This window comes from Mesoplodon bidens (genome assembly GCF_964165515.1).
Source record: "Mesoplodon bidens genome assembly, chromosome: 6".
Taxonomy (NCBI): Eukaryota; Metazoa; Chordata; class Mammalia; order Artiodactyla; family Ziphiidae; genus Mesoplodon; species Mesoplodon bidens.
The window spans coordinates 52446975-52591153 of record NC_138162.1 but is presented as its reverse complement, the minus strand read 5'-3'; the positions used below and the strand labels follow the sequence as shown (position 1 = coordinate 52591153).

The 144179-nt window shown below is 43.2% G+C and overlaps 2 protein-coding genes across 2 annotated transcripts in view; both read right to left on the bottom strand.

The window, feature by feature from the left end:
* Nucleotides 1-48528, bottom strand: part of LOC308619281 (uncharacterized protein) — a gene marked incomplete at both ends in the record, with an annotated part of 66290 nt that extends 17762 nt beyond the window's left edge. The window contains 6 exons of the mRNA XM_081237905.1: nt 2526-2651; nt 5361-5486; nt 41443-41690; nt 42773-42828; nt 44302-44425; nt 48485-48528. Coding sequence (XP_081094031.1) covers nt 2526-2651; nt 5361-5486; nt 41443-41690; nt 42773-42828; nt 44302-44425; nt 48485-48528 — 724 coding nt within the window. The remainder of the gene's footprint in view (nt 1-2525; nt 2652-5360; nt 5487-41442; nt 41691-42772; nt 42829-44301; nt 44426-48484) is intronic.
* Nucleotides 48529-52868: 4340 nt separating this feature from the next.
* LOC308619280 (MOB kinase activator 3B-like) lies at nt 52869-143558 on the bottom strand (the record flags this gene model as incomplete). Its single annotated transcript, XM_081237904.1, has 3 exons — nt 142947-143558; nt 64840-65043; nt 52869-53056 (listed from the first exon to the last, which is right to left on the bottom strand). The coding sequence occupies exons 1-3, from the start codon at nt 143362-143364 to the stop codon at nt 52869-52871; spliced, it is 810 nt and encodes a 269-aa protein (XP_081094030.1). The 5' UTR covers nt 143365-143558.
* Nucleotides 143559-144179: the final 621 nt, after the last annotated feature.

The window sequence follows — 144179 nt, the reverse complement described above, 5'->3', positions numbered from 1 at the left end:
AAGGGAACCCTCCTACACTGTTGGTGAGAATGTAAAATTGGTGAAACTGCTATGGAGAAAAGTATGGAGGTTCCTGTAAAAACTAAAAATAGAGTTGCCATATGATCCAGCAATCCCACTCCTGGGCATAAACCAAGACAAAACTACAATTCAAAAAATGAATGCATCCCTATGTTCACAGCACCACTATTTACAACAGCCAAGACATGGAAACAACCGAAATGTCCACTGATATATGAATGGATAAAGAAGACGTGGTGTATATATACAATAGAATATTACTCAGCCATAAAAAGCATGAAATAATGTCATTTGCAGCAACATGGATGGACCTAGAGATTATCCTACTAAGTGAAGTAAGTCAGACAGAGAAAGACAAGTACCAGATGATATCACTTATATGTGCAATCTAAAATACGCCACAAATGAACCTATCTACGAAACAGAAACAGACTCACAGACATAGAGAACACACTGTGGTTGGCAAGGGTGTGGAGAGGGAAGGATTGGGAGTTTGGGATTAGCAGATGCAAACTAGTGTACATAGGATGGATAAACAACAAGGTCCTACTGTATAGCACAGGGAACTATATTTAAGATCCTATGATAAACCATAATGGAAAAGAATTTTAATGGAAAAGGATTTTCCATTCTTTCCAAAAAGAATATATATGTGTACAACTGAGTCACTTTGCTGTACAGCAGAAATTAACACCACATTGTAAATCAACTACACTTCAATAAAATGTTTTAAAAAATGGCTACGGACCAATTGTATAGGATAATGGATCATGTTTCTTGTCTGCTATTTTGATGAAAGTTTTAAATGCTCACCTTCATCGGTGGGATCCGTACCACTAATCTCTGGGTGAAAAACCCCACATAAAAAAATAAACAATATAAAAATCACTGGAAAAATGACATGATTTACCCAGTGATCTACTGTGTCTCAGAGTTTCCTTTCTTTGCCCAGCAGGTCCTGTAAGTAGCAGGGACATTAGGATGGCACTGCCCAATGGAGATCACAATGCTGGGGATGAATTTCCAAAAGCTTTGTGACTCAGTCTGATGTCTTTATCTTTGGTCCTACAATAGTTCTTAGGAGTTCTTTTTTAAATTTTTTAATAAACCACTATCAGATTTTCTTTGAAAATTAAGAACGATGTTTTCATGGGTAATGTAAATTTTTGGTTCCTGGATTTTAAAGAACAATTAATATTCCTGATAGAAAGATGAGAACAGACCTTTTTGGTTTTCAAAGCATTTACAATACCGTATGTTCTTTTGGATAACCACAAAGTATCTCCTAAAAAACTAATCGGACACCAAAATTCAATCCAAATGCCCTGCAAATTCTGGTTCATGGGCTATCTTAAGTGTAATTCTTTTCTTTTTATTTTTTTGCGGTACGCGGGCCTCTCACTGCTGTGGCGTCTCCCGTTGCGGAGCACAGGCTGCGGATGCGCAGGCTCAGCGGCCATGGCTTACTGGCCCAGCCGCTCCGCGGCACGTGTTATCTTCCCGGACCGGGGCACGGACCCACGTCCCCTGCATCGCCAGGCGGACTCTCAACCACTGCGCCACCAGGGAAACCCTATATTTAATTTTTAACAAGAGTATCTTAGGAATTTTTCACATTTTAGAATGGTGGACCTTGTAAGGACATGGAAAGAAAGCCAGTATGATGAATGGTGAATAAACTGAAGTTCAGTGCACCTTCCAAACATCTCAAAGTCACCTTGTTACGGGTTGAATTTTGTTTGCCCCAAAAAGCTATGTTGACGTCTTAACCTTCAGTACCTCAGAATGTGACCTAATTTGGAAGTTAAGTCATTGAACATTTAATTAGTTAAGACAAAGTCACATGCGAGTAGGTGGGCTCCTAATCCAAAACGTTGTCCTTATTGAGAAGAGGGAAATTTGGATATGGAAACACAGAAAGAACTTGTGAAGACAGATGCAGCGGTTGGAGTTCTGCTGCTATAAGCCAAGGAACTCCTGAGGCTACCAGATGCTGGAAGATGCAAGGGAAGATAGTCTCCTAGAGGCTTTGGAGAGAGGCTGGCATGGCCAAAACTTTGATTTTGCATTTCTGGTTTCTGTGACAACTGAGAGAATAAATTTCTTTCGCTTTGAGCCCCAGTTTGTGGTACTTTGTTTCAAGAAGCCCTACAAAGCTGACACACACCTCCAAATAAAGTCTGGTTAACTCACCATAAAATTAGGTCAATTGTTACTAATGTGAATAAATAACCATACTACTAATGATAAACCCTATGTTAATTATAGACAATTACCAAGAGAATCTTATTAAACTTCATAACACCTCATGGAAAGAGTTGTAGGAAACAAGGATTTCATCTCATACGCTGAAACGTCTACAAAGTAAGTTAAAATTTAAATAGGAAATAAAATGGTAATAGGAGTTTTAGAGTTAAAACAAGTCAAACCAGTCTAATCAAAACTAAATCAAACCCGTCTAATCAGCTTTTGTATATGTATTGCTATTAACGTGAAAAGCTTACATTGTTTTCTATGTTTATAATAATTGCCAATTTTCGGATTAGCAGGAGTATACTCCTTATTTTCTTCTTCCACTTTATGTGGTTGTTCAGTCACAGGTTGCCAAGGTAAGGGCGTCCTCTCGGGCCCTGAAAAAATGTATGAACAGAGATCAGAAATATGTTGATTTCTCTATTTTCTTTCTCTAACTGCATTTTTTTCACAAGGATTTGAGGCAGAGATTTAAAATCTAAGTTATACCATATTTCCAACAATAAACTTTATATCATCCTATAGGAAAATGCCACGGATTGTTGGAGAGGGTGTGGAGAAAAGGGAACCCTCCTACACTGTTGGTGAGAATGTAAAATTGGTGAAACTGCTATGGAGAAAAGTATGGAGGTTCCTGTAAAAACTAAAAATAGAGTTGCCATATGATCCAGCAATCCCACTCCTGGGCATAAACCAAGACAAAACTACAATTCAAAAAATGAATGCATCCCTATGTTCACAGCACCACTATTTACAACAGCCAAGACATGGAAACAACCGAAATTTCCACTGACATATGAATGGATAAAGAAGACGTGGTCTATATATACAATAGAATATTACTCAGCCATAAAAAGCATGAAATAATGTCATTTGCAGCAACATGGATGGACCTAGAGATTATCATACTAAGTGAAGTAAGTCAGACAGAGAAAGACAAGTACCAGATGATATTACTTACATGTGCAATCTAAAATACGCCACAAATGAACCTATCTACGAAACAGAAACAGACTCACAGACATAGAAAACAGACTGTGGTTGCCAAGGGGGTGGAGAGGGAAGGATTGGGAGTTTGGGATTAGCAGATGCAAACTAGTGTACATAGGACGGATAAACAACAAGGTCCTACTGTATAGCACAGGGAACTATATTTAAGATCCTATGATAAACCATAATGGAAAAGAATTTTAATGGAAAAGGATTTTCCATTCTTTCCAAAAAGAATATATATGTGTACAACTGAGTCACTTTGCTGTACAGCAGAAATTAACACCACATTGTAAATCAACTACACTTCAATAAAATGTTTTAAAAAATGGCTACGGACCAATTGTATAGGATAATGGATCATGTTTCTTGTCTGCTATTTTGATGAAAGTTTTAAATGCTCACCTTCATCGGTGGGATCCATACCACTAATCTCTGGGTGAAAAACCCCACATAAAAAAATAAACAATATAAAAATCACTGGAAAAATGACATGATTTACCCAGTGATCTACTGTGTCTCAGAGTTTCCTTTCTTTGCCCAGCAGGTCCTGTAAGTAGCAGGGACATTAGGATGGCACTGCCCAATGGAGATCACAATGCTGGGGATGAATTTCCAAAAGCTTTGTGACTCAGTCTGATGTCTTTATCTTTGGTCCTACAATAGTTCTTAGGAGTTCTTTTTTAAATTTTTTAATAAACCACTATCAGATTTTCTTTGAAAATTAAGAACGATGTTTTCATGGGTAATGTAAATTTTTGGTTCCTGGATTTTAAAGAACAATTAATATTCCTGATAGAAAGATGAGAACAGACCCTTTTGGATTTCAAAGCGTTTACAATACCGTATGTTCTTTTGGATAACCACAAAGTATCTCCTAAAAAACTAATCGGACACCAAAATTCAATCCAAATGCCCTGCAAATTCTGGTTCATGGGCTATCTTAAGTGTAATTTTTTTCTTTTTATTTTTTTGCGGTACGCGGGCCTCTCACTGCTGTGGCGTCTCCCGTTGCAGAGCACAGGCTGCGGATGCCCAGGCTCAGCGGCCATGGCTTACTGGCCCAGCCGCTCCGCGGCACGTGTTATCTTCCCGGACCGGGGCACGGACCCACGTCCCCTGCATCGCCAGGCGGACTCTCAACCACTGCGCCACCAGGGAAACCCTATATTTAATTTTTAACAAGAGTATCTTATGAATTTTTCACATTTTAGAATGGTGGACCTTGTAAGGACATGGAAAGAAAGCCAATACGATGAATGGTGAATAAACTGAAGTTCAGTGGACCTTCCAAACATCTCAAAGTCATCTTGTTACGGGTTGAATTTTGTTTGCCCCAAAAAGCTATGTTGACGTCTTAACCTTCAGTACCTCAGAATGTGACCTAATTTGGAAGTTAAGTCATTGAACATTTAATTAGTTAAGACAAAGTCACATGCGAGTAGGTGGGCTCCTAATCCAAAACGGTGTCCTTATTGAGAAGAGGGAAATTTGGACATGGAAACACAGAAAGAACTTGTGAAGACAGATGCAGCGGTTGGAGTTCTGCTGCTATAAGCCAAGGAACTCCTGAGGCTACCAGATGCTGGAAGATGCAAGGGAAGATAGTCTCCTAGAGGCTTTGGAGAGAGGCTGGCATGGCCAAAACTTTGATTTTGCATTTCTGGTTTCTGTGACAACTGAGAGAATAAATTTCTTTCGCTTTGAGCCCCAGTTTGTGGTACTTTGTTTCAAGAAGCCCTACAAAGCTGACACACACCTCCAAATAAAGTCTGGTTAACTCACCATAAAATTAGGTCAATTGTTACTAATGTGAATAAATAACCATACTACTAATGATAAACCCTATGTTAATTATAGACAATTACCAAGAGAATCTTATTAAACTTCATAACACCTCATGGAAAGAGTTGTAGGAAACAAGGATTTCATCTCATACGCTGAAACGTCTACAAAGTAAGTTAAAATTTAAATAGGAAATAAAATGGTAATAGGAGTTTTAGAGTTAAAACAAGTCAAACCAGTCTAATCAAAACTAAATCAAACCCGTCTAATCAGCTTTTGTATATGTATTGCTATTAACGTGAAAAGCTTACATTGTTTTCTATGTTTATAATAATTGCCAATTTTCGGATTAGCAGGAGTATACTCCTTATTTTCTTCTTCCACTTTATGTGGTTGTTCAGTCACAGGTTGCCGAGGTAAGGGCGTCCTCTCGGGCCCTGAAAAAAAGTATGAACAGAGATCAGAAATACGTTGATTTCTCTGACTATTTTCTTTCTCTAACTGCATTTTTTTCACAAGGATTTGAGGCAGAGATTTAAAATCTAAGTTATACCATATTTCCAACAATAAACTTTATATCACCCTATAGGAAATTGCCACGGATTGTTGGAGAGGGTGTGGAGAAAAGGGAACCCTCCTACACTGTTGGTGAGAATGTAAAATTGGTGAAACTGCTATGGAGAAAAGTATGGAGGTTCCTGTAAAAACTAAAAATAGAGTTGCCATATGATCCAGCAATCCCACTCCTGGGCATAAACCAAGACAAAACTACAATTCAAAAAATGAATGCATCCCTATGTTCACAGCACCACTATTTACAACAGCCAAGACATGGAAACAACCGAAATGTCCACTGACATATGAATGGATAAAGAAGACGTGGTCTATATATACAATAGAATATTACTCAGCCATAAAAAGCATGAAATAATGTCATTTGCAGCAACATGGATGGACCTAGAGATTATCCTACTAAGTGAAGTAAGTCAGACACAGAAAGACAAGTACCAGATGATATCACTTACATGTGCAATCTAAAATACGCCACAAATGAACCTATCTACGAAACAGAAACAGACTCACAGACATAGAAAACAGACTGTGGTTGGCAAGGGGGTGGAGAGGGAAGGACTGGGAGTTTGGGATTAGCAGATGCAAACTAGTGTATATAGGATGGATAAACAACAAGGTCCTAACTGTATAGCACAGGGAACTATATTTAAGATCCTATGATAAAACATGATGGAAAAGAATATCAAAAAGAATATATTGTGTACAACTGAGTCACTTTGCTGTACAGCAGAAATTAACACCGCATTGTAAATCAACTATAATTCAATAAAATGTTTTAAAAAATTACTACGGACCAATTTTCTAGGATAGTGGATCATGTTTCTTATATGCTGTATTTTTTTAAAGGGAATAAAAACACTTTTATTTGGAAATTTCAAGTTGCAAGGAGAGCTCTCAGCCAAGCTCTGTGACCTAGCTAGCCGATTATTTACAGGATATTTGGGCAGGAATTGTTCATGAGCTTTTAATTTGGAGTGCTTAAGTTGCCAAAGTGCTCTGAGCTCCAGTGAAGCACCACAGAATCCATAAAGGAAACTTTATCAATCACTCCCGGCAGCTACCTCCCCCAACTCCCGCCACGAAAGGCAGCCAATTGGCTTTCTAACCAAGACCACAGACACACACATTAGTGGAGTCACACTCCAAGTCCCTGTTTATAAATTGCCTTTCAAATGCTAGGGGATTCAGGTATAATATACTTAAGCTCCAGGCATGAACCCACCAAAACAAGGCATGCTGTGTATGATAAAGTCAGAAGAAAGCAGAATTGGATGAAGCCAATTTCTGGTAGAAACTCTACAATCAAAAACCATTCAGCCAATCACAACCTACTATTGTTCAATAGTGTACGGTCTTTAGCCAGTGGGATTCCTGGGTTTTTGCCCTTCGCCTGGGAGACTGATAAAATGTCTGACAAGAACTAATACCAGAGAAGTGGCCAGAGACCTATAGCAGAGGGAATGATGGGTACTATCAGTTTACACAATCCAGCCCTAAGGACAGAATCCAAGCCCCCAATGAGAAGCCACGTTCAGCATCTTCCAAGTCAACAAGGAGCAGTTATATTTTGCAAGAACTCGCAATCAAGCCCCAATCCAAGTTCATGCCTTTTTAAGAAAACACCTGTTGCTGGAGCATTTGCAGGAAAAGCAGACAGAACGCTAGCCAAGTTAGGCCCCTTATTCAATCCTTCCACCATAACTACGACCACCGCTACAGATTTACAAAGAGAAGTAAACTGCTAAGCTTGTGTGTCTGTGTGTGTGTGTTGGGGAGAGGGTAAAGGGAATGTTCTCTCTACCATCTCCTTGCTAGTCTTCTATCCTCTTTGGTCAAAGCTCTCTTCCTCCTCCTAAGTAATCCCAGGTAGGAAGTCAGCATGCTTAGTCACCTCACCCAGCCTGTCTTTCAAAGCCCTGCCCCTCTCCTTCTCCGCCTAAACGTTCCTCAGTAGACCATGCATCCAGGGTGAGCACATGGGCCAGCACCCCAGGCTGCACAAACTGCGCGCCGCGACCCTCACCCCGCATGCATTACCAGGGCCCAATCTGGGGGGGCCTCGCCGCAGCACCCACCCCGGGGTGTTGCCCCCAACTCGGGCCCATCCAAGTCCAGGGGAGTGTAAGGGGAGGAGCAGGGGGCCAGGAGACCAGCCCTCCTTCCCAGGGCCGCCCCCGCCCCCCGTCAGCAGCGGGAGAGGCTGTCGCCATGGCCACGCCCCCTCCTCGGGGCCAGCGCGGCAGGCTCCCTCGAGGTGCAGGCCCCGACTTCTCCCTCGGCCTGCGCAGGCGCTCAGGGCAGTTTAAGGCGGCGGGCGCGGCCGCGCCGACTGCGGAGCCGGGTAGGCAGAGGCAGGGCGAGCTCCGCCCGCTCCCCAACGCCCATTCCCGGCCGCCTCAACAGCGGCAGCCAGCACCACGACTCCACAACACACCGACCCACCTCCGTGCACCTCTTATCTGCTATTTTGATGAAAGTTTTAAATGCTCACCTTCATCGGTGGGATCTGTACCACTAATCGCTGGGTGAAAAAACCCACATAAAACAATAAACAATATAAAACTCATTGCGAAAATGACGTGTTTACCCAGTGATTTACTGGGTCTCAGAGTTTCGTGCCCAGCAGTTCCTATAACTAGCAGGGGCATTATGATGTCACTGCCGAATGGAGATCACAATGCTGGGGATGAACTTCCAAAAGCTGTGTGTGTGATTCAATCTGATGTCCTTATCTTTGGTGCTACAATAGTTTTTACGTTGTTTTTGGGTTTTTTTTTAAATAAACCACTAACACATTTTCTTTGAAAACTAAGAGTTATGTTTTCCTGAGGTAAGGTAAAGTTTTGGTTCTTGGATTTGAAAGAACAATTAATATTGCTGATAGAAAGATGAGAACAGACCATTTTGGTTTTCAAAGCATTTACAATACCGTATGTTCTTTTGGATAACCACAAGGTATCTTCTGAAAAACTAATCAGACACCAAAATTCAATCCAAATATCCTGCAAATTCTGGTTCATGGGCTATCTTAAGTGTAATTCTTTATTTTATTTATTTATTTATTTTTGCACTACGAGAGCCTCTCACTGCTGGGGCCTCTCCCGTTGTGGAGCACAGGCTCCAGACGCGCAGGCTCAACGGCCATGGCTCACGGGCCCCGCCGCTCCGCGGCACGGGTGATCTTCCCGGCAGGGGCACGAACACGCGTCCCCTGCATCGGCAGGCGGACTCTCAACCACTGTGCCACCAGGGAAACCCTATATTTAATTTTTAACAAGAGTTTCTTATGAATTTTTCACATTGTAGAATGGTGGACCTTGTAAGGACATGGAAAGAAAGCCCATATGATGAATGGTGAATAAATTGAAGTTCAGTGGACCTTCCAAACATCTCAAAGTCATCTTGTTACGGGTTGAATTTTGTATGCCCCAAAAAGCTATGTTGACGTCTTAACCTTCAGTACCTCAGAATGTGACCTAATTTGGAAGTTAAGTCATTGAACATTTAATTAGTTAAGACAAAGTCACATGCGAGTAGGTGGGCTCCTAATCCAAAACGGTGTCCTTATTGAGAGGAGGGAAATTTGTATATGGAAACACAGAAAGAACTTGTGAAGACAGATGCAGCGGTTGGAGTTCTGCTGCTATAAGCCAAGGAACTCCTGGGGCTACCAGAAGCTGGAAGATGCAAGGGAAGAATAAATCAAACCAATCTAATCAAAACTAAATCAAACCAGTCTAATCAGCTTTTGTATATGTATTGCTATTAACTTGAAAAGTTTCATTGTTCCATACCTTTATAATAACTGCCAGTTTTCTCATTAACAGGAGTATACTCCTTATTTTCTTCTTCCACTTTGGTTGTTCAGCCACAGGCTGCTCAGGTAAGTGCGTCGTCTTAGGCCCTGAAAAAAAGTATGTCCAGAGATCAGACATATGTTCATTTCTTTGATTATTTTCTTTTACTAACTGCATTTTTTCACAAAGGATTTCAGTCAGAGATTTAAAATCTAAGTTATACCATATTTCCAACAATAAACTTTATATCATCCTATAGGAAATTGCCACGGAGTGTTGGAGAGTGTGTGGAGAGAAGGGAACCCTCCTACACTCTTGGTGGGATGTAAAATTGGTGAAACTGCTATGGAGAACAGTATGGAGGTTCCTCTAAAAACTAAAAATAGAGTTGCCATATGATCCAGCAATCCCACTCCTGCGCATATATGAAGACAAAACTATAATTCAAAAAGATGAATGCACCCCTGTGTTCACAGCAGCACTATTTACAAAAGCCAAGACATGGAAACAACCGAAATGTCCACTGACATATGAATGGATAAAGAAGAAGTGGTATATATATACAGTAGAATATTACTCAGCCATAAAAAAGCATGAACTAATGCCATTTGCAGCAACATGGATGGACCTAGAGGTTATCATACTAAGTGAAGTAAGTCAGATAGAGGAAGTCAAGTACCAGATGATATCACTTACATGTGGATTCTAAAATATGTCCCAAATGAACTTACCTACGAAACAGACACAGACTCACAGACATAGAAAACAGACTGTGGTTGCCAAGGGGGTGGAGAGGGAAGGATTAGGACTTTGGGATTTGCAGATGCAAACTAGTGTATATAGGATGGATAAACAACAAGGTCCTACTGTATAGCAGAGGGAACTATATTTAATATCCTATGATAAACCATAATGGAAAAGAATATCAAAAAGTATATATATGTCTATAAGTGAGTCACTTTTCTGTAGAGCAGAAATTTACACCGCATTGTAAATCAACTATACTTCAATAAAATGTTTTTTAAAAATTGCTATGGACAAATTTCCTAGGATAATGGATAATGTTTCTTGTCTGCTATTTTGATGAAAGTTTTAAATGCTCACCTTCATCGGTGGGATCCGTACCACTAATCTTTGGGTGAAAAACCCCGCATAAAAATATAAATAGTAAAAAAGTCATTGGGAAAAGGACGTGATTTATCCAGTGATCTACTGTGTCTCAGAGTTTTCTTTCTTTTCCCAGCAGGTTCTGTAACTAGCAGAGACATTAGGATGTCACTGATAAATGGAGATCAGAATGCTGGGGATGAATTTCCGAAAGCTTTGTGACTCAGTCTGATGTTTTTATCTTTGGTCCTACAATAGTTTTTAGGTGTTTTTTTTTTTTAATAAACCACTATCAGATTTTCTTTGAAAATTAAGAGTTATGTTTTCATGAGGTAATGTAAATTTTTGGTTCCTGGATTTTAAAGAACAATTAATATTGCTGATAGAAAGATGAAAACAGACCCTTTTGGTTTTCAAAGGAATTATAATATCGTATGCTGTTTTGGATAACCACGAAGTATCTCCTATAAAACTAATCAGACATCAAAATTCAATCCAAATGTCCTGCAAATTCTGGTTCATGGGCTATCTTAACTGTAATTCTTTTTTTTTTTTTTTTTGCGGTATGCAGTCCTCTCACTGCTGTGGCCTCTCCCGTTGTGGAGCACAGGCCGTGGACGCGCAGGCTCAGCGGCCATGGCTCATAGGCCCAGCCGCTCCGCGGCATGTGGGATCTTCCCTGACCCTGGCACGAACCCGTGTACCCTGCAGCGGCAGGCGGACTCTCAACCACTGTGCCACGAGGGAAGCCCTTAACTGTAATTCTTTAGGGGAAAGTTGTTTGAAACATCCTTTTGGGGGCGGTTTAAGACCTATATTCTTTATAGAATATAATATATTTATTTTGCTAAAAACATTTTATCAGTGAAACCGATCTTTCACCTCACATCATACAGATTGAGAAAATTATCTAACAGTTAGAAGAGGACTTAGGCCTGGATAATATTATCCATACATTCTTCATATAATAACTCATATAATAAGCAATAAAGGCAAGAAATCAAATGAACAATACCACCAATGTTGCTCTTCATATTAAAGGATCACCTAATATCCCCTCCCACAGTTGCAATTATTATTGATGGAGTCTCTTAGCTCTGGACAATATTCATAATTAAAATGACACAAGCATCAGGAGAAAAAGCGCACAAGTTTAAAAAGACTTGAATGTTTTTTCAGTATAATGAAGGCTCACAAATGAAGTCCAGCCAGCGTGGCATTGACTGGGCATACCTGAGGTACTAAAGAGTAAACTCGGAAGGAGTCTAATTGCTTAAGAGGGTGAGAGGAAGCAGAGAGGACTTATTCTAAAGTAAAAGCTGGTTAGGATCACAGCCTCAGTCCTCAGTCAACGAAAGGGAGGTCGTCCTGTGTTTAGTACTGTTTTTCTTTTAGGCTCTCCAGCCCATTCTTCCGTGGGTGCTGGGAAGTGAAGAAGAGATGTGAGTAAAGAGCTAGTAGGCTTCTGGAGCCCTTTACTTTGGCATCTCCCTAACAGGGTGCAACATAGAAAAGGGGACGTACTTGGAGCAAGCATGCCCCTGGTTGCCCTGAACCACTGCACAGCTTTGTCTGATGGAGCTCAGCCATGATGAAACTTAGCAAAAGATAGAAGTTCCAGGGTTGGGGAGGAGGTGGCATCCAGTGGAATTACCAACTTTTCTCTCTGCAGAATCCTCTTATATTCCTAGAATAGTTATGCTTATTTTCAGACGTGACAAACCCCCTCTACATGTAATGGAACTGGTAGAGTGAATTGGTAGATTTTTTTTTAAACATTCGATTTTATGAAACTAAGTTTGTTTCAAAATTGATTCTAATTTTCCTTTGTCCCATGACCAGTACTCTTTCTAGAGTATATCACTAGTGTTACGGGTTGAACTGTGTCTCCCCACCCCCAAGTTCAAATGTTGAAGTCCTAACCCTCCAGTACCTCAGAATGTGACCCTGTTTGAGATGGGGTCACTGCAGATGTAATTAGTTAAGATGAAGTCATACTAAAGTAGGGTGGGCCCCTAATACAACATGATTGCTATTCTTATAAAAAGGGGAAAGTTGAACATAGACAGTCAGACAGATACACACACACACACACACACACAGGGAGAATGCCATGTGAAGATGAAGGCAGAGATGGAGATGATGCAGCAAAAATCAAGGAACACTGAAGACTGCCAAGAAACTATCAAAAGCTAGAAGAGAGGCACAGGACAGATTCTCCCTTACAGCCCTCAGAAGGAACCAACCCTACTAACACCTTGGTCTCAGATGTCTAGACTCCAGAACTGTGAGTCAGCAAATTTCTCTTGTTTAAGCCACTCAGTTTGTGGTACTTCTTTATGGCAGCCCTAGCAAACAAACACTAGATAAACTCTTTGGGTTCTTAAGAAGAGATTATGGAAACTAAAATTGAATGTGTCCTCACTGTATATCATCAGTTTAGGCTGTAGTTATCATTTCCATGAATGTAAATATTCTATTACGCAATAGAGTAAAAACTTATCTTTAAAAAAAGTGTATATTTACTTTCTATATATTAAACTATATTTTATGCTTTTGAAGAATGCCCTAAGAAGGATCCATTGCTAATACCAAGGATGTCATTAGATATACTTTCTAATCTATGATTTTATTTTATTTCTTGTTTCTTGACCATGTCTGGGTTATAAGCCCCTTCCATTTTGGTGTCTTCTCCGATAAGAGCACTGGGCCAGGAGTAAGACGGAATACATTTGGGTCTTAGCTCCATCACTTACTACCTATGTGATCATGAGCAAATCATCTCTCTAACCCTGAATTTCCTCATCTGGAAAATAAGTAAATTAGATATCATACCAAGTAGATATTCGAGGCATTTACTGGGTTGAATTTATTTCCTGAATTTATTTACTTCATAAAGAATTTATTTACTTTCTATACAGATAATTTTTTTTCATGCCTAAAAGGATTAGCGCTGGTGAGACTTTCATATACACAGCTTTTTAAGAGGCATAACACAACAGTACCCTACTAGGAAAGTAAATATAAGTAGAAAAAGTGATGTAGTAGAAGACACACAAACATTAAGAAATGAAACCATGTTGTAAAATGACCCCAAACGTATTTTAAAGACTGTCAGTTGAGTCATCCTAATCTTCGAGAGACTCCATTAAACGCAGATAGTTCCACAAAGCGTACATTAGTTGTTGCAATCCATGAACATAAGTCTCAAACCTTGCTTAAAATATTAATTTGAATATTACTTTCCTTAAATCTAAATAGTAAGTTTACACATGACATAAAATAAAATAAATGATTGGTTATATCATTGTAATTTTGTAAAACCAAGAACAGTGAACTCTGCTTCATCGGAATGGTTAGGGAACTGAGGTTGTCTTTAACAGACTCTCTCAAACTAAACAGAAGTTACCATTTCATTCAGGATTGCTCATTTTCAAAGAACTAGAATCTTTCAATAAAATATAAGAAAGTTCCTTTGAACAGAATGTAATCTCTTTTCTCTCTTTGTGGGACTGTCAAGAATTTATAGGGCCCTCTGGGTTAAGTGAGAACCTTGATTATCAATGAGTACTTTTGTGTATCATTTTGATTATCTGAGCTTTTTTCCCCCAGGTCCAGATCCTTTTTATTTATATTATTATTTTTTATTAAGGTAAAGCTTTTTTTACCTTCTAGATGAATAGAAATATTGAAGTAAGGGTATTTTTACTAACATGGTGACTCATGTAGTAAAAGAGAAATATCTGTTGATATTAAAACGTTGGGTTTAAAACCAGATCTTTCATTCACAACTTAATAGAAGAGGCAAGGGAAGACTGCATGGAATCTGGCCAGGCTGAAGTTGTTTAATTAGGTTGCTATATAAAAACTGCCACTTAACCTAAGTCTTAAGGAGGTTGCTAATTAATAGCTATCCAAAGATTCAGGATAACAGGGTAGATGCATTAGGACAGAGGGACAAGAACATTGAGACTGCTAAGTAAAGAGTGGAAAAACTGATTTACAGTGGGGTCTGGAAGTTTAAAACTTCAAAGCTGAACAGTGCTGTGTAATAACGAGTCCAAAGGGCCTGGCTTCAGGTTGCTAAATTAGATTAGACGGGAAGAAGAACATTGGCATTGGGATGTAAATTAAGTAAAATGAGAGACCAGGATGTGTTGTCTGGGGCCAATGAAGCTCCCTAGGACATGTAAGACTTGGAAATGAGAGGAACTGTGGGAAAGTGGTACCTTGGTCTTCTGTGAATGAGGCTGGTGTAGAGAATGACAACAGATGATGGTGGTGGGTAGGGTGGTAGAGAGTGGTATTACTAAATGGCATAAACCTGGGAGGATGGGTGGTTTTGAGAACACAAAAGTCAAGATACTGAAGAGCAAGAATGCCAACCACACCTCAAGGCACTGATATACACTGGGGTACATGAGATATAGGAGAAGGGGTTGTAGAAGGCTGCAGGGAAGAGCCAGATCTCGGTGAGAAGTTGTACTCATACTGAATCTAGATTTTGTATTTATAATTTAACATTATAATATAAGCATTCTGACACACTTACTTTTAATATCTGTAAAACATCCAATTCAGTGAATATTTATTACTTTTTTGGGTGATTTACCTTATCGTTGGTTAGGTTGTTTCCAATTTTCCTTATTACACACAGTAAAGTAATGAGCATATTTATGGCTAAAATTTTTTCAGCATTTATAATGATTTCATTTAGATAGTTTCCTAAATGAGGAATTTCTACCTTAAAGCATATGAACATTTCCAGGCTCTTGATACTCACTGTTCCACACTCATCTTGGATTTTCCCAGCCCCAGCCATGGAACCAACCGTCATCTCTAAGAATTCCTGGTTCCTTTCAGGGGACAATAGTATCCACATGCCAAGACCTGGACACTGGATGTGTTCATTGAATCAGAACACCACTGTGGTCAGGTCCTCTCAGTGGACAGAGACAGGAATACAGTGTATGTACAAGTGTATATGTGTATGTAATATATGCATATATATACAGACATATATTTACATCTATATTTATTTCTATATGTATCTATAGCAAAAACATGGGTTCAAACAGTTACTTTAACTTCAGACCAACACCTGTTTACATATTTATAACCCCCTTCTTTGATGGTGAGAAACCTGGCTTCCATTATACTTAATGCAGTATATTTACTTGTTTGATTAACTTCTCCCTCCCTCCTCCCCGTGGTATGGAATCAACCTTCCATTGCTGCGACCTCCCTCCCGCTGTCTAGATGCCCTTCACAACCCACTCAGGCTCTGACACCCTCTGCCAGGCTGCTCTCCCAGATAGATGACCTCCTCACCCCACCGGCCTCTGCCACCTCATGGTAGGCAGCCCTCCTACACAGATGCCCGCCCCATTTCACCTGGGCTCCAATACACCATGCCAGGCTACCTCCCACCTCACCCCTGCATGGATTCCCTCCCGATCCTGATTCCGTTCCAATATTCCATACCAAGCACCCCTCCTCCTACTCAGATGCCCTTCTCATCCCGCTTGAGCTCTGACACCCCATTCTGGGCCACATGGCTCCCTCCACCCCACCCTGGCACATATCCTACTGTGAGTGACCCTACCTAAGGCTTTGGGATAGGAATTTTCAGAAGGATGAAGGGGGAAGTGACAATGTACCTACTTTCAAATTTAGTTGACTCAGAAACATTCAGAACTTCTGAACACTGCTGTCTTTTTCTTTCTTCTCAATGGTCACCCTTGCCCCAAATCCTGCTCTAATTCCTTTCTCTCTGATCTTATATCTTCTCATTCAACTTGAAGTGATGATCCATGTTCACATCTTCTAAAGGGAAATTTACACAGTAAAAAGATTAAAGACACCAGAATAGGGTTACCCTGGTGGCGCAGTGGTTGAGAACCCGCCTGCCAATGCAGGGAACACAGGTTCGAGACCTTGTTCAGGAAGATCCCACACGCCACGGAGCAACTAAGCCCATGTGCCACAACTACTGAGCCTGCGCTCTAGAGCTCACGAGCCACAACTACTGAAGCCCATGAGCCACAACTATGGAAGCCGTGCATCTAGAGCCTGTGCTCCGCAACGAGAAACCACTGCAATGAGAAGCCCATGCACCGCAACAAAGACCCAACACAGCCATAAAGAAAGAAAGAAAGAAAGAAAGAAAGAAAGAAAGAAAGAAAGAAAGAAAGAAAGAAAGAAAGAAAGAAAGAAAGAAAGAAAGACAGCAGAATAAATGAAAACTTGGGGGCCTCTAAACATACACTGAAGTTAAATGATTTGCCCTCCACAAACTTGAGAATGTGAAGTTCACCTTCAAATGCAACGGGAATTTGAGCAGTGACCAAGCCTGACTCAATGAACAAGTTACCATGATATTTACTCTTATTTTATGTGAACTTTAGCGCATCTTATCCCAGAAAGGATTTTAGGAAGTTTATAAGAGGTACAGAAAATAACAGCATAACATAAAAATAATAAAATATGGGGTGGGGGAGATAGAAAAGCAAGTTCAGGTACTCAGTTAAGCAGGAATCAGCTTTAAAAGTCAACTGTAAAGTCCCATGACCATGTTCAAGGTTGGCATAGAATTGGGTCTATCCTTCATAGAAAGAGATAATACAAAAAAGAGAATCTTGTCAATTATACAACCCGCGGTGTTGAGAGAAATAAGAAACTATTTCTCAGAGAGTGGACCCCTATTCTTGGTGTTGGAATCAGGCTCATTTTCTGTGTGATCTGGCCCCTGCGTACCTCTCCAGCTGTGTCTGTGCCACCCACCATCTCCCTTCCGAGGCCCCAGGCACCCTAGTGTTCCTTCAGTGCTTCAAAGAACCTTTTTCTGCCCGAGGGTCTTTTTCCATCTGGCCCTCTTGCTTGGAGGGCTCTTTTCCTTCTATTTGCTTGGCTGGATCCAGATAAGCCTTTGTCACTTGATTCGTTTGAAAATAATTTCTCCCATTCTGAGGGTTGTCTTTTTGTCTTGTTGATAGTTTCCTTTGTTGTGCAAAAGCTTTTTTAAGTTTCATTAGGTCCCATTTGCTTATTTTTGTTTTTATTTCCATTACTCAAGGAGGTGGGTCAAAAAAGATCTTGCTGTGATTTATGTCAAAGAGTGTTCTTCCTATATTTTCCTCTAAGAGTTTTGTAGTGTCTGGTCTTACATTAAGGTCTTTAATCCATTTTGAGTTTATTTTTGTGTATGGTGTTAAGGAGTGTTTTAATTTCATTCTTTTACATGTAGCTGTCCAGTTTTCCCAGCACCACTCATTGAAGAGGCTGTCCTTTCTACACTGTACGTTCCTGACTCCTTTATCAAAGATAAGGTGACCATGTGTACGTGGGTTTATTTCTGGGGTTTCTATCCTGCTCCATTGATTTATCTTTCTGTTTTTGTGTCAGTACCATACTGTCTTGATTACTGTAGCTTTGTAGTATAGTCTGAAGTCAGGGAGCCTGATTCCTCCAACTTTGTTTTTCTTTCTCAAGATTGTTTTGGCTATTCGGGGTCCTTTGTGTCTCCATACAAATTTTAAGATATCTTGTTCTAGTTCTGTAAAAAATGCCATTGGTAATTTGATCAAGATTGCATTGAATCTGTAGATTGCTTGGGGTAGTATACTCATTTTGACAATATTGATTCTTCCAATCCAAGAACATGGTATACCTCTCCATCTGTTTCTGTCATCTTTGATTTCTTTCATCAGTGTCTTATAGTTTTCTGAGTACAGGTCTTTTACCTCCATAGGTAGGTTTATTCCTAGGTATTTTATTCTTTTTGTTGCAGTGGTGAATGGAATTGTTTCCTTAATTTCTCTTTCTGATCTTTCATTGTTAGTGTATAGGAATGCAGTAGATTTCTGTGCATTAATTTTGTATCCTGCAACTTTACCAAATTCACTGATTAGCTCTAGTAGTTTTATGGTGGCATCTTTAGGATTCTCTATGTATAGTATCATGTCATCTGCAAACAGTGACAGTCTTACTTCTTCTTTTCCAATTTGTATTCCTTTTATTTCTTTTTCTTCTCTGATTGCCATGCCTAGGACTTCCAGAACTATGTTGAAAAAGAGTAGCGAGAGTGGACATCTTTGTATTGTTCCTGATCTTAGAGGAAATGCTTTCAGTTTTTCACCATTGAGAATGATGTTTGCTGTGGGCTTGTCATATATGGCCTTTATCATGTTGAGGTAGGTTCCCTCTATGCCCACTTTCTGGAGAGTTTTTATCATAGATGGGTGTTGAATTTTGTCAAAAGCTTTTTCTGCATCTATTGAGATGATCATATGGTTTTTATTCTTCAATTTGTTAATATGGTGTATTACATTCATCGATTTGTGTATATTGAAGGATTCTTGCATCCCTGGGATAAAGCCCACTTGATCATGGTGTATGATCCTTTTAATGTGTTGTTGGATTCTGTTTGCTAGTCTTTTGCTGAGGATTTTTGCATCTATATTCATCAGTGATATTGTTCTGTAACTTTCTTTTTTTGTAGTATCTTTGCCTGGTTTGGGTATCAGGGTGATGGTGGCCTTGTAGAATGAGCTTGGGAGTGTTCCTTCCTCTGCAATTTTTTGGAAGAGTTTGAAAAGGATGGGTGCTAACTCTTCTCTAAGTGTTTGATAGAATTCACCTGTGAAGCCATCTGATCCTGGGCTTTTGTTTGTTGGAAGATTTTTAATCACAGTTTCAATTTCATTCCTTGTGACTGGTCTGTTCATATTTTCTATTTCTTCCTGGTTCAGTCTCGGAAGATTACAGCTTTCTAAGAATTTGTCCATTTCTTCCAGGTTGTCCATTTTATTGGCATAGAATTGCTTGTAGTAGTCTCTTATGATGCTTTGTATTTCTGTGGTGTCCGTTTTAACTTCTCGTTTTTCATTTCTAATTTTATTGATTTGAGTCCTCTCCCTCTTTTTCTTGATGAATCTGGCTAAAGGTTTACCAATTATGTTTATCTTCTCAAAGAACCAGCTTTTAGTTTTATTGATCTTTGCTATTGCTTTCTTTGTTTATATTTCATTTATTTCTGCTCTGATCTTTATGATTTCTTTCCTTCTACTAACTTTGGGTTTTTGTTGTTCTTCTTCTTCTTTCTCTAGTTTCTTAGATTTAAGCTTAGGTTGTTTATTTGAGATTTTTCTTGTTTCTTGAGGTAGGGTTGTATTGCTATAAACTTCCCTCTTAGAGCTGCTTTTCCTGTGTGCCACAGGTTTTGGGTCATCATGCTTTCGTTGTCATTTGTTTCTATGTTTTTCTTTTTCTACTTCTTTGATTTCTTCAGTGATCTCTTGGTTATTTAGTAGTGCACTGTTTAGCCTCCATGTATTTGTGATTTTACATTTTTTTTCCTGTAATTGATTTCCAATCTCATAGCATTGGGGTCAGAAAAGATGCTTGATACAATTTCAATTTTCTTAAATTTACCGAGGTTTGATTTGTGACCCAAGATGTGATCTATCCTGGAGAATGTTCCATGTGCACTTGAGAAGAAAGTGTAATCTGCTGTTTTCAGATGGAATGTCCTATAAATATCAATTAAATCTATCTGGTCTCTTCTGTCATTTAAAGCTTGTGTTTCCTTATTTTCTGTCCAGATGATCTGCCCATTGGTATAAGTGAGGTGTTAAAGTCCCACACTATTATTGTGTTACTGCTGATTTCCTCTTTTATAGCTGTTAGCATTTGCCTTATGTATTGAGGTGCTCGTATGTTGGGTGCATATATATTTATAATTGTTATATCTTCTTCTTGGATTGATTCCTTGATCATTATGTAGTGTCCTTCCTTTTCTCTTGTAACATTCTTTATTTTAAAGTCTATTTTATCTGCTATGAGTATTGCTACTCCAACTTTCTTTTGATTTCCATTTGCATGGAATATCTTTTTCCATCCCCTCACTTTCAGTCTGTATGTGTCCCTAGGTCTGAAATGGGTCTCTTGAAGACAGCAAATATATGGGTTTTGTTTTTGTATCCATTCATTGAGCCTGTGTCTTTTGGTTGGAGCTTTTAATCCATTCACATTTAAGGTAATTATCAATATGTATGTTCCTATTACCATTTTCTTAATTGCTTTGGGTTTTCGTAGGTCCTTTTCTTCTCTTGTGTTTCCCACTTAGAGAAGTTCCTTTAGCATTTGTTGTAGAGCTGGTTTGGTGGTGCTGAATTCTCTTAGCTTTTGCTTATCTGTAAAGCTTTTGATTTTTCCATCAAATCTGAATGAGACCCTTGCCGGGTAGAGTAATCTTGGTTGTAGTTTCTTCCCTTTCATCACTTTAAATATATCATGCCACTCCCTTCTGGCTTATAGAGTTTCTGCTGAGAAATCAGCTGTTAACCTTATGGGAATTCCTCTTTATGTTATTTGTCATTTTTCCCTTGTTGCTTTTAATAATTTTTCTTTGTCTTTAATTTTTGTCAATTTGATTACTATGTGTCTTGGCATGTTTCTCCTTGGGTTTACCCTGTTTGAGACTTTCTGTGCTTCCTGGACTTGGGTGGCTATTTCCTTTCTCACATTAGGAAAGTACTATAATCTCTTCAAATACTTTTCAGGTCCTTTCTCTCTCTCTTCTCCTTCTGGGACCCCTATAATGCAAATGTTGGTGCATTTAATGTTGTCCCAGAGGTCTCTTAGGCTGTTTTCATTTCTTTTCATTCTTTTTTCTTTATTCTGTTCCATGGCAGTGAATCCCAACATTCTGTCTTCCAGGTCACTTATCCATTCTTCTGCCTCAGTTATTCTGCTATTGATTCCTTCTAGTGTATTTTTCATTTCAGTTATTGTATTGTTCATCTCTCTGTTTGTTCTTTAATTCTTCTAGGTCTTTGTCAAACATTTCTTGCATCTTTTCAATCTTTGCCTCCATTCTTTTTCCGAGGTTCTGGATCATCTTCACTATCATTATTCTGAATTCTTTTTCTGGAAGGTTGCCTATCTCTGTTTCATTTAGTTGTTTTTCTGGGGTTTTATCTTGTTCCTTCATCTGGTACATAGCCCTCTGCCTTTTCATTTTGTCTATCTTTCTGTGAATGTGGTTTTCATTCCACAGACTGCAGGACTGTAGTTCTTCTTGCTTCTGCCATCTGCCCTCTGGTGGATGAGGCTATCTAAGAGGGTTGTGCATGCTTCCTGATAGGAGGGACTGGTGGTGGGTAGAGCTGGGTGTTGCTCTGGTGGGCAGAGCTCAGTAAAACTTTAATCCACTTGTCTGCTGATGGGTGGGGCTGAGTTGCCTCCCTGTTCCTTGTTTGGCCTGAGGCGACTCAGCACTGGAGGCTACAGGCTCTTTGGTGGGCTAATGGTGGACTCCAGGAGGGCTCATGCCAAGGAGTACTTCCCAGAACTTCTGCCGCCAGTGTGCTTGTCTCCATGGTGAGCCACAGCCACCCCCTGCCTCTGCAGGAGACCCTCCAACACTAGCTGGTAGGTCTGGTTCAGTCTCCTATGGGGTCACTGCTCCTTCCCCCTCGGTCCTGATGTGCACACTACTTTGTGTGTGCCCTCCAAGAGTGGAGTCTCTGTTTCCCCCAGTCATGTCAAAGTCCTGCAATCAAATCCCACTTGCCTTCAAAGTCTGATTCTCTGAGGATTCCTCCTCCCGTTGCTGGACCCCAGTTTGGGAACCCTGACATGGGGCTCAGAACCTTCACTCCAGTGGGTGGACTTCTGTGGTATAATTGTTCTCCAGTTCGTGAGTCACCCACCCAGCAGTTATGGGATTTGATTTTATTGTGATTGCGTCCCTCCTACTGTCTCACTGTGGCTTCTCCTTTGTCTTTGGATGTGGGGTATCTCTTTTGGTGAGTTCCAGTGTCTTCCTGTCATGATTATTCAGCAGTTAGTTGTGATTCTGGTTCTCTCGCAAGAGGGAGTGAGCACACGTGCTTCTACTCCACCATCTTTAACCAAATCCAGGTTCTCCTGTTCTTATATAGTGCCTTGAGCTTACCCCTGGAGGATTCATCCTGATCATAAGGCGTTATTTGCATGCAAATAATGTTTCCTGGTAGTCTCCCCTTGCTAGAATATAAGCTCTGTGAGACTCAGTGTATCTTATTTACTACTGTATCCCCAGACCCTTGCACATAGTAGGTGCTAAAATAAATGCTGAATAAAAACTTCTGTGAGGCTCATTAATGAATTTCATGGGACTGTTTCTTATAACAACCCATTTTATAAGCTGAAGGACTGAGTGATTTGGAGACTAAGTTGGGGATATTGGCAAAAGGCCATCCTAATAAAAATTCATGGAGAACATGCTACAGGCCCGGTAGGATTGTGCTGCCTTGTCCTTTGTCCAATGGAACAAAGAGAGCCTGGAAATGGACCCTGGTGCATGGCTCTTATAGACCTGCCCACTCTGCTTCCTAGGGTTGTCCTTCCATACAGTGAGGGCATCAGGCAGGAGAGGTGAGGAAGCATAAAACTGCAGGTGTATAACTTATTGTTTACATGGACAGCATCCTGCACAATAGGTCTGCAGAACCCAAGACACCCTGAGAACATCAACTTTTTAATACATAAGTGAAATTCTTTCCCTTAAGGTCTGATCCTCTATCTGTTACACAAACTCCTCCCAAACTCCTCCCTGACACTTTTGCTCTGCACCGAATTACTCTTTACTTTGTATGCATGTGTCTTTCCACATGATAATAACATTTTAATGCAAGGAGGTCCCATTGTCAGGGCAACCAAGGGGAGCACTTGCTCAGTTCAGGCTCTACTGTGACTTAGATTCCTGCCTGCTCTTGGCTCACCTCACTTATGTGGTTGCAAGGAGGTCAATATTCTGCTGTCTCCTGTTCTTTTCTTCTGTGTCCTGATGACGAACACTCACGCCTCTGAATTAACTTACTTTATAAACTCCTACTATCATTAATGCATTCCCTTCCTCCAGATGAATACTGCAGACTAGTGTACCAGCTGCCTCCAGGAAAGCCTGGCCAACGCTTACCTTGTCCTTGTTCCATTCCAGGAGCTCAGAATGAGCATCTATCTACTCACAAGCTGCCATATCCTTTCTCTGGTACCATGAAAAGGCCAATACCAGGAGAAATATATAGTGGATAAGAGTCCCGGCATTGAGTCTGGTGTTCTGGGTTCACATCTCTGCTCCTTCACTAACTATCAGTTTGACCTTGAGCAAAATATTTCATCTCTTTGAGATAGTTTTTTCACCAGTAAAGTGGGGGAAATTATGGCTCTCACCTCATGGAGTTGTTATAATCATTGAATGAGATATGGCATGTAAATCACTTGGCACAGTGACTGGCACACAGTAAACAAAGCTTAGTTGTATAGTCTAATGTCTTATTACAAGTTTGTAAAGTAAGATGTGCCTTGAGTGAAGTCTCATAAAGAGGCCACGAAAAGGGAATACAAAATACTACATAATACAATATAATAATACAATACATAATACAAAACTTCCTTAAAATCTTCTTTATCCAAATTTCTCCCCAACACTCCTTTAGTGTCTCCTAAAATAACTCTCTTCTTTGTCATCCCACAAGCTCCATCCAATCAACCTTCCTCCACTCTTTAGTTTATTTCCCCTTCCATCTTCCCTCCCTCCCTCCCCTCAATTCATACCTATTTATTTTTTTGTAAGCAGTACCATGCCATTTCTTATTTAAATTAGTTTATCCCTCCCCACTCTGAGGTTATTTTAAAAATAAACCTTCTTGTCCTAGTTCTTTCATGATTTTTTTTCACACTTAAACCTATGGTCTAAAGCATAGATTGGTAAATATTCTGTAAAGACCAAATTGTAATATGTAGGTGCTTTTACTAAACCTGTACCAGAGGTGCTATTTAGTGCAATAAGGCAAGAAAACAAAATAGAAAATGTAAGCATTGGAAAGGAAGAAACAAAATTGTGTCCACTCTCTAGGTGCTAGGTATACATCAATCAACAAAATAGAGATCCCTGATGACACAGAATTTATATTCTAGTTGGGAGAGACAGACAATACACAATAAACCTAGCAAATAAATTACACAACATAGATGCTATGGGAAAAAGAAAATTTGACCAGAGAAAGGGAGACTGTGAGTCTTGGTGGGCAGGTGTGACCAGCAGAGGCCCCAGTGAGAAGGTGACATTCAAGCAAAGACTTGAGGGGAGAAGGAATTAGACATGAGGGTATTTGGGGGCAGAGCATCCAGGCAGGGGAACGGCCAGCGCAGAGGCCGTAAGTGTAAATGTGACCAGCATGTGTGACGCCAGCAAGGAGTGGAGGGACAGAGGGGAATTGAGGGTTTTAATCTGAGGTTTTGAGCAAAGAAGGGACTATATTCTCATCCACAGACCGGGCAGGGGTGGGCGGCGCAGTTCCTCATGCCCAGCCAATGTTAACTTCTCCCACCAAACTTCATCCTGTCTAAAAGACCTCAGCATCTTTGCCCTAAGTGAAATAATTAGCCTTTAGATAAATAAACAAGTCACAATGGACGAGTTTTCTAAATGCTGCTGCCTCTTATGGATGGATGTCAGCATGTAGTGTTTAGCAAGACTAAATACATCATTGTAGAGACATTATATGCAGTTATGGAGAAACAGTTATCCAAAATATTGTTTCTGGGTTAATAAACATAGGATTCTGTTGATACCTTTGTGCCTCTATGTTCTATATATTTCTTGAAAATGCTTACACTCCTATCCTTTGCTGATTTGGTTATAGGTGAGGTCACATCTCAGTTATATGATACGATTTACTCTGGAGCAGTTATTCAACTTAATCTAGTAGGCAGTAATATTTATATGCTCAATCAAAGTTTAATTAGATTGAATTGGATGTCCTCGTTTGGATTTTAATTTATTAAGTACTGGGAATTTTGGGGGGTTTTTTTGTCCTCATTAAAACTCAGTTAGATGATGAATGCTGCATTAAAACAAGAAGTTTCTGTTAAAATAACGTGTTCTGTTAAAATCTACTTCACAATGAAATAGAAAAATCAGATAAAATATCTAATTGTTATAAATGACACTACGATTGCTTCCCAATGACAGTTCTTTATCATTTTGGTCAATGTAGCAATGAAGTCTGCTTGGAAGCAAAGCTGAAATTTAAGAATTTAAGTTATTGAAAGATTGCATAGATTTAATGATCAGCTTAGCTTCCATGGGAAGCAAGCTTCTTATGGGAGTATCAATTTTGCTGTTGTTGGGTGGAAGGACTGAAGGCATCTGGTTTGAATTTATTGTCTTCTAAGACAGTTTTCCATTTATTATCATTAATACAATGTAGGTTACTAGGGAGAATATAATAATACACCAGGTATTCAATGTGTATGGGGATACATTTGAAAATTGAAATAGTGGTTTCCTCAGGGGCCTCTCTAGACATGGTAAAGCAGGGGCTGTGACCTGACATGCCTTAGGGGAGTGGCAAGAAACATACACGAGTGAAGCATCCCAGTGTAAGAGGACAGTGGTAACTGACAACCAGCCACATGTTTGTGCAGCAACAGTGAGTGGTGAGGACAGTGGTACATTAGAGAGACAACTCCATCAAAATGGGTCAGCCACTTCTCAGCCAATTCCTGAAAACAAAAGCCTTGTGTGGCCAGATCTTCTGATTTTGTAAGAGAAGCCAGAAATTCTGATTTTCATGTGTCAAATTTTTTGATTTTTAAATGTCGGTACTAGTAAAACAACAACAACAACTACAATCTACATAGGTCCAACAAAACATGCCTGCAGGACAAATTCAGTCCATAGCCCGCCTCTTTGTCACTTCTTGGTATACATTTCAGACAGTGGAACTGAAAACAGAGAAACCCTTATATGTGTGACTGAGTTCCAGAAATCTCGTTCCTCACTGCCCTGTGTCTAGAAATCACCTCGTCACAAACAGCTTTTGTCAGACATAGTATTCTATTGTTGCTATTAGGAACAGGGGCTACTTTTGGAGTCATTTACAATTACTACATAGTGACTGTAAATGTACTAATATCAATCATGTATAAGTATACAGAATTTACATATTTCTGCTTTTCCAAATATGTTAATATTTTAATCTTACATCAGTGTCCAAAAATAATTATAAGCTACATAGGAACAAATCTAGGACCCCAGTTGCAGTTCAGAAATCTGAGGCATGGAACAATTAAATATACTACCCAAGGTCATACAAATAAGGTAGTGGCAAACCTGAGATTAAACCTCAGGTTTGTTTACTCTGGTTGATGAGCTTTTTCTATAATCTAGACTTATTACCTTTATATGCCAGGCTGTTACCAAACTTAATACTGAATCTGACTGCAAGAAAAAAGATGTACAACATTAATCTGTTGAGAAGCTACACAATATGCATGACACCCTCCCAGGAAAATTTGTAATAGAATAAAGGAACTTCTGCTAAAATACAAATATGTGCATGTGTTCTAAAATAAATTTTGAATTAGTTTTTTGTAGAGTTAACCTTTCTTTGCATTTATTTGTTCCAGGATCATTGCAGGATAAAGAATATGTTTGTTAAAGAAATAAAACAAACACATAAAAAAGACAAAATAGAAGATGGTTATGTGTCTTTTATTTGTAACATTTGAATTCCTAAGCTCACATAAAACTGATTTCATAAATATCCTTTAGTTTTATCTTGCATTTTAATTGTTTTTAATTGTTAGTCTGTTCTTTTAACCAAATCCTTAATTCAATCACAAATGGAACTAAAAATATGCTAAATCTTTTTTCTGATGCAATTAGAAAAGATACTGAAAAACTTTGAAATTAGAACATTAAAAGCTAGTAAAACAGCTTAACTGTCAGATTAGAAATGGACTCTTCCCTCTAAAAGTTACAAAAATCCTTATTTATTCATTGAAAACTGTTTACCCAGAATTAATAACTGCCCAGAGAGAAACAACTTGTTGTAAGTTTTTTTGTTGATATATTTTTAAAAGCAGGGGAAAAAACCCATTAGTTCCAAAACACGCTTTGTTTTGCTAATTCTAGGAGAGAATCACCTATTTCATTAAGAACTAAAATGATCAAAGCACAAAAGACAACAGTATTAACCAAGTGACACATCAGACTCCTTTTAGTGATTCTGCCTTTGTACACATTCCTTGGTGGCTGTACTTTTCCTATGATATTTCTTTTTCTCAGGGTGATACCCATAGGGTGTGGAAGCAGTGTAAGGTTAGAGACCATAGGAAGTGATGTGCTTCCATTAATGACCAGAATGACATAATCACCACAAAAAGATAAGAGAAATTCTATCCACGTCCCCTAATGCTTTGCCAATTAAAGAGGGAATTAAAACAAAATAACTCAGTGTGATCTTACAGGGAATGCTAAAGGTAGGAAGGAAGGAAGCTCAAGAAGATAAAGCAAAATGGTGGAACAGAATATAGATAAGGATTTAGTGTGGGCAAATACAACAGAAAAGAAAATTTATAAGTGTATAAAATCAAGTCAAGAGTTAGCAAAGACACAACATAGTTTGGAGAAAGCATGCAGTAATTTCTTAATGTTCACTGCTAGTTACATCCATAATGCACAGTGACATGGAGAGCTTTAGGAAGGTTTCAGGCTGAAGTACAGAAATGTTAGCAATGGGGACTTGGAGACTTCCAAGAGAATTCCGCCATTGGGAGATGATAAATGGAGGAAGGCTGAAAGACAGCTGCTAACAGTCTTCAAATATTTAGTGGACATGCAAATAAAGCTCTCATTTAGTATGTGTTTACTTATACAGTCTTTGGATCTTAATGTGGGATCCTAGAAAAGGTGAGCTGAAACGCAAAGATAATAGTTTAACTCAAGTTGAATGGAAGGATTTCAGATGGAATCTGGTCTGTGGGTTATACCAGAGGATGCTACAGAATTTCTGTGCCTGAAGATCATTGAGAGGAGAATTGGTTTTTCACCTGGAATATTACTGATGTGGTTTGGGAGGGTAGAAGGAATGGCTTAAGAAATCTCTCGAAGTTACTTCCATTCATCCTGGCCCTCAGAAATGAGCAAACACCCCAGGAAGAGAAAATGAGAAATCTCAGAAGTAGAAACTGACTCCAGATGGGTATTTCTCAATTTTTAAAAATTATCATCCTCCTAAAGAGCCTTTTTAGACATTTTATTCTTAATCATCTCCCTATCCCTACGGAAATTTAATACTACATATATACTTCATATCTGTATATGTACTATGGTCAGGCCATGCTCCAGTCTAATATATAAGATTTCCTCCCCGCCCAAATCCATTTTTGCACCCTTGGGCAATCACCATCAATGAAAATGCACACTCTCTAAAATAAAACATTGGTCTGAATGGGAGGTCACTGAGGATGGGATGAAAAAAAAGTTATATATATTTTAACTCTGGTTTCAGGGACTACATAAATTCTCATTAGTCAGCATACTCATGCTCTACCTGCAGAGGGAAACTTTTTGTGTCCTCTTCTTTCTGTTAAATGGGAAAAGATGAATTCTCTGTCACTGCTATTTCATCTAACTGCAATGGCTGTAATCTTTTGGAGATCCTGGACCTCTTTGTGAATACTGGGAAAGCACATATGTACACTCTCACACTCTATAAAATGTATGCATACGGAATTTCAGGTCTTTATAATGAATTATGGAACTTTATAATGAATGGATCAGGCAGATAACCCCTCAACCCACTGATCAAGCTTAATATTTATCATAAAAAGAGACAACTAGACATTATATGCTTCCTGATATGATGCAAAAGGAAAGAAACAACATCACTTACATAGTATTCTTGCTAAAAAATGTTTAACCTGACTCTAATAATGAGAAAACAATCAGAAAAAAATGCCAGATTGTGGAACATTCTACAAACAAACCAGCCAGAACTCTTTAATAATGTCAGGGTCATCAAAGACCCACATACACACACGCACGCACACACACACACACACATACACACACACCTCACACATACATAAAAGAAGGACTCTAATCCATTAACTAAAGAGAATGACAACTAAGGGTATATGGATGTCATTGTAATCTTTCCTTTTTGAAATTTCCACTTTGACATTTCTCAAAAAAAAAAAAAAAGAAAATCATGGATACATGTATTACTCAACTAAAAAAAAAATAGTGGGAAACGAGGGAGAGCGAGCCAGGTTAGGAGGAAGAAGCAAGATGTCAATCTCAGACCCAGAGAGTAGGAGATGCCTGAAGAGCTGAGATCTCCATTTGCCAGGAGAGGTACTTAGGATGTAGTCAGGCCAAAGAGATAAAAGATCGGCTGTAATGATTTTCTTCAGAATTTGCCAAACAAAGTTCTGCGGGAATAGGAACAGTCTGTAATTAAAACGTAAGAGTGGTTTGCCAGCACTAACCCTAGAAGTGCCGATTAGTGCAGCGAACAATATAACCAGGAGGAAATGGTTCCAAGAAGTTTAAAAAAAATCTGAATTTTTTTTTAATTGAGTGGAAATTGCATATGCACGAACAGTTAACAGAAAATAACCTTCAAAAGACTTCAAAACAGAAGTCTTCAGAGTCCAGCATCCTACTTGATCAGGCATTATTGAAATACAGGAACTTAGTCAACTTTTTTTTTGTTTGTTTTTTGCGGTACGCGGGCCTCTCACTGCTGTGGCCTCTCACGTTGTGGAGCACAGGCTCCGGACGCGCAGGCTCAGCGGCCATGGCTCACGGGCCCAGCCGCTCCGCGGCATGTGGGATCCTCCCGGACCGGGGCACGAACCCGCGTCCCCTGCATCGGCAGGCGGACTCTCAACCACTGCGCCACCAGGGAAGCCCAACTTAGTCAACTTTTTAATGCAAAACTCCTGTGTTGTCCATTGTGCAGAGCTTCAGAGATCCTCCCAGGGCCTGGGCTCCATGCTGTCACTTCTCTGTCTCACTGCTCAACACTCCCATGTGGCACTAACTGCATCGTGCATAGGCCGGGAAGACGGGCTCATCTGTCTGATCTCTGGATGCTTCGGACAGTCAGATATCCTTTCAGCCAAACACGATGCTGAGAAAATTCTTTGCCTATCTTGTCCTCTCAAAGTTACTTAGGAAGCAAAAAACCAAAACACAAAAAAGGTATGTTTGTTGTTGATCAGAGCCCAACAATACAGAGAGAGGTAGCAGCACTTGGATTCCATGAGACAACTTTGACGAGATACAAAGCAAGGGTCGGTCTGCCGGGTTAGGTCAACACAGAATGCCACGGTGTCCAGACAGTTGACCCTTTCTCAGTCTGGACCAAGAAAAGACTTCATGCCTTTCTAGGCTCTCGCGGCAGCTCCAAATGGCTTTAACACATTACATGCAATGAAACAAAATCAGAGCTGTTGAGTTATTCTTTAATCAGTACTACACTGAAATGCCCTAATACATTCTTATCTACATCCCTCCACCAACTGCTATTTTGTCGAATTCAAATGCTCACTGGAAGTATCATCACCCCCTAGTCATAGGCTCTCAGGACCACCACGGTTTTGCGAATGAATCAGAGAAGGCAACAGTGCTTCAGCTAAAAGTCACTTAGCTTCCAAAACGCAGGATGTAGCACAGAATGATTCTGTCTACTGGGATAGAAACACTGGGAAGGATGGGAGAAGGAAGTTGGCTCCAGCTCCACTGTTACCTTGGCAACTGTGGCGCAAGCATCATCCGGGCAGAAATTAACTTTGTGCCATAATATCATAGGGCAAAGGAAGGGAGAGCGCGGAGGAAGAGGAAGAAAACATCGGCTGGATCTAGAAACTCAGAGGGCCGGCTGGGAAGATTATGAATCAATGGGCGGGGCATTTGAGCTACAGGCACCAAATTACCCATTGTACTTTTGTTGGTTTTTTTTTTTTTTCACTGAAATTTCAGTATTGTGTGAAGACAGCCACCACACCCTTTAGTAATGAACAAACACTGCACTAATTTGGCTCAGGGCATCTGCTGATCATTCTTGGTCATTTATAACTTCCTTTTATTTCTCTTTGGGGAAACGGGAAAAAATATCTTGAACGGAAGAGACAAGGAATGGTGTGGTTATAAAAAGCACATTCTGTTGAGGGTGAACTGGTAACTAGTTAGCCTTAGGCTAGAGAGCAGTCTCTTCCCTGCAATGAAAGGGTGCAGACCTTATCTGGGGCAAGACAAGCCACGCTGTGGAGTGGTCCCTGGTCAAACTGTTTATGGGGGAAATTGCACTGATGCTGTGGGACGGGCCTCAGACCTCCCAGCCAAGACCACGGCATCAGGGCCAGGGCCTGCAGGGACCGCACAGGAAGGCTTGTTAGAGAAAAATTGGCTGTGCATCCAGAGTTCCAAAATTCACTGGGTACTTAGAAAACACGTTACAGAAAAGGGAGCCGGCTGACGAGACAGGTAAGTGGAAAAGTACAAGTAAGTATCTCAGTCTCAAAACCTGAATTCCAGTAAAGCTTAGGTGGCAGGTCACAGGCAGAACTGCGACACGCATGTAAGTGCAGAGGCTTCCTTCCTCCAGGATGGGTGAGGGGCCGTCCTTCTCTCCTGGCCAGGTCCACAGGTCACGGCTAGCAACACTCAGACGGTTCAAGAGCACACGAAGTGCGCGGGGAACATCTCTCAGGAGTCACCGCTGGTCTCCAGCTTGCCTGCTCCTGGGAGTAGGTGCACCTTTTCAGCCAGGGAGGTCTCCCTCCTGCCGGCCCGGGACTCCAGGAGGAAACAGCTTTTCCTCTTTCTTCTGTAGGGTAAGATGGGGCGTTAGTGACACATCCTGCTCGTCATCTCTTTCTGGAAAGCAGGGGGAGAAGGATGGTTAGGAGTAACTATAAGCAGAGCAATGACTTGTTGAAGGATTCTGAAAATACCCTGGCAATCTCTGGAGCCTTTAAACAAGAGGTTGCAAGCATGGCCCAGGAATAAGGCTTAGCATACAGATGTGTTCCACTGGCTGCAGGCTTTTTTTAAAAATCAAAGCAATGTTTAAAAACCTCAGCTAACTTGCCAAAAATCCAGGTTGCTCTGTGTTTTGGAAGAATTGCAAGATCTGGAGCCACTGGGCGGCTGAGTTGAGAATTGCTGTCCTCTTCAGATGCAGAATACACTCTCCAGTTTGCCCCAGTCTCCACCACTCCCAGCAGTCTCCCCATCAGGAGTGAAGTATCACTTACTGATTGATATGATAATTGGATTTAGACGGCTGTTTTCCTTAGAGTAGAGCACAATTTCTCTTTACCTAAGTTTCAATCAAAGATAAAAAAATGGAGGATAGGTACAAGTCAAGAAAAGTGGGAGGAAGGACATTTCTTAATAGAAAGGAAGACTATCCCAGTGTGTCTGACCGTTAACCACAACCAGCTGGCCTTTCTACAAATGCTCTTGTGGGCATTTATAGACCCCAAATGTGGCATCTGTTCTCCTTCTCTGGGTCTCTGCACAGGCGAGACCCTCGCCCGTGGCCTGCTCCTACCACGCCCTGCTCTCTTTACTTGGCTAATTGCCATCCATTTTCCCAACTCCAGCAAGATGACTCTGATCTGCCTGGGAGGCCTTCAGGCACTCCCGCCCCTCCCACTGTGGATCAGCCATGCCCTCCACCTGTGCCCACCCGGAGGCCTGCGTGCAGGGAGCCAGTTTGTACACCTGTGTGTGTGTGTGTGTGTGTGTGTGTGCACGCACACATGGGCGACGGGCATGTGGGTTAGCTCTACTTGTGAGCTCCCAGGTGTCAGGAAGAAGAAACCCTCACTAGCAGTGCCTGGCACAGGGCAGCAGCTCCTCTTTCATCCTCAAGAATGTCCTGGGTCGCAGGCTGGGAAGGAGACTTGTGCCTTGTGGCATTTAGGAGGACACGTTTCATATAGTTTAGTTAGATGAATGAGCTGCTTCTGAGGTCCACCTGCTGCAGAGCTGACGCCAGCTGCTACCTCTCTTGCACGGTGACCCCAGCTCACCCTCCAGCGCCCCCTATCAAATAGGAAACATCTGGGTAACAGGAGCTGGCGAATACGCATGCCAGCTGCTCAGAGACTCTATTAGAAAACCATACCAATGTGCTGGTTAAAAAAATAACCAAATATACAGAACAGAATCTAGGTACTTTTGCACCCTTATAATATTAAGCAAGGCAATTATGTAGAGATACATATATTGAAAAATTAAGTGACCATTTACTTATGCTCAGTACTTATGCTATGCACCAGGTGCCTGGGAGATGAGGTCACTGTTCTCAAGGAGCTACAGTCTATCAGGGAGAAAACGATATAAAATACAATGATAGGGCTTCCCTGGTGGCACAGTGGTTGACAGTCCGCCTGCCGATGCAGGGGACACGGGTTCGTGCCCCGGTCCGGGAGGATCCCACATGCTGCGGAGCAGCTGGGCCGTGAGCCATGGCCGCTGAGCCTGCGCATCCGGAGCCTGTGCTCCGCAACGGGAGAGGCCACAACAGTGAGAAGCCCACGTACCACACACACACACACAAAAATACAATGATATAAATATTAATATTTAGAGGAGGAGGTGACGCATGGTAGAACCCAATCCACCCATCCCACTCTGCCCTCACTAGCACCCTGTGTGACCTCCCTGAGGCTTTGGGTCTTAGCTGAAGTGGCCCCTTTCTAGGGATACCTAGGGATACCCTTCCGAACCTCCAGGATAGGGCATCACCTCCTCTTCTGCTCTTTCATAGCACCCTTCTTCACAACCAGGATAGTCTTTCTGTTTCATTCCTGCCTCCTGGATTCATCCCTTGTAAGATCCTGTAAGACCCACCAAGAAAAGGGCTGTGTCTGTGGTCTGTGCTGTGTCCCCAGTGCCTGGCAAGTGATGGTGGATAAAATGTTTGTGTAATCCAGTAATGAATGGGCTCCCAGTGTCCTCATCTGTGAAACAGACCAGTGATGCCTACTTGAGGTGAGTGGGAAGGTTAAAAAGTATTCATGGACAGAGTACGCATTCATTCCCTTTCCTGATCTCTCCAGAAGCACAAACATGGCAGCGGCCACTTTGTGCTGGGAAGGCAGAGCCTTGAGAGGACTTCTCTGATAACGTACCCACTGAGATGGACTCCACAACCTAGAGGAGGAGGAGTCTGACAGGTGAGGCTGGGAGAAGGGGGACTGGAGAATAGGGGCTGTGGCTGGAGGGAAGCACAGTCGAGGTGGAGCCTGCCAGGGATCTGATGCTGCTGTGGGTGGAGCGGGGTGGGGGCAGGGCAGGATGGGGATGCAGGGGTGGGGAGACAGGTAAGCGCACAACTATTTGAATAAGGACCCAGGCACCTGGTGTGGGGGGATGGAAATAGATGATGACAACCTGAAAAGGAATTTGCTGTTCCTCTGTTAAGCTTCCAAAGGTTCTTGTGTTTTTGGTTAACTTTTTGTGACAGAGATGGGAAAAATTAGGTGGGAATTAGGTGGGAATACAAAGTGTGTGTGTGTGTGTGTGTGCGCGGGTGTGTGCGGGTGTGTTTGAGAGAGTGAGAGCAAGAGAGTGAAGGAGAGATCATGGGATGAAGACAACTTTGCCTTTATAACTAATTCTCATAATTATTTGCAATGGGTCAGGATTACAGAAAGAAAGGAACTAGCATTTGTTAAGCCCCTGTGAGTTGCAGGTGCTTCGGGTCGTTATATTAATATCATTGCCTCTGTAAAACTTTGACAGAAGAGGAATCCAGGCCTCAGAGCAGAAGTGATGTGCTCAGGGTGAACAGGTATGGTGAACAGTAAGCTGCCCAGCTTAAATGGTAACAGTTGCTTCCATCAAACAAAGGTTTGCTGTTGTTTAGTCTTGGTGTCCCTCACGGCCCTACAGATATCACTTCATGTAACCCTTACCCTGATCCTGTGAAGTAAGCTTTGCCATCCCCATTGGTCTGATGAGGAAACAGGCACAGAGACAGAGAATAACTTATCAAAGCCACACAGAAAGTGGCAGAAGTAGAGATTTAAACTCAGGTCTATCTGGATGCAAAGGCCAGCTCTTTCCACTACACCACATGACCATGGTTTAAAGCCTCTGAGACATTCTTATGAATATTCATTTGAGTGATATTGACTTATATTAATTAACGATTAATTGCAATCGTTCCTGAATTTTCAAAATGCCAAAGAGATAGTTTTTCTTTATCCAGACTGATGCCACTTTGAGTTACAAGTGCAATTGGTAAATACTAAAACAATTATGCCACTAAAAGACTATAGACACTAGAAATATGGAAGACTTTTTTTTTTTTTAAGGAAAGCAGAAGAGGGAAAAGATTGAGAGAGGATATGGGACTTAAGCAAAGCCACTGAGTTAGTCTGTGAAAAGCCAGGACCAGTGCTTTCCTCACCACACCGTGCAGCCTCAAATGCAGGAGAAAAACTGTTTACTATGAGGCCTCTTAACATTCTTACAGGGAATGAATGGTTGAAATAGATCTGAAACTTGAGGAAGGACGTCTCAGTTGGATCCGCCCTGCAAAAGCCTACAAGCCTTCACAGCTGTATTCTAGCGATTTCCCACTGGGTGGCGCCAATGGGCTGGCTAAAAACCAACTGGTTCTGAGAAAAAAAAACCCAAACCAAAAAAAAAAAACCAGACAATATTGGGTTCCATGGCTTTCCTCTTCATCAGAGCCCTCCTGCAGGCATCCAGCAGGGCCAAACACGTTCCTTCCTATCGGGGAGAGTAGCTTAAGCAACTCCTATGCAGTTTGCTCTCTAGGGATGAATTTGCCATTGCAGGAGTTATCTGAACCCACCATGTATTAAGTCCACTAAAGAGCTCCAACAGGTGCTTAAGAGGTTTCTGCAGAGGTAGTGTGAATTTTCTGAGAAATGTTCCTAAAGACTGTATTTGGCTTGTACATGAAGACTTTTCAAGCACCCAGATTTTTAAAAATCCATTCTTAAGGAAAGAGTAAAGTCAGGTTTTGGTTGTGCTCAGTCGGTACCATTGCTTTAATGTAAGGCAGAACTTGATTCTGCAAAGTCCCTGATTCCCGACTCTCAGCAGAACAAAGTCCACACTCTGCAGCCTGGCAAACAAAGCTGTTCTTAACTGGATCCACCCACCCTGCTCACCTCCTGTTGAAGCCCAGCCCACTCACCACACCCATCAGGCAAACTAGACTCCTCCCCGTCCTCCAACGGCCCTGGTCTGTAACGTTTCTAGTAGCTTCCCATCGGCTTGTTTCTTCCATCTGGCAAATGCTTTCTGCCCTTCTATGCCTGGCAAACTTTGACATCCTTCAAGATCAGAAAGGGTTAATTAGCTCCCTTCCGGGGTTCCTCCATCACTTTGCACACACCTGCATCACACTGCTTTCTACCAGCACTGGAACTCACCATTTCATCTTGCCTGAATCTGAACAGACCCTTAAAACTTTGTTATATGGGAATATATGATGAGAGATATTTTGGTCAAGTCACATAACAGTATGTATGGTTTGATCCAATTATATTAGGAAAAAATATAAAGCATGAGTCCAGCATGATAAGTTTACCTCTGGGTGAATGGAATAATATATGTTTTCTATTTCTGATATTTGCCTTTCACATATCCTCTAGCTTTTTAGATATTTTTAATATACATGTAATTTTTCCTCAAAAGTAAGCTTCAGTCATTTAAAAAACAAAAAGAGAAGTAGACCAAATCTCCACATTGAAATCATAGTTAGTTTTGGAAATGAAGTTAAAATGATTTTGCCTAGTCTTTGTGGGGAATGGTGGTGGTGGATGAAATCAGCATATCTTCTGCATAAGATACTCAGCCACTTCTGATCCAGAACATTTAAAATTAAAATAGAGATCTTTGCTAGCATTTGAAAGTTTTGTTTGTTTGTTTTAATATACATGGAACAAACTTGTGTGAATTCTATGAGTCAAATCTTCCTCTTATCTCTCAGTGTAGCCATTTTGAGAACTGGCCACGGAGGGAATAAACTTTCCAGAGAAGTAAAATGATTTATTCCAGGTCACGCAAATAATTTCTGACCTGACCAAGACTACAAAGAAACCGACTGACTTAGCTTACTACACCATACCATCACACATCCCAGTAATCGAATTTTCACATGGAATAAAGAAAGAAATCTGATGTCTGCCAGGTGTCAGTCATCATGCTAGCATAACCATATGAATAAGGTAACATTAGGAATTATAAAATGAGCTCCAAAAAGGAGTGACAAAATCACAGGATCACAGACGACTGTTCAAGCTGGGAGGACACCGGGATGTGATCTAGTCCAACACCTTCATTCCAGAGATGTGAAGACCCGGCCGTGAGGGAGGAAGCGACTTGCCGAAGGTGGGACCACTGATAAATGGCAGCGCCAGGACTCCTGACCTGTGGACTCTGCACTCCATGTTGATTTCAGAGAGGCAACTTGTGTACACAAGGATTTCTTAAGAGTCACCTCAGTGTGCTTCAGGAAAATCCCTCTTGCATTACTGGCTCTCCTCCACGTAAACCTAAAACCTAAATGGCTCTCCACAGCTTTCAAACTAAGTCCCAACTCTAGCGTCTAGCATCGGTGTGGACTACTACTCAACCACTCGGCCGTCACTCCCCAACCCTCCTTCTCTACCGTTGAGCCCATAGCAATGCCCTTATATATGCTTTCCTTTGCTCCTCTCTTCCCAAAACACCTTTCTCCCAACTCCAGCATCCTTCGAGACCCTTGACCATTTCCCCCCTCAGGAACACCATCTCCTACCCTCCCCACCCCGTCCCCAAGAAGTCTCAGCTGCTCCTCTTCTGGTTTCCCTTTGTGCCCATAGTACCTCTCACGTTGTTCTATGACACTTTATTAATTCCTGGTTCCAGCAGGAGATTGCTCTGGAAGAGATGAACCATACCTTGTTTCTGTTTGGACCCTGGTGCACAAGGGGCTGTACAAATATTTGCTAATTCGATGAAAATCCAATGAAGATGAACAATTATTAGGTCTTAAAGACCCAGTAAAACGAGAGGTAGAGGAAAATACAAACTGAATATCTACTATGGTGGAGGCACTTATATTTATTGTGTGTACTTCTTGCTCAAAACTCTGTGAAGTAGGCATTGCTCCTTCTAACTTACAGATGAGGAAACAGAGGCTCAGAGAACTGAAGTAACTTGCCCAAGTTCACTCAGCTAGCAAGTGGAAGGATAAGGGTCAGATTTGGTTGCCTCAAAAACAAAAAGCAGGGCTTCCCTGGTGGCGCAGTGGTTGAGAGTCCGCCTGCCGATGCAGGGGACATGGGTTCGTGCCCCGGCCCGGGAGGATCCCACATGCCGCGGAGCGGCTGGGCCCGTGAGCCATGGCCGCTGAGGCTGCGCGTCCGGAGCCTGTGCTCCGCCACGGGAGAGGCCACAGCAGTGAGAGGCCCGTGTACTGCAAAAAAAAAAAACAAAAAAAAACAAGCAAGCAGACAAAAAACATCCTGTTTCTATTACTCCACTGGGAGGAGAAATAAAAGAAAAGGACTGAGGTTCTTTGTTTTTCTAGTGTTTTAACATATATTGGGCATAGAAGTGCTACAGCAACAGCGTTTTAAAGCCAATTTCTTGTTTCTAATTCACCAACTTTCTGCTAATTCTGAGAAATAAGAAGGAGAAAGGGGAAGAAGAAATATTGGAAATAAAGCAATGATTTAGGAAGAACAGGACACAAAGGGATGAAAGGAAGGTGGGTATAAAAGGCGCAGCAGTGTGATAAGAATGAGAACACTGGGCCCAGCGCTTCGTGAAGATGACCTTTGTGTAAGCGGGTCCTTCCCACCACCAGCCACCATGAAAACAGGGTAGCTTGAAACACACAGCATATCGTTAGATCGGGCACAAAGAGGGAAGTATTCAATCAACTGCCTCTCATCTAACAGAGCATAGGTACACATACACACATACACACACACACACACACTTTCCTTCTCCAGTAATGGAACTTCACCAACACATTTTAAAGGCACTATGTTAAGATGATAGTTGCCAAAAAGACAAAGGAAAACGGTGAGTCCACCAAAAAGGGCCAAGGTGCGGGGCAGGGAGAGGGGGGGCCGGGGGTAGGGGTGCTCCTTTTCTAATGTGCTCCCTTGCAACCAATCAGCAGCACAGCCTCAGGGCCCCCCAGTTCCCGGAAGCCCCCCCTAAGCTGGAGCATGGACACACCTCACCTCTCCTCAGCCTCCTCTCAGATGAAGACAGATTTGGGAAAGTGGGTTTGAACTGCAGCGTGAATTACAGGGACCACATTTCTGGCTGGGTCGGGGGGATGGGATACGAGTAAACCCTGTAACTGAGAAGACTTCTTCATTCCTGACAACTTGGTTAGGCCCCCGGGGGGTTGGCAGCCCGGTCTGCAAAATGACTTTCTACGCAGCCTTGCATCCTACAAATTCCATTTCTTAAAGGCTTTAAAACCTCCAAGTGGTATCCATATTATCCATTTGTTTCTTTTGCTATTGGCTATTTTCCCCTCCCCTAACAAGTGTGTGGATTGAAAATGTTGACCATCTCGAAAATTCCATTGCTCAAGGGTCTGCTCTCCCCACCACCCCATTCCAAGCAAACTGCTGCTGATGCCCATGTGAGGATTTCACCAGAACTACCCCTAACCCACCCGCCCCCCGGGGTCCTCAGCTCCTGACCATACCCATTTCCCTCTGGCCATCTTTCTACACCAGAGGTCAAGCAGATATTTTGCTATTTCCTTATCTCGGGATCTAACCCACGGGTAGCAAAGCGAGTCCCTTTGGAAACGGCAGTTTTCCTGGAGGATGAGAACCAGAAGAAAAGCGAGCTGGCACCAGCAAGGAGGCTATGATGGGCAGCTGAGCTGCACGGGGCAACGTGGGCGATTCCTGAGTGCAGGCAGGGCCAAGGGTTCAGCGAGGGCTCTTCTAGCACCTTGACGCCGTGAGAAGCAGGGCCACACCAGGGTCAGAAGGACTTGAGGAACCGGCACGGGTGGCTTTAGGGAGGAAGTGGTGGTGTGCAAGGTATTTGATGACGGGGATCAAAACCAGTTGTTGTCTCCGAATCATCCAGTTTGGAGGACTCAGAATTTCCCATGATACCATGCTGCCTTGTGATTCCAACGTGTAGACAAGGCCAAAGGCCTACACTCTCTAAGCTCTCCTGGTATCATCAGCAGCGCAGGCTGGAAAGCTGCTGCTGAAGATCCAAAAACGCACAAAGCTTGTTTCCACTTCCCTCCATCTCCTACCAGAAAAAGTCTCAGCAAGTTAAGTGACTGCAGGACTCTGGGACCTGCCCCCCTCCAGCCTTGCACACACCTTGCTTCTGTTTGTTTCTGCACGAGAGCCCCGCTTCCTTAGCCTGCCCAGAACACACCTGTTCATCCTTTCAGGCCCCGTGTAAGTGTCTCCGGATGGGAGACAGAGCGCTCAGGGAAAGGGAACAGGCCTCAGGGGAAAAGGAAGAAGAGAAGGACGATCCCGGAGGGCCCCAGGGCTGGCTGCTAAGAATGTGGCCTGGCAGTTAGCTCTCCCTCAGACAGCGTCTCCCTGAGCTCTGAAGGGCAGTATTTCACTTCAAGGGGGAGCCCAGTAAAATATCAGGCTGTTTGCTGCAGGGAAATCCCTGGAACAAGAGAGAGGAGGAGAAAAGCAAAGCAAACAAGCGAGTACAAAACATCCCCAGCCACTCTCCTGCCCAATCCCTGTGGGACAGCTAGTCTTCAGAAGGTAGAAACAAGGGGGCAGCTCCTGCCACCCTCGGGCACAGGGCGGCCATGCATCTCACCCACCCAGGGGAGGCCAGCTCTCCCCTGCTGCAGTGTTTCTCCTCTCGCTTTCTAGAATCCACAAAGCTGCACCTATGACATTGACCTTTTCCCAAGTGTCTTGACAATTGCGGGGGGGGGGGGGCGGGGGGGAAGAGCAGGTAATTCCATGGGTGGGGCCTCCCAGGGCAGGACTTTGTAAGGAGCCCTCAGTTCCGCCCACAGTGCAGGGCAGAGCCAGTGAGGATGATTCGGCCTTCGCCTACAGCAGGGCCACCCAACACGCTCCCCAAAAACGCGAGCCCAGTTCAATCTCCTTGGGTGAACTGGACCATTCAGAGCTGATTCCAGAGACCGAGATCGCTGAGGGTCTTCACTTGTGAGCTGCCCAGGAGTCTCGGTGGCCCCGCCCCCTGGGTGCGGAGCACTTCCTTCTGCCCTCAGGGCCTCGAAGCCCTGAGGACACTGCTGCTCCCAGTGATCCTGGAGGCCAGGCTTCTGGGCCCGGAAGCTTCTGTTCCAAAGAACAGACAGACCACAGAGTAAAGAGCGCACCCGGCCTGAACATTTTTTAAAAACTTTTTTTCTTAACGTCGCTGTGTCTGTTAGACGGAGAAAGAATTCCAGGGGGAGACTGACACCAGCCACCTTAAATGGTTTTTGGAACAAGGCTTTATACATATTAATAACCTGATGAATGCATAACTGAAGTAGTGCCAGGTCACAAAAGATGCAGAGCAAGATGGGGCGGTAGTATCCCAGCCTTAAGGGATCAACAAAAGTGTACTGTGCTGCTAACAGAGCAGTAGCTACACTTCCGGCCCTTCTTTCTATGTGCCAGACTGTGCTCAGTGCTTTAAACTCATGACTTCCTTCAGTCCTTACAGCAGTCTTATGGGGTGAGTGGTACTCTCCTCATTGTACAGATGACAGAACTGGGGTTAAGTCCCTTGGTCAAAGTCACATAGTTCATTCGGGTAGCCAAGGTTGAAACTTGAAGACCTGTCTTCCTAACCAGTCTACCCAAGGCATCGCTCTGAACAGATCTTCACTCATATCTGCATGTGCTTTCAGCTGAGTCTTTGAGTTGGCAGCCATACAAAGCCAGCCCTGGCCGTCGGGGTTGGGGAGGGCAGTGTGGACGGGACAGGGCCATGACTGGTGGAGCCATCCACGGCAGGCCCACAGCCAGGGCTGCTGACTTTCCTTGCTAGCATCCCCAGGTCGGAAGTCCTTTAAGGCAGGCAGGGCAGCCAGACTACAAACATTTTAAAAAATTCTCCCAAATTGAAGTATACACGTGATCCAACCATCACACAGAAATTTAAAATGTTCTTTCTGCATTCTCTTAGGAATGTGGGTAGCAAATAAGCCAAAAGAAATAAAAATAGAAACATGGCAGGCCAGACCACCCGACACAGGAAAGAAAAATATTTATTTGATTAATTCTGTACCTAAACAGCAGCCCACATCACTGCCACAGAGGGCAGTCCCCACGCGGGTGTGTGTGTGTGTGAATGTGTGCACATATATGCACACCCCCACGTACATGTATACACATGTATGGCTAGATAAACACAAAGACCTGCCACCCACAGAGAATATTTATTCATACTCATGCAAGAATCAAACTGCTCTTCTTTTCCCAAATCCTGCAAACATTAAAAATAAGTCACATTATGTAAACACATTCAGTCTCTTGATTTACACTTGTTCTTACAAGGGCAGAGCTGCACATTTTTGAAGCTCTCTCCTTTAACCACAGGAGATGGGATACGGACGCACGGCGGGCTGCCTCATGGCGTATCATGAAAGCAAGAGAATGAATTGAAAACGTTTCGTCATCACTGCATTTCTCAAGATCAAGTCAGCAGACTGCTGCCAGCCCCTGATCTGCCATTCCATGTTTTTTAACATCCTGATTTCTCTGCAGGTCTACCAACCATGTCTTCCCCCATCCCATCCCATCCCATCCCATCCCATCCCTCTCGCTGGTGCAGTGTTAGTTAGCACTTGACCATGACAGTGCATGGATCCAGCCTGATTTCTGCTCAAAGCGATGCTACCTATAACCCAACAAGGCACAGTATTGGCCCTCTTTGGTGGTCCGTTGCTTCTCCCTCCTCCTTTCCATCTCTGCCTGCCCACCTCCTCCGCAGCCTGGCTTGGGGTCCACACAGCCATAAGGGGTCTGACTCCCTGACTCCCATACCCTGCATTTGTCAGCACAGCTGGACTGGTTTCTGGTAGATGTTCCTTAAGCCCCTTGTTTTGGGATGAGCCACAGGTAATTCAATGCACACACACCCTTGGAGGGATGGAACAGATTTCAACATGGCCCAGTGCCCACCTCTCGGGTTGCCCGGCTCTTTGAGGACTGTTTGTGGGAAGGCAGGTAAGGAACTCTCCCCCCATTTGCTTCTGTCACTTGGCCTTTTCATGGGGGGCAGGGGTGGGGAGGGAAGAGCACAGGCTGGGAAAGCATTCCCAATCTAGGTTAGGCTGCAGGCACAGACTTTTAGTTATCCTGAGAGAAGCTTAAAGGGTCCAGCCCTTGATGACATTCAAAACACCCTGACAAAGCATCATTCATCATTTCGGGTGTAACCTGAATGAAGTTCAAGGGCATGAGTCCCTGGAGGAAGAATTTACCTCCCCTGGGGAAAACAAAGGATTCCATAGAAGAGGGTCAGTCTGTCTGAATTCACCACAGGACAGAGCTTGCCATTACTTAATAAGACCTCTGTTGTGTGTCTGATGAAAACATACGGAGATTTTTCTTCCTCAGTCAGCCTGTAATTTAGGAAATTTGTAGTTTCTTAGCAATCTCATTCTTTTGGTAGGAACAAAGTATTATGTTGATGGGGTAAATAAACATGAAACAAACTTAATTTTCTTTTTAATAAAATAAGACCTATTGCTAGGAGTTTGACTACCACCAACTGAAACAAAGTCTCAAGCTCCCAAAGAGAGAAATGTAGCCTCTCCAGAGCTGTAGGGCCTGATCACCATTTTGTGCCCCACTTTGTAACTTTCATCTCTATGGGGTGGTCATTGTGCTTTCCCTATGGATAAACTGAAACTTGCAGAGGTTAGTGACATGCCCAAGGTTACATGGTTAATACCTGGCAGAGCGAGAACTCAAACCAGTATCTGTCATTGGCATCTTGTCCACAGGCCTTGGAATCCTGTTTTTCCTCTACTTCAGGCACCTGGAAATTGAGTCCTTGGCCCAAATCCAATCCACACCTGTTATGTATGGTCCATAAGCTAAGAATGACTTTTACACTTTTAAACAGTTGAAAAAAAATCAAAAGAAGAATAATACTTCCTGACGCATGAACATTACATGACATTTAAATTTCAATCCCCATCTATAAAGGTGAAGTTGGAACCCAGTGACACCCTCTGTTTATGTGTTGTCTAGGGCTGCTTTCCCATGTCAATGGCGGAGCTGAGTAGATGTGTCCCACAAGCCAAAATACTCAATATCTGGATCTTTTCAGAAAAAGTTTGCTAGCACTGGTCTGCACCCCATGGGTACCTCGAGCAGTGGGACTCTATCGTTTTAAAGCCCATGTGGTTATAAACGGTCCCCCAGCTGCCTTTCCAAAATCGACCTGGCCATAAATAGTCCAATATCTCTCCTATCCTGGAACAGAAGTGATGCTACATCAGTAAGATTATATATAAAATAGATAACTAATGAGGACATACCGTATAACACAGGGAACTCTTCTCAACACTCCATAATGACCTATATGGGAAAAGAATCTAAAAAAGAGTGTATATATGTATATACACAACTGATTCACTTTGCTGTACAGTAGAAAGTAACACAACATTGTAAATCAACTATACTCCAATAAAAATTTTAAAAAAAAGAAAACGCACGTGAAATAAGAATGGAATAAACTCTGCACGTACCTGCCTCCCTGATAACTAAACTTCGATGGCTTTCAGCATACGAGAGGAGGAAAAGGGCTTTTTTCTTATTCTCAGATTCCCAATTAACGAACCATGAAAACAACATGAATTTTACATAAAGGGAATGTGCTTTATAGGAATAAAGTAATTTTTACTTGTTAGGGCTCCTTCCTCACTTGGTCTTGATATTTGATTATGAAGCTACAATTTTAGCAACAGAGCATGATGTGCTATTGTTCTCACAATGTGTTTTGCTCTCAGTGTAAGAGGAAGTTGCCCAGTGTATTGAAAGGTGGTAGGTAGTAGCACTGCTTCAGCTGAGGAGAAATGAAAGCAGATATCTTCTTCCTTTGCATACTTTTTGTTCCCCTTTCTGGCCTCTATTGCACATCCTAAAGACCTGGCTTATATGTGAAAACAAAATAAAATAAAACAAAAATTAAAAACCATACCTATCAAGATGAAGATTTCTGGAGATGGACGGTGGTGAGGGTCACACAACAAAGTGGGTTACTTAATGCCCATGAACTATACACTCGAAGACAGTTATGATGGTAAGCTTTATGTTATGTGTATTTTACCATAATTTAAAGTAAAACCAACCAAACAACAACAAAAAAGACCCCACAGATATCAGTTTTAGAAAAAAACAATTTCAAAAGCTTCAAGGAAGATTTTTATAGACAATTCCATTAAGAAAATGGAAAATAAAAAATCCCCAGGGAAGGGGTTTTGAAAGATTTGAAGCTTTTTCAGGAAAAAATGAGCATTAGTGTGTGTTTGTGTGTATGATTGCACACTTATGCATGTGTGTGTGTGCTTTCAAGAAAACATTCATGTCAAAAGATGCTCAACATCATTAGTTATTAGAGAAATGCAATGCAAAACTACAATGAGGTACCACTTCACACCAGTCAGAATGGCCATCATTAAAAAGTCCACAAATAACAAATGTTGCAGAGGGTGTGGAGAAAAGGGAACCCTCCTACACTGTTGGTAGGAATATCAATTGGTGCAGCCACTATGGAAAACAGTATGACGGTTCCTCAAAAAACTAAAAACAGAGTTGCCATATCCAGCAACCCAACTCTTGGGCATATATGTGGAGAAAACTATAATTTGAAAGGATACATGCACCCCAGTGTTAATAGCAGCACTACTTACAATAGCCAAGATGTGGAAGCAACCTAAGTGTTCATCAACAGATCACTGAATAAAGAAGATGTGGTACACACACACACACACACACACACACACACACACACAATGGAATACTACTCAGCCATAAAAAGAGAATGAAATAATGCCATTTGCAGCAACATGGATGGACCTAGAGATTATCATACTAAGTTAAGTAAGCTGGACAGAGAAAGACAAATACCATATAATATCACTTATACGTGGAATCTAAAATATGACACAAATGAACTTATTTACGAAACAGAAACAGACACACAGATATAGAAAACAAACTTATGGTTACCCAAGGGGAAGGGGGGAGGGGTATAAATTAGGAGTTTGGGATTAGCAGATACAAACCACTATATATAGAATAGATAAATAACAAGGGCCTACTGTATAGCACAGGGAACTATATTTAATATCCTGTAATAAACCATAATGGAAAAGAATATGAAAAAGAATATATCAATACATATAATACACATATATTATATATATATATAACTGAATCACTTTGCTGTACACCAGAAACTAACACAACATTGAAAATCAACTATACTTCAATAAAAAATAAACTAAAAAAAGAAAACATTTATGTCCAATTAATTAGATTCCCTCTGTTATTGCGATCAATATTGGAAATAAAAGTGTTTTCAAGAGTCCTTCTATGTACAATAATCTCAATCTATTAATGCAAAATACCAAGCACCCTTGCACCAGAAACAGAAATCAAAATAAGGAGTAACTATGTCTGGGAACCTCTTAGAGCTCTAACATCTTTTACCAGTGACACCAAAGGAAAGAAACCACACCCAGTGGACACCTATTAAGATTCTCCTGTCGTGTATGTACAAAGGCTGTTGTACCCGCCAGGGAGAGAGTGAGCTCCAAAAAAACAGCAAACCACAACAGAAACCTTATCCTAAAAATGGAACTGAGATCTGAGCAGGAGTGCCAACCTTAATAAAAAAGTCTTCCTCTTCAATCATTAGGTCGTAAAACTAAAACCAGCCTATGTTAGATGTGGGCAAACTTCGTATTTGACTCCTGTGCATTTGCCAATGTTTTTCAAAGATTAATAAGATAAAATCCTTTGAGTGTGTGCTGTGAGTACTGTGGGACTTTCTGCCAGTTCCCCGAGCTGAGGTGGTGTATGGTGGAGTTTCTGAAGGCTCTACTGTTTGCAGTAAGCACACACAATAACAATAGCTGCTTATGGCCCGGGCCTGGCAGCGACGGAGTCAATGAGCTAAATGCCAACTGGAGATGACACTGGTCATGTCAAGTGAAGCCAGCGACAAAGGGACAGATGTGTTCTGTGTCCTTGGTGGCTGCTGCAATGCAGTTGCTGCAGACCAGCCATGGTGATGGAGCTTGGAGCAGCATGGTGTGATGCTGACACCAACTCAGTCAAATGCCCACTGTCTCGTCTGCTTCAGACAAACCCTGTACACCCCCCAACACACACACACACACACACACAAAGACACATGCATGCACACACACACATACACGCATGCACACACACGCATGCACTGATGCTTCACTTCCTATGCTTGGAAGTGCTGGGCTTTCAAGATAAGGGGAAACTCTAAAAATAACTCTGTAAGTGCAGATACTGACAATGTGTGGCCAGGTTGTAATGGGCCAGAACCCTCCTGTCCACTGCAGAATCTATATAAGGCAGGAATGCAAAACGATGGCGCCTAGGCAAATGGCACTCCTAGAAAGAGCTTGTTAGGTCTGTAGATATAAAAATAAATAGAATAAAATACAAGAACTGTTCGAATCAGTTGCCACCGTTTAAAATCCTGGCGAGGGACTTCCCTCGTGGCACAGTGGTTAAGAATCCGCCTGCCAATGCAGGGGACACGGGTTCGAGCCCTGGTCCGGGAAGATCCCACATGCCACAGAGCAACTAAGCCCACGTGCCACAACTACTGAGCCCGCGAGCCACAACTACTGAAGCCCATGTGCTTAGAGCCCGTGCTCTGCAACAAGAGAAGCCACCGCAATGAGAAGCCTGTGCACCTCAATGAAGAGTAGCCCCCACTCGCCGCAACTAGAGAAAGCCCGTGCGCAGCAACAAGACCCAATGCAGCCAAAAATAAATAAATAGATAGATAGATAGATAGATAGATAGATAAAATCCTGGCGAGTTCACCAGGTTCTTTTGATTTGGAAACACTGGCTTTTTACCCTCCACACACCCCGTACCCTCCAGGGAAACCATTAGCTGGCATTGCGTGGCGGCTCCTCCCCCAACTTGCCTTTTCTCACTACCTGCTTGTTAACTCATCTTTGCTACCTGCCTGGCCTCTGAAGGCTTTGGGTTTGGGTCATACAGAGATATTAAACTTCCTGAGGCAAGGGTGGTGTCTTTTGAGCTGTGCCAACACTCAGCACCAGCTCTTCACGCACTGTCATCTCATTTGAGTCATTCAGCAAAGCACGTTCCTCGGGCTCACAGAGCTGAGGTATCGTGACATTGGTCTCACAACTGGATGCTGTTGAAAGATGGACAGAGGCTTGGGAATCATCCAGCTGCTGCAGATCATCAGAACCCACTTGAGTTAGTGAGTCCTCCTCAAGCAAAAATCCACCTCGAATGGATTTCCTCAACAGAGGCTGTGTCTGGGATGGGAAGTCAGACTGCATGTGTTCAACCCCTGCCTCCCCAGACCTGTGTGATATTGGACAAGTTGCTTCACTTCCTTGCCTGATGTTCCTTCTCTCTTGAGTGGAGATAAAAATAGTATTTATCTCAAAGGACTGTGTGCAGATTAAATGAGGTAATATATAAACATATCTCCTACAGCACCTGGGTCATAGCTTTACCCAAAATATTTCCCTATCATTATACCTTCAGAAGCTGAACATACCAAATTTTAAAAGTATATAGTTATTACAGACCATCACAGCATTCTTCTATGTTGAAATACTTTCATAAGACATAGACATAAATCACTACCATAAATCTCTGTTTTAAAATAATTATACTATTAGAAATAAATGAAGTAAAGGGAAAGGCCCTGACAATCTATGTCATTCTGGATCCACAATGTGCCAGAACTGGAAGGAAAGCTAAGCCTTCCCTAATCCAGTGGATTTACAACTTATTTTAGCAGCAGAAACCATTTCTTCCAATGCAGTCTTACACCGAAGCCATTAATGAGAGCAGTGTGGCAGCTTTGGTTGAAGAGGAGGTGAGGCCCCAGAACTGGGCTCTGGCTTCACCCAGCATGTTCTCAGAACCTGTTGCTAAGGACCATGGACCTCGGCTAAGCCCTCTCATTGGACCAGTGGAAAATTAAGACCATTCATATCTATACCTAGATAAGAAGATTTATGTCAAAGACCAAGACTGACCTGTGACTGTATCCCCAGCACCTAGCCATGTGCCTGGAGCACAGGACCCTAGTAGCACAAAGGCTTGTGTGATGGGGGCTCTAACACAGGTGAGGTGCCAGGCTGAAGAGGTGAAGTCTGGAGGGATAGGCTTCTAGGGTATGGTGATGATTGCTGCCAGTACGGGGTGACAAAAATGCCATTATGGTCTAGACAGGGTACTGGGTGTGGGGTTGATTCTGGGGGAAGGAATGGGGTGGGGCTAAGTAAGCCTGACTTAAGTAAACAAAAGTAGTAGGGCTAGATGCCATCTAAAAAACCCAAGATGAAGGAGCCACTTTTCAGCCAAGGAATCTTGTTAAACTCCAATTCTGCCCAGAAATCTGGGAAAAGATAATGTTAGTTTCAATGTGTGATGCCTGGGCCACTTCCATCAGAGCTACCTGGAAGCTTATTAAAAATGCAAATTCAAGACCTCCAAGAAGAATTACTCAATCAGAATTTCCAGTAGTAGAATCCATGCATTTACATCCTCCACCAGCTTCCCAGATGTTCTTGTGCAAAAAAAAAAAAAAAAATTTTGAGAAGCACCATACTCCATCTCACTGGGGCTCACCCACGGTGTCACCGAGAGCCATCGGGAGAGCTTTACTTTGCTTGGGCCCTACCCTTGGAGATTCTGATTTAATAGGTCTGAGGTGGGGCCTGAGAATTGAGGTGCTTTCTGAAATACACCTCCCCCCCCCACCCCGCCCCAGGGTTGTAGGGCAGAGTGGTTTGTAATCATTCACAACTGATTGCCAGAGGGGAGGGAGAGCCTCCTGTCTCTGTGATATGAATCACTTCTGTTATTACAACCAACTGAAAATTACCGATATTCTAATTGGCCCTTAGAGATAACTTGCTACTTTTCCCTTTGGTTTGTCTCTTTAACCACCCAGGCAGCAGGAAGACAAAAGTTTTCAACAAAGACCTGTCAAAACATTGCTCTTGCAAATACTGAAGTTGCTTTTAAAATATGTTGGGGATGCATTTACCAAGCATACTTTAAAGTTTATCAAGGTATATTTGGTTTTTAATAAAATGCTTTATTTAAATGCACAGTTTGAAGAGTTTTGATGGATATATGCTTCCAGGTACCACCTCAATTAAGATACGTAATATTTCTACCACCTCCGAGAAAATTCCCTCTTTACTCCTTTGCGGTCAATCCCCCAACCCCACCCTTGGCCCAGGCAACCACTGATCTGCTTTCTAACACTGGATTAGTTTAGACTGTTCTAGAATTTGATACAAATGGCATCAAACAGTATGTACTTTATGCCGGATTTCTTTTGCTCAGCACAATGTTTTTAAGATTCATCCATAACATGAATTATTAGTGAATTATATTGTTCATTGTTTCTTCTCTGTTTCAAAAATAAGTGCATAGGGGCTTCCCTGGTGGCGCAATGATTGAGAGTCCGTCTGCCGATGCAGGGGACGCGAGTTCGTGCCCCGGTCCAGGAGGATCCCACATGCCGCGGAGTGGCTGGGCCCCGTGAGCCGTGGCCGCTGAGCCTGTGCGTCCGGAGCCTGTGCTCCGCAATGGGAGAGGCCACAACAGTGAGAGGCCCGCGTACCACACACACACAAAAAATAATAAGTGCATAGGGCTTCCGGCTACTACTTCCGGAGAAAGAGCAGGTTTCCGGAACAAATTGAAAGGGAAGTGAGAAAGTAAAGACCATGGGCTTCCCTGGTGGCACAGTTGCTGAGAATCCACCTGCCAATACAGGGGACATGGGTTCGACCCTTGGTCCAGGAAGATCCCACGTGCCGCAGAGCAACTAAGCCCATGCACCACAACTACTGAGCCTGTGCTCTAAAGCCCGCGAGCCACAACTACTGAGCCCGCGTGCCACAACTACTGAAGCCTGCGTGCCTAGAGCCTGTGCTCCGCAACAAGAGAAGCCACCACAATGAGAGCCCGCGCACCGCAACGAAGAGTAGCCCCCGCTCGTCGCAACTAGAGGAAGCCCATGCGCAGCAATGAAGACCCAATGCAGCCAAAGATAAATGAAAGTAAAGACCATTGGCTAGATCACCTTCTTCAAGGAGCTTGGCCAGGAAGGCGAGGAGGAAGTGACCACACTGAGGTAAGGGGAGTTTTCACCTGGGCAGGTGATGTCTGGAGGAAGGAGCATGTGGGGGAGGTGGCAGTCCTGAACTGCAGGATGTGGGAAATGAGAGAAGAAAGGGAAATAAACTCAAGGGTCAAAGACAAACATCACCAGTTTAAAAAAATGTTGGTCTCGGGCTTCCCTGGTGGCGCAGTGGTTGGGGATCTGCCTGCCAATGCAGGGCACATGGGTTCGTGCCCTGGTCTGGGAGGATCCCACATGTCGCGGAGTGGCTGGGCCCGTGAGCCATGGCCGCTGAGCCTGCGCGTCTGGAGCCTGTGCTCCGCAACAGGAGAGTCCATAACAGTGAGAGGCCCGCGTACCGCAAAAAAAAAAAAAAAAAAAAAAAGTTGGTCTCTGTGGTGGTTTAAAGATACGTCCATTTTTAAAAAACTTTTTATTGGAGTACAGTTGCTTTACACTGTTGTGTTAGTTCCTGCTGCACAGCAAAGTGAATCAGCTATATGTATATATGTATATATATATTCCCTGTTTTTTAGATTTCCTTCCCATTTAGGTCACCACAGAGCATTGAGTAGAGTTCCCTGTGCTGTACAGTAGGTTCTCATTGGTTATCTATTTTATACATAGTAGTATGCCCACAAAATTCTTTTCTTTTTTAAATAAATAAATTTATTTATTGGCTGCGTTGGGTCTTCGTTGCTGCATGCAAGCTTTCTCTAGTTGTGGCAAGCAGGGGCTACTCTTTGTTGCGGTGCACGGGCTTCTCATTGCGGTGGCTTCTTGTGTTGCAGCGCATGCGCTCTAGGCGCGCAGGCTCAGTAGTTGTGGCTCGCAGGCTCTAGAGCGCAGGCTCAGTAGTTGTGGCGCACAGGCTTAGTTGCTCCGTGGCATGTGGGATCTTCCCGGACCAGGCCTGGAACCCATGTTCCCTTCATTGGCAGGCGGATTCTTAACCACTGCGCCACCAGGGAAGTCCCATAAATTCTTAGATATTCCTCTTTTCAAGAGACAGAAAACTTAATTTTCTTCCCCTTTCAGTGTGGGCTGGACTTAGTGACTCACTTTTGATGAATGGCAAGTGGTGGAAGGGTGGTTTGTCACTTCTGACACTAAGCCTTAGAGATACTGTAGCTTCCATCGTGGTTGCCCTCTTTGGGGTCAGGGAGCTCTGGGAGCAGCCGGCAGAGACCTAATGTGGTGAATAGTGAAGGGACATCATCTCTGAGGGAGAGGAGGCTTGCAGGACGAGCAGGACTTAGGAGATGTGGAGGCCGAGGGACTGGCATGTACTTATAGCCTGAAGGTGAAGGGACATGGCTCTTTCAGGGAACTCTAGGAAGCTCCCTTTTGAAGTCATCTGCATCTCTCTCTTCATCCAGATCTACCTGTATGCATTTATTCTAAATTATTCATCCAGTTACACTCAGATTCACAACACAGTAGGAATCTACTAGCACTAACCTCAAGAAACTGATACTGATTAGTACCATGTTCTAGTTTGACATTATGGCCTAACTGGCCTTGTTGGTGGCTTGGATAGCTAACCTTTATGCACAAAATTATCTCACGGTAAGAGGTGTCCTGAAGACCACACAGTGACTACACAAGTCCTTAGGATAAGGACTGCTTATAACCTTATCCTCATGCTTTTATTGTGGTAAGACTGGTGAGTGGTGAGAGAAGATATATTGTTATATTTCAGTAAGTAAAACCTTCCTGCATTTAAATCCCAAGCTAATACTCATTTGACAAAGAATCTACTCTTGTCTGCCGGGAAATCTGAACTAGTCTATAGACCACACATAGCAGACAAAAGTTGGCAGGCTTATTTATATATGGGCATCAAGCCATACTGACTGTTCACACGTTTATTCAAATGCTCACGAAGATAAATTAATTCCTGCTGTGACTGACATTCTGCAGCAATTTCCAAAAATGCAGACACAGTAAAGTAATTACGATTTGTGATTGATTTGTAATTTACAAGCATTCCTGAGGCGCTGAGCAGCCCCTGAGATGGAGATTCTGACATGAGACCTAGGGAGAAACACTGAGCATACAGTTTTGAGTTTTATCTGTTCTTCATCTGTAAACTGGGAGAGAAGTGGTCTAGCAAAGAGAAGCAGGCCATAATCGATGCTTAAAGAGCTAAATGGCAATGCCTCACTGAGGCAGCAGGGGGACAATTCTGAACACATCTGGCAGCCATTGGTGGGACAGGGGATTAACAGAGTATTGTAGGAGGTAACACTTGAGGCTGGAACCTCTTAGTCAGTGGTGTCCGACAGAACATTCCACGATGATGGAAAGGCTCACTATCTAATACAATACCCACTAGACATACGTGGCTTTTGAGCACTTGAAATGTGACTAGTAAGATTAAGAAACTAATTTTAGTTTTTATTTAATTTTAATTAATTTAAATGTAAATAGCCACAGGTGACCAGCGACTACTGTATTGGACAGTGCAGCTCTAATTAATGTGGTTTCATGGATTCTTTAAAACCAGGAGCTTCTTGAAGAATGGAGATGTATCTTACACTGGCGCTCAGCACATGTCTGACATATAGTAGGTTTTCAATAAATGCTTATTAACAGACCCTCAGTAGCTAGAAGAGGGCTGCCTTTATAATACGGAACGTGGATTGTTTAAGACTGTTTAGTTAGTATTTCCCAAAGGGTATTTCAAAGCCTTAGACCCACAAAATGCTCTGGAAAGAAAGAACTCCCTGATCAAATATATCTGTATGTTCTATATCTTGCTTGGGGGATTAGGATGTATGACAGGGTACTAAAGAAACTGGAATAGCTTTATTAACTCACTGTTTCCCCTAGTCATTTGACCATGGAACCCCTTTTTCACATAATACCTTTGACATCCCCTAGAACTAGTAGATTCCGGGGAAAACACTTTGGAGGATGCTGAAATAATGACAGGGTAAGAGGAAGACTTCCAATGAATTCCTTGAAAAGTAGGGACCCCGATTTCTAGCACATGGTCAGCAGGTAATAAATATTTATTGAATGGTCTAGAAATGTCTCACTTCCAGTCAAAATCAGAAGCAGTCTACAAACCATTCCCACTCAGCAAAGGTAAAGAAAGAAGGCAGAGTGTGGCTGGCAAATCTAGGTATTCTCAGGCTGCCGTATTGGGCACCTGCCGAACTAGAAGATAATCTGACATGTATGAATTAGGGATATGTAATAGCAAATTGGAACAGAAATAATAAGAGTTACTGAAATATACTAATATTTTAAGACCCTGTTCTTTAAAAATTTAAACCAAGCAGCTAAACACTGAGAATTTGCTGTGATTAGAATATCCACCCCCATAGAAAGGAATGACCAATCCGGAGATACAGGTGGTGTAAACAAGGATGAGCATGGGTCCCTGGGGAGAGGAGAAGAGAACGGTCGTCTCTGAGAAGAGAAACGATGAAACAAGAACCTGACTGAGACCACGACAGAACCATGTTCCTTAGTCACTTCTGGTCTTTAGTTTCGCTAGTGCCTTAGTAAGAAGGGATTGGAATTAACTCTAGACCCACACCATAGTTTCAGCTAAAAATTATTTGTAGTTATTGTACATACACTTATGCTTAAATTTAATAAATTATATATAGGGCTTCCCTGGTGGCGCAGTGGTTAAGAATCCGCCTGCCAACGCAGGGGACACGGGTTCGAGCCCTGGTCCGGAAGATCCCACATGCCACGGAGCAACTAAGCCCGTGTGCCACAACTACTGACCCTGAGCTCTACAGCCTGTGAGCCACAACTACTGAGCCCACGTGCCGCAACTACTGAAGCCTGCGTACCTAGAGCCCATGCTCCGCAACAAGAGAAGCCACCACAGTGAGAATCCCACACACTGTAATGAAGAGTAGCCCCTGCTCGCTGCAACTAGAGAAAGCCTGCGTGCAGCAACGAAGACCCAACGCAGCCAAAAATAAATAAATAAATATTTTTAAAACAAAAAACAAAAAAAAAAACACTGTATATAGACCATTCTATGGTATGGGTTAATCTCTTTTCAATAAATCCTTCCTATTCTCTTTTGAAACTCGAAGTTAGAAAAAAACAAGAATCTCTTCAGATCTAGTTAGGTAAAGGAATCTAGATGGGAGAAACTCCAACCAAAACCGTCAGTCAAGATCATGGTACCCTCTGCAGTGAGGTGCCCAGACAAAGCCTGTCCCTGCAGGGCTGGATGCGTTCCATGTGAGTGATCCACAGACTTCGTCACATGCTTTAGATCGGCCCACTTAAAACAGAGGCTTCAAAATGAAAAAAGTGTACCTATTATAAAGATAACATCACCTCAGTGTTTACAAAGATGCTGAACTCCCCACTCCAGGAGGGATCACCCCACATCCAGTGAAAGCTTCATTGTTTAGCCCATGTGATTGTGCACATCTGCCTCCAACTACATTCACAAAAGGGATGCACCAACACTAGCCTGTTCCTCTGAGCATCTCTGTCACCACAGCTCTGAGAAGGGGGAGGAGAGGGCACGGCCAGAGACAGGAAAGAGCTCACTCAAAACCCTTGGTCCTGGGCTTCCCTGGTGGAGCAGTGGTTCAGAGTCCGCCTGCCGATGCAGGGGACACGGGTTCGTGCCCTGGTCTGGGAAGATCACACGTGCCGCGGAGCGGCTGGGCCCGTGAGCCATGGCCACTGGGCCTGCGCGTCCGGAGCCTGTGCTCCGCAATGGGAGAGGCCACAACAGTGAGAGGCCCGCGTACCGCAAAAAAAAAAAAAAGAGTCCTCTGGTCGACTCTTTAAAAAACAAACAAACAAACAAAAAAAACCCCTTGGTCCTGGGCACACAGGCCACTTGTCATGTTTAGCTTTGGTCTTTGTTGGTAAGGCTTTTTAAAGCATAAGGTTTGATTTTTCTGATTATTATAAAAGTGATGCATGTTTGTTACAGAAAACTTGAAAAGTCCAAGTAGACACATATACAAAAGTATCACCCAAGAGAGAACTACTCTTGACTCTTTTTGCCATATTTCCTTTCTCATCTATGATTAGATGATTCTAGTAGACATACTAATAGACAGACACATGATTAGAGTGATTTTCCAATACGGTTTTGAATCTTGTTTTTATTACTTAATATTATGTGTTGTGATTTTCCCATGGGCATCGTATTCAACTCTAATTGATTATATTTTAGGCCCTGAAATAAAGCAGACCACATCTCACCCCTGACCCAGTTAAAAAACAAAACAAAACCAAAAACCAAAACCCATCCATCTCCCATCGTACAAACCAGAAGCAAAAGCTCACTGGACGTCAGCAAAAGATGAGTAAGTAGAACTCACAAAGACATGCAGCTGATTTTGCTCCATTCCCGCTAACGCAGCACAATGCAGTTCATTGAAAATAATCCCACATTCCTTTGCTATTTTTCAAACTGACACTTTAAAATATGTCTGCCAAAGCTCCTAAAATGGTCTCTGGCAGGCTCTCCCATTCAGCTCTGGGCATTTCGGTTGCCCTGAACAACCACCCCCAGATGATGCCATGCTGGAGACAGACAGACACACACACACACACCCCACCTAATTTGACAAAGTCCCACAAATGCAAACTCAACTCCAGAGACCCTCTGTGCCAGGTATACCCACTCTGCTGGCATGGTGAGCTTTAACTCATGAAGGCCTCACTAAGCAAAAGGGAAAGTCACCTTGGACCAAAGACAATAAGGCTGTTGACATACCATGTCAAAGACCATAGTCTCAGTAAGTCAAGCTGGGGGGACTCTTGATATGACCTCATTCATAAATGGAAGACTGAGGTCCAGAGATATTAAATGCCTTGCTCAGCATCAGACAACGAATGTGGTAACATAATAATGGAAGCATCCTTGTAAAGGCCAAACTGCCAGGCTTCAGACTCACAGGCTGAAGCTCTTTCTTCTTCAATGCCTGTGTCCATGTTGGAACCATCTGGCTGAAAGTGAAAGAACCCGCCTGACAAGAAGCAGCCCAGAGGCCTTTGCACAGATGGTGTTTCAAAAGAAAAGATCCTTTCAAAAGCCCCACAATGGCTCTTCATTGCTGGCTATTTGGGGGAGCAGCTCTGGCTCATGTGACAGGCTCTGCTTCTTTTCACCGTCCTGACCTGATCTGGCCAATCCTGGCTACTGCACTCACCCAAGCGTCTCCAAGGGAAGCGTGGGCATGACCTGGCCACCTCATATGGGAACGCAAGGTCATCGTATGCCTGGGCTTAGATGGGCTGTGCTGGGTCTTTATGAGACAAGGCTTTCCAAGTCTTTGGTCTGCAAACTGTTGTTCTTCCATCTGGCCCTAAAGTACCCGTGTTTGAAGCAGTGGTTTTGGTGCTGAAGCCTAAGATCATTGATGCATGAACCTCAATCATTAGCCAGCAGGCACTGCCTACAAACTGGGGGAGGAGGGGAAGCTTGGGTGTGATAAGATGGCAGTAATGAGAATAATGAGGGAGGTTGAGAAACTGCCCACCACACCTGTTTGAAGTAAAGGTAATAAGTGTGGGGAACAGAGGAAACAATTTACGTGAAGAATGTAAGGGAACACCTGGAACTCAAGAAATGGAGCTATCGTTTATTTCTTGAAAATATGTGCATGCCAGCCACATGGTAAAAACTCACTGATGGGGTGTCATACAGGGAAGTGGGAGGGTTGAGGAGTGAAGGTGAATGAGGCTGAGTTACTTTTCCTTCTGTGAAGCCTTCCCATATGAGGAGTCTCACTTCCTTCCCATCTCCCTCTCCAAGGCTTCTTTCTTCCTCATCCCATGCAGCAGTGGTGAGTGTACGGCTGGGGCCAGGGTGGAGGCACGGAGGGAAAACTCAAAATCCAGAAACACATGACAGAGCTGAACAGTGTTGCCCTTGCTTTGTTCCACGGATCACAATCTCCATAAGATGTCGATGAGTGATGACAAAAGAAAAAAGATTTCAGCAGCCAAACGCAGCTAAATGGGGGGCAGGGGGCGCTACACAAAACCCAACCAGTTTCTTCACTGGATGACTTCGCAAGGCCTTTGATCTATGATTGTCCATCGTGAGTCTTCAGGGGTGGAGATGATGTAGCGTTTCGAAAACCCATTTGATCAGGAAAAGAAAAACTGTTTTCACTGATGATTACTCGGGACTGATATTTTGAGGAATACTCTTGGTCGGTGCTGACCCTTAGATTTTTCTTCTTTGCTTTACTCTCCCACTTCACTGAGCTGACCCCCCCACACACACCCATCCTAGAGAAGAAGAAGGGATGATGTGCTAACAATAGTAATTTTCAAGTTTGAGAGTCACTGTCATCTAGAGTCGTGCCCCTGAGCGAGTGGTCTGGGAACCAGCAACATTGACGTCACCTGGGAGCAAAATGAATTGCGCTGCAATCAGGGGTACCGAACCAGAATCTGCAGTCTGGCGAGATGCCAGAGTGATTCATATGCACACTGAAGTTTGAGATGCAGACCGAGGGTGCTTGGGACTAGGCACTAACCTCAATAATTCTGACTTGGTGTATCCAGGGTGAGGCCCGGGTATGCACATTTTAAAATACCACTTCCAGGACATTCGGATGCAGCTGGTGTGTGGACCCCTAATGAGAAACACTGACTTAATTAAAAAGCTCCTATGGCCCACGTGCCCTGCTATAAGGTAACCAAACAGCCTTGTGCTAACATGTGGTTTCATGGCAGCACCTCTACAAGCTAGGTGATGGTAGAATCACTTTCATTGTTAGAAATAAGGAAATGGATCCCTGGAGAGAGAAGGTGAAACTGCTGGACCAAGGTCACCCAGGGGCCAGCAGGTGCCTTAGGGTGAACAAGGACTCTCCTGTCTTTCCTCCCCCGCCTCGCCAACCTCTCTCGTCGTCCTCCTCCCTCATCTGCTCTTTATTCGCCAGCTTCTGTGTCGCTAACAGCCCTCTGAATCTGCTTTTGTTTTTAGTGAAAGGCTAACAAAATACTGCTGCTCTCTGTGCTGGCTAATGATAATCCTGATTAGCTCCACTCTGTCAGCTGACTCCCAGGCTGCCCAGGGCCAACAGCAGCCTGCTTATTCAATCAGGGCCTGGCCCATTTGCTAATTATCATTTGGGCTCGTTTTCTCCAACTGTGAACTTGCTCGAGTTCAAGTCATCTTCAGCTGTTGCATTTACATGAAAAATAGATCATTTGTCACGTCTATGTCTGTCAATGCTCCAGCCTCCCCCTCGCTGTTGGAGACCAAATGAAATCACGTATTTCTCTGGGTTCCCAGGCTGCTGCAGACCAGCAGGTCCCAACGGGAGCCATGAGGCAAACCCTGTGGACAGATGGACGTGCTGGCCTTCCTCACTGGGCTGCCGAGGTGACCTCTTCCCAGCTTCTGAATTCCAAGCTGTATTCCCCCTCAGAGGCCTGATAGGGTGACCAACTGTCCCCGTTTGCCAGGGACAGTGTTTTCCCAAGACATGGGATTCTTCTGTGCTAAATCTGGGAGGCTTGGTCACTGTACACCTGGTCCACCAGGACACACAGACAGTGTGAGAGCATTCAACATCCTCCTAGGTGATATAGTTGGAATCTGGATCAGGGAACTGACGGAGCTGGGGTCCCAGCTTTCTCTGTCAGGCCTGAGGCTGAGGATGCACCCCTTTACTGCTCTGCGCCTTATTTTGCTTTTTACTCTCTACTGCTAATCGGATAGCATGAAGCTTTATTTCCAACTGTGGATAAGTGGAGGTCTGCAGGCGTGTTCTGAGATGAGGGTGGCACCAAAGAAGGAATGACTAGTGTGTAATCCCATTGAATGGGGATCATCCTCAAAGTACTCTTCCGGATTCAAAAACACACTAAGCATTTATTAGGTGCTTGGCAACACAGGCAATACAAGCATATGTCCCGTTTACTACCAGCCCTCAAAGAGTTGACAATCCTGTGGGAGACACTGATACAAATACAATGAACTATATCTGCTACAAGGCTACCTAGGGGATCTCCAAGATGGCAAAAGGCCATGGGAGCTGGGGAAGGGAGAATTAGGGTACCTCTGCTTCCTATATGACAGCCACTGTACATTCGTTATCTCATTTAACAGCCAACATTTCTTAAGCACCTATCGTGTGACTAACCCATTTAGTTTTTTACAATTCTATTATTATACCTATTCTACAAATGAGTAAAATGAGGCTTTGAAAAACCGTGCTCGAAATTGCGAGTTAGTGAATGAAGGGTCCAGGGTTTGAACCCAGAGAGTCTGAGCCTTGTGGTAAGCACTGTCTTGAGACTGAATCTCCTACCCTTGTGGGCTGCTGTACCCTCAACACAACCAGTGTGTTGGGCACTCAGCCAACGTCAGACAAAACTAACAGGGCCAGCTGAGGAGCATGGCTGTGCGTGGCGGGAACATGGCAGAGAGAAACATGAGGTGGGGCTTCTGCATCCTACATTGTGGAATCCCGAGGCATGACATAGAGAATGTCCCACTGGAGGTGTGGTGACTCTGGAGCTGCTGATGTTCAAAAGGAAACTGGCCTGACAAGTGCTGTCCTTCTGGTCCCTAGCTGCATTAGATTCTAAAGAAGGTACTAGAACAGGAAGCCAAATGCCTGACTTCTTCATCATCCTTCAAGGACCAAAGATGAGTGACAGTCATTATTTTATATTTTTTTAGACTGCATTTGTCAATTCTCAAAAGCTTATCTTTCTTATACAATTAGAACATCTGAGCAACTTGCCTTGCGTATATAGGGTACTTGATATATGCAAATCAAATACATACGTATTGATTTCATATAATATGACTGATTTTAATACTACAGCATTGCAATAGTAGACTTGGAAGTTAGGTATTCCAGCACTTTCAATATTGAAAGTGCTCGTTTCAGTAATAACAATCCACAAGTGCAATATTCTTAGTGGCCATTGAACTGTGCTAATGACTGTCTTCAGAAACATTCTCAATATCTTTTTCTGTTACTTTCTAGGTTTTGATTTGTGTAAAATGAATACATAATTTCAGACAGTTAAGCATTAAAAGCACTTGTTATTAATATGTACAAGCATTGAAATTAATCTCCCTGTAATTAAAATGAACAAAACATAAAGGTAGGCTGTTTCAAGCAAAATTTAAAGAACTATAAGCTTCTGGGAAAAAAAATGATATCCCTTCTTGCTCACACCTACTGTTAATAATTCCTGGTTAATCCAATCATAGTTTGTTCCCCATCCCCCGAAATAGGCTCTTATCTATTGACAGAATAACTGGGTTGTTCCAGCCCTTTCTGTGACTCAGACTTCAAGTCAGTTCCCGGCACTGCCAGGTGTTAGAATCCCTGGGGCCCTTCTTCAGTTGTAGAAAATACAGTTGACCCTTGAACAACGTGGGGGTAAGGGGCCCTGACCCTCCATGCCATTGACAATCTGAGTATAATTTATAGTTGGGCCCTCCATGACTGAGTTTCCTCCGTATCTATGGGTCTGCATAAACAGATTCAACCAAACGTGGATGGTGCAGTAATGCAGTATATAGCGTATAAGTGGACCTGTGCAGTTCAAACCCATGTTGTTCAAGGGTCTGCTGTAACTGAGAGGGCTCTGATGGCAAAGGAAGGCTTTATCTACTTGTTAACTTACACCCGGCTTTGTCCTACAATGGCCTTCATGCTTCCGTACGTAGAGAAGAAATTAACATTCAGCTCTCTCCATCAGATGTTTCTGCTCCTTTAACTCAGAGAAACCCAAACTTCAGTGCTGAGGAGAGCCTCTCCCTTCCAGTGGACCTTTAGGGAAGGTGTTTCCCCTCCACCTGAACATGTCAACTGAAAACAACTGAACCAAACTCCCCAGAAGGAGACTCTTCTCCTGGAGATCAGAGTGCTTGCTCCACCCTCTTCATTCACCTGCCCCTATCCACTCTGTCCTTAACATTTTCTGAAATTAGCTCTATCCGCTCCTTTCAGGCCTTTAACTCCCTTTTGCTGTTTGCACCACCTTTTCTGTTTACCCACAACAGCCTTTATACAAGACAAATGAGCAAAACCTCACCATGATTATGTTTTAGTTTCTTTCCACACTACTCGTCCAACTGAATCCAGAGACAACTTAGTTCTTGCCAAGAGCTTTCTAGAAAGTGGTTGTGAAAGAAAATGAAGAAAATAAATGCTTTAGCCAATGATATATCTCACTTGTACCCAGCGAGTCTTGCTTTGTTCCACAACTCTTGAGTGACACACAGAAAAAATGGGTTTTTTGCCATGTATTCTCAAAGCGTCGTTATAGATTTCAAGTTGAGAAACTCTAAAGGTGATATATAAAATTCCCCAACATCTTCTTTGCCAGATACAGGTACTCTACTGTATTAAACATGTCTTTTGGTTTTTGTGTTTTGATTCTTGAATATCTGGGGCCTTGCTGAAAAGGGAGGGATTGCCCCTTCTAGGGCTAACCAATTTCTAGAGATTGTAGACAACTCATCCTTGAGCTGTTTACTCACCAATCAACGCAAACCAACCAATCCAGAGCCCACTTTCCCAACCACCTCCACTGTGACCTCTTAGGGTTAAAATCCCTTTGGCCTAATCACCATAGCACCAGGTGACCAGCTAGGGGCAGCTCCCCTGCCCCAGAACCTGCTGAAATTACTTAAATTAGTCCATGTTTAGCCTTCTTACCCTGCCTCGCCCATTCCTTCCCAGGGAAACCACAAGAAAGGCTCCTGCCCGTGTTGTCCCTGACCAGTCTGCGTCCTTCCCCACGTTGTCCTCACACCGTGGTATACCCCCTTCTCTTGGGATCTGTGAGTAAAACAAACTATCTTTTCAATGGCAGTCATGTCTTTTTCTCTTTTGTTTTAATTAGTTTTGATTGAGTAGAGCTGCTCTGGCAGTCATCTCTTGATCTGTTGGCCTCACCATACATAAATAATTTAAAAACCTGTATTTTAAAAACATGTACCTCAAGAGAAAGGAAGACAGGCTAGCAAAAGACCAGTCTGGCCCCTGTGCTCAGGCCATTGTTCAAATGGAGTTGGATGAAATTTAGTTGCTCTGTCAGTTATATTTAGCAAAACTGTCACGTTTAACTGTTTCAGGAAAAAAGCATGATTTTACGATAAAGCACTGATTATACTGGATAAGACGGTACTAGATAGAGTTGCTAGGGATAGCTGTGATGAGGGTACCATAGTATGTTATATGTCACAAAAGATGTAGGGTTTTTAGGGGCCCTTGACTTCCAAAGCACAGTTTGAGTCCTACTGTAAAGATAGTCTATAAAGAAAATGAAAGGGGCTTCCCTGGTGGCGCAGTGGTTGAGAGTCCGCCTGCCGATGCAGGGGACGCGGGTTTGTGCCCCGGTCTGGGAGGATCCCACATGCTGCGGAGCGGCTAGGCCCGTGAGCCATGGCCGCTGAGCCTGCGCATCCGGAGCCTGTGCTCCGCAACGGGAGAGGCCACAACAGTGAGAGGCCCGCGTACCACAAAAAGAAAAAAAGAAAATGAAAGGACTCCCCACTCACTTAAACAATAATAGTAAAGTTTTTTTTAACCAAGTGCTCTGGATTCTCATATATTCCATTAAAACTGCACTGCAGGAGATTCAGTATGAAAAGCAAAGTCCCCATGATACTGTATTCTCATCTTGGGCTCACCTCTCTCTATATCTCTGGAGTAAAAGCTACTCAAAACTAGTTTAACTTGACTTTGTGTATGTAGCAGGTGCCACCCAGTAGGGGCTGAATATTTAGTCACTGACTGAAGAAACGTTTCTTACCTTCTTTGGAAAACAGTGTAAGAGATGACATAGAACTCAAAGATGCCCATTTAAGGGGTTAAGTGAATAGGTGACTGGTTTTGGAGCTGAGAATTAAAGCTACTTCCTCTGACCCAAACCATGACAATCCCAGGGAGAAATGTAAGACCTCTGTTTGATGGCCGCACACATCTTGGCATCTCCTGCCCTTTAGCTGACCTCTAACTCCTGTCCAATTCTGCAATCCTCTGGTTAGGAGCTGGCCATCAGTTTGCATGGGCGAGGCAGTGTCCTGTGACAAGTGGCTGAGCCCCTGGGGTGACCAGGGTGCCGCACAGTGACACTTACCAAAGGGCTCCAGCTCCTTGCGGTCTATGAGGTTCATCTCAGTGACGAAGTAATAGAAGTGTTTGTAGCAGGTATTGATGTGGGCCTCTGCGCCCATCACAATGACCCGGTCGAAGTGGTGGATGTAGACGTGGACGAAGACCCGGAAGAGGCGACACAGGATCTTCTTGCAGATCTGCAGGAAGTTCTTTGGGAAGGGAACACCTAGAGAAAGGGAAAAAGGAAACAAAACCATGATGGGGAAGCTCTGGCAGGCCCCGAGCACACGTGTGAGGCTGGAGAACAGTCCTGGACCCGGGCTTCTGGGCCAGCCTGCAGATGCCTGGCTCTGTGTGGGCAGCTGCATTGGACATTGTCTGAAAAAGTGGCTAAAATGGTGTTAAATTCAAACACCAACAACCACGAAAAGACCAAAAAAATGAACAAAGAGGGCCAGGTTTGTTTCTTTGGTTATATCTTTTTTGGTGCAGATAAACGCACAGAAATATTTATTTTTAGATAGAAACAGGCACTCTCCCTTCTTGCTTTTTTACTTTTCCCACTTTTTAGAGCCCAAGAAAGTTCCTTTTCCTCTTATCTCTAATATAAGAAAGCTGGTAGAAGGAGGGCAATGATCCAGGGAGACTGGCACTCCTTGACACAGAGTAATAGGGAGCGGTGAGGACTGCAGCAAATTAGAAAGCCCTTTCTCGTCAAAGGAAGCAGCCGCTGCACAACTCAGTCAGTGGTGGCCAGATGGCCACAGAAGCCCGGGGCTGCGAGATCTGGTTTTGCAAGATGATTCAGAAATCTGGGGTTCTATATGAACTATCTGGAGTTCTATTTTTAAAAGGATAGAAATTAACCTGACATTTAAAAAAGAAAAAAATACCGCAGGTCAAAACAAAACATCTTCCTAGGATAACTCGGCCTGCAGACTACCAGTTTGCAAATTCTGATCCAAACTTTTTCTGAGATACACTGTTTCGGAGGTGGGCAAATGCAACAAAACTTCATGGAAACTTCGCATTATACTTATTGTCACCTCATCTCCTTGAGGGAAGGTAAGAGTTGGGGGTTGTTTTTCCTAACACAGACTGGGTGAGGGGGCAGAGGAATCACCCAGATTTCCTGTCTGATGACCACTACTCCCAGCTTGGTCAGAGCAACAAATAGCAGAATCCCAAGCCCACTTCCTTTCTGCTTCTCAGACACTGCTTAAACTCTTGGTATTTACACTGTTCTTAAGCAGTGACGTCATGGATTCCAAAGTTAAATAGCCTTTGAATTCCTATTGCGCTCCTCTTCCAGCCGTAGGACCACAGACAAGTTATTTAACCTCTCTGAGCTTCAGTTTCTCCATATGTAGGGTGCAGGTAAAATTGCCAATTGTCCTGAGGATTAGAAGTGACACCCCTGTGACTTTTGGTTTTCTGTCAGTTAAGGAGGAGTCAAAACAAGGCCTTTTCTGCATGGCCAGGAGTGTCAGCATGACTAAGACCCTCCTACAGCGCCCAGGACAGAGTAAGCGCTTGCTAAAGGGAATGACACCTCTCCGGCCCGCTCTCTGCTTTGTAGATCTGGAACATCTAGCTGTTGTTATAAGGCAAGTAATTACCCTTATCAGGAAAAGGCAGACATGACCACCAGCCGTTCGGCAGAATTGCAGAGGTGCGCTCAGGGCATGTCCCTGGTCCCCAGCAAGCCTGGAGTTTTGCTGTCCGTGCCTCCACAGGGTCCCAGTGGCAGCTGTCTGGTGAGAGACACTGTCACGGGATCACCTGGGACACCGAGGGCAGGATGAGCGATGGAACACAGCTGGCAGCTGGCAGAGGCAGGAATCTGCCTCCCCAGGGTCTGGCACTGATATTGGCTTTTCTTCCAAAACAAAGTGGCAACATATCAAATGAACCCAGGGGGAGACTTGGGCACAGCTTGGCAGCTGACTGTCTGGGCAACAGATGCTGGGGTTTGAGGGTGGGGTGATGTAAAGCTGGCCCAAGGTGGAGGGCAGCTCCCCGCCAGAGCGGCTAGGTGGTTATCTCTGCTGAAGGGGGTCCAGTGAAAACCTCTGCTGCCAGGCTGGGAGAAGGTCTAGAGGCTTCAAAGAAGCCTGAGGTCCAGAGGTGATGGAATCCCCCATTATCCATATTCAAGTGTTGATTATGTTCCCATCAGAACGGGAGTCCTGGAACCACACGGACACAACAGCAGAGGTTGACATGTGTTACTTTCGCAACCTGTCCGTGATGTAGGTTTTACTAGTCCTGTATCACAGATTAATTAACACCAAGCACAGATTAACTTGCTCCAGGCCACTTAGGTAAACAGTGGCAGGGCTGGGATTTGGACCAAGTCAGCCTGATTCTAAAATTTAACAGATCTGGTTATGTTTGGAGTGTGACTCTCTTTGCCAAGGATAAAAGCACAGCTTAATTGCTAAATGCAACGAGGCATCTAAAGATTAGTCTTTGGTGGCACAGAAATATAATTTTTAAAAAGGAGAGGGGTGAGGAGAGAAGGGTGAAAAAAGTCCAAACCCTTGGGAGCCACAGATCCGAGTTACTAAGAGGTCAGCTAATACTCTGAGGCCCCAAGGAGAGATGTGTTTTCTCTGCCGGTGCCTTAGACGATGGACCTGGGACTAAGAGTAAAAGCCAACATTTACTGAGCACGTAACAAGTCTAGGTACTATTATTGTTTCCATCTCATAAATGAGGAAACAGACTCAGAAAATTAAGTAGCTTACCCGGGTCATGCAGCTGGCAAATAGCGGAGGGGTTTGGACCCAGGATTCTCTAACTCCAAAGCCCATGAGTACCCACTACTCTGAAATCTGGAGATGTTGCTCTGGGACTCTGCACACACTTCCAGCTCCCAAGCCCTTCCTTCCTGGGTGGCCTGAATCCCCCCAGGGGCGTTCATCTTTCATGTCACCAGCTGCTGGGGGACACAGGGATGGAGGGTTTCAGCTGTGCCAGTTCGTCTGCTTGACCTTTAAAGCTGGTGCCCACACCCCACACACTGACTGAAGGTAAGGCAAAATCTTGGGACACACCAAGGATGTTCATGGCACTTGTCGAGTTCCTCTAGAGTGTCCCCAATCTGCATCCCCCCACACCCCTCAAGTCCCTACATCTTATCAGCTTTGAGCTCTTGGCTCTGCCCTCCATTCCACACCTGGTCTCTGGCCTTGCCTTTGGCCTTGAACTTGGTTTGCTCTTGCCTCTCGCATTTGGGCTATGGCTGGGAATGATCTTCACAGTATAGAGAAGAGCTGATTTAGAGTCTGGAAGACCTAGATTAAAATCCTAGCCCTGTAACTTACTAGCTGTATAGGCAAGTGACTTCATCACTCTACTTCATTACAAAATGGAGAAAAACATTTACTTTCTAGGGTTCTTATAATAGTATCTGTAATGTGTCTGGCACATGGTGGGAACTTTGAGATGAAGTCCTACTTTTGTTATTTCCCACATGAACTCCTTGGGTAGGTAGGACCCCAGCCTCAAATCTCTTGGCTCTGGCTGCTAAGTTGGCCCTGACTCTTCCACCATCCCCTTCCTTACATGTAATTCATTCTTCAAAAGCAAACATTGCAAATGGTTCAAGTGAGGACATGCTCAGCATGCACCATAGTCACCCCCAGGCCAACATGGGAAGCTGAGAAGTCCTAGGCTGGATTCGTAGGGAGCCTAAGAACCCTGGTGGGTTCCCTGCTAAGCCAGAGATAAAATCCCAGCTCACAGAGTGTGGGGTTAAGAATAAGAAAGCTCTGTGGCATTTGGGAAATTCACTCAATATTATTGATGGTTCAGGGTCCAATTCTACAGTTTGTATACTATCTTAGCCCTTTTCTCCCTTTCTCTTCTGCCTTCCAAGTGTTCAGATTTGTGTGTGTGTGTGAAGACTTTAAATAAACCGTCAGAAGGTGCGAAGTGGAAGATCTCACCCCTCTGGATGGCCACCACTTTGGTGGACCCTGGAACTCGCATCCTGTGTAACTGGCCTCACGGCAGCAAGACAGGGTAAGACTCAGTGCTGATCTTCTCCTTTCCCTGACAGGCTCCAGAGGGACCAGTTCATGACAATTAATTTATCTGAGGGTTTCTTGTCTTCATGGTGCCGGTAAGAAGTATCTAATCTCCATTAAATAGCCACAGAAAAATGAACCCTGAAAGAGGCCTGCTATGTGTATGTGTGATGTCATTTATTCCCAGTGAAATCCTGAGCTGTGATACTATTATTTCAGCAATTTTTTTTTAATGTAACTGTGGCTTAGTTCAGCTAAAGTGTTTGCCTGTCCCCACAGATAAAAGGATGTAGAGATTTGACTCCGACAACTCGGGCCCTTTCTTTGGCGTCCTGCAGTTACACTCCATGGCACAGCGAAACTCACTGTTAAGATGACCATTTTCTGACTTCCACTGAGCTCGGTACCTGGCTTGCAGAGGAAGCTCAAAAAAATGTTTGTTTGTTTTCGATAAATACAGGCTAACAGTAGGAAGAACGAAAGGCTAATGAACCATCTCAGATGGACACTGGACTTGTTAGCATGGCAGCCTGAACCTGAGGAGAACGTGCAAGGAAGGCTCTGGGCAGAGGGCAGCCTATGTGTTCCAAGGGGCACCAATGACCCAGCTCAGGACTATATCCAACCCCATCCTTTTGTCCCTTCTGCTTCTTTGAATACATAAGGCACTGGGGACCCTCCACTTTCGTACTTCCCAAGGTCTGTGTTAAAAGTGACTAATTCTGGGAGATCCTTGGCTAAAAAAGAGGATCACGAGGTCAAGTATACTAGTCAAAATGCTGCTTTTATAAATGTTTGCAATATACCTAAAAATAGTAAAGGATCTGAGAATTTCTGTAGCCAAAAGTCCTATTTAACTCTGGAACCCCCTTTTTCCTGTAATAGCTATTGGTTTAAAAGAGTCTGTAATCAGACTTCCCAGGTTTCATTTCTGGCTCTACTACCTATTAACAAGGTAACCATATGCAAACGGCTTCGTATCTCTAAGCTGCAGTTTCCTCAACTGGAAAGAAACAGGGATATTTATGTTATCTGTAGCTCAGGGGGTTGTTGTGAGGATTAACTACACACACGTAAAAGGCTTTGCTAATACTTTGCAGATACGAAGCACTCTGGTGCACTGTTAGTTTCAGTATCTCATGGACCAAATGTTCTTTGTAACATACTTTGGGATTAAATTCCTCCTGCATATTTATTTTCAGGAGGGCAGTCTTGGTATTAATCCATCAATCCAGAACTTGCAAAGAATTTTGAGTGGTAGGTACTCAATTAAGCCCTGGATGATATTTGACTTTGCATTATTTTTTACAAATTTCTCATATTTATGTCTTGTATTACTGTAAGTTCCCTGAACAAAGGGACTGCTTTATACTTTGATTCTATCTTTAAAAGCACCTGGCACAGGGCTAGGTAAGGAACACTCATCATTCAAAGTTGAATCATAAGACAGCAGTCATCTTATTTAGTCAAGATGTGAATCCATCATCGCCTATTTGGGGGAGGAAAAAAGCCTACAGCAGAAATGATAGCTTTTTGCCAGAGTCTTGATATGGTCCTGGCATGCAAGGCGACACAATGCTCTTCTATGGAGGAGAGCTCTGAGATGGAGAATGTTTTCATCTAGCCTAGTGCGTGGGAAGAAAGAATCTGAAACTCCTTTTTTTTATCATTAAAACCTCCCTTTTTTACCTTTCAATATAGTTTTTCAGGGGGGTGATAGTTAATTTTCAGTCACTGTACTCAATTAGAAAGTTAATGCCAGACAATATTAACCAGAAGTCATAACTGAAATAGACTGCATATCTGAAGGATTTGGAGTTAAACTTTGACTAGTCTTATAATAACCCAGACAAACCTTCCGACAATAATCTCAGACAGATATGTATTGATCATATAGAAAACAACTTTTGGAATAGGTTAGAGAGGCTTTTTTTTTTTTTTTTTGGCCATGCCATGCAGCATGAGGAACTTGCCAGACTAGGGATCGAACCCGTGCCCCCTCCATGGAAGCGCGGAGTCTTAACCACTGGACCGCCAGGGAAATCCCTATAGAAAACAACCTTTGAACAGAAGGTCTCTACATGATTTGCACGCACGATTGATCTCAGAGCCTCTCCTTCCTCTACCCTACCCTGAGCCATAGCCCCTGACTCTCAGATTCAAGCTGGGAAATTTCAGACTCCAAGAAGCTGGCTCGAAATGAGAAGACGTGTTCAGATGAGCTTCAGAAAGAGGTGAGAGACATCTAGGTGTTCAAGGATAGATCTGGATGGCTCGGGGCAGGCCGTGTGGCTTGGTCTCTGCAAATGGGATCAGCAAGTCTAAAACGGGACCAGGTTGAACTCAGATTCCAGAATGAGCCCAGGCAAGATGCCTGGGCTGAGGTCAGAATCCCAGACCAATCTCTCACATGTTCCACAGGAATTTGCTCAACAATTAGACTCAAAGCAAGACTAGAGTTTGCTAAGTGATCAGGCCAAGGAGAAGGCCAGCCAGAGAATTGGGGTGAAGGAGGAGGGTGCAATGAGCCTGTGGGGCTTGGAGACCCTCTTGAAGGCCCGACCAGGCAGCTTCACGGCTCTGTTTCTGCTGCTGGTGAGGACCTGGTACTCAGCCGGGAACCAGCATCTGACAGAGCCCTGCTGAGTTTATGAATGTGTCTAACCACAAACTTTCTGATCTCCAAGCCACATTGAGTGTGAGAGCTAAATTGAGCATGGAATATAATAATTTCTCTGGGGCCCCATGGGGATTTGCCTTTCATCTCTGACTCAGTAACTATTCTTTCTCCCACACAGAATTGAATAAAAATTCCAGTAATTTCTGAGCTTCAATCCATTTTCTTTCTTCCTCATCCCCTCCCCTCCCCTCCCTTTCACTTAGCCCCCAAATGCCCCATTCAATCCTTCCTTTTCAGGCACCTCTGGAAAAAAAAAACAAGAAGTTGTCTAAATGGCTTGTGTTTTTATCTTTTATCCTGTTATGGAAGCTTCAAAAGGAGAGAGTCCCTCAGAGAATGCAGAGATGCTATGACAGGGCCACAGGTGGGAGATGGAGGTCCCAAAGTCAAACAAGACCCAGGCGGCAATTTCCAAGCTAGCTGCTACCCATTCTTGTTTTCATGGTTTTTCTCTTTTTTCTTCTGGAGAGAAAGCCAGATGCTTAGGGCTGAGAACCTGGTCTCTGACGGCACTGGGTTGAACCTGGGCTGTGGAGCTCTGGAGAGGAGGGCCTCAAAGCCTGTCTACAGGGACACCAGAGAACTGGCCCCAGAACATCCCAGGTTCCACAAGCAGCTGGCAGACATTCCAGCCCGTCATTCACCTAGCTAATGCCTCTTCCTTCTGTAGAGCTCAGCTGAAGGCCTCCCATCATCCCCAGACTCAGGTTGCCTAGCATGTGCCATCTGCTCCTGTAACTCTCCTGAGCACAGATCCCAGATGACAATTGCACACTGACCTGTGTAGGTACTGGCTCAGGTCTGCCACCCCCTCCAGACTATATGCTCCCTGAGGGCAGGGAGTGCATCCATGCTCCTCCCAGAAGGATGCTTAGTGCCCAGAGCGGAGGTACACCAAAATCAAAACTCAGAAAGGTGCAGGGAGGACTTCCGGGTAAGATGGCGGAAGACTAAGACGCGGAGATCACCTTCCTCCCCACGGATACACCAGAAATACAGCTACACGTGGAACAACTCCTACAGAACACCTACTGAACGCTGGCAGAAGACCCCAGACCTCCCAAAAGGCAAGAAACTCCCCACATACCTGGGTAGGGCAAAGCGGAGAGATTCCCGCACAGAGGATCGGTGCCGAGCGGCACTCACCAGCCCGAGAGGCTTGTCTGCTCGCCCGCCGGGGCGCGCGGCGCTGGAAGCTGAGGCTCGGGCTTCGGTCAGAGCGCAGGGAGAGGACTGGGGCTGGCGGCGAGAACTCAGCCTGAAGGGGGCTAATGTGCCACAGCTAGCCGGGAGGGAGTCCGGGAAAACTCTGGAGCTGCCGAAGAGGCAAGAGACTTTTTCTTCCCTCTTGGTTTCCTGGTGCGCGAGGAGAGGGGATTAAGAGCGCTGCTTAAAGGGGCTCCACAGACGGGCGCGAGTCGCGACTGAAAGCGCGGAGCCCAGTGACGGGCGTGGGACGCTGGGGCTGCTGCTGCCGCCGCCAAGAAGCCTGTGTGCGAGCGCAGGTCACTGCCCACACCGCCCTTCCGGGAGCCTGTGCAGCCCGCCACTGCCGGGGTCCCGGGATCCAGGGGCGGCTTCCCCGGGAGAACGCACGGCGCGCCTCGGGCTGGTGCAACGTCACGCCGAACTCTGCCGCTGCAGCCTCGCCCCGCACTCCGTGCCCCTCCCTTCTGCCCGGCCTGAGTGAGCCAGAGTCCCCAAAGAGGCTGCTCCTTTAACCCTGTCCTGTCTGAGCGAAGAACAGACGCCCTCTGGCGACCTACACGCAGAGGCGGGGCCAAATCCAAAGCTGAGACCCAGGAGCTGTGAGAACAAAGAAGAGAAAGGGAAACCTCTCCCAGCAGCCTCAGAAGCAGCGGATTAAAGCTCCACAATCAACTTGATGTACGCTGCATCTGTGGAATACATGAATAGACAACACATCATCCCAAATTGAGGAGCCCGGAGTCAGTGCTGTGCCTCTGAGGTGGGAGAGCCAACTTCAGGACACTGGTCCACAAGAGACCTCCCAGCTCCACATAATATCAAACGGCGAAAATCTTCCAGAGATCTCCATCTCAACACCAGCACCCAGCTTCACTCAATGACCAGCAAGCTACAGTGCTGGACACCCTATGCCAAACAACTAGCAAGACAGGAACACAACGCCACCCATTAGCAGAGAGGTGGCCTAAAATCATAAAAAGTCCGCAGACACCCCAAAACACACCACCAGACGTGGACCTGCCCACAGAAAGACAAGATCCAGCCTCATCCACCGGAACACAGGCACTAGTCCCCTCCCCCAGGAAGCCTACACAACCCACTAAACCAACCTTAGCCACTGGGGACAGACACCAAAAACAACGGGAACTACGAACCTGCAGCCTGCAAAAAGGAGACCCCAAACACAGTAACATAAGCAAAATGAGAAGACAGAAAAACACACAGCAGGAGAAGGAACAAGATAAAAACCCACCAGACCTAACAAATGAAGAGGTAATAGGCAGTCTACCTGAAAAAGAATTCAGAATGATGATGGTAAAGATGATCCAAGATTCTATTTCCCAGATCCAAAATCTTGGAAATAGAATAGACAAAATGCAAGAAACAGTTAACAAGGACCTAGAAGAACTAAAGATGAATCAAGCATCGATTAAAAACACAATACATGAAATAAAAAATACTCTAGATGGGATCAATAGCAGAATAACTGAGGCAGAAGAACGGATAAGTGAGGTGGAAGATAAAATAGTGGAAATAACTGCTGCAGAGCAAAATAAAGAAAAAAGAATGAAAAGAACAGAGGTCAGTCTCAGAGACCTCTGGGACAACATTAAACGCACCAACATTCGAATTATAGGGGTTCCAGAAGAAGAAGAGAAAAAGAAAGGGACTGAGAAAATATTTGAAGAGATTATAGTTGAAAACTTCCCTAATATGGGAAAGGAAATAGTTAATCAAGTCCAGGAAGCACAGAGAGTCCCATACAGAATAAAACCAAGGAGAAATATGCCAAGACACATATTAATCAAACTGTCAAAAATTAAACACAAAGAAATCATATTAAAAGCAGCAAGGCAAAAACAACAAATAACACACAAGGGAATCCCCATCAGGATAACAGCTGATCTCTCAGCAGAAACTCTACAAGCCAGAAGGGAGTGGCAGGACATAATTAAAGTGATGAAGGAGAAAAACCTGCAACCACGATTACTCTACCCAGCAAGGATCTCATTCAGATTTGATGGAGAAATTAAAACCTTCACAGACAAGCAAAAGCTGAGAGAGTTCAGCACCACCAAACCAGCTTTACAACAAATGCTAAAGGAACTTCTCTAGGCAAGAAACACAACAGAAGGAAAAGACCTACAATAACGAACCCAAAACAATTAAGAAAATGGGAACAGGAACATACATATCGATAATTACCTTAAATGTAAATGGACTAAATGCTCCCACCAAAAGATACAGATTGGCTGAATGGATACAAAAACAAGACCCATCTATATGCTGTCTACAAGAGACCCACTTCAGACCTAGAGACACATACAGACTGAAAGTAAGGGGATGGAAAAAGATATTCCATGCAAATGGAAACCAAAAGAAAGCTGGAGTAGCAATTCTCATATCAGACAAAATAGACTTTAAAATAAAGACTACTAGAAGGGACAAAGAAGGACACTACATAATGATCAAGGGATTGATCCAAGAAGAAGATATAACAATTGTAAATATTTATGCACCCAACATAGGAGCACCTCAATACATAAGGCAAATACTAACAGCCATAAAAGGAGAAATCGACAGTAACACAATCATAGTAGGGGATTTTAACACCCCACTTTCACCAATGGACAGATCATCCAAAATGAAAATAAATAAGGAAACACAAGCTTTAAATGATACATTAAACAAGATGGACTTAATTGATATTTATAGGACATTCCATCCAAAAACAACAGAATACACATTTTTCTCAAGTGCACATGGAACATTCTCCAGGATAGATCATATCTTGGGTCACAAATCAAGCCTTGGTAAATTTAAGAAAATTGAAATTGTATCAAGTATCTTTTCCGACCACAATGCTATGAGACTAGATATCAATTACAGGAAAAGAGCTGTAAAAAATACAAACACATGGAGGCTAAACAATACACTACTTAATAACGAAGTGATCACTGAAGAAATCAAAGAGGAAATTTAAAAATACCTAGAGGGCTTCCCTAGTGGCGCAGTAGTTGAGAGTCCGCCTGCCGATGCAGGGGACACGGGTTCGTGCCCCGGTCTGGGAAGATCCCACATGCCGCGGAGCGGCTGGGCCCGTGAGCCATGGCCGCTGAGTCTGCGCGTCCGGAGCCTGTGCTCCGCAACGGGAGAGGCCACAACAGTGAGAGGCCCGTGTAACGCAAAGAAAAAAAATAAAATAAAAAAAAATAAAAATACCTAGAAACAAATGACAATGGAGACACGACGACCCAAAACCTATGGGATGCAGCAAAAGCAGTTCTAAGAGGGAAGTTTATAGCAATACAATCCCACCTTAAGAAACAGGAAACATCTCGAATAAACAACCTAACCCTGCACCTAAAGCAATTAGAGAAAGAAGAACAAAAACATCCCAAAGTTAGCAGAAGGAAAGAAATCATAAAAATCAGATCAGAAATAAATGAAAAAGAAATGAAGGAAACGATAGCAAAGATCAATAAAACTAAAAGCTGGTTCTTTGAGAAGATAAACAAAATTGATAAACCATTAGCCAGACTCATCAAGAAAAGAAGGGAGAAGACTCAAATCAATAGAATTAGAAATGAAAAAGGAGAAGTAACAACTGACACTGCAGAAATACAAAAGATCATGAGAGATTACTACAAGCAACTCTATGCCCATAAAATGGACAACTTGGAAGAGATGGACAAATTCTTAGAAATGCACAACCTGCCAAGACTGACTCAGGAAGAAATAGAAAATATGAATAGACCAATCACAAGCACTGAAATTGAAACTGTGATTAAAAATCTTCCATCAAACAAAAGCCCAGGACCAGATGGCTTCACAGGTGAATTCTATCAAACATTTAGAGAAGAGCTAACTCCCATCCTTCTCAAACTCTTCCAAACAATATCAGAGGAAGGAACACTCCCAAACTCATTCTACGAGGCCACCATCACCTTGATACCAAAACCAGGCAAGGATGTCAAAAAGAAAGAAAACTACAGGCCAATATCACTGATGAACATAGATGCAAAAATCCTCAACAAAATACTAGCAAACAGAATCCAACAGCACATTAAAAGGATCATACACCATGATCAAGTGGGGTTTATTCCAGGAATGCAAGGATTCTTCAATATACGCAAATCAATCAATGTGATACACCATATTAACAAGTTGAAGGAGAAAAACCATATGATCATCTCAATAGATGCAGAGAAAGCTTTCGACAAAATTCAACATCCATTTATGATAAAAACCCTGCAGAAAGTAGGCATAGAGGGAACTTTCCTCAACATAATAAAGGCCATATATGACAAACCCACAGCCAACATTGTCCTCAATGGTGAAAACTGAAACCATTTCCACTAAGATCAGGAACAAGACAAGGCTGCCCACTCTCACCACTCTTATTCAACGTAGTTTTGGAAGTTTTAGCCACAGCAATCAGAGAAGAAAAGGAAATAAAAGGAATCCAAATGGGAAAAGAAGAAGTAAAGCTGTCACTGTTTGCAGATGACATGATACTATACATAGAGAATCCTAAAGATGCTACCGAAAAACTACTAGAGCTAATCAATGAATTTGGTAAAGTAGCAGGATACAAAATTAATGGACAGAAATCTCTGGCATTCCTGTACACTAATGATGAAAAATCTGAAAATGAAATCAAGAAAACACTCCCATTTACCATTGCAACAAAAAGAATAAAATATCTAGGAATAAACCTACCTAAGGAGACAAAAGACCTGTATGCAGAAAATTATAAGACACTGATGAAAGAAATTAAAGATGATACAAATAGATGGAGAGATATACCATGCTCCTGGATTGGAAGAATCAATATTGTGAAAATGACTCTACTACCCAAAGCAATCTACAGATTCAATGCAATCCCTATCAAACTACCACTGGCATTTTTCACAGAACTAGAACAAAAAATTTCAAAATTTGTTTGGAAAAACAAAAGACCCCGAATAGCCAAAGCAATCTTGAGCACGAAAAACGGAGCTGGAGGAATCAGGCTCCCTGACTTCAGACTATACTACAAAGCTACAGTAATCAAGACAGTGTGGTACTGGCATAAGAACAGAAAGATAGATCAGTGGATCAGGATAGAAAGCCCAGAGATAAACCCACGCACATATGGCCAACTTATCTTTGATAAAGGAGGCAGGAATGTACAGTGGAGAAAGGACAGCCTCTTCAATAAGTGGTGCTGGGAAAACTGGACAGGGACATGTAAAAGTTTGAGATTAGATCATTCCCTAACACCATACACAAAAATAAGCTCAAAATGGATTAAAGACTTAAATGTAAGGCCAGAAACTATCAAACTCTTAGAGGAAAACATAGGTAGAACACTCTATGACATAAATCACAGCAAGATCCTTTTGGACCCATCTCCTAGAGAAATGGAAATAAAAACAAAGATAAACACATGGGACCTAATGAAACTTCAAAGCTTTTGCACAGCAAAGGAAACCATAAACAAGACCAAAAGACAACCCTCAGAATGGGAGAAAATATTTGCAAATGAAGCAACTGACAAAGGATTAATCTCCAAAATTTATAAACAGCTCATGCAGCTCAATAGCAAAAAAACAAACAACCCAATCCAAAAATGGGCAGAAGACTTAAATAGGCATTTCTCCAAAGAAGATATACAGACTGCCAACAAACACATGAAAGAATGCTCAACATCATTAATCATTAGAGAAATGCAAATCAAAACTACAATGAGATATCATCTCACACCAGTCAGAATGGCCATCATCAAGAAATCTAGAAACAATAAATGCTGGAGAGGGTGTGGAGAAAAGGGAACACTCTTGCACTGCTGGTGGGAATGTGAATTGGTACAGCCACTATGGAGAACAGTATGGAGGTTCCTTAAAAAACTACAAATAGAACTACCATATGACCCAGCAATCCCACTACTAGGCATATACCCTGAGAAAACCATAATTCCAAAAGAGACATGTACCAAAATGTTCATTGCAGCTCTATTCACAATAGCCCGGAGATGGAAACAACCTAAGTGTCCATCATCGGATGAATGGATAAAGAAGATGTGGCACATATATACAATGGAATATTACTCAGCCATAAAAAGAAACGAAACTGAGCTATTTGTAATGAGGTGGATAGACCTAGAGTCTGTCATACAGAGTGAAGTAAGTCAGAAAGAGAAAGACAAATACCGTATGCTAACACATATATACGGAATTTAAAAAAAAAAATGTCATGAAGAACCTAGGGGTAAAACGGGAATAAAGACACAGACCTACTTGAGAATGGACTTGTGGATATGGGGAGGGGGAAGGGTAAGCTGTGACAAAGCGAAAGAGAGGCATGGACATATATACACTACCAAACGTAAGGTAGATAGATAGTGGGAAGCAGCCGCAGAGCACAGGGAGATCAGCTCGGTGCTTTGTGACCGCCTGGAGGGGTGGGATAGGGAGGGTGGGAGGGAGGGAGATGCATGAGGGAAGGGATGTGGGAACAGATGTATATGTATGACTGATTCACTTTGTTATAAAGCAGAAACTAATTAAAAAATAAAAAAAATAAAAAAATAAAAAAATTCAAGCCCCTGACCATGGCCTGAAAAAGCCTTATAGGAGGCGTTCTCAAAGAGTGGTCCCCAGACCAGTAGTATCAGCACCTGGAACTTGTTCGGAAATGCACATTCCCAGGTGCCGCCCCAGACCTACTGGATCAGAAACTCTGGGGGTGAGGCCCAGCAAGCAGGGTTTTAACAAGCTCTCTGGGGGACTGGGATGCATGCTGGAGTTTGAGAATCACTGCTCTAAGTGATCCGGCTCCTGCCTACGTCTTCCACCTCATCTCGTTCACTTTCCTCCTTCCTGATTACACTCTGTCAAATGGGCATCTTGTTAATTTCGTGACCGTGCCAAGGTCTTTTCTCCTTCAGGTCCTTACATAGCCTGCTCTTGCTGCCTGGAACACATTTCCCATCCCTCTTTTCATATCTCCTTCTCAGGTACTTCCTCTGCCCACTCTTTCTAATGCAGATTTCTGTTTCCACCTTTAATTCTCTGTGGCTTGGATCTAATGGTTTTCTTCCCAGTACCCCCTATCACTAGTTTCCTATTTTTATTTTCTGGTTTACTTGTTTTTGTTTTTTGGTTGTTTTTTGTTTTTGGCTGCACCCCACGGCCTGTGGGATCTTAGTTCCCCAACCAGGGATCGAACCTGTGTCCCCTGCAGTGGAAGCGTGGAGTCCTAACCACTGGATCGCCGGGAAAGTGCCCTGGTTTACTTGTTTTTATTTGGCTCCTCCACTAGCTGTAACCTCCACGAGGACAGGGCATGTCTGTTTTGTTTGTTAATGTATACACAATGGACACTACAGTGCTTGGTACATAGTAGATGATCGATACGTTAAGGGCTTGAATTCACGCATTACCACCCTTAAGGTCCTTCCAGTAGAATACAGGAAAAGAAAATATGTGGCATCTGTCCTCACTCCACCATCTAAATGAGGCAGACATGGCTATTTGGTCTCCAGAGTCTTTCCCTCTTACACCTGGATATGGCCTCAGAATTTTTTATGACACCTTACTCTAAGCATCCACTAAGAAAAAAAAAAAAAAAGTCAAAGTTGTTACTTTCAATAGAAGTGGAAGAGACAAGTATATCAAATCTCTAAACAATATTTCAAATAATTTAATTACTAGTATTATTTATGTACCAGATACTGCACTAACATTTCACAAGCACTATCTTAAGTCACATGAACACTATATAGAATAATTATTATTCCCACTTACTGATGAGAAAACAGTTCCAAGATCATGTCATGTGCCCAAGTTCCCACAGTAAGTGGTAAAGAGAGGCTTTAAACACAGGACGGTCTGATTGTGACACCTGAACTCATTGCTGAATCCTTTCCCTACAGTGAGCATAACAGATGGTACAGGGCATGATATACCATACAGGACTGAGGGCAAGCACTGCACCCAGGTTAAGGTAAAGGTGTCAAAGGGAGTCCAGGGGGACTTCTGAGGCATGAGTGAGTCAAAGGTGTGGAAAACAAAGAAGCAGGGAAGCAAAGACTCACCCTGTACTCACTTACTCCTTTCCCAGAAGAAGTCTGAGCTGGGAAGAGAAGGGCTCTGGTGAAATGTGCTCAGATCTCAGGAAGACGTTTGGCTGAGCATGTTCTATTCAGAGCTGCTGCGGCTGTCCTCTCTCATCTCGGCCAATTCTTCAACAATAATCTGTTTTGACTATTGACAGGATATGTGCTCTCTGGAAAGTTTATTTGTACACATGCATACTGGAGTGCGGTGGGCAATGCTTATAAATTCTCCTGGGGGAGGACGCAGGGCTTTTTTAGCTACACTGGAGCCCCAGCTAATCTGATTCATCTCTCCTGGGTCAGTAATCCCTTCATGTAATGAGCTAGGTTATTGTTAAGTATGCTGTTCATATGAAAAATGGGATGGCAAGAAAACGTTTGGAAGCCATAAATTATTAAAGTATTTTAAGAAAAGTAAGTTTATACTAAATATCCTGAGTGTGATCCAAAAAAAAAAAAAAAGAGAGAGAGAGAGTTTCTCAGCTGATTTGCACTGAAGGAAAACCTGCATAGAAGTAGAATTTATAGCACAGCCTTTTAGTTCCATGGTAACTGACTGATGTCACATTCAGGATGGAGACTTCCCTGATGGGCCCAGGATTCAGCTTGGATGTATCGTAGGTTTAGTTAAGCATAAAAGTGATTTCAAATTTAGGAAATGAGTCTTTTTTTTTAAGATTAATTTTACTTAAATTGATTTTGGAAGGAAGTGCTTGAAGCAAATCAGATGGTTCTTTTCCAACACTGTAATCAGAAATGGATGTAGAAATCTCATATAATTCACAAAATTGAGCTTGACATGATGCCATGTCTCTATGGAAAGAACAAAGAATTCTCAGTGCAGAGAAGAGATAATTTCATATGATCCAGTGCCTTTATATGAGAGTTCCTGAAAGTATTATTCCCAGATGAGCAGAATCAGCATCCCCTCAAAGGCTGCTAAAAACTCAAATTTGGGTCCTATCCAGCACTACTGAGTCAATCTTTCGGGGCAGGGCTCTGGAATCTGCAATTTTAATGTTTCCCAAAGAATTCTTAATAGAAACCATTTCTGGTGGAATCTGAACAAAGAAACAGGAAATATTCCTTTATCATATCTGGGAGCACGTAATGGGACCATCATTACAGCTTGATGAGAAATAGAGGCCATAATCACATACGGCCTAATGGCCCACAGCCTATGAGGAGTATAACAGGGTGCAAACAGGGGCATTTAAAATATTTGCATGTTTTACTTTAAGGGAAGCAAAACGGTGTAGCTAAACTTCTGGGTGTCAAAATCCAGCAAAATTTTAAAAACTGGGCAAGGGGAAATCAGCATAAATTGTCTCCTTTATTTTATCAACAAGAGCAATTTGAAAAGCCCCACCAACGCTATAATTTCATAAAAGAAAAGGCGTTTTTCACACCAAAAAAGAAATAAGGAGGAAAGACGTAATCTCAGAACAAAGGACAGTCCTTGACCTAGAATAAATTTAGGAGTAAGTATGAGGCATTTGATACGATGTCCTTATTTTCTTCATTCTCATTTTGTCACAGAGAACACTGACTCTGGCACTGACATTTGGGAAGCTCTCAGGTAGTGGAGAGACCAGGGTTTCATAAAGACAAATATCAGTTCTAAGCTCTGCCCCTTGCTAACTGTGTGATTTGGGCATCACGTGCATGACCAATTTGTCTTTTGTCTTTGTTTGTTCATCTATAAAACAAGGATAAACATCATTGTGACCATTACTGACCTAACATGGACTAATCAGCTGTCCCATGGAAGGGATGGAAGGGACTCAAAGCTGCCCTCCTTCCTTGGTTTTCTCTTCCTACAGCTTTGCAATCTACCAAGAATCTTGTTGGATGTGAGATAAAAAGACTTGAGATAAAGACTTGCTTGAGATAAAAAGGAGGAAAAAGGGCTGCTTCATTAATTGTTCCCAACTTTTATGTCCCTTTTTTCTTTTTTAGCTTCTCTTGCTTTCGATTATGATGGAATTTCACATTAGACAGATGCTCTGTTATTTGACTGTTACCAACAATCTGAAACTGCAGTTCTCTGCTTGGTTTGTCACAAAATGCAAGGGGTGCAAGTAAATCCCTGCCAAACATCTCTGAAATGTCTTTTTGCTTTTTTTTGTGTTATGCCTATTTATGAGTAAATTATTTCTCCAAAGCAAATACAGTCTATGTGTCTATCTGTAAAGGGTGCAGAGGTGTGTGTGTGTGTGTGTCTGAGAGAGAGTGAGAGAGAGAGAAAGAGAGAGAGAAGGGAGGGTGAGAAGGAGGGCTGATGTGCTGCATGACTCCAGGACCCCAGTCACACTGTATCCTATATAAATGATGTCCCATTGTCAATCATGTCCCAAGAGGTTGTACAAAATGATGGACCCAGGCAGGGGGACACACACAGATAAATATTATTCCACCAACAGCTCAAACACAGCTTTCCAAAGAATTTAGTAAAATAGTTTCATAGCTAACACTTTTTGAGTGCTTTCGTATCAAGCAATGTGCTAAACACTTGACCTGCACTATCACATTTTATCCCTCACGGCAACCCTGTGATTATGATCCCCACTTTCTCTGTGAGGAGACCAAGTCTTAAGAGGTCTCCTGCCTACGATCACCCAGTTAGCTGGTCAACGGCAGAGGAAGAAATGGAGTCCATGTCTGGACATCCAGAGCTTAAACTCCATACCAGTTTGCTAAACCACCCCTCCAAGCAGGAGGAAACAGAGAACGGAGATCTTGTTTAAAACTTGTAAATCTGAAAGGAAGGTTGTTTTCTCTTCTTTTCTTCCTGCTAAAAAGCAGTTGGCCAGGGCTTCCCTGGTGGCGCAGTGGTTAAGAATCTGCCTGCCAATGCAGGAGACACGGGTTCGAGCCCTGGGCTGGAAAGATCCCACATGCCACAGAGCAACTAAGCCCGTGCACCACAACTACTGAGCCTGCGCTCTAGAGCCCACGAGCCACAACTACTGAGCCCGCATGCCACAACTAATGAAGCCCACGCGCCTAGAGCCCGTGCTCCACAACAAGAGAAGCCACCGCAATGAGAAGACCACGCACCGCAATGAAGAGTAGTCCCTGCTCGCTACATCTAGAGAAAGCCCGTGCACAGCAACGAAGACCCAACGCAGCCAAAAATAAATCAATAAATAAGTAAATAAGTAAATAAAAAGCAGTTGGCCAGCTTTGGCTTATGGTTTACCTCCATGAACACAGAAAACAAAGGCTTTTTGGTTGTTTTTTTTTAGGTAATTAGTGAGCATTTAACACGTCAGCTCTAATTATAGCAGAGTGTACCAATTTATATTTCCGACAACAGTGCACCCATTCTTCTGTGCTCTTGTCTACGTCTGGTATTATCATTCTAACAAAAGCTTTTTGGAAGAGCTCGTTCCTCAATCCCCAGAGCAATGATGTCTCTGTTTGCCGCGCAGGGAGCTTTCGTACTTGAGGCTCTCTCAGAATAAGTTAGTCATTGTATTTCCTAAAGGGATGACCTCTCTTTCTTCAAGAAGTAATCACTCCTGCCCTGCTGAACTGGACAGAGGGCAGTAGCCAAATATCCTGTCGTCAAGCGTCCTCCCGGGCAACACTGGTGCGTGGTCCTTGTGGAAGTGGCTCTAATCTGTCACGGTAGGCAGCTTTGCTAAGCCTCACTTTATGAGCTACCACCAAGAGCTAATAAAACATGTCAGGAAGTCTCTGTAAGCTGTAAAAACATTTCCAAAGGTCACTGCCGACACTCTGGACTTCAATGACTTTTGAAAGGAAAAGAAAACAGAGGCAGAGGCATAGAGTTCCAAAAGACAGAACTATCAAAAGAAGTGGCCCCAAATGGACCGTAAAGGCCGACAACTCCACGCTACACTGGCCATTGAATAAACTCTGCCCAGAAGGTGTCTCGATGAAAAGGTTCCAAAGCCAGCAAAGGGTGGTGGGGATAACGACAAGGAAGGAAAGCACGACATCCCAGGCTTGATCTCTCAAGAGGGGACTTTCCTTTTCTTGGTTATTTAGATTCAGTGCGTGGGGCATCGAACAGTCACATTTACTTACATTTCCGGCACCTACAATAGACTCCTTTATAAGTAATGGTGTAAGGGGCAGAAAAGTGATGAATTTTAGATTAACCCTAGCGTATCAGGCATTTTTCTTAATAAATGCTTTTTTCTATTATAAAAGTAAACATACTTTTAAATGAAAACACTAAAAAAAATTAAAAAGGAGAAATAATCATGTCATGTTAGAAGTTTCACATTTTATGTTTTGGGAGCCATGCTTTGACATTTGGAATGACCAAGAGTCAGTGGTGCTCCTAGTCTAGAAATATGAACCATCATCAAGCATTCCATTTACTGCTGATGAACAAGGTCAGGCCCAGAAGAGGCAATAATATTTTTATCCTGGCTTAGGAAATTTTAGACTTGAAATCTGAACTTGCTTTTGGGGAAAAAGGTCATCCATGGAGTCAGTAAGTCAGGATGTCATCTTGTAGAAGCTCAGCACAAAAAGACCGTTGATTTGCTAGTCGCCCCAGAGTGAGGGGCAGGCTCTGTCCTGCTTTGGAGTGGTGGCCAGCCTGCTCTCATGCACACACTCCAAAGCAGGACAGAGCCTGCCCCTTCATATTTTATGACAGGTTTCAATAGGGAGTGAACGGGAGTCAATTTCCTAAACGTTACAACAGCTCAGTGAACTAGTCAATAACCGGTGATACCAAAGGGCTGAGCTGATCCTTCCCATTTGTCTCCGTTTTCTTTCTTCTCTTTTATTTGCTAAGACAGGTAACACAGACCAGTAACAGGACTCCAGGCCCTGCAGCCAAATTGAGCAGAGCCGACTCCTGCTCTGCCCTACCTGCTTCCTAACTTTAGGCTGGTTCCCCTGCTTCTCTTAGTGGCACCTACACAGTGGTGGACATAATAGGACTGGCCTCACAGTGCACTTGGACAATTCAAGGAGATACGCTTTTAAAGCTCTCAGCAAGAGCTTGGCACCCAGTGAGCATTCAGTAAATGAGGGATTCACCACACTGCATGGCTGAAATGGGAGCTCTTTGAGGACAGGGGTCATGTCTCTTATTTCAGCTCCTGAGCACCAGGTGCCTGGGCACCCAAGGCAGTCATGGGAAATGGGGGACTTAGGCTCAAGCAGGAGTTAATTTGGTTTGATTTAGTTCACTTTCATTTCCTGGTATAGTCTCCCTATTTTTTTTTTCTTTTCCAAAATAGTAAATCATGTTTTCCCCTTGATTCAAGCAGCTGTATTGTTGACAGCTAGTTGAGGCTGTCCAATTCTTTTATTTTTTTACTTGTTCTACAAGTATTTATCTTTCTTATATTATTTTTGAGAAGCAGCATTCCTTTCTCTCTTCCTCTTTTCATAGCTTTCCTCCCGGGGAGAACTGCTCTCCCCTCAGTTACTGGGGTTCTGGTGAGTCTGTCAATCTGTGATCCCCCAACCCCATGCCTACCCACCCCAACTGACATATACGCAGAATCATCATTTGGCACTAAGGTTACCTGTTTCCTAATAGATCCTTTTTCCTGCTCTGGTTCATCAGAGCCAGTTTCTGTGGCTTGTAACTAAAGGGCCCTAACTGATAGCTATCTTGTTGTTCCTTCCTTTCTACTCAGGTTTCCTTTCTACTTCATGGATGGTTTCCCATATGTCTGCTTGACCATCTACCAACAAACTTAATCTCCTTCCGTGCTGAACATGGCAGCATTTAATCCATTCTGTGATAAGGATGACATCACCCCTCTTCTAATAAGTTCAGCCTTCCTCTTAACTAGCACAGTGGCTCCATGAAATTCAGTTACCCTCAAGCAAACCTGATTTTTTGCTGCACAAGATGTTAATGTTGGCATCCTAAGCACCCTAAGACTTAACTATTATCATCTTAAAATGGTAATGCACAAGGAGAAGGAGCTGCCATCTGCTCTATTCATTTTATAGTGGCAGAAAAAGGAGGAGAGCCTTTTGTCCAAGGCCAAACTGCCAGAGAGAGGACAGATTAGAATGCAGTCTCCCGATACTTGGTAAGGTGCCGTCGTCATCTTACTGGGCAACTTATAAGGAAATACTATTTTGGACCCAATCCAAATAAATTTTCTTTGTGAAGTAGAAAAGGCCTTTGTCACAGGACAATAACATCTACAAACCAGTCTCATAATAAAGACATCTAAGAATGGTTCAAAAGAAACGGCAGTTAGGGAAGAAAGGAATGCAGGAAGAAGGGAGAGGGGTGCTAAGGAAAAATGCCTGATATTATTTCTTCTACAGGGAGATGCAGGATCCTCCAAAACGGAATCACTCCAAGTTGTCTGCCAGCCAACACACAGTGAACTTTTTTTTTTTTTTTTTTTTGCGGTATGTGGGCCTCTCACTGTTGTGGCCTCTCCCGTTGCGGAGCACAGGCTCCGGACGCGCAGACTCAGCGGCCATGGCTCACGGGCCCAGCCGCTCCGCGGCATGTGGGATCTTCCCAGACTGGGGCACGAACCCGTTTCCCCTGCATCGGCAGGCGGACTCTCAACCACTGCGCCACCAGGGAAGCCCCACAGTGAACTTTTATGTGCAGTGAGCTGTTTTAAATTTGAGGGTTCTCTGCACACACAAAAGTAAGCATTGGATAATTGACCCAAAGCAATGAACCAATAAAAGAGTTCTTTATTTTAAATTCATATCTGAAAAATATTTAATTTTCTTTTATCCCCAAGGAACAAAAAATCATAGTCTCTTAAAACTCCCTGAATGATCAAGTGAAGGAAATGGGAAGAGATATACACAGGCTTTAGAAATGCTGTGCATAACGCATGCATAGTTCTCCACATTTTTTGTTGGATAACACTATAGAAATGTCATTATCCCCAAGTGTGATCACTGAAGGCACATGGAAATGATATGTGTCTTTAAATTTCTATGATCTAAACATCTGTTCTGTTGCAAATATTTTCTAGACGGAAGCGTTGGTCATCATAGCATCTAGTGTATTAATGAGCCTAAAAATGAATGAAATTAGATCTGTACACTTGACTTCAACCACAAAATTAAATGTCTGTACAAGACAGTTGTAATTGACAAAAGGTAGGGCAGATACAGCTTTCTGAATTTTTTTGTTATAGGATCTAACTCAGAGAACTTCTAAATTCAGGGCTTTGAGAGACTGTGGTTAACTGTTAAACACATAAACCAGGCTGGCTGTCAAAGACACGGCTTACATGTCACCAGGCTCCCACCACACTTCCAAAGCAGACATCACCAACTGACCGCAGTGCTCATTTCCACTTAAGCCAGAGTCCCAGAATTTTCTCAACACAGTAGAACAAACAGCCATAGCCAACAGGGAAACACAAAGAATCCCACTTACCATTTCTCTATTAAACTACCCTGGTACTCATGCTTGCTTATTCAGTAGCTGGAATTTCCATAGTTCTGTTATTTAGGAAGTTCATTAATTATGAACTTACTAAATTTATAATGAAGAACCACATGCATCCGCGACAAATGGCTCTAAAAATGTGCAGAATGCCTGGGACATTCATTTCCTCTGATTCTCAAGAATATACAGCTGGGCTCTGAGGCTCCCCAAACACTTCAATTATCTACCCTAGCACTTTGCATAACATCTCACCCAACCCCACCTCTACAACTGAAGTAAAAATAACATCAAGTAAGAGAGAGTAATCTTTTCTTACATTTTCCAGCTCAGAAATGGATTTCTTTTCCTCTGTTCAAGACATAGTCCCTGACCTCTCCGATTTCGTATCCTCCCCGAAATAAAACCCGCATGGCTGGTCTAGGATGAGACACTATGATTATGAGTCTTATAGGATTACTCAGCCTCCTCCACCCCAAAAGGTAAAGATTGATATCTTAACAATCTCATTTAATTCAAGGCTTTTCTTGCATTGAACCACAGCACGTTTAGAGCTAATATATGCATTAGAAAGCAATAACCAAATAAATGAAAATCAATAGGGTCTCCACTGATTATTATGTAAAGCAATACATTACAAGGGAATAAACCAATAACGCTTCAATATTTTGAATTTTCACTAATTCTGAGTGATTACCTCCTCTCCATGCTCTGATGAGTATAAGTGTGTAAAATTTGACTACATCCCTTTTCTTGTTAAAATACACTTTTTAAAAAGTTTATAGAACCCTCAGAAGAAAATAATAATAATAATAGAAGCCTCCTGCTGAGAATTGCTTTTATGACCAGATATTTTGTAATTTATAATTTACAGTAATTCTTTATGTGCAGGTAAGGGCCTCCAAAATACTTGATATTTCATGAATTAACTGCTCTTTTAGAGCAGTTTAAATGTTTTCCCAGCAAGTGTCCTTTATACCAGAGTTTCTCAAACTCAGCACCATTCTCATTTGGGGCAGGATAACTGTAGCGAGAGGCTGTCCTGTGCATTGTGTGGACCATTTGGCAGAATCTACTCACTAAATGCCAGAGAAGCCTCCCAGATGTGACAACCGAAAATGTCTCTAGACTTTGCTAACTGTCCCCTGGGGTGCAGAATCACTCCCAGTTGAGAACTCCTGCTTTAGGGTATCCATCTATTGCTTACTAACCTCTCCCGTTTTTTGATAGATGATCCAAAGATAAATTTTATGGCATACCTCCTCCCTATTCAAAAGATTACCCTCCTGGATTAGCTGAGTGCAAAGCAAAGCAATTTGACATTCAATCACACAGCATCCCTGGGAGGAGTTCATGTGTTATCTTCAATTCATTGTTGAGAAACAGAGTCCAAAGTCATACAGTGAGACGGGGACATGAGGTGTCTCCTGAAATGTATTCCCTTCCCATCCTCCCTCCCAGTATGGGCAGAGGGATCATCACCTCATCTATTGCCTTCTTTCCTGGGGGAGGCAAAATTTGCACTGGAGGATTTAATAGTTCAGAGCAAGAACTAACAACAGCAATCAAGTCCTAGGCAATTTGGGGCAAGTTATCTCAGCTCTGAGAGCCTCAGTTTTCCTGTTCATAAAAACGAAGATAGTAATTCCGAGTTCTCAAAGCTGTTGCTCAGAATTGAAGAAAATAGTGTACATAAAGCATTTAGCACAGAATCTAGTATATAGGTGTGCATAACAAAAGCTAGGTCTTTCATTCCCTATTCATGAGGAATCTCAAACCAAGGCCACCACATGGTCCCATTTGGAAGCCACGATGGAGACCAGAAGAGCTGGGTGCAAGGGCACATGTGCCCCCCTCCACGGATTTGGATGAATTGGGGAGGCTCAACATGCCTGAGAGGCAGAAGACATCTCTGAAGCAGAAATACTCACTGTGTAACACTGCCAAGTCTTTCTACAAATAAATAATTGTGGGTCACTAAATGCTCCGAGGACTTTTTAAAGTCATGTACAATCTGAATTAAGGAAAAGAGACATCTCACATAAAATTTCTCTTATTTTCACCTCGCCATCCCCATCCCCATCCCTGATGCCAGTAGGTTGAACTGCATGGAAATTGCTGATATTCGACTATTTTTTATCTGCCAAATGGCACTTTCTTAGGGAACAGTCTAAATGTGTGGAGCGGGGGAACACACTATTTCCAATACCTAAAATGTAAGGTTCTCAAGTGGAGGTCAAAGAACTCATTCTTGGTTATGTTTGGAAAATTCCGAAGAAGCCAAGCCCACGTGAGGTGTACTATTATTACGGGTGAACATTCTATTCTTCATCTTTCTTTCATCAACACAAGAGGCTAATTTACAGAGCTTTCAAAAGACCCTCCAATAAAAGAGGCAGGTGCTTGATCCCAAATCCCAGCAGGGCTCTGAATTAATCAGAGGAAGAAGGGAGAACTCACCTGAAACTAATACTAGGCTATGACATAAAAGAGATGGCATATGTATGCCATCCTAGGTCAGGGAAGGGGTCACACGGCACAAAACGGCAGGCAGAAACGCAGTTCAGACCATTGTGGGTTTGGGGTTAGTGAGCATCCCATCCTCCAGCTCACCCCTACCTGGCTGCCCACTAAGGAGCAGAAAGTGCTGGAAAGTAGGATTAAAGCTCCAGGGAGTTGGCTGAAGGAGGCAAGTCACCAGATGGTTGTTTGAGAGTACTGCATATGCCGACGGTACCATGACTGATGTGGTCTGGAGACCCTTCCAGTAATACAAACTTTGAGAACTATCTTGTACACCTCTCTGAACTCTTCCACCAGTCAGAAGGACAGAGTGACAGAAATTCAAGCCTGTACATTCCATCCTAATCCCTTCTCCAAGCCTCACTCCCTTACCTGACTGCCCTCAGATCTTCACCTTGATCTCGTATCAGGATCTGAAACTGAGTATGTCCCTAGGTGAAATCATGCCCTCCTGCCCATTCCTGCTCCTGTATCATCTATCTTGATCAGTGCTATCACTACTGACTCCACCTCTAAAGAGGAAAATTTTCAAATCGAGCTCCAGGTTCTTTTGCATTCTCTGCACACATTTAAATAATTTTGCTCCCAAGCGTGGCTTAGGCTCAGCCGCTTCTCTGGCTCCCAGAGCCACCACCCTGCATCACGTACTTATGGCTCACCTGGACAACTGTGGCTGCCTCCTGCCCACCCTCTTCATCTTCCCTCACACCAGCCTTGCTCCAAACTGCCTCGAGTCCTCGTCCCCAAAAATGATCCTTAAAAAATTCACATTGGGGGCTTCCCTGGTGGCGCAGTGGTTGAGAGTCTGCCTGCTAATGCAGGGGACACGGGTTCGAGCCCTGGTCTGGGAAAATCCCACATGCCGCGGAGCAACTAGGCCCGTTAGCCACAACTACTGAGCCTGCGCGTCTGGAGCCTGTGCTCCGCAACGAGAGGCCGTGATAGTGAGAGGCCCGCGCACAGTGATGAAGAGTGGCCCCCGCTTGCCACAACTAGAGAAAGCCCTCACACAGAAATGAAGACCGAACACAGCCAAAAATTAATTAATTAATTAATTAAAAAGCCAAGCATTTGAAGCCCTTTAAAAAAAAAAAATTCACATTGGTTGCATGTTGTCCACAACACGTTTCCTTGGCTTTTTTTTCCTTTTTTTTTTTGGCTGCTCCACACGGCATGTGGGATCTTAGTTACAGGGGTCGAACCCATGCCCCCTGCAGTGGAAACGCAGAGTCCTAACCATTGGACCTCCAGGGAATTCCTGTTTCCTTGGCTTTTAATTAAATGAGAATAATACATATAGATGATGACTTTGTCTCTGGTAGAGAATAATGAATAATACTTATGATAATTATCAATTACAGGGCTTCCCTGGTGGCGCAGTGGTTGAGAGTCCGCCTGCCGATGCAGGGGACACGGGTTTGTGCCCTGGTCCGGGAGGATCCCACATGCCGCGGAGCGGCTGGGCCCGAGAGCCATGGCCGCTGAGCCTGTGCGTCCGGAGCCTGTGCTCCGCAACGGGAGAGGCCACAACAGTGAGAGGCCCACGTACCGCAAAAAAAGAAATAATAATAATAATAATTATTATTATTATTATTATCAATTACATTGTTAACTGTAGACACAGATATTCAAAATCTGGCCCCACCCTAATCTTATTACTGCTGCTCACCCAAAACATTCACTTCCCCAACTGTACTGACTTCTAGTTCCATGAACTCAACAGACCAGTTTTCAACGCCGTGACTTTGCACATTCTGTTCCTTCAGCCTGGAGTGCCTGCCTCCCTCCCCAGTTTCTTCCTGAAATGCCAGGCAAATAGTTACTCACCTTTCAAGACTCAGCTCAAACATCACCTCCAAGGTGAAACCTTCTCCAAAATCCTCAAGTGAAATTAGTCATTCCCTTTTCAGAGGAACACTTTCATGTCTCTGCTATAGTAACCCCCATATTTTACAGTGATGTATTGGTTTGCTGTTCTCTCCATGGTACAGTGAACACCCCAGGAACAGGTGCTGTGCTGCTCATCTTCATCTACCCAGGACCTTCTTCGGAGCCTGAGTTTGAGAAGGTCCATGGGATGGTGGGTGAAAGAGATGGCCAGTGGCCTGAGCATAATGATGGTTCTTCTAGTGGTATATTAACTGTAGAAAGACAATTACTTAAAGGGGGCAGCTCTTCTTTTATGCTTTCTATTCCCTCTTTCAGTGTTTCTTTAAGGATAGAATAACATGAAATTATCTAGCTTAGCCTTCTGTGGAGAGGGCAGATGTATCTGAGGCCTAGAAGTAGGACTTCACGGGGTTCCTCTGTTCCCTTTAGCTGTGATACAAATTACCTGCTTTGAGAACTTGTGTGTGTGTGTGTTGTGTTTTTTTTTGTGCGGTACGCGGGCCTCTCACTGCTGTGGCCTCTCCCGTTGCGGGCACAGGCTCCGGATGCGCAGGCCCAGCGGCCATGGCCACAGGCCCAGCCACTCCGCAGCATGTGGGATCTTCCCGGACCGGGGCACAAACCCGTGTCCCCTGCATCGGCAGGCAGACTCTCAACCACTGCGCCACCAGGGAAGCCCCGAGAACTTGTGTTTTGATCTGTCCATTACAAGGAACAGAAACCTATTCAAGCTACTTAAGTAAATGAGGGACTTACTGTGTTATAACATGGAGCCCAAGAACAGGTGATGAAGCACAGGGATGGAACTGGGCCAGGGAACTGAAGGGTGGGGACTGGGTGCTCTTCTTACCTCACAGGCCATGTGATCTCACTTCTCTGCCTCACTCTAGTCCCTGGAGTCATTTTCTTTCTAGTCCCCTCTGAGACTTGACTCCTTCTTCATTTGACATGCACGTGAGCCCCAAACGGCAGTTTTAGGCTGGCCCCGCATGAGTTTTCAACTCAAGGGCTCTAACACCTTTCCTCTGAGCTTCAGTGCTATTAAATTAATTAAACAAGAGGCCATTAGACTGAGGTGGCGTTAATGCCTCAATAGCCTACATAAGCAAACCAAAACCTAATCGTGAAATGCCTCAGTGTTAAGGAATCAAAACCTAAGGACAGCCAGTCACAAACAGCCAACGAGGTTTCCCAAATAAGGCAATCACTTAAGCTACAGCCAATCAAATAACTACCTTGCTTTGCTTCTGTCTCTTCTTTCCCCCGGCCCCTGTTGATGGAGTGCTTTTAGCCACTTTCAGTTTTGCCCTCCCTGATTGGAATCGATTTTTGGTCAAATAAACTCTTATGATGTTTTAGTATACCTCAGTTTATCTTTTAACAGCATGAAGTCGTGAGAATGGGGCTCTAGTTGGCCCGGCTCTCCTTTTGGGTGGCACACAAGTCACACAGCACAGGCCAACCTACTGGTGGGCCTGGCTCAGGTCAGGTGTCCATCCTGGTCCAATCATCTGTGTCAAGGAGGGATGGGAGTCACATGGGCAGATGCCCTCTCATCTGGGGCTGTGAGCAGGGATGGATGATCTGAGAAGGGTCGCAGGCATTATAGCCCTCTCCAAAGGTATATATCTGCAGGCCCCCTCTTGCCCTACACCCTTCTGTCTCATCCCTCATCCTCAATACCTCTGCCAGCCTGCTGTCTACTAGCACCCACAGTGCCAAACAGAGCACAGTTAGGTGCCAAAAGTTAAATCCTCTTAGTACAATAATGAGGAATTAAAACCATTAAAGGAACATCAAAGCAAGGAAAGCAAAAGAAAAACATACTGGTAAGCCAAAAGTTAAAAACGCATGTTGAATTTAGCAATCTATCTCTTATCTGATAGCAGATTTTGAAACATGGCAACCACAATGATTCTGGGGGCTAAACTTTAATCCATCTGTCCTCCACGTAACAGGTGGGCATTATGCTCTACCGCCCCCCTCCAATGGCCTGGCACACAATGTACAGTATTTCTATACCATAGAGAATACAGCACAAAAACTAGAGTCAGACAGACTGAATTCTGCCACTTCTCTGTGAGCAAGAGAAAATCACCTAACCTCTTTATGTCAGTATCCCAATCTATAAAATGGATATAATAAAACCTACTTTGCAGGGTTCTTTTGAATATTAACGTTGAGACTTAAAAGTACATCTTCCTACGCTTAGTGTATAGGGAACAATCAATAAACAGTATTATGGTGAATCATACGAAGTTGACATTTTGGTAGATCACACTGATATTATATGCTTCCTCTCTCAGAGGACTTGTGATTTTTCATAATTATTGTGTAATGGTATGTTTCCAACGTTAAACTACGAGCTCTTTGAGAGCATGGACTCTGCCCATCTCACTTCCCACATAAGCACTTGCCAGACAGTAGGTGTTTCCTCTCTATTTTTCTAATGAATGAATATTGGTGACGATTGTAAGGATGACAGTGCTCAAGATACCTCTTCTAGACTGCCTCTATCTGGGACAATATAGTTCTTTATTCCATTGCCTGGCAAACAGGAGGGACACAATAAATGTTTATTAAAGGAATGAATGGGTGAACAAGCAAATGAATTTCAAGCCTAAATATAGAAAGTCCAAAGAGACTATCAATCAAGTAAAACTGCTATGAAGCAGGGTGCTGGTCGTGGCCGTCACAAAATACCAAGTGCTTTGCCTTCCTTTCCACCGTTCCAGCAGGCTCTTTGGTGCTGTGGAGACACCATCAGCATTCACTTAGTCCCCTGGGCCTCCAGGCAGTGAGAGAGGCAAAGTGCTGAGCTGCAGCCTGACAAGCCAGGAAAGTTTAGGACTGTGGTGTGCAGCTTCCAGAAGCCTGCTGGCTTTAGTCTGCCCAGAGACAGCCAACGGCTCGCAGTTGTGCGATAAGCCTTTGTAGACATTGGAAAGACCCCCAGCCCCTCCGCCCAGGCACTCTGTGTGGCTCATGCTACTTAAGGCAGTTTTTTGTCCGAAGAACATGCTTAGCTGATTCCCTGTACCTCTCATCAAACATTTAATCTTCTCTAGAGGAAAACAGATTAGAAGGGAGAATAGTCCGGGAAGAAAAACAAAAGAAAAGAACTGGTATGTGGCCCTAGTGACAACCAGGAGAGCAAGAAGGAGCCTGGATTGATTGAGAAGAAAGGAAGGAAGGAAGGGAAGGAGGAAAAGGAAAAGAAAAGAAAAGAAAAGAGAGGAAAGGGAAAAAAGGGAAGGAAAGGAAAAGGAAAAGAAGAGAGAAGAAAAGAAAAAAGAAAACTAGTTACAGTGAAAATAGAAGACTTCACCCAGCCATACATCCACCTTTAAAATGTCAAGTTATATCTCTGGATTTTAGAATGAAGTCACTTTTAGAAGAGAGGAGTGGTCTTCCTGGTTTTGACAACAAATAAAGGAGGAACAACATATGAAAGGTAGAATGTAGTTACATTTGGAAGAAAATCGGTCACTTTCAATTACTTAAACTTCAGGAAACCACAAATACACAAGCGTGGGGAGAAGGCAAGAAGAAAAGAATAGCCAAGGTCCACAAAGACAAATACACCAACATTAACTCGAAGGTTCTCCGACACGCTTACTGACTGGCCCGCACTTGTGTCATCTGGCAGGTCTAGGGAAGACAGAAGTGCCCGGCATTTCACATCTGAGATTAGAAGAAAGCCTAGAGCAGAACATCAGGGAACCCTGCCCAGATGAGGTTAAGGATTGTTGCCGTTTCTCAGGATTCGGGAGCTGGTCTTTTCAGCTCAAGCTACTGTTAACAGAAGCGTTACCACAGGATTATAATGATGGGTTTTGTTTGGTTATAAAGAGGGTCTGAGTCGTCCATCAAAGGAATAGGACACAACTCCCTGAGAGGTGTGGAGTGACTCACGCTCCCGTCTCACTGGAATTCCAGTGGTCCATGGATGCAGGTCAAAGCGGGGCCCTGGAGGCCTGGAGAGCTTTGAGCTCCTGGAGGGCAGGAGGGCCAGTGTTCAACCCTGCCTTTCCCTCTTCTTGGAGAAGCGCTGGGGGTGGGGAAGGCAAGGAAGTCTTGTGCTCCCCCGGCTGCTCTCCCACCCTGGCAGACTTCCTTCAGCTCCAGAAGCACTGGTCACTTTCCCCTCTCCTGCAGAGCGTGAAACCGGAAGTGCTCAGATGCATAGAATGGGGACTGACTTGGCAAGGGGAATGTGGGGAAGGGCCTCAGGGACTATCTCTGGCAAGACACTGGGATCCTGGGGATGCTTATCTGCTTCCAATATTGCTTCCTCTCAACTTCTTTCCTCGTCTTTTCCCCCATTCTTGGCTCTGATCCTGAAACGTGAGCTCTATATTCTTTGACAGCCTGTCATACCTACTTCTGGCTCCAGGGCCCCAAGCCCTGCTGCTGCCAGCCCTAGCTGGTACCCTCGCTGAGTGCTCACAGGCCTCCCCATCTCTAGAGGCTGTTTCTGGGCATTGAGCATGGTGCCTGGAATGCCAACAGCTGACCAGTGCCCCAGGGCGTCCAGGTGATCTCTGGTCAGGGTTTACACAGCAGGCTTGAGTCTGAGCCCCTGAAAGAATGTGGTGAGCACAGAGTAGGACTTGTTAACCTTCTACCCCATGACAGCTGTACAGATCAATACAGAGGTGACTCAGCCGCTGGAATAACACATGCATGCATCACTTCGGAAACATCCCAGCAGGCTCTAAGTTGATAAGACAGACAAACCACGCGGGGGGCGGGGGGGAAGCAAAAGTTCTCCTCCTCCTAAGAGAAATCTGCTTGACACTAGCCAGCATCCATTCACTAGACATGTAACAGAACAAACAGGATGTAGACTTCAGCCTGCCTGAATTCCCAGGAATCTACATTTCTGCCCCCAGATGGAGATGCATTTTCTATCAACACCTGAGCAAAAGGGGAAATGCCTAGCTTTCCCCTCCTTCAGTCTACTTACTCCTGGACCTGGGATGTTAGGGTTCCATTAGCATTTGGTTACATGAAGCTGCATTTTCCCAATGTGTTATTATGCATCGTGAAAGAGCGTGGTAGCTATAGCTACAAGACCCACCGTCAATCACGGGTCATTAATCTCCACTGAGTGTTCCTCCTGCTGTAAACTCTCTGTGCCTGTTCTGGCTTAAGGTCCTGCTGGATGGGCCCATTGAGAGGATGCCTCCCGGTTCTTCTCCCTCTGTCTGGCCCCCCAGCATCATTGCCGGGGTGCACATTTGCTCTGGGGAGCTCTGGGCTTAATGGATTTTTGCAGCACTTCCCCTTCCTTCCTGCTACAAAGCTTTGGCTTAGCACCAAAGCTGCCCAGATCCCTGAAGACAGGACACCCTACCTGCCTCTTGAAACTCATCACCATGCTGCAGACAGTGCTCAGCACTGGCGTATTTATGAAGCCCCCTGCTTAGTCATAACAAGCATCTTACTACCATTTACAGAGTGCCTACTATGTGCCAGGCAGTGTGCAAGTGCTCTCTAGGCATTGCTGCATTTAATCCTCACATAACCCTGGCAGAGGGCACTATTTTTCTTCCCATATTACGGTTGAGGAAACAGAGATTTAGGTTATTAACTTCAGTCAGGTCACATAGCTAGTAAGTGATGGAGGTAGAATTCGTCCATTCATCAGATAACATTAAGCTTTTATTATGTGCCAGTCACTGTTGTAGGGACCGGGGATATATTATTGAACAAAACAGCCTAAAATTCCAGTCCTCATGGAGCTGATTTCCTGCTGCAGTTTAAGCTCAAAGCTGTTTGATCCCAGAGCTGGGGTCAAGCTAGGGTTAAATTACATGACACTAGTTCAGAGGTGGTCACGACACAGAAAGAGTTGCTTTTAAAAGGTTTGATCATAACCACAATGAGATACCACTTCACACCCATTAGGATGGCTATTACCAAAAAAATGGAAAATAACGAGTGTTGGCAAGGATGTAGGGAAATTGGAACCCTTGTGCACTGTTGGTGGAAATGTAAAATGGCGCAGCCATTGTGGAAAAGAGTTTAGCAGTCCCTCAAAAAGTTAGACAGAATTATCACATGGTCCAGCAATTCCACTTCTAGGTATATACCTCAAAGAATTGAAAGCAGGTACTTGGACAGATACCTGCACACCAGATACCTGTACACAAATGTTCACAGTAGCATTATTTGCAGTAACCCAAAGGTGGAAATAACCCAAATGTCCAGCAACAGATGAATGTATAAACAAAACGTGGTATTTACATGCAATGGAATATTGTTCAGCCTAAAAAAGGAATGAAATTCTGATACATGCTACAACAACATGGAGGAAGCTTGAAAACATGAGCCTAAGTGAAATATACCAGATGCAAAGGAACAAATATTAGATAATTCCACTTATATGAGGTACCTAGAATTGGCCAATTCATAGAGACAGAAAGTAGAATAGAAGTTACCAGGGGTTGAGGGGAGGGAGGAATGGGGAGTTAATGGTTAATGGGTACAGAGTTTATGTTTGGGGTGATCAAAAGTTCTGGAAGTGGATAGTGGTGATGGTTGAACCACACTGTGAATGCACGACACAGTGAATGCACTGATTTGTACACTTAAAAATAGTGAAAATGGTAATTTTTATGTTATGTATATTTTACCACAGTAAAAGAAATATCAATCGATTTTTTAAAAATTTTTGATCATAAAAGAAATCAGCCCAAGAACGAGAAGACGTCAGCCAGTTACTGGGGGTTCTCAGGGTCTGGAGCACATACCTATTCATTTTGTCATTTGATTTCAAAGTCAACAAACATTTCTACCCCAAGACACGTAGGAAAGAAAAGATGCCAGCTTCCCGCAAGGCCTCACTCACCTCATCCTTTATCCAGTGGGGGCCATTTCTCCCTAAACATACAGGCAGTATAGGGCAAATGTAATAAATACAGTTTGATGAAGATGATAGCAAGGGAATACTGGAAACTGGCAAATTCGAGTCATCCAGTTCAAAAGAGTTTTTAGAGGCACCTGGCTAGGCAACTGCTTAGAAAAGAGGATTTTTGAATTTCTGGAAATTCTTTCTTTTTTAAGAGCACTTTTGCTCTTGTGATAAATGCATATTTTGCATCTTTCTGGAAATAAGTACAGGCAAGCTGACTACTCAGGGGTTAACACTCTGACCCCAGCTTTGCACCTCCATTGTTGCCTGGTTGGTCTCTGGGCCAGGCACATCTAGAAATCACACACAGATGTTTCCAAATCTTCCAAATTTTCTAAGGTGAACATCACTAATTTGTAACCAGGAAAGAAACATAATAGCTTCATTTTAAAAGAAAGCCTACTGGCTTGGAGGGAGGGATACTATTGCAGTGGAGAAATCCAGCTCTATCTTGGTCCCAAAGAAGGTTCAAAATTTCTAGAAAGGAGCATTTAAGTGGTGAAATCAGTGCCCTCTAATTTTTCTAGCAAAGTGCTTGTAGATTTGAACTAACCTTTTGGGATTAAACTGTGGAGATCAGAAGCCAGTGTGAGGCCTTGAATGGGCAAGGGAGCCTGGAGGAGCAGGACGGTCATCATCAGAGTACACACCGTACCTATTTTTAGACTTTTTTTAAAAAAATTATTTATTTATTATTTTTGGCTGTGTTGGGTCTTCGTTGCTGCGTGCGGGCTTTCTCTAGTTGCGGTGAGCGGGGGCTACTCTTCATTGTGGTGCACAGGCTTCTCATCGCGGTGGCTTCTCTTGTTGCGGAGCACGGGCTCTAGGCGCATGGGCTTCAGTAGTTGTGGCACGTGGGCTCAGCAGTTGTGGCTTGCAGGCTATAGAGCGCAGGCTCAGTAGTTGTGGCACACGGGCTTTGTTGCTCCGTGGCATGTGGGATCTTCCCAGACCAGGGATTGAACCCATTTCCCCTGCATTGGCAGGCAGATTCTTAACCACTGTGCCACCAAGGAAGTCCTTATTTTTAGACTTTTAAAATGTCTGTGTATACTTCCTCACTGATCGACCTCAGGATTTGGCAGAGTCTTTTGAAAGTTTGAAACCATGCCAGTTGTATTAAATGAACCCACAGGAGGGGCCTTGCTCACACTTGAGGTGTGACAAATATAAGTCAGTAAGTAAGTAAAGGAGAAGGATGAAAAGGCAGAGTACAGGGGAGTTTCAGGGCAGTGAAACTATTTTGTTTGCTACTGTAATGGTAGATACACGGCACTATGCATTTATCAAAAATCATAGAACTATAACATAGTGAACCCCAAGGTAAACTATGGACTTTAATTAACAATAACAAATCAATTTTGGTTCATCAATTGTAACGAATGTAGCACACTAATCCGGATATTAACAATGGGAGAAATTGTGAGGCGGGTAAAGTGTCAGACTAGAACGCCCTGTATTATCTGCTTAATTTTCTGTGAGCCTAAAACTGCTCTAAAAAATAAAGTGTTATTAATTAAGGGGGGGGAAAGGCTGCCTATTAGCCCCAAGTAATTTATTATTCATGGTGTTTTATGCAATCTAACAAAGTAAAATGAAACAATTCAGATAGTATGTGGCAGGATACTATGGAGTAAAGGTTATGGAAAAAAGTCAGCTTTGCCTTGAAATCTTCCCTTTTGATTAAAAATAAATAAAAACAAATAAAACCAAGGAGGAGCAGAACCCTTATCCATGTCTAGTAACTCAGAATCCCAGGGAGCAGACACAGGCTGCTTGGCCAGGTTCCTTTCCTCACGTTTTCCAAAGCAACATTTTAAAAACTCCTAGTTAACGTCTAATAAGTGAGGGGATGGCTTCCTGATGAATCCCCCATCTTCCCAGAATCAAAAGCATTATGACCACACAACAACCCCTTCTTGACATGTATTCTTTTTCTATACTTCAGTGCCATGTGGAAACGTTCAGCACCACGAGTCAATTTTCTTTTTGTTTCTACAGCTTTTAGGGCTTCTTTCCTTTCCTTTCCTTCTTTCCTTTCCTCTAAGTTCAAGTACCAACTTCCACTTTCCCCAGAGCAAGTCTTATGGACTTACAGCCATTAATCAAAAAGGAAGGCAAAGTTTTTACTTCTGTCATAGGAGGAGAATGAGGACGATCAGTCCTGAGGGCTAATGCAGCATCACCTCAGGATAAAAGTGAGGGTTACAGCCATCCTGCTTTAAACAGAAACAGTAACCCTGGCAGGTTACCTTAGCTTATTACAGCCATACACTAAGTCATTAGCCTGCAGCTGTCTATTCCTTAGTTAGATTCTGAAGACCCACATACAGCCCATTGGTATATATCCTCTATGGCAGCCCTACTTTTTGGGAAATCACCCCTCTATGGCTACAGTTGACTGAACCACGTACAACAAAGAATGTTGCTCACAACCCAGCTCAATAAGTCATTAGCCACTGACTGCAGTCACTAACCTACAGTGCACCCTAAAAGGAATTCAGGATGAAAAACAGGATGAGGTACTCTGTGCTTTGGAAAAATAGACCCCTTAGATAGGTATATGTATATCTCAGGAAGAAATTTTTTTAATAAATTTATTTTATTTATTTACTGTTGACTATGTTGGGTCTTTGTTGCTGTGTTGCTCTAGTTGTGGCAAGCAGGGGCTACTCTTCATTGTGGTACGCAGGCTTCTCACTGCGGTGGCTTCTCTTGTTGCGGGGCACGGGCTTCAGTAGTTGTAGCTCGAGGGCTCTAGAGCGCAGGCTAGTAGTTGTGGGGCACCAGCTTAGATGTTCCACGGCATGTGGGATCTTCCCAGTCCAGGGCTCGAACCCATGTTCCCCGCAGGGGCAGGCAGATTCTTTTTTATTTTTTATTTTTATTTTTATTTTTTATTTTTATTTCACATCTTTATTGGAGCATAATTGCTTTACAATGGTGTGTTAGTTTCTGCTTTATAACAAAGTGAATCAGTTATACATATACATATGTTCCCATCTCTCTTCCCTCTTGCATCTCCCTCCCTCCCTCCCTCCCTATCCCACCCCTCTAGGTGGTCACAAAGCACGGAGCTGATCTCCCTGTGCTATATGGCTGCTTCCCACTAGCTATCTATTTTACACTTGGTAGTGTATGTATGTCCATGCCACTCTCTCACTTCGTCCCAGCTTACCCTTCCCACCTCCCTGTGTCGTCAAGTCCGTTCTCTAGTAGGTCTGTGCCTTTATTCCCATCTTGCCCTTAGGTTCTTTATGACCTTTTGTTTGTTTGTTTTTTAGATTCCATATATATGTATTAGCATACGGTATTTGTTTTTCTCTTTCTGACTTACTTTGCTCTGTATGACAGACTCTAGGTCCATCCACCTCACTACAAATAACTCAATTTCGTTTCTTTTTATGGCTGAGTAATATTCCATTGTATATATGTGCCAATGTGCCACATCTTCTTTATCCATTCATCTGTCCATGGATGCTCAGGTTGCTTCCATGTCCTGGCTATTGTAAATAGAGCTGCAATGAACATTGTGGTACATGACTCTATTTGAATTATGGTTTTCTCAGGGCATATGCCCAGTAGTGGGATTGCTGGGTCGTATGGTAGTTCTATTTTTAGTTTTATGAGGAAACCTCCATACTGTTCCCCATAGGGGCTCTGTCAATTTACATTCCCACCAACAGTGCAAGACAGTTCCCTTTTCTCCACACCCTCTCCAGCATTTATTGTTTGTAGATTTTTTGATGATGGCCATTCTGACTGGTGTGAGATGATATCTCATTGTAGTTTTGATTTGCATTTCTCTAATGATTAATGATGTTGAGCATACTTTCATGTGTTTGTTAGCAATCTGTATATGTTCTTTGGAGAAATGTCTATTTAGGTCTTCTGCCCATTTTTGGATTGGGTTGTTTGTTTTTTTCTTACTGAGCTGCATGAGCTGCCTGTAAATTTTGGAGATTAATCCTTTGTCAGTTGCTTCATTTGCAAATATTCTCTCCCATTCTGAGGGTTGTCTTTTCGTCTTGTTTATGGTTTCCTTTGCTGTGCAAAAGCTTTTAGGTTTCATTAGCTTCCATTTGTTTATTTTTATTTCCATCTCTCTAGGAGGTGGGTCAAAAAGGATCTTGCTGTGATTTATGTCATACAGGGTTCTGCTTATGTTTTCCTCTAAGAGTTTGATAGTGTCTGGCCTTACATTCAGGTCTTTAATCCATTTTGAGTTTATTTTTGTGTATGGTGTTAGGGAGTGTTCTAATTTCATTCTTTTACATGTAGCTGTCTAGTTTTCCCAGCACCACTTATTGAAGAGGCTGTCTTTTCTCCATTGTATATTCTTTCCTCCTTTGTCATAGATTAGGTGGCCATAAGTGCGTGGGTTTATCTCTGGGCTTTCTATCCTGTTCCACTGATCTATACTTCTGATTTTGTGCCAGTACCATACTGTCTTGATTACTGTAGCTTTGTAGTATACTCTGAAGTCAGGGAGCCTGATTCCTCCAGCTCCGTTTTTCTTTCTCAAGATTGCTTTGGATATTCAGGGTCTTTTGTGTTTCCATACAAATTGTGCAATATTTTGTTCTAGTTCTGTGAAAAATGTCAGTAGTAGTTTGATAGGGATTGCATTGAATCTGTAGATTGCTTTGGGTGGTATTGTCATTTTCACAATGTTGATTATTCCAATCCAAGAACGTGGTATATCTCTCCATCTATTCGTATCATCTTTAATTTCTTTCATCAGTGTCTTATAATTTTCTGCATACAGGTCTTTTGTCTCCTTAGGTAGGTTTATTCCTAGGTATTTTATTCTTTTTGTTGCAATGGTAAATGGAAGTGCTTCCTTAATTTCCCTTTCAGATTTTTCATCATTAGTGTATAGGAATGAAAGAGATTTCTGTCCATTAATTTTGTATCCTGCTACTTTACCAAATTCATTGATTAGCTCTAGTAGTTTTCTGGTAGCATCTTTAGGATTCTCTATGTATAGTATCAAGTCAATTGCAAACAGTGACAGCTTTCCTTCTTCTTTTCCTGTTTGGATTCCTTTTAATTCTTTTTCCTCCCTGATTGCTGTGGCTAAAACTTCCAAAACTATGTTGAATAAGAGTGGTGAGAGTGGGCCACCTTGTCTTGTTCCTGATCTTAGTGGAAATGGTTTCAGGTTTTCACCATTGAGGGTGATGTTGGCTGTGGGTTTGTCATATACGGCCTTTATTATGTTGAGAAAAGTTCACTCTATGCCTACTTTCTGGAGGGTTTTTATCATAAATGGGTGTTGAATTGTGTCAAAAGCTTTCTCTGCATCTATTGAGATGATCATATGGTTTTTCTCCTTCAATTTGTTAATATGGTGTATCACGTTGATTGATTTGCATATATTGAAGAATCCTTGCATTCCTGGGAGAAAACCCACTTGATCATAGTGTATGATCCTTTTAATGTGCTGTTGGATTCTGTTTGCTAGTATTTTCTTGAGGATTTTTGCATCTATGTTCATCAGTGATATTGGCCTGTAGTTTTCTTTCTTTGTGACATCTTTGCCTGGTTTTGGTATCAAGGTGATGGTGGCCTAGTAGAATGAGTTTGGCAGTGTTCCTCCCTCTGCTATAGTTTGGAAGAGTTTGAGAAGGATAGGTGTTAGCTCTTCTCTAAGTCTTTGACAGAATTCGCCTGTGAAGCCATCTGGTCCTGGGCTTTTGTTTCTTAGAAGAGTTTTAATCACAGTTTCAATTTCAGTGGTTCTGACTGGTCTGTTTACATTTTCTGTTTCTTCCTGGTTCAGTCTTGGAAGGTTGTGCATTTCTAAAAATTTGTCCATTTCTTCCAGGTTGTCCATTTTATTGGCATAGAGTTGCTTGTAGTAATCTCTCATGATCCTTTGTATTTCTGCAGTGTCAGTGGTTACTTCTCCTTTTTCATTTCTAATTTTATTGATTTGAGTCTTCTCCCTTTTTTTCTTGATGAGTCTGGCGAATGGTTTATCAATTTTGTTTATCTTCTCAAAGAACCAGCTTTTAGTTTTATTGATCTTTGCTCTCATTTCCTTCATTTCTTTTTCATTTATTTCTGATCTGATATTTATGATTTCTTTCCTTCTGCTAACTTTGGGGTTTCTTTGTTCTTCTTTCTCTAATTGCTTTAGGTGTAAGGTTAGGTTGTTTGAGATGTTTCTTCTTCCTTAAGGTAGGATTGTATCGCTATAAACTTCCCTCCTAGAACTGTTTTTGCTGCATCCCATAGGTTTTGGGTTGTCATATTTTCATTGTCATTTGTTTCTAGGTATTTTTTGATTTCCTCTTTGATTTCTTCAATGATCTCTTGGTTATTATTAGTGTATTGTTTAGCCTCCATGTGTTTGTATTTTTTACAGCTCTTTTCCTGTAATTGATATCTAAGGTCTCATAGCATTGTGGTCAGAAAAGATACTTAATACGATTTCAGTTTTCTTAAATTTACCAAGGCTTGATTTGTGATCCAAGATATGATCTATCCTGGAGAATGTTCCATGAGCACTTGAGAAGAAAGTGTATTCTGTTATTTTTGGATGGAATGTCCTATAAATATCAATTAAGTCCATCTTGTCTAATGTGTCATTTAAAGCTTGTGTTTCCTTATGTATTTTCATTTTGGATGATCTGTCCAGTGGTGAAAGTGGGATGTTAAAGTCCCCTACTAGGGTTGTATCACTGTCGAATTCCCCTTTTATGGCTGTTGGTATTTGCCTTATGTATTGAGGTGCTCCTATGTTGGGTGCATAAATATTTACAATTGTTATATCTTCTTCTTGGATCGATCCCTTGATCATTATGTAGTGTCCTTCTTTATCTCTTGTACTAGTCTTTGTTTTAAAGTCTATTTTGTCTGATATGAGAATTGCTACTCCAGCTTTCTTTTGATTTCCATTTGCATGGAATATCTTTTTCCATACCCTCACTTTCAGTCTGTATGTGTCCCTAGGTCTGAAGTGGGTCTCTTGTAGACAGCATATATACGGATCTTGTTTTTGTATCCATTCAGCCAGTCTATGTCTTTTGGTGGGAGCATTTAATCTATTTACACTTAAGGTAATTATCCATATGTATGTTCCTATTACCATTTTCTTAATTGTTTTGGGTTTGTTATTGTAGGTCTTTTCCTTCTCTTGTGTTTCCTGCCTAGAGAAGTTCCTTTAGCATTTATTGTAAAGTTGGTTTGGTGGTGCTGAATTCTCTTAGCTTTTGCTTGTCTGTAAAGGTTTTAATTTCTCCATCAAGGATGAATGAGATCCTTGCTGCATAGAGAAATCTCGATTGTAGGTTTTGACCTTTCATCACTTTAAATATGTCTTGCCACTCCCTTCTGGCTTGCAGAGTTTCTGATGAAAGATCAGCTGTTAACCTTATGGGGATTCCCTTGTATGTTATTTGTTGTTTTTCCCTTGCTGCTTTTAATATTTTTTCTTTGTATTTAATTTTTGATAGTTTGATTAATACGTGTCTTGGAGTGTTTCTCCTTGGATTTATCCTGAATGGGACTCTGTGCTTCCTGGACTTGATTATCTATTTCCTTTCCCATATTAGGGAAGTTTTCAACTATAATCTCTTCAAGTATTTTCTCAGCCCCTTTCTTTTTCGCTTCTTCTTCGGGGACCCCTATAATTCGAGTGTTGGTGCATTTAATGTTGTCCCAGAGGTCTCTGACACTGTCCTTAATTCTTTTCATTCTTTTTTCTTTATTCTGCTCTGCAATAGTTATTTCCACTTTTTTATGTTCCAGGTCACTTATCCATTCTTCTGCCTCAGTTATTCTGCTATTGATCCCTTCTAGAGAATCTTAAATTTCATTTATTGTGTTGTTCATCATTGTTTGTTTGCTCTTTAGTTCTTGTAGGTCCTTGTTAAATGTTTCTTGTATTTTCTTCTTTCTATTTCCAAGATTTTGGATCATCTTTACTATCATTACTCTGAATTCTTTTTCAGGTAGACTGCCTATTTACTCTTCATTTGTTAGGTCTGGTGGGTTTTTACCTTGCTCTTTCATCTGCTGTGTGTTTCTCTGTCTTCTCAGTTTGCTTAACTTACTGTGTTTGGGGGTCTCCTTTTCGTAGGCTGCAGGTTCGTAGTTCCTGTTGTTTTTGGTGGCTGCCCTCAGTGGCTAAGGTTGATTCAGTGGATTGTGTAGGATTCCTGGTGGAGGGGACTAGTGCCTGTGTTCTGGTGGATGAGGCGGGATCTTGCCTTTCTGGTGGGAAGGTCCACGGCTGGTGGTGTGTTTTGGGGTGTCTGTGACCTTATTATGATTTTAGGCAGCCTCTCTGCTAATGGGTGGCGTTGTGTTCCTGTCTTGCTAGTTGTTTGGCAGGGTCCCAAATAGCAGTCAGTAGTGGGAGAAGAAGGAAATGCTGGAACAGGAGTGGAATCCTGCCTTATTTCTATTGATCCACTCCCCTGAGGCCAACAGCTCAATTGTAACTATCTTAGCACAGCAGAGAGGTGGGGGCAAAGCTAGGGGCAGGAGTCTTATCTTTGAATGTTACGGTTACCTTGGATTGGACTCATTCTCATTACTGAACTGGGACTTTTTTGCGTGTGATCTACACTGATGTAAGATTCTTATCACCTGAGAGAGACTAGAAAAGCCACGGCCTGTAAGAATTTTATCCAGGAACAATGGGAGGACCACCATACTGAATATATTTTTTTCAAGGGTGAAAAAGAATAAGGTCACATTTGGGTTACAGTATGAGTTATACTCACTAGAGAACCAGTTATGTACATGGCTTTGGTTTGTTTTAAAAAACTTACTCTTGGCTATTTTGAAGAGAATGGATTGGAGAGGGGGCAAGAGTGAAGTTGGGAGACTTAAAATTGGAGGGCACTGTAGTATTCTGGTTGAGAGATGATTACAGAAATGGCAACAAGGAGAGAGGCAGAAACCCAACACACATCGGAAGGTACAAGCAGTAGGAATGGAGGATAGATTCAAAGTGGGGGCAAGGGAGAGGGAGGCATCAAGGATTTGTCTAGGTTTCTGAGCAACTGGGGAGAAGATCTTGGCCAAACTGTGAGCTGGAGAACCCTGCAGGAGAAGCAGGTTTGGCAAAGGAAGGAGGGGGGGGGCCCTAATAAATCCAAACTTTAGCAAGTTGCTGAGGCTATTTTAGAACAGTCTTCCGAAGAGCTTTGGTTTCTTTGAGGTGTCTCAATGAACAGAAGGCCAATGCCGGAACCTGAGATGTATTTTTAAAACTGACATATGGGTTGGCTAGAGTCAAGCTTTCATTTAGCTTGGGAGCCACAAAGTATGCTGTGACATCTCTGCACCCTGCCCTGCTCTATACATCTGGGCTCGGTTCTGATGGAGAAATACATATGATCTCTCTCACTGCTGCTTCCCAAGGGAAGGCCTTGCTTTTCAAAGCATCAAATGCGGGCTTACACTTGTCGACAGAGGCCAACATCTACAGGTACCATTTAATGGCTTCAGAGGACCTCAGAGCATGACTGGGAATAACCATCTTCCCTGGCAACAGGCAGAGAAACTGTACATTTATTTCCCAGTGTTCAGGGTAGAAACATCTGTCTAAAGCTACAAGGTCTCGGTGGATGAAAGCAGCTGGGAACCCGTGGGGCTCATTCATCTTAACACCACATTGTTACAGATGTTTGCAGCTGCTGAGAGCCCAGTCCGACACTCATGGCCTCCATTCATCTAGGACTGGGCAGTGGGATGACCCTGAAGATTCCCCACATGAGGCAAGACCCACCTCCAGCCTCAGCAAAGCTAACATGGGGATTAGGTTTAAAACATCAGTCTTGAACAAAGGGCAGTTTTTCTTGGCTCCTGCTACTGAGGTTATACTCCCTATGGCCTTGGATTTGGTGATAAAGAACCAGTTACACATGGTGTGATTTTCAAAGTGCTGCCTCACTACTTAAATCAGCAACATAAACATGAGATGACCTAGTCGCAAGTTTTTTTCCTCCTCAATAAGTCAAATGCATGTAGGCCTTCCAAGCAGCTGTTTGTAGGAACTGCTGTTCAGATCTCCAAAATTCTGAACCAAAATGAGGGAAAACAACAACAAAAAATGTGCGAGAGAGCTTGGCTGAACAGTCCTCTAAGTATGGTTTTTAAGTCCTTTAGAATGAAAGAATTTTTATAAGACTGCTTTATGTGTACGTACAATCTGTAAAATACCAGTTTTTTCTCAAACCTAGGCAAAAAGTGAAATTTTACCATTTGCTTTCAGAAAAATTATTAAAAATTATGCCTTCATTAATGTCAATTTCCTTGGTTTGAAAATTGCTCTAAGGTTATGAATATGTCAACATTAGGAGAAGCTGGGTGAATGGTATATGGAAACTCTAGGTACTATTTTTGCAACTTATCTGTAAGTCTAAAGTAATTTCAAATTAGAAAATAAAATTTTAAAAATTAGTTGGTTCCGTAGTCTCTGAATTTTCCCAACTATGACTTCTTACTCGAAAAGTGTTCTAACCCATCGGTAAATATATATTTATATATGACCATCTTTGGACGGGATCATGAAAAAATAAATGAGGTGGGCACATACATTTCATGTCAGTCTAAAGTTTGCCATAATTGACCCAACATGCCAGCAGAGCACCATCAGCTAACTGTGTAAGAAAGAGCCTCATTTTTCACCTTCAGATGGAAAAGGTCCTGGCTGACTCAAATGGATTTGGCTTTAGATCTGAAAACCACTGCATCCTCTGGGGAAAACCAAACAGATGTGTGTCTGCTTTGCTGAAGTGCTGCCTTGTTGAGAAAAATACAATTTCATCACATCTGGTTCTAAATCGCAAGATGAGTGGATTCTGTCACTCATATAGATTTTAATCTTCCGTTTTATGCACTTATTTATTTATTTATTTATTTAGCTAACTCATGATGCAAACATAGGATCAGATTTACTTTTCATATGCTGTCACCACTGAGTTATCTATATTTAAACTTGGTTGATATTTGGACTTGCAATATGTTTTTATCCTCTAATTATATGACAAAAATGTAGTTTGTATTAATACACTATTCTGATAGATAAAACTATTATGTAGCATATACAAATATTATTGGATTCTGAATAAATTTAATAAACTGTACTCACAGAAAAAAAATCAAGGATTAAGATTTCCCTTCATGATCCTGAAGGACCTCAAGACTTATTCTAAGTATGCTTCAGAATCAGTTAATAAGAGAAATACAGTAAGTGGCATATCAGAAAAAAAAAAGCTTTTCTTGGACTTGAATACAAGCAAATTTGGTGAAATGGCAATAACAGAGGGACCTCAGAGAACATTTGGTCTAATCTCCATGTTTGGGGATTTTAGGAAATTTAAAAGACTGATGCTGAAAATTTGGGGCTGGGGTAGGTTACTAGATTTCTTCGACAATCTGATAAAGCTATAGATATTCTACCCAGAAAATGCATTCTTAAACACTTTGAATATAATTTGGAGGGGTCTGTGGAACCCATGGAGTATTTTTTTTCTTTATTTTTGCAAAACAAAACAAAAGACAAGCACCACCATAAATTTGTAAATGTGTTTATGACTGAATAGGCAAGGGAAAACTAAAGAAAGATATACACTAAATTGTTATCTTCAGTTACATCCGGAGTTTGGGATTGGAGTGGGTTGGAGAGAAAGAAAGAAACTTAATTTTATTGGAACTTTAGACACTGGTATTGGTTAAATTATTAGTACCAGGACATATTACTTTTGAAACACAAAAGCAGGAAATGAAGGAGTGAAGCAGGGAAGGAGGGGTGGGTGGAGGTTGCAGGGAGGGAGGGAGAGAGAGAGAGACCCTCTTTGGAATGAAATGATAAAGTTAGGTTTGAGTGATCTGATTGCAGCTCCTCTGCTGAAAGCCTTGTACCCCAGGCTCCAGGACCCAACAGCTCTTTCCCCTGGGAATTTACAAAACACCCTCTAAGCCTCTAGACTCCCTCTCAGAGTCCCCAGTGAGAAGGAAGAAGCCAGTACTTTGGACTCTCTTTACTATTAAAGAGATGGCGAAGGGAGCCATGTGTACTGAGCTCCAGCCAGGCACTTCGCATATATGATCTCCTGTGATCCTTACACAGACCCTTTGGGGAGAGAAAATAGGAAGGTCAACAGCATACATCACTGACCCAGAGCTTGACGACAATAATCATCTCATCTATTCTGGGAGGCCTTTACCATACTTGAGGGGTAACCTTGCACCCATCTTCCCCTCACAGGAACTAGAGGTATTCTCAGCTCCATTGTACAGGTCAGGAGTTGAGATTGCAGTCAAAGAGCTAGTTGAGAGCAGCAGGAATCACGCCAATCTGTTTGCTCACACCCACTGCTCCTCTCAACACATGCTTGTTCCCCACGCAGCAGCTGGAGTGGTTCTTTTAAAAATCAAGGGAGATTACTTCACATCTCTGCTTAAAACCCTTCACGGACTCCCCATCGCCCTTAGAATAAAATTTGAAAACCTGACTGAGGCCTTAGATAATCTGACTTTCTTCAACTCTCCCCATCTCCTCACTCTAGCCACACCTTCTTGCTGTTCCTCAAACTTTCCAAGCATGGTCCCACCTCAGGGCCTGGGCACTTGCTCTCCCCCCTGCTTGGAGCGTGCTTTCCCCAATGTCCAAGGACTCTGTCTCTCATGCCATTCAGATGTTGTTCCAATATCACTTTCTCGGAGTGGCCCTTCTGCCATTATAAAGCAGCATTCTGTCACTCTCTAGTTAATTTTCTTCACAGCACTGATCACCAGCTGACATATCATAAATGTGATTACAGTGTGCCTCTCTCTTCCACTCAGCTATAAGCTCAAGGAGAGTGAGAACTTAGTCTTCATTCTTCTCTGAATATTTACTTATTTATTTATTTGGCTGCGCCAGGTCTTAGTTAAGGCACGAGTGATCTTCGTTGTCACATGCGAGATCTAGTTTTCTGACCGGGGATCGAACCCAGGCTTCTTGCATTGGGAAGCGTGGAGTCTTAACCACCGGACCACCAGGGAAGTCTCATGGGACCCTTTACTGCAGTGCTGGCACCTGGACAAATGTCCCCTCGAGCAACAGAATACAAAGAAACTGTAAGGGCGTAGAAATAACTGCACGCATGCACAGTTGGGCCAAATTATGAACAAGATACAAAAAGGCCAAAACCCAACTGCCACTTCTGAGGTGCCAGGAGCAAAAGCCGGGTACCACGCACGATCCCTGCACACAGCACCACCAGCGGGGTGAGCAGACCACTAAGCCACCCCTCCAGTCTTACCCATTGATTCGCCCCCTCCCCACCCCCGACCGCATTTAAGGCACCAGCTTGCCCCAGCTCAGGGAGTGAGCAAGGGAACCTGTTATTTGTTTTCACTCCCTCCTGCTACAGCATGAGTCCCAATAAAGCCTTGCCTGAATTCCTCATTTGGCCTTTTATCAATTTCTATTGATTAAAGAGTCCAAGAACCCAGGTCGGTAACATCCCCAGTAAAAGTCAAAAAAGTGCCTGGAACCTGACAGGGGCTCAATCATCAATATCTGCTGAGTGATTGAATGAATAAATGCATAAATCAGTGAATGAAAGCTACCTCTCCTCAGGGCAGTAAGTTACAAATGGAAAATGGTGGGACTGAATATTCAATTCAGCTTAAAAAACCTAAGCCTGAGCCTGCTCTCCAAATAGACGGCTGGCTGAGCGATTTACACTTAGCTTTCATTTCCCAACATTTCCTGAGTTCATTCATTTAATCTTTTCTGCATTAACATAAATCAAGTGCCCGCCATTTCAAGCATAAATTAAATTCAGTCCAACTCTACTACTTACTTATAGAGACTTTTACAACAGCGGTATTTGGTGAATGTGAAATATGCTGCACACTTATCTTGATGTCATTTCTCTAATTCTGCTGATATAGTCTGACCTAGGTTAAAATTGGGCACCCTGAGAAGTTAAAGATATTGGTGGAATAGAACCAAGGCATCATATTTAATCAAGACAGCTGAAGACAGATTTTATCTTTTTGTTTTCACGCTTTTGCAATATGTAGTTTTATATTTTGCCAAAAAATTCAGGGGGAGTGATGCACTTCCTAAGCTTTTTGTATGACAGTCCTTGGGAGATCAGCCTCTAATGAATATTAATAGCTTTGAAAAGACTGGATCTAAAAGAGATAATCCTAGGACTGGTTGAAGTCCTAGGATTCAACCGAGGACTTCACTAATTCTACTTTGTATACCACTAATTCTACTTTGCCTGTAAATTGCAGTTACAGAAACAATTTGTCAAGAAACACTGTACATAATTTTTAAAAATTATTAAATGTACTTATAAAATTTTAAAAGATGTACCCTGAAAATTAGTTTTCTATGTCTTGAATCTCTAGATAGAAAAAAAGATGGAGGTAAACTGCTGCTGGGTGTTGACAGGGTCAAGAAAACAGTGCTGTTCAATTACCATCTGCAAAGAAGTAGTATAAATGATCCTAATACTACTAAATAAGCATGAAATCTGAAAATACTACAGAGTTCAGGTCTTGCTTGTGTTCTGCATAGAACCAGAGAGACGACATAGGGAGTCAGAATGCCTGGATGCCATTCAGTCCAACAAATATTACCGGAGCTAATCCCGTGTGAGGCACTGACCCTGCCTGTGACTTGGGGTCGGTCATTTTACTGCTTTGGGCAGTTTCCTCATCTGTAAATTGGGTGTAAATCCTGCTCTACTGACTTTACATCTCAGTGATGACAATCAAGGGTGAAGAATGAACTGCTAAGCATGACAAATCTTCTGGCTGTTGTTGCTGTTATTATTATGATTGCAAGTAAATACAACAATTTCACCTGTTCTGTAGATATCTTTGGTTCTCACACATAAGATAGTTAAGGACAATAATTTTTTTTTCTTTTCTTTTTTTTTTAGTTTATCATAGATTTAAATCACTTCGTGTTCCAAGCAAGCAACAATTGATCTGACTATTGCTTGAAGACACTCTCACCTCTACTTATGCCCTGATCTTTGGAGAATATATGAAGTACTTAGTATGCAATATCTAAAGAGAAAAGACAATAAAGTTGGATTTATTATTACTGATTTCTGTTCTTCTTTTTATTATTTTTTTTTTGCGGTACACGGGCCTCTCACTGTTGTGGCCTCTCCCGTTGCGGAGCACAGGCTCCGGACACGCAGGCTCAGCGGCCATGGCTCACGGGCCCAGCCGCTTCGCGGCATGTGGGATCTTCCCGGACCAGGGCATGAACCCGTGTCCCCTGCATCGGCAGGTGGGCTCTCAACCACTGCACCACCAGGGAAGCTCTGTTCTCCTTTTTAGAAAGCATAATGCTTGGGTCATAATACTCATCACATGTGTAATATCTTGTTTAATGTTTGTCTTCACCACTGAGACTAGAAGATACGTGAATTGTTCACCAGCTCACACACAAGGCCTTCACAGGGTAGACACAAAATACACACAATAAATATTTGTTTGACGAATGAATAAGAATCTAACTCAGACTCTGTGCTTATAAAAGGGAAGTATCAAACATTAATCTAGAACTTACTACATGCCACCTACTTTCTAAGTGTTTTTGTATATATTAACTCATTTAATCCTTACAACAAATATATGAAGTAGGTGCCAGGATGGCCACTTTACAGGTGAAGAAGTGAGGACGCAGAGAGGTTAAGTAACTTTCCTAATGTCCTATAGCTAGTAAGTGGTAGAACTAGAACACAAAGCTAGAAGGCTGGTTCCAGAATCTGTACGCTTTAATCACTGCACTGATACAGGGTGAATGTCTGTGGACACTGTCTGTGTATGTGTCTCAAAGCTCCAGCTTCCTGACAGCTGACCATCACCCACATTGATTTAGCCTCTTGACATTCCCTATGTCTATGTATAAATGTCCTCTTAGGTAAGAGAAGGAAAATGGGAAAAGAACATTTAGAAACGTTTTTGTGGCTTATCAAAGATGCTAAGACTAAAGGAAAATAATTAGGCTGATTTAGAGCTTCATCCCAAACAGTCATGACCATGTAAAGCCAGGTCCCAGGGCATGATGGCCAGGGCAAGACAGTTAATGTGGGGTGAGCTTAAACTGAAGGTCCGAAAAAAATACTGAGGAACATGTTAAGTCCTGAGTGAGTCCTTCTGTCAAATTGCTTTTTGCCATCTTTCTCCCATTCTGCTTCATTTCTCATAGATTCTTATGGGAATCAAACCCCACAACTCTAGGAAGATGAACTCCGAGTGATTTCTGCCATTGCCAAACCCGTAGAAGGAACCACCAGGGATTGGTCACAAACTGCTTTGGGACCCAGGACTGCAGCTCAGAAGACTGGGAACACAGCAGAGTCTTGGAAGATCATCATATAGAAACCTACAAAAGTCAAATTCTGATTATGGGCTTAGTAAGAATGTGCAACCTGGGTTGGCCACCAAGCAAGGCGTATATCAGACTGGAAAGCCAATCTGTGAATTGATACGTATGTGTTAAGTTCCTACCACTTGCCACAGATTGGGCCTCCAGGGTTATAACTGGTATATCCATGGCAGCCATCCATGTTCATGCCCATAAGAACCAGAATTCTAGAGAGGGCATCCTAGGCTTCCCAGGCCTGCTTCCTGCCGTGCTTCTCACTACAGCTGCATTTCTGCTGAGGTTTTGCTCACCAGCCTTGAAATAAATTTCTCCCCCACCACCTCCAATTTATTGTCTGTTGGCTTAAACTGCTCAGGATAGTGTTTCTTGTTACAAAAAAAAAAAAAAAATCCCTATTCAAAGTCACTGGGGACAGATTTGGTTCTAGAAGTCAAAATTTTTCAGAATTTAGAATGGCAACATGGTACATATACTGCCTGTTACATAACACCCCCAGCAGGCCCAGGGACAGCATCTTGGAATCAAACACGTTAATATCTTCACAGTGAAACATAAGAATGTTCATACTAAGTTAAATAAATAAAGAATATAAGTAGCCTCATGCCAGATGAAAACACTTGTGGTTTTCAGACCTTTTCTGGATTCCAGAATGGCTAATAATGGGTTGTAGGCCCATATTTATAACCCGAAGTCCAATACAGTGGGCTTTACAAACCTGGAAGTGGTCAGGGTGGAGTGGAAGACAGGGCTCAGTGGGTCTATCAGAAAGCCTATGGGCTTTTTCATCAGCCCTCTCCTCACTTCATTTCTCTTTCCTCAGCATCCTCCCCCTAAGGTATTCCCAAACTTGATGGATTTCAAGCATACATCTTACCATCTGTTCATCAATCAAACTGCAGCTCAAAATGTGGGACTAGAAAAGGCACAGAATAAGTAAGGAAGACTGATGGGAAACTGACTTGTCCATTAGACAGCAGAGCACTGATGCACCCAGCAGGAGGAAGAGGCTGATCTGTTTCTTTATGAACATTTTTTAAAAGTCTGATATTTACTCAGTGCTTACCGTAGCAAAGGACCATGTTAAGCCCTTAAATATAAAGTTTCATTTCATCCGTTCAGTAAATTTTAGGGGGTAGGTGTTATTATTACCCCATGTGATCTGTGAGGACACAGTGACTTAGTAAGGTTAAATAACTTGCCTGTAAGTGGCAGAACTGGCATTCCAACCTAGACTGTGTGGACACCAGATCCCACACTCATCATCTGTTTAATGTTGTGTAAATAAAGTCATCTACACTGAGTGGTACTCAAATCCAGTTTCCTCAGTTACAAGCATCACTTAGGGAGGAAAGAAGGGTCATATGCTTTGTTGTTGTTGTTTTGTTTTGTTTTCATTGTTGCTTGGTATGAACAGGACAGGAAGGTGTGTGTGTGTGCGTGCGTGTGTGTGTGTGTGTGTGTGTGTGTGTGTTCATAGGTGGGGAGGAATCTCATGGAGAAGTAGTTTTTCAAACCCTCATTGGTTGAGATACCACATATACAGGCAGCACTTGTGCACAGAGATCCAGGCAGGTGACCAGGATGCTGTGAAGTGAATCTCTCATTTGGGCACATAATTCCACTCCTGCGGGATGTGTGAAGCTGACTTGAGAACATCAGTGCCATTGCCCATCACGGACCTCTAGTTCATGTCTAGGCAACAGCTGCTGCTTCTTCAAAAGAAATCCAGGCTCAGCTGAATTCCAATCTCAGAATAATACATGACACTTTCCACTCCCAACTCAGAATTCAAGGGGAAGATGAGCTGCTCCAGGATCCCTAAGATTCATTTCCCAGGGTCACTATTCCCTTTTCTGCAGCCTCCTACACCTAGAAGGGAGGCCTGGCTTCAATCAGAATAGTCTCCCCTCCCCCAAGAGCGCTTTGGAAACAAGCTCTCCAAGTTCATTACAAGCTCAGAGAGGTGGAGGGGAATGGGCAGGGACACTTGGATTTTTCTTGCAGAATCCCATGCCTGTGTAGGCAAGACAGAATTTGCAAGCACACACTGGATTATCCTAGGTGCCAATTTCAGCAGAGGAGCATCCAAGTTTGCCACAAGCAAGGGCAGATTGAGTGCTACATGCTTCCCTACAAGCACATCTGGGCATTCCAGGGCAAGGAGAGCAGAAAGCCTTCAAGGTTTGACTCCTTGCCCATCTGGAAGAGTGGGTAGGGCAAGGAGTGGTGGAGTTCAAGGTCACTTGATGCAGCCCTGAGACATTGCTGCTTCCTTTTTTTTTTTTTTTCCCTAGATCCAAAGCTAAGCCTCTTTGGTACAATCCACAGACTTCATGTTCCACAAAAGAAGAAACTTCAGTAACTGATAAGGCACCAACGTGCCAGCATCCCAAAAGAGCGCCTGGTTATCTCCTAGGTAAAAGAAAACGCCAGTAAGAGTGAACACCTCACCTGCCAGACAATTTCTAGGTGGCCAACGTCAGACATTCCCTCAGAGTGACTGATTTGAAGAGAGATGTCTACACAGACAAGCATGACCTTTTCACAGGCAGCTGCCTTTCTGTCCCAGCTCCTCAAATGGTGCCTTAATGTCAGTCTAGGAGTCATGTCTTCCATAATTAGGTGTGTAAAAGTCACTAATAGGGACCTCCCTGGTTGCGCAGTGGTTAAGAATCCGCCTGCCAATGCAGGGGACCTGGGTTTGAGCCCTGGTCCGGGAAGATCCCACAAGCTGCAGAGCAACTAAGCCCATGTGCCGCAACTACTGAGCCTGCGCTCTAGAGCCCGCACGCCACAACTACTGAGCCCACGTGCTGCAACTACTGAAACCTGCGCTTCACAGGGCAGGAGTCCATGCTCCACCACGAGAAGTCACCGTAATGAGAAGCCTGCGCAACACAACAAAGAGTAGCCCCCACTAGCCACAACTAGAGAAAGGCCGTGTGCAGCAACGAAGACCCAACGCAGCCAAAAAAAAAGTCGCTAATAAAATCTCAGGTTTTCTAACTAACTTGAGAGATGAATTTAATCCATTTGTTGGCTCTTATCCCTCTACCCTCAAGTTCAAATGCACAAAAGGAATGCAGAGTACAATAAAGATTCTGTTCATATTTTTTGCCTTGTCTTTGATCTAGTTGGGAATCTGTGTTCCAACACTGGGTGGGAAATGGATGCCACTGGAATTTCAATCTACCTGTCCAAACTTATTTCCCGTCATGCCTTTCAGGAACACTCACAGAGGTTGCCCTACCCACTCTTCTGCTTCATTGGTTCAGTCTTTGCCCTCCCTCCTGGGGTCAGGCTCTCCAGCGGGCTTTCCAACCTAGCCCACCTGGCCCCATGTGGCCTAATAAGGTGGTTATTAATCTGTGAGCGTGACTACCTAGCCTTAGCCCAGCCCACCGTTTCTGGCTCCACAGAGTTGTACCCCAACCCACCTCCAGTTTAGTAGCTCCATGTCACACTTTAGGTAAAATCCATCCTTTAATAGCAGCCACTGCAAACTGAATGTTTGGTCTCTATCCTTCTTAACGGCTATCTATGCATTCAGCAGCTATTTATTGAGGGGGCCATAGAGTAGGCACTGTGAAAGGAGACATCGTGATGGAAAAACAGTGACCTTGTGATCAAGGAGCTCATGATCCAGTAGGTCTGTGCCTCTCACTCTTTGATGTGCACAGGAGCCACCTGGGGATACTGTGAAAATGAAGATTCTGTTATAGCAATTTGATATGGGATGGGGTCTGAGATTCTGCATTTTTAACGATTTCCCACGTGATCCCAAAGCAAATCATACTTGGAATACAAGGTAACAGGAAAGTGAATGGGCAGGCAGAGGGGGTGCCCACATGGATACCTCTAACTTGGTCAGTGATATTGCAGCTGAGACTCAGAGGATGAATAGGAGTTGGCCCAAAATAGATGGGCTTGGTCTGTTTGAGGAAATGAGGGGTGGCAGAGGCAAAAGATAAAGTAAAAATGTCCAGTTTCCATTCACTGCAGTCCCGAAGGCTGAACAGAAGGAAGTGTTTCAAGATGATTTATCGATATGACTTACTGTCAGGGGAGATGCAACCTATCAGAGGTGATGGTTTCGGGGCATGTCTAAAATGACTGGGTCGCAGGCTCCAGGGCTCCCGGCCCTGCCAAAGATTCCTGTGCCCCAATATTGCCACATATGTAGCATACTCAAGGGCACCATGTGTGCTGGGGCAATGGGCATAGCAGGGTAGATAAAGGACTGGCTGGGCTGACTTTGGCACTGAGTCAAATCCTGGAAGCTTTGCCAAGCTCTGAGGAAGGATAGAAAGTCTCAAGAATGTCTCTGGCTAGGTTTCCCATCACCTGGTAGAACAGGGACTGTACTCAGATATAATTAAATTAAGGAAAATAAACATGACATTCCATGGATACTCCATTCACACCGAAGTTTGTGATTCACACACACTTCAGAAGTTTAAGGAATTCAAAATGGTTTAATCTGTAGGTGACACCATAAGCCGTTAGGAGACACTCTGGCTTTAGGTTCACACTACGGATGCCAGGGCACAAAGGGAAAGGCCCAGAGTAACACTCTGAGTGCTTCTCACCAGCCCTAGGAACACCTCTGCTACACTCCCTTCAATTAACAGGTCTTGGTTGAGTTTACAACTTCAGAACAATGTTCTAAAATGAACCACTTGGAAAGCCCAGTTCGACACAGAGGTCAACACACCAATGAACTGCAGAGGCCCTCAATGAGATGTGAGATCTTTGAAAATACCCTCAAGGGAGGAGGTGGTATACGCAGAATGACCAGCAGTCATTCTGGTCACTGCAGACATCAGCTGAAACCTGGCCTCTGAAGTCATTGGAGAGGCAAATAAGGGGGGAAAACTCTTCTGTAATATTCTAAGCCCACTCAGAGCAATTCAGAATGGGAAACAGTTAAGAGAACAATATATCTTAAAACAATGAAAATAAACAGAAAAAAATACTCTTGGGAGCCAGAACGTGATTCATTTTCTCAGTTTGCAGTGGCAGTTTGTTAAGGGCAGAAGAAGGCTGGCTCTGGAGAGTTAGGACTCTGGGAAAAGCAGCACTCAGATGGATGTGTTGTCTGTTTCATGGATTCAAGCTTAAGCCAGCTCACCAGTGTTGCCCCTTTGCTGCAACAGAATTCCCTGCGGGGCCCCAAGAGTGCCACTTGCCTTGTAGGAGCTCTGCAGAGCTGTTCCTTAAACTACCCCACCTGATCAACCTTTCTGGATGTAGCGAGACATCCCTACTTACTCCCTGACTAGGTACTCTCACCATCCTCATCTTCAGCCAGGCACACCTTCTCAGGGTAGATGGCGAGGCTTGGAGAACGTGTTGAGACCACAGACCATGAAGGGCTGGATCAGAGCCCCCCGGCCTCTTCCTTCCTTCTCAAGCAGCCTCTCTTGGTCTGTGCTCCTTCCTGCCTCCCAAACAACAAGAAGGAAAGCAGGCCCTAGGGGAAATTATAGGCGGCAAGTGTTTACGGAGCATTTCAAACTGTGTTTCTTGAAGCTTTAAGGTTCCACTTCATGAGTGAAAGAAGCTACTTCATCTTGGAGGAGTGGGGGTGAGACTCTGAGCCTTTCACCCACCACGGCAGCCAACGCAGATCCAATTTTACTCATCTTATTTAAGGTTCAAGGCCTTTTGTTGGTTGGTTGGTTGATTGGTTGGTTGGTTTGAAAAATATAAAAAGGCTTGAAACCAAGAAAATGGTGTGTCTGTATCAATAACATCACACCATATTTTTTGTAGTTACAACAACTAAAGGGTTGAAGTCAAGACAAAAGCAAAGTGGCTCCAAGGTGGAATTCAAAGGAGATGGAAAATATCTACAAGAGGTCATCACTAAATACAAAAGCTCATTGGGCCAATGATTTTGCCTATGAAATGAGGGGTTTTGTGGTAGCTGTTCTTAAGTATTTTGTGTGAAAGTAGGCATGATGACTCCTGGTTCCTGCCACGATAATGTTAACTTTCTGAACCCCTCCCCACTTCAGAACAGTAACCACATGGGTTCTGTCCCACAGCTTGTCAAGCTGCCGTCCTACCTGCCAGAAAAAAAAATTTCCCAGTCAAAGATCAGATTTCACCTGAGACTCTTAGGCCCCAAGAATTTGGCCACTGCTAATTCAGCAGCCATTTCTTCAATAGGTTCCTCCACTTGAAAATGGCTGGGATTTTGTACATGGCTAGCAAAACTGACTTCTGGGATAAGGGGAAAATTCAACTTTTTTTTTTTAAAGGGAGAAATTTTCATTTTTTAAGATGATTTTTCCACCCCGGAAAGGATATTCTCTATATTCCCAAAGGAGGAGATGCTGGATCACCCAACAATGAGAAAATAAACAAACAAGTGCCAGGAATCACATCCAAAGAATCAAAAGTTAAACAAACAACATGATTTTCCTCACTTTACTAGAGATTTGTGGTTTTATTTCAGTTGTGAAATCGAACTCCTGATCTCCTTAGAGATCTACGTGATTTAAACACCATATTTGAAGAGATCCCAGAAAGAACATGGAGACAGGGAAGGGGACAGATTAATCCTCCTGGCTGCTTCTTCCCCAGGCTTCAGAGAATTCAGAGGGAGTCCAACCCTGTAAAGAGGACAGTACTTTCTAGAAAGACAAGACTTCCCTTGGGAAGGAAAACTTGACCTCAAGAGGCAACAAACAGGAGCTGAGAGAACATGAGGGCTAGTGATGTAAATCTGCCTTGCACACCAAAGTGCAACACCAATGACTGACCCACACAGCCCCTGGGCCTCTCCTCCCCACTCTCATCTTCTCTCAGGCCCCCTTCTAGTCTGCTTTTAAAGTGGTGACATTGGTGGCGGTGACTGGGGGAGCTGTGAAGCTGGGAATGTAGTGATTTTGAAATGCAAAACTCTTGAGGCAGCCCCAGAGGAAGAGAAAGAACATTCTTTTCCAAATGACACCAAGCAGCCTGAAGTCAATTTATTTGCTTGGAAAAGGTCAGTAAAGTCAGGCTTTTCCCATTAAAAACTGTACACAACCGATCAACATGAGAGATAAACACAGTTCCATGTGCCAAGAGACCCAAAACATGCACAAAATTCTCCCAAACTCTCTAGGGTACCAGGCTTATGTGTCACACACACACAGAAGAGATGAGTTGAGTCATTGGGCATCACAGTGCAGGGCAGTTTAAAAGCGAGCTAAATCAATTTTTTAGGACTGGAATAAATGAGCCCTAGACTGGAAAGGAAAGGTAACATTAGGAACAGTCCAACATCCTTTGGGTAATGTGCTTCACAAAAGCAAAAGACATCAGGCAATCAGCTGCCATTTTCAGAAAAAATAATGCTGGGACTTGCACAGCTAAGAGAGAGATTAATTAAGGGAGGAAGGCAGTCTATTCATAAAAACTGGTCCCAGAAGAAAGCAGTGGAACCAAGCTTTTACTCCCAGTCATTTCTGTAAAACTTATTTTGATCGACCAGCCAGATAGGAGCTCTCCTTCTTTTGCAATTCTATAAGATTTCTTTCTTTCTGTGAACTGAATTTCTTCCCCTATAAGGCAGAGGGAGTCATAATTGCCTAACAGGATTGTTGCCTCATGATGTACTAGAATAACCTGTACACCGAAGAGTTCTATTTAGTATTGTCATATTGGTAAAGCTTTTATTTTTAATTTTCACTTTGAGGTGGTTAAGTTCAAGGGCAGGGAGCACTTGGGGCAGTTCCGTCTGTGCCCTGCAATGCCTCACCCGGGCCTGGCCCATCGTAGGCATTCAACGCCTCTTTTGAAATGAACTGAATCCCAGCCAGGGTTGCACACCCCTGACCCTTGTCACGCCCTCAGAGCAGGCACTGTCATTGGCAATCCTTTTCCATAATCGAATGTCAGCACTTGAGAGGACCCTGGAAGTCGTCTAGTTTCATCCCTTTCTACCTAACAATATTGAGAAAAATGCAGGGTTCCCAACTTTTAAGTAAGGGTGGGATTCAATTCTAAGCTATGCATTAACTGTTGTCCCTGGAGGATAACCTTCCTCCGCCCTCTCGACTTTATACTCTTTTGTGCAGGAAACAGGGGTATCTCCAATTAAGGCTTCAAGGAGATGAGGGAGGAAAAGGACAAAGGAAGCTAGTTTCCAACCTGTGTCCAAAACGCAAAAAAAATTCCCGATTATACCGAATGCTCAATTCATCTGGGAGACAGAGGATGATGCTAGGGAACAGGACCAGGGACATCCTTTTCTCTTCTCTGAGAATATTATCTTTCCTTTAAGAAAAATCAACATTTTCCTTTCCTTTCGGAATTTTTTTTCTAAGTCACATTTGCTCTACAGACATAGAAAACAAAGTGACAGTTACCAAAGGGTTTGGGATTAACATATATACACTACTATATATAAAATAGATAAACAATAAGGACCTACTGTATAGCACAGGGAACTACACTGAATATTTTGTAATAACCTATAAGGGAAAAGAATCTGAAAAAGAGAGATATATATATATGTATAACTGAATCACTTTGCTGTACACCTGAAACTAACACAGCATTGTAAATCAACTACACTTCAATAAAAAAATAAATAAAATTTTTTTAAAAATCAGATTTGCTGATTTTTCAACCAGGCTTCTCCAAAATTTTAAATCAGAAATGGTTCCAGTCCCTCTCTCCCCTCTTTTCTAGCTCTAAATGCATTTTCCACCCACGTCTATGCCATCGCTGTGCCCCTCACCTGTCTTGAGCGGCAAGATGATTTTAAACTGAGAGGCAGCCACACATCTGGACACATAGCGGTGAAATCTCTGTCAGCTGTTCAGTGGGAATGGGGGTGCAAAGCCCACTGACTGTCACAGAAATCAGAGATGCGAAAAGTCTCTCAGAAAAACCAACCTTATGCCTTCTGCCTTAAAAAAAAGAGAATCATTCCTCTTACTTCATCATACAGCCAAGGATACCAAAAAAAGCCTGCAAAGCCCCATCTCCACCCTTCCAGTTAATCAAGTCTGAAAAAATTCCTGGAAGCAGAACAACTAAGGGAGGTTGCACTATGAATTGTCAAGGGCTTTAGAATTCCTGTGATTTACAGGAGAGAATGAAGCTGTTTTGTGCATGTTGAAGGTGCATGGGATTCTTAATTTATGGTTTAGGAGTTGCAGGCTGTACTGCAGCAGTAAACCTACTACGCTACTGAATCACTGCCAAAGGTGACCTTTAATGGAGCCTCCAGAGGTCAAGCAGTCTTTTCTCTGGCAGTCAAAGAGTTCTTGGCTTCCCAAGGCTCTTTTCTTGAACACAAAAGAAAACCACTTGAATGCGCATAAACTAATTCAGGCCATTTGATGGAAGGAAACAAGGGCAGGAAATGTCGTCCAGCATCACGAGGGAACGGCAATGGGGGAACGGCAATGGAACTGGCAAGTCAAGGCCCATAGTATTCTTTCTTTTTTAAATAAATTTATTTATTTACTTTTGGCTGCGTTGGGTTTTCGTTGCTGCGCGCGGGCTTCCTCTAGTTGCAGCGAGTGGGGGCTACTCTTCGTTGAGGTGCGGTGGCTTCTCTTGTTGCAGAGCACTGGCTCTAGGCGCACGGGCTTCAGTAGTTGCGGCACGTGGGCTCAGTAGTTGTGGCTCATGGGCTCTAGGAGAGCAGGCGCAGTAGTTGTGGCGCACGGGCTTAGTTGCTCCGCGGCATGAGGGATCTTCCCAGACCAGGGCTCAAACCCATGTCCCCTGCATTGGCAGGCGGATTCTTAACCACCGCGCCACCAGGGAAGCCCAAGACCCATAGGATTGATCCACCCTCTCTGAAGACACATGGTAGCTTCCCGTCTGTTCGCTCCTTCTCCTTCTGTAGACGGATGATGAAATAAAAATTCCTATTCTATGGCAAGTCAAGGAAAATGTAAAACATAAAAAAATTTCTCTGCCCTTTGGCCTCCTCTCTCCCCTCTACTGTGCCATGTGTATCTGCATTATGCATCGACCAGACCTCCCCACTGGCAGAAATACCTGCTCAGCCATAAAGAACAACATTCTCCTAGCACCACCAAGATAACTCCTTAGGAGGTAACCTTTCGTAATCTAGTAAGAAGCCACGATGACCCAAGACTCACTACTTGCTTTGTATACATAGATCTGGATTGTGCAAACTATCTGTGTCATTTAATGCACAGCACTCTCTCTCAAAAACCTGTATAGCTAACTGTGCTTTGACTTCTAACAGGCAGAACAGTTCTCGGGGCTTTCTGAGAAGCTGTTCCTGGGTTATAATCCCCAATTGGGCTCCAATACAATTTTCTATTTCTTTCTTAGATCGACTGATTAAATTTTTGTCGACACCGACCTTTTCTGCTTTAGGAACTAGGAATCATGGGAGCTGGCTGGGCTCCGTGTGCCCGGATGCAGATCAGAATGTCTGTGGGAGGACAATGCTGCCTTACAAGTGTTTCTGACTTCCCTGGACTGTGGCCTGCGCCTCTCACTACGTTGATCTACGAAGTGCTTGTCTTTTCTGTGCTCAACTCAGCCTTTCAACACCCTACTCTCTGCAGCATTCTCTTCCCTTTGATCCTGTGACACCACTCTCTCCATATTTCCCTCCTAACGCTGACTTCTCCCCAAACTCCTTTATCAACATGCCCCGCCACTGAGTGTGATGTCCCTCAGGGCACTGTCCTAGACCTTTGCTCTTTAGACTTTAGACTCCCCGCCCTAAGTGATCTCAGCCACACCTACAGCTTCAGTGCCCTTTACCTGCTTCACCTCTTTCCTAAGTTCCAGACCTGTACATCCAACTTGTCCGGTCCATATTCCCACTTGGATGTCTCAGAGGCACCTCAGAATCAACTCAGCCAAACTTCCCAGCCCCTCAAAACTCCTCGTCCAACATTCTCAACTCAGAAAATGGCTCTACTTAGCTGTTCAAGCCAGAAACCTAGGAGTTACCCTCTATTGCTCCTGTTCCCTGATTTGCCTCCATATCTTCCATCACCTATTCTCCCTCCTAAACCTCTCAAATCCATATAACCTCACACTTGCGTTTAAGCTCTCACCATCTCTTATCTGGACCACTGCAATGAGCTCCAGGCCGGTTTCTCTACATCCATTCTGCCCCTCCCTCGTTCACTACTTTGAACTTTTGAGTCTTACCACGTCACTCAGCTGACTTCAGAGGCTTCCTCCATCAGTAAAATGAAGTCCAGAGTTCTTCTCAGGACCTCCAGGATTTCTTGCATGGTCTCCAAGACCCCACTACCTATGTGAAGTCATCACGTGTCACTCTTGCCTCACTCACTGGGCAGCCCTCACATCTCCCTTCTTTCAGTTCTTCAGAGATACCAGGCTTTTCTCACCTCAGAGCCTTTGCACGTGTTGCTCTCTCCTTCTGCCCACACCGCCTCCCTACCCTGCCCTTTCCGCCTTGCTGAGTCCCACTCACCCTTCCAGTCCCATCTTAAATGCCCCCTCCCTCTAACAGCTCCCCCTGTTAGAGATGTTGTATGCGTGTTCGAGAGTATTTGTATGCCTTTGTATTTTGTATATTTGGCACACTGCATTTCCCTCTGCCAAACTTTCACACTTGTAATGATTAATTTCACTCATTCATTCATCAACTTACACAGAGTCCCTGCTTGTGCACTGTTGTAGGCACTGGGGTTGCAGCACAGAATGGCAGAGATTCCTGCACTCAGGGAGCTTCCATCCTTTGTAATATTTCCCTCCACTATGTGATTTTTAGTTCCTCGAGGAGGAGGTCATGCTTGCTTTGCTGGCCGCTACATTCCAGTGTTTTAGCACACTAGCACATTTTCATGTGAATATTCAGTAGACATTAGCCAACTGTCTGATTGGCTTACTGAAGATACTACTGGGCACACAGTAAACAAATACATGTTGAATTAGACAAGTTCATTCAAGCAATCATGTCCACAGAAAAAGGTAATATTTCAGATTTATCATGATGGTTTTCATTGTATCATTTGATTTTTAGTAAGAAATTATTGGTTCTCTTATTCCTGTTAACCAACATAAATGAATAAGACAAATTATTTCAGAATGAAAATAAAGTTAAGAAAAGCTAGGATGATGGCTGGAGTCCAGTGGGCAGGGTAAATGGTGCAAGACGAGGTGGCCAGAAGCCTGCTCACAAAGCGGGCAGCAGGGCAAGGCAATGATTTAGGACTTTTTTGTGGTTTCAGTGGGGAGATATCGGGGTTTCTAAAGCAGACAATAAACATGATCTGATTTATGGTTTTTAAGAAAATGACCCTCTGCTATGTGAAAAATACGCCAAATAGTTTTGGCCCTCTTGGCATTAAGACCTCTTAGAAGACCAAAGACCACTATAGGAAAAAATAAAATTGTTTTGCTGTTCAAAAATCTGACTTCATTTGGGGTTATTACATAATTAAAAAGGTATATGTTGACTGTAGTCCTTTTTGGTGAGTTTCAAGTCCTCACCTCCAGCAAGGGGACAAGTCTCTCATTTTACTGGACATTAGCCAGTTAAGGGGCCATAACTCTTACCAAGTCTGTTTATTTATTAACATGAGATTTATTTACTAATCATTGATGAATATGATCTGTTTGATGGACACTTAAAAGAAAAAATACCAGTAGGCTCATTTCTGATAAACATCTCCCTTCAACAGCTACAAAGTATGTAACATTGTCACCAGAGCCTTCCTTCTGAAATTCACCGATGCATCTGACATTTGTCACACTCATTATTTATGAGCAGTCATCTATGCAACAGAAGTGAGAGTCATCCTTAGGGACACATCTGCCAGTCTTATATTTGAAACCGCTTCTCTCCAAGGAAAAAAGATTTCTGTTTTCTTATGTCATTAAAAAAAATGTATTGAGGTATTTTTAGTCTGGAGCCTTCTTAAAGCGTGGGATAATGACTTTGCTAAATCCTACTGGAAATAAAAACACATCTAGAAGCTATGGAAGAACAGAAGTCACAAGGCTGTTTCTTAAATTAAGGAGATGGCCTGCTGGACCAGATGAACAGGGGCCTCCTGATAAGATGAAAGATATGCCAGATGAATTCTCCTTTTCTTATTTAGTTGCAACACCATTAAGACATTGTAATGCAAGTCAGTTTACCTTTTAGAAGCCACATCCATAGACAGCAGTTAGCAGTAACCGTATACATAGCCAAGAGCACTGAAAATTCTTTTAAGGAAGGCGCTGCACCAACTCTTAGCCCCTCAGCCTTTTGACGCCGCTTCAGCTTGGGCAAAGGAGCAGACCGTTAAACTGAGAAAACACCTAAGCAGTAAGCAGGGCATTAGCGGCTAGAAGGGAATGGGATTCAAAGCCCTGTTCCTGCTGGAGTCTGGGAGCCCTCACTTGCTCCCTGCTAAAAGCCTCCCAGCCGGAGGCTGCAGCTGCAGAACTTCTGCTGCCAAGTTGGTGGGAGGAGGCCCTCTTCAGTGGCAGGAGGTTGAGGACCACTGATAGGCCCACGGAGACGAGGCAGGTGCTTGAGGCAAACTCAGGAGGAGGTAACCCAGGGAGCCCTGGCAGATGGCAGGGTGCTGGGGCAAGAGGGGGGACTGGAAGAGGAATTAGGGGCTGGCAAATGATCTGCATGGATGGGGCTAGGATCAAACAGTGGGGACCCTGTTCCTGGTCTGAACACCAGAAGTAAGACTCTAATATGGCACAACTGGGTGACAAGGTGGGACACCAGTTTACAAAGATTGGGATACCAGGTAGAGCCCTAGGCAAGAATCCACTTCCCAGTCTTGGAATTTGGGGTATGGGGTTGGCCCAATAAATAATACTGGGAGAGTCCATCTTGCCACTAAAACCTGTGAAGAAGGTCAGAGCCTCTGGTGGGTCCGAGCCTGTGGATGGGGTTAAATGCTCCAGCTGTGGGAACACAGCACCCTGAGGGGTGTGGAGGGGCCCCCAAGGGGCAGGCAGACCAGTCTTTGTATCGCACCCCTTAATACAGTACTTGGAATAGGCAGATGCTTAATAAACAGTTATTGAATTATAACCCCGAACTTAGTTCTGAAACGTAGCTTTTTCAAGAAACTCATCCTTATGGATCTATTTACTGGGTCATTAAAAAGGTTCACTTTGATAACACCCCCTTTTCAAACTGTCCTGGAAAAGGTGACACTGTTTTATCTGAAAAACTTGAGCCCCACATTTGGCCGTATTTCTCGTGAGCCGACAGTGCCCCATGGGCCCTCCTCAAAGGCCAGCTGCTGGGGAGCACGGCAAGGAAGAGGTGAAATGTACACCTGTGGCACCTGAAACAACACTGAGCCCAGTCGACCCTGTGAGTCATCACAGACTGATAAGGGCAGCCGGATTCCATGACTATTTTAAGAGTCAACATGTTTTACAGCTCAAAAAATTTCATGGGCCCCAAAGTGTCAACTGTGTGAGGGACGGCAGAGAAACCATGGCTGAAAAGTCCACCCCTGCAGCAAGTCCAGAAACCTGCCTCTGACCCTGCCTGTCGAGGGCTCAGGGCCTCCAGGGTCCTAATTTCTGAGAGCCTCAACCACTTACTGGTATGTGCACCTTCTCATATGGGAGAAAAAACATAGTAACTACTCTGCGGAAATACAGTATTGACAATATCGTTAGTAATCATGTTAGCTGATATTTATCAAACGTTTTCGACATGCCGAACCCCATGTATTATTAAGTCCTCACAGCAACCTTATGACCTAGGTCTCGTGGTGTTACAGGAGAGAAATAGGGTTAACAGACCAAGGAGTAGAAAGGGAAGGCAGTGAAAGGGGTCAGAGGGACTGCACACTGGACTGAAAGGTAAAAGTTGAAGACAATTACATTGCTCTGCTCATTTCCTCAACGTGGAACCATACGGCATTATAGGTAGCTAGCAGGCATACCCTCATATTCTTTTATTTTTTCCTTCTTTTCTTCCTAACCAGTGAGATTTTCACCTTGGGCGCGTGCGCACACACACACACACACACACACAAAAATATCAGTCCTCACTACTACCATTTATTACAAGGGACACTGTGAAACCCTCAATGCAATCTTAATTTGTGTTCATTCAACCAAAATCATCAAATGCCTACTAGGTGCAAAGGACTGGCCTCCTCATTGCTTTATCTACAACAGTCTTTGAATATATTTCTGTCTTTGTGTTTATGCAAAGACATGCATGCACATGCCTAGAATGTGATATCTCAGAGGTCCCTGGTGTAGGGAAAAAACACAGTGGAGTCAGAAAGACTTGCTACAAGTCTTTATAAGCTATATGACCTGGGCCTCTCTGAGACTCAGTTTCCTCCTTTGGAAAAGAGGTAAAAAACACCTTTCTAAAGTGGTTGTAATGCACCTAACATATTATAGATACTCAGTAAATGGTAGTAACCCAGGTTCTCAAAGGATTGTATGCATCCCTGGGGGGTCCTTTCACAGGTACACAAAGTCCTCCCCTTCCCAACTACGTATGTGTGCAAAGCTGGACTTGAACCATAGATTGAAATGCAGAAGCAGATATGAGAGCCCAATTGTTTCCTATGAACTCAGACTTTAAAGAGATTTGCAGGGACTTCCCTGGCAGCACAGTGGTTAAGAATCCACCTGCCAGTGCAGGGGACACGGGTTCGAGCCCTGGTCTGGGAAGACCCCACGTGCCGCGGAGCAACTAAGCCCATATGCCACAACCACTGAGCCCACGTGCCACAGCTACTGAAGCCCACGTGCCTAGAGCCTGTGCTCCGCAACAAGAGAAGCCACCATGATGAGAAGCTCTCGCACCGCAACGAAGAGCAGTCCCCGCTCACCACAACTAGAGAAAGCCCGCACGCAGCAACGAAGGCCCAACACAGACAAAAAAACAAATTAATTTTAAAAATAAATAAAGAGATTTGCAAAAAGTAAAACAATGCCACTCTTCTTACTCATTTTTTGTTTGTTTTGGGAAACAGCTATTTCTCATTAAAATGTTATTTATGTTAATATGTGGTGCATTTATCATTTTTTAATGAATTAATAAATAAATATTTTAAAACTTCCCTAGTTTTAATTTCTAATATGATAACAATTGATAGCTGTAACCCACATAAAACAAAAGATCTTTAGGATTTTCAATAATTTTCAAGAGTATGAAGGAGTTCAAAGACCAAAAAAATGTGAGGCCACTATTCTACATCTATCTTACTTAAATCTTACAGCATCCCAATTCCCTTTCCCAACGTTGTCTTTACAGAACTCATCACTACCTAAAATTATTTCATACGTTTATTTGTTATTTATCTGTTTTCTCCATATGCCAGTCATTCACTTATTTGCTCTCAGATCCATTCCCTACATAGGTTTCCCAGGCCCCTTTACCCCAGCAGGAGACTGGAGGAGGGAAGCAGACACCCAGGTATTTCTCCCATGGTCCTCCTTGGCCTCCAGCGGCGCTGCATCTTCTCCTTGGTTCCAATTCTGCTGAACAGGCCGTGCTCCCAGCTCCTGCGGCACAGCCCCAGCCCCAGATGCTAGTCATCCCCTCCCCTCACTTGGTCTGTCCAATCCTAGGGAGTAGGAACTTGCAGCTCTTGTGATTACACTGGTACCTCACCATCCCATTTTGACATTTCAGCTCTCCCCACACTTTGGGGAAAGGAACTTACCTCAGTTTCTTCATTTGAAAATAGGGAAAACGATAATGTCGACTGGGGCTGCTTTGAGGATTAGAAATAAAATACACACAGGGAATTCCCTCAGAGTCCAGTGGTTAGGAATCGGTACTTTCACTTCCAGGGCCCAGATTCAGTCCCTGGTCGGGGAACTAAGATCCCACAAGCTGCACAGTGCGGCAAAAAAAAAAAAAAAAAAAAAACAACCTCATAAAGGACCTCACATGCTGTTGGGCCCAGAATAGGCAACAAATGTTAGCTAATGCTATTATTATGACTGTACTTTAAACTTTGGAATTACTGCCTGACATAAAATATGGAATCTATTGACTTCAGTGAGGTATTCAAGCCTTGATTATTAACTGGCATTCTAATGGATGTGAAAGATTATTCTTTTTCCAAGATAACTACTGTAATTATGACATGATCAATAGCTTTTCTCAATTTTTATTCCAGTTGGAAAAGAAATTTACAGCGAATACCGCAGGAAAAATTCCCCTATGTCATTAAGCATTACAAACTGCAATAAATCAGTGGTCTTCCCTTTTTATATCACCATGAAAAGTAATAAAAGCCCAAATGTATTCAGCACTTAATTCTCTACCAGGAACTCACTAAGAGCCCTGTGTGCATTATGACACTTAATTCTCATAACCTTACAAAGTGGGTGTAATTATTAATACGCCTACTTTCCACATGAGGAGACAGGCTCAGAGAGGGTCAGGGCTTCCCAAAGTCCCAAAGCCATGAGAGGAACAGATTTGAACCCAGGCTGATGATGAAATCTTACCTGTATACTATTTTTATTTTTATTATTGTTATTATTATTATTTTTTATTTATTTTTTTTTTTTTGCGGTACGCAGGCCTCTCAGTGTTGTGGCCTCTCCCGTTGCGAAGCACAGGCTCCGGATCCGCAGGCTCAGCGGCCATGGCTCACGGGCCCAGCCGCTCCGCGGCATGTGGGATCTTCCCAGACCGGAGCACGAATCCGTGTCCCCTGCATCAGCAGACGGACTCTCAACCACTGCGCCACCAGGGAAGCCCTGTATACTATTTTTAGAAAACAAAATAAAGCCATCATAACACAATCCATGTGTTATGACAGTTACTGCTCACAGGGACTTTGGTACATATCATTAACATATTTGCTCACATTTCTCTTCAAAGACACAGAAAGACAGATGCCCTCAGCTGTAGGCTTCCCCCCACCCCCCACTTTGGGATGGTGAAATATGAATGGTTTATCGGAAGGCTGAAACAGGTAAATCCCCAATGTTCAACAACTTTCTTCCCTCTGTTCCTGGAGGCCATGGTAGGATTCCCTGGCTGGGCCAGGCAACCAAGAAATGTTGAAGGAAGTCACCCACGAGTAATTCTTGGTGGTCCTGAGATGTTGAGGTTCCATTGTACTGCCACACTAGGCATTAGGGCTCTCTCACTTCAGCTGGCCCAGAAGCCAGGCAGGAGCCAGTTGTTGCTGGCAGAATCCCGGGGGTGACAGCAGAATGAACGCTTGACTATCAGCTGGAGATTCTCCCTTAATTCATCACTGCTCTCCAGTCCTAGGATCCTGGGCCAGACAATTCCATAGAAACACTGAAAACCTATGGCCTAATTTGAAGAATGTTTCCTTTCCCTGAGAGAGAACTAACAACTCCAGTTTGTCTCTCCATGAAGACAAACATTTTAACTTCCAAAGGCCTGCTCTAAAGATCAATTAGACATATCACTAAGGAGGTATTCACACACACTAAAAGGATTCTTTGCCAAGCTTTCTTTAAAATTCTCTCTGAAAAATGAAAATATCAGCCAAATGACAGAAATTCAACTGCCTCACAATTTTCAGGAATTTTCTGTTCTGTAATATGAACTATACAGCATGAGTCAATCAATTTACACTTACATAGTAGTAATCAGTTCACCATGTGTCTACTTGATGCAGAGCGTTATGCTGGGTGCTGCACCCTGTAGCAGAAACAAGAAGGTGGGATTGGCTTTGTGCAGGCCTCCTATGCTATTCATGTGAACGTCTTCTCAAGTTCCATCAGGGACCCACCTGGTTCCAGCCGTCAAGGCCAAGCTAAACATCCCATGAATGTTTACTATTTCTTCTAAAGGTTCCATAAGATATAGCAGAAGATGAAGGGAATGTGGATCGACTCCACAGCCAAATACTTGAAAGAAGTATGGATTTTCATCCTACCTTCTCTCCTTTCTTACCTTAATTCACCTGCCAAGTCTAATTCATCACACTGATACCATGTGATATTGAGGGGATAACATCGAAAGCATACCTAGTCTATGTCTTAACACTGTGCTAAGTATTTTAAATGTAGCATGAGCATGTTATTTAATTATATCAACAGTCCTATGAAGTAGATCCTTTTCTATGCATTTTACAGATGAGGAAACAGGCCCAGAGAGTGAAAATTTTCTACTAAAAGTTGATAACTGGGATTCAAACTCAGGTCTAACAGAGACTAATGCTTTTGTTCCTTTTTACCAACACCCCATCTTCCCAAACTGGCTCATCTTCCCACAGCATCCATTTCACCAGAAGACTTAAGAGAAAGACATGATTACATGAAGGAAAACATGGATAGAATTATCATTTAGAATATGAATTTTGCATGAGTTTTTTTAAGATGAAACACCAAAAAGTTCTTATATGCAGAGGTCTTAACAGATACTACATGTCCTGAAACCTACAAAGGTCTTTTAAAAGAAAAGCTTGAGGGGCTTCCCTGGTGGCGCAGTGGTTGAGAGTCCGCCTGCCGATGCAGGGGACATGGGTTCGTGCCCTGGACCGGGAAGATCCCACATGCCGCGGAGCGGCTGGTCCCGTGAGCCATGGCCGCTGGGCCTGCGCGTCCAGAGCCTGTGCTCCGCAACGGGAGAGGCCACAACAGTGAGAGGCCCGCGTAATGCAAAAAAAAATAAAAGAAAAGCTTGAGACTCACTCTCCACACAAGGAGATCTAGGGCAGGACAAAAACTCAACCTCTCTTCCAAATGACACTGTTTAAGGGTACCTTCTCTATCTAGAGGGGAGGCAGAGACTGGTGGGGAGGGCAGAGAGAGAAGACCTCTGGTGTCAGGGCCCTGCTGATACGCCCTACTCAGATAAACAAAAAACCTGTGCTTTTTGAAAGTCAGCTGGCACGTCAGTGATAATCCAGCATGCTCTTGGGGATCTCATCCTCACTTCAAGTGGCTTATGCAACTGCTCCTTCCAACTCCATGTCTGTTCCGGGCAAGAGTTCTGGTTAACTCATTTTTCTCCATCCCACTGCATTTCCGGATGCATTTCCACAACCCCTAAGGCTTAGGTGCTGACTCGGCTTGCCTATCCACGCAGCACTGACCTCCACAAGGCAGCCTTCGTTGACTAAGGTAGGGCACCCATGTCCACAAGCACCAACCGAGAGAAAGCAGCATATACCCCCCAACCCCCATTACAGCCTTTATTTTTCATCTCTGTTTTCCACTGAGTATCATATAGCCCAGTTCCCTTCCCAGCTGATGCTGAGATGGAACAACTTGTCATTTGAGATATGGCTCATTAAAATTACACAGCACGAGTAATGGAGACCTCAGTGCAGGTGGGGACAGCAGGTAACTAGCCTTAACTTACAGGGCAGTCTCTAGGCCCTCTGGGCTCCCCTCTCCACTCCTTTTCCCTGCTGCTTCTTAGCACACTGGTGGCCCTCACCATTTTCCAGAGGTATCTCTTGGGATTTGTTGAGTGGGGTCGTTATTTACCACTGTTCTTATTAACTCAGCCACCAAGTCACTGCAGTATTGGGTTAACAAGGTGGAAGTAGGGAACTGTGTCCCTCCACAAGACCATCAATTCGCCGGCAGCCAGCGGGGGTGAGGAAGAGTGGAGTCAGCTGTTTCTGCATGGTTTCCGTGAATAGACAACTGAATAAACTAGGGTAGCATCAGAATCTAGAGAAGGCAAGTTCCTACAGCGAGCAGAACTTGAAGAGTTGCCATCAGTAAGGACCCAGTACAATTTGCATCGGATGCACCGCCCTGTCTGTTTTCACATCCTTCCCTGTGAATGCTGGGTTTATCGTAGGACATTTCCTAAAGAGGATTTAACATGTGATGAAACAGGTAGGGGTAAATCAAGGGTAATGTTGATTCTGGGCCAAGAACATCACAGACACGAGATGTCGGAGTAGCTGAGAGCACAGCCTGTAGAGTTGGGCTACTTTGGGTCTGAACCCTAGCTCTGCCTGTGTGACCCTGGGCAAGTTACTTCATCCTTTTCATCTGCGAAATGGACCTCATAATGCCCGCCTTACGGGGTTATTTTACAGATTAAACGATATGATGCAGGTAAAGCGTGGAGGGTAGTATGTATTCAGAAAATTGGAGCTTTATTATGATGCCTTCCCAACGAGTAAATTCTTAGGGAGCCAGTTTATCAGATCCCAAAGGCAAAACATGTTTCCAGAGTCTTAGAAAAACTTGCCAGTTCAAAAGGCAATCTTGGAGGCTTCATTCCTGGGCACTGAGAACTCTTTCCCCATCCTCTTGAGAGGTCAAATCCAGGGCAGCTCACCCAGCACTGATTTTAATGAATGGCTTGTGCCAGATGTGACTAGTAAGCTAGTCTCCCCTCTTCCCCAGCTAACCTGCACCCAGTCTCTGCTGAGGTTTGCCGGACTGACACTGGACGTGGGCACATTCAGTACTCAGTCTTCTGAAAACCAAACAAAACAATCCTTCCTAGTAGCTTTCTGTCTAAAGGGTTAAGTGTTCATCCCTGACACCAGGAGTTGGTCTAGCTCCTAGAGAGACACTGAAATTTCCCAGAGTCTTGGAAGGTATTTATGACCCCCATCACAGAGCAATTCATCAACCATTTTTTAAAAATCATGCTGATTCTCTTACAATGTGTCTTGCTTTTTTCTGGGGATACCATTCAGAAATCATCTAGTGGGCTCCAAGAGTTTTGATTGACAGTTAAGTAGAAACGCATGCAGAGAGAGAGGCAGCTGACACACATTTGTTTTTTAGCACCTCTTATAGGGGCTTATGGCTCTGGGCTGGGTGTTTTTACTCACACTGCCTCATTTAATCTTTACAACAGTCCTGTAAGATCAGAATATTTACACAGAGAAACGCAAGCTCAGAGGTTATGTGTTTACCAATGTCACACAGCATCTTGTAATAGCAGAGCTAGTCTCTGTCTACAAGCCCAGTGCTAGTCCTACCACACTGTAAATATATTTTGTTGACATACATGCTGTCTTACCAGTGTTACATAGATTTACATAAAAATAAAAAACCAGGAGGGAGACAACAGAAAATAAAAAGTTAAAATTTAAAGGCTAATTATAAACTCAGTTCCCCAACATGCCATGTCTGAAAAGCTCATCCCTATGGACATTTTTATAGCCTTATGTTTCCTGCCACAATATTTTGAGAGAGGATGAAACTCAGCTGCAGTCTCATGGACACACTCCTCAGGCATTTCAGGGGTGATTTTTTAAAATAGGGGGCAGGGCTTCCCTGGTGGCACAGTGGTTAAGAATCCGCCTGCCAATGCAGGCGACAAGGGTTCAAGCCCTGGTCCGGGAAGATCCTACATGCTGCAGAGCAACTAAGCCCGTGCTCCACAACTACTGAGCCTGCACTCTAGAGCCCACGAGCCACAACTACTGAAGTCCACGCCCCTAGAGCCTGTGCTCCACAACAAGAGAAGCCACTGCAATGAGAAGCGTGCGTACCGCAACGAAGAGTAGCCCCCGCTCACCGCAACTAGAGAAAGCCCGCGTACAGCAATGAAGACCCAACACAGCCAAAAATAAATAAATAAATAAAGTTATTTTAAAAAAGAATCTTGTTTTTAAAAAAATAATAAAATAGGGACAAACAGAAACAAATAATCATTTCTTTAAAACTTATACCAAAATTCAGCCTTTCTGAATTTTTTCCCACCCTAGACAACCTCTTAAAACCATGATTGAGAAGTCTTTCACCATGTGATGGAAATTTGCAGAATAACGATTCATTCTGTAAATGGTAGTGGGTGACAAGGGCATAGATTTTTGGCCACTCTTGAGTTCAAACCCTGACTTCTAAATGACTGATTAGCTGTACAACCTTGGGAAACCCTTTGCTTGTTTAAATGTCAGCTTCCTAACTGGTAAAATGGCATATTTAATTCATTCAGTTATTATAAGCATTAAGAAAGATTAACAGTAGCAAGTATAGTGCCTGGCACTTAGCAAACTCACATGTGAGCTCCCTCCTGGCTTCTCTCCCTTCCTTTGCTTCCTTTCCTTGCTCTCCCCTTCCCTGACACCCATTTATTCTAAAACCATAGAGGTAGGTGAGATCATGTCATTATTTTTTAAATTCCTCCTGCTCAAAGACTTTTTAAAAACATGAGTTGGAGGAGTGCTAAGTTTTCCACTCCTTTTTTTCTGAGTGTCAGATCTGAGATTTAAGTCCTATTATATAACAGAAAAACAGGGAAACTGGGGGCTAGAACATAAAAATTATTGTAATTAGACAGGCAATGGAATTTTAAAAAGTGGGTGGCTGTGCTTTCTACTTTTCAAACGTTACCTCTAAAAGTGGCTAAAGAGATACAATCAAAGAGGAGGTGGCCCTTGCTTCTGAAGTTACTGCTGTCTTGGGAGCTTTTGCAGGAACATCTGTTGGCTTTTCAACAAGGGAAGCTGGGAAGGATCAAGGGAGACTGGAGGAGACTCTGGTTCACGAGGCAGCCACATCTGTTTGGTATTCTCCCAACTGAGAAGGCTCGACTTCTGAAATAGCCCGGGTATCCGAGTTAAACCAGAATCCAGAAACAGATGAAAGCTTTTCTTTCCTCCATGTCTCAATGGTAGAGATCAACAGCTGTTTATATCCTTTAATACCTAACTAAGGGTGAAGCCTTCACATCTGTCTGTATTTTCCGGTTCTAGTTCCTCGGATCACAGTGGAGAGGAGGGGAAGTTTCAAACCCTCCCAATTCCCAGGCCAGAAGACAGAAATATGACCAGGATTCAAAGCCATAATGTGAAGCAGAACTCCCAAATTTCTCATCCACCCAGGGTCTGCTGTTGGCTGGGAATTCCTCTTTTACTTTATCCTGACAGACGTCTTGATCATTTCCATGATAATGACTCATGGCAGCACCAAGATCAAAAAGAAGGAAAGTAGGCTGGAATCAGGGGGAGGAAGAAGAGGAGGAAATGAATTCTCATAGAGAAAGTGGCTCCTAAAAGATAAGTTCTTGCAAAGACAGCAACAGTATTGTCTGAGGACAAATAGCAGAGGTGAGAAGGATACTAATGAAGACCCTCAGGGTGATGGTGGATGGTGGTGGTTTTTACTGACCCCTAACATTTTAACCTTGGAAAAGTTAAACAGACATAATTAAACCCTGTGGAAGGCAAGGTACGGGAAATACCCAGGAATGGTGATAAAGAGATTCAGAGACATTTGTTTAACTTCACTTTGATCACCAGCACCACACACATGCTGGACCTTTATAAAGATTATTTTTCCATCCATCCATCCATCCATCCATCCATCCATCCAACAACTTATAAGGCACCAGGACTGGACTTAGTGCGGGGATATTCAAATGCATAAGACATATTCTATAACTTGAAGGGGCTTATATTCTAAAAGATGAGAGTCTTCACAGAGGAGATGGTATAAAGTTCTTTTTTTTTTTTTTTTTGCGGTATGCAGGCCTCTCACTCTTGTGGCCTCTCCCGTTGCAGAGCACAGGCTCCGGACGCACAGGCTCAGCGGCCATGGCTCACGGGCCCAGCCGCTCCGTGGCATGTGGGATCCTCCCGGACCGGGGCACGAACCCGTGTCCCCTGCATCAGCAGGCGGACTCTCAACCACTGCGCCACCAGGGAAGCCCCTAAAGTTCATTTTTTAAAAAAAAAATTTTTGGTCACGCCACACAGCATGTGGGATCTTAGTTCCCCAACCAGGGATCAAACTCGCGCCTCCTGCATTGAAGCATGGAGGAGTCTTAACCACTGGACCACCAGGGAAGCCTGAGATGGTATAAAGGATGCATAAGAATTCACTAGAAGGGGATTCCAAAGGAGAGAATGACATGGTTAAAACCAGAGAGGTAAGAAACAAACTGTTCCTGGGGAGAATAAAAAGCATTCTGGGTGGTTACAATGAACAAGAGGGGTGGGAGGAGCTTACCAAAAGTACAGATTCTTAGGCCTCACCTAAGAGATTCTGATTTAGTTGTTGAGGGGGAGGACCAAGGAATCTGCATTTTGAGAAGAAGGTCCAAGTAATTCTGATACAAAGGACAGTTTGACAACTCTATATAGATGAACATTTCCCAAAAGATGCTAATAGTGTTCCATTAAAAAAAACAAAAAACAAAAGAAGGTACCAGGTTCAAATTAGGATACACTACTTACTAACGTATTCTTTTCTTGGAGATGTATAATGCACATTAGTATATTTAAAGTCCTGCAGTAAAGAAATCAATTTCACTCCGCATTTCCCAAACTTATTTTTCCATGGGAGAAAAAAAAAAATCACAGTGCACCTATTAAGAGCTCCCAAAACACTTTTGTACTGTGCGGCACAGATTGGGAAGAGCTGAAATAGAGGATTCTGATCAGGTGACTGTTCCCCAAGCACACTGAATGGCTAAGGAAACCATCTAGAAAAAGAAAGCAAAGTCATTTGCTCTGGGGGATCTGGCGGCAGCCAGTAATTTCCTCCAAGCAAAGTCTAAAATCACCTATGATGTTCTACTTTCCAGGGAGATGGCCAGAAGCTTCCTCCCTCTTAAGTAACACACCAGGCTCTGTGATGTTATTTCTGGTCAGCAGCTCTATGTGGTAACCACAACTGCCAGAGAGAACAGAAGTGCCCAGAGTTCAAAGCATCAAAGAAACAGAAGGGGAAGGGCAGCAAGGAGGGATCCTTGCCCACATTTATTTACCTTTACTGCTGTTGTATGTTCTGCACAGTCATTGGCAGTTGCTTGTAATGCTTTTGGAAAAGACAAATTCCCCCCAGATCCAAAAGGAAGCCTCTGACAGTCAATGAAAGTGCAAAAAAGACATGAACCTAGGAAACTGCTACTCCTCCAAGGCACCAATTATACAGCCAGGGGAGTTTCTGAAACCTGCCTTCTTCCTCCTATGCTGGTGAGCCAACCAAGGCGGGTTGTGCTGCCATACCCCCCACTTCCTGCCCTAACAAGGGACAGCAGAGAGAAAGTATGTGAGAAAACTGGACAAGTCAAGGCAACACGAGGATTCTGAGCAGATTGGTTTGTGTGCTGAATATTTCAAGATGGACATACTGCCCTAATCAATTTATATACATTTTTTTTTCTGGTATAAACATAATTACTTCCATACACCCCACTTCAACTTTCCATATGCCACATGGGGACACACATGCCCCATCTAAAGGTGATTTTAGCAATGTGTTTCAAACGTTTTTTTTTTTTAATACTCCAACTGTCTCAGAGCTTTTCAATAATATTTTCCAGCAGCATAAGTGTTTTTTCAACCATTCCACAAATAGTTCCCGAGTGCCTAAAAGGTTCCAGGGCACCAAGCTAGGTATCACAGGTACAACAGTGGAAAGAAGAGAATGCTCATCTTTACTGAACCTAAGGCCCTAAAAACTGAATTCTGAATTCAACCTGCCAGGCATGCAGATTCAATAATCAGCAGCATAAAGAAATATAAGAGATAGGAAAGGTCTGGTCTCTCCCCTTGAAGAGTTTTATGGCTCAGAGCACAAAGCAAACAAAAGCATTTGCATTTCAGGTGTCCGGGTTGGTCTAGCAGCTACACAAGGGTCCAGAGTTAATAGTACAGACTGAAATTAATACCTGTGATCAGGAGAGGGAAGAAGAGAATGCCAGGATCTTATTTCTCCAAAATGCCAACTGCCTGTCTGCTTGATTCCCAAACAAATCCACGGATTCTCACACTGGGATTTCTTACCCTGAGAGACGAGTACCAATAATTGCACCAGAGTTAATGTAACTAACTAGTTAATTAGCTCCAAATTAAAAATTTTACCAGGAGCTCTGGGTGGGTTTGGAGTCTAATCCTAAGGAAGCCAATAAGATCAAATCCAACTTTTCATCAAGCCAGTGTTTCCCACTATTTAGGTCTACAAAATAATTCTAAGTGGTCTAGAAATGATTGTTTTTTCAATAAGGTCCTTAGATCCAGAAAAAGAAATTGCTAATATGTGAGTGATGGAATTTAGGGAAACACTGATATAGGTGCTATCCAGCATTCAAAGGCCATCCCAGAAGAAGCCTCTGCAAACCCTCCAAGCTTCGGTGGAAGGTGACAAAATAACCAGGAAGCTGGTCATGGACTTACCCACACACGTTGGAAATATGTCCTCATTGTTGATCTGGACTTCAATCCAATCCATGAGAAGGTTCATGTACTGGGGGGCTGGCAGTGCAGTCGGCTTCTTGTACTTGAGGTCATCCTGCCACCGATACTCGTATTTGGGGCCCCCTGACATCACAGGGCAGGTCCGCTCAGTGCAGAACTCACAGATGGTACCGTAGATGAGGTTGATCCGATTGAAGAAGTCCACCACGTGCACTGCCACCCAGTCGTTCTGGTCCTCCCTGCTGGGCAGCTGCACAGCTGCCCTCAGGTCCACGCCTGAGTTGAGGGATGCCTGAGCCCGTCTGTGGAGTTCGAACCTCTGTGCGCCAGGTTCAAATTTCCTCTTTGGCAGGAAGGTCTCGTCCTTGTTGAACACCTGCTTCAAGGCTATGGACATGGTCTTCTCCTTCTCTTGCTTCCTCCTGCAGGAAGCAAAAAGGCAACTGGGACTTTTCAACGAGAGATCACAACCCAACAGGGTTTTCCACTGCCAGCCCTCTGGCCCCAGTCTTGCGGTCTGCAGCTTTCAATCTCTTTTTAGACAGCCCCTTCCATCTTCCTCTTGAATGATTTCCAGGGGAACCTCATGTTTCTTCCTAAAGGCAGGAGAGAAAAGGGTCTCATTAGTGTCCCATTTGCATTTAAGAAATGACAAAGGCTTAGACCTGACTTCCATCTCACTTCTGGCTGTGCCCACTTTCATCCAGGTATAAGGACATGGAAGATAAGCCAAACCCCTGAGAATCTGGATTGGTGATCAAATCATATGACCAAATAGCCAAAGGAGGAAAAGTATCACACCCTTTTTCTTCATGGCCTTGATCAAATCTCTGGAACTTTTCCCTGTGTGATCATAGTTTCAATGGACTGCTCCAAGGTGTTATGGATGAGCATGTTAGTCAATGACACATCCCCATATGCTCCTTTTTAGAGCATCTGCCCCACCCCCCAACTTGCCCCTATTGAGTAAGCATAAGGACACTACCCCCATCCACCTGGATACAGCTGATTGGAGCAGGGGTAGCTATCACACCCAGCTGGCTTCCCCAGGAATTTGGAATCAGGATCCAGCCTTTGGGCATTATCCCTGAGAAGTGATGAAAACTGGGTCTGCTTGATGCTATTTGCAATAGCCAAGACATGGAGACATGGAAACAACCTAAATGTCTATCAACAGATGAATGGATAAAGAAAATGTGATTATATATATAT